Source organism: Mytilus californianus, unplaced genomic scaffold (genome assembly GCF_021869535.1).
Source record: "Mytilus californianus isolate M0D057914Y unplaced genomic scaffold, xbMytCali1.0.p SCAF_11, whole genome shotgun sequence".
Lineage (NCBI taxonomy): Eukaryota > Metazoa > Mollusca > Bivalvia > Mytilida > Mytilidae > Mytilus > Mytilus californianus.
In genome coordinates, this window is record NW_026262593.1 from 71,755,068 (window position 1) to 71,877,080 (window position 122,013).

The 122,013-nt window shown below is 32.6% G+C and overlaps 2 protein-coding genes across 2 annotated transcripts; one reads left to right on the top strand and one right to left on the bottom strand.

Moving 5' to 3' along the window:
- Nucleotides 1-22,099: 22,099 nt before the first annotated feature.
- Nucleotides 22,100-44,625, bottom strand: LOC127720652 (RNA polymerase II subunit A C-terminal domain phosphatase SSU72-like). Its single transcript, XM_052227375.1, has 5 exons — nucleotides 44,369-44,625; nucleotides 41,283-41,426; nucleotides 27,520-27,659; nucleotides 26,423-26,541; nucleotides 22,100-25,075 (listed from the first exon to the last, which is right to left on the bottom strand). The coding sequence occupies exons 1-5, from the start codon at nucleotides 44,443-44,445 to the stop codon at nucleotides 24,974-24,976; spliced, it is 582 nt and encodes a 193-aa protein (XP_052083335.1). The 5' UTR covers nucleotides 44,446-44,625; the 3' UTR covers nucleotides 22,100-24,973.
- Nucleotides 44,626-49,454: 4,829 nt separating this feature from the next.
- Nucleotides 49,455-112,166, top strand: LOC127720643 (pre-mRNA 3' end processing protein WDR33-like). Its single transcript, XM_052227355.1, has 17 exons — nucleotides 49,455-49,589; nucleotides 53,151-53,470; nucleotides 54,061-54,129; nucleotides 59,378-59,482; nucleotides 60,155-60,250; nucleotides 61,978-62,129; nucleotides 65,867-65,964; nucleotides 77,792-77,918; nucleotides 78,600-78,754; nucleotides 79,363-79,441; nucleotides 84,862-84,972; nucleotides 87,010-87,104; nucleotides 88,004-88,093; nucleotides 89,484-89,672; nucleotides 92,567-92,701; nucleotides 95,836-96,522; nucleotides 109,747-112,166. Exons 2-17 carry the CDS (start codon nucleotides 53,189-53,191, stop codon nucleotides 110,442-110,444), a joined length of 3,168 nt encoding a protein of 1,055 aa, XP_052083315.1. The 5' UTR covers nucleotides 49,455-49,589; nucleotides 53,151-53,188; the 3' UTR covers nucleotides 110,445-112,166.
- The last annotated feature ends 9,847 nt before the right edge of the window (nucleotides 112,167-122,013 follow it).

Below are 122,013 nucleotides of genomic sequence, written 5' to 3' on the forward strand. Positions count from 1 at the left end.
AAATGTATCACAACTTTTATATGGACAAAACTATTGCTGTTTTCAATACACCTTCACGTCAGATTTTCATTCTTCGAATTTTTATATATAATGTAAAATAAGAATTAAATAATTCCTATATATGAACAAAGAAAAAATTCAACAGATAACATATGACGTAGCCTTAAGAGCCAATCTGCCAGAAAACCATGCAAAACCGTCCGAATGTCACTTTTTCCAAATGAGTTCATATTTGGCATATTGGTGCACCTTAGTAATGTAAATAACCACACAAATTTTTTTGGGAAAATATTAAACCGATCTGGATATTTTTTGAGCGCCATGTTTCAACAGATGAAATGGCTAGAAAATAGCAAAAATAAGCCTTTTTTGGCATATTTCGCTGGTTTAAATAAAAAAATATGGTAACATTTATAATTTTTTGATAGTTGTTCCTAGTAATACATCACTTTAAGTGTAAGAATGCATAGAATTAACAATGCTGTCTATTAAGTGTATGTATAATCTAACTGTTTCAATATGTCTTTATGTCCAAAATGGCTGATTTTGGTCATCTTTCAGAGCCAAAATACTCCAAGACCCGTTTGTTATTGTAAAACAACATATCTACTTGCAAAGTATAACTATATATACCCAATCAAAAAAAATATCAAGCTCGGCAAATAATGTTGGTGTCTGGTATATGCCACAACAAAATGGGGTAACCTGCATATTCAAATTTTCTCAATTTTGCCGTCTAATTTGTAACTACTGACATATGATAGGATCTGGACTTATAAATAAGTATAACAACAAATGGAAAAGAATAATTAATGTTTCATTTAATACATTAAGAAAATAATCATACATAAATACAAATTATTCATTATAAATCTAGAGGCTCCCAGGAGCTGAAATAGATCGTATTGACAAATTGTGCACCTAAAACAATAAAAAACACATATTTCAAACGCAATCAATTTAAATTAGAAGTTAAACAATTCAGAACAAGTTTAGACTGTAAAAAAAAAGTTTCTTCTGACCACTTTTGCAATTTATTCTTATAATATATTGATATAGTTGATATAGTTGATATGTTGCTGCAATGTGGTCAATACAAACATGAAAATCATGAATGCTTCTAAAATTAAAGAACCTTAGTGAGCGCGCTCACATACCCCACGTCCCCACATTGTCATTGGAGAAATAAAATAAGTGTAAGAAAAAAAAATTGTATCAGAAAAAAAAATTGAATCATAATTTCCTGTCAATATGCACATCGACGTAGTATGTCCTTATTATCTACACAGTTTCATGAAATTCTGTTGTGTGGTTTGAGAGGAGTTGCGATGACAAAGGGTTGCAGTAGTATATTGGGCAAATAAGTTCAAAGGGGCGTAATTCCTGGAAAAAAAATTGAATCGTAATTTCCTGTCGATATGCACATCAACGTAGTATGTCCTTATTACCTGAAAAGGTTTCATGAAATTCTGTTGTGTGGTTTGAGAGGAGTTGCGATGACAAAAGGTTGCCTTAGTATATTGGGCAAATAAGTTCAAAGGGGCGTAACTCCTGGAAAAACAATTGAATCGTAATTTCCTGTCGATATGCACATCTACGTAGTATGTCCTTATTATCTGAAAAGGTTTCATGAAATTCTGTTGTGTGGTTTGAGAGGAGTTGCGATGACAAACTGTTGCAGTAGTACATTAAAGTAAATAAGTTCAAAGGGGCGTAACTCCTAGAAAAAGAATTGAATAGTAATTTCCTGTCTATATGCACAACTACATAGTATGTCCTTATTATCTAAAAAGGTTTCGTGAAATTCTGTTGTGTGGTTTGAGAGGAGTTGCAATGACAAGAAACAGGACTGACGGATGGACGGACAGACGGACGGACGGGTCAAAAACATTATACCCTCCGCAACTCGTTGCGTGGGGTATAAAAAAATACCATAACTAGACGAAAAACAAATTACTTAGTCAATATATACCAGTGCAAAATTTATAAAGAATTTTGAATGAAATTGGATAGCTGTTAAGATTACTGTACCTATAATGCTCTACATCACATCCTCGGAGATAACAGAATTAAAATAAGTCATATGAATCTTCCAATTTCAATAAAGTTGAATTTGTTTTTTTATACTTGAACAGCTATAGGTTTTACTATAAAACAAGTGTACATTAACTTTCTTGTAAAAGAAAAACCATAACATTAAAATCTCCATAAATGATGAACTGTTATTTTTTGAGACATCATCCCATGGAAGATTTAACTGATGTTTTAAAGTTGGAAAGTTTCTGTTGCTTGTTTGGTTGGTTGAAATTGTTTCTGTTAGAAGCATTATCAGTCTCCCAATCTGATGTTGACTGATGTGAAAGTTCAGTTGTTGTTGACACTGACAGAAAGGTTAGCTGCGAGTCTAGATCTGAAAACCACAAAACATACATACATAAATCAGGCTGTTAGTTTTCATATTTTTTCATTTTCTTATTTTGGGGCCTTTTATGGCTGAATATATATGCAGTATAGGTCTTGCTCATTGTTGAAGGCCATATGGCGTATGAAGACCTATAGCTTTACTTCTATGTCATTTGTTCTCATTGGCAATCATACCACATTTTTTTTTTATTTCATATATACCACTGACAGGAAATAAAATTGACAACTTTTACTGTAAGTGGATGCAGTTACAAAATTCTCCCAACTAAAGCCAAATCATTTTTGCAGAATAGTTATTATCCACACCTTTTAAGCATGTCCAAATAGCCCTTAACATCTTTACAACAATAATAAAATGCTCCGCAGGGCGCAGCTTGATACGACCGCAGAGGTCGAACCCTGAACAGTTGGGGCAAGTATGGACACAACATTCAAGCTTGATACAGCTCTGAATTTGGATTGTGATTAAATATTTGACACAGCATAGGTTCCTGACACATAATGAATGTGGTCTAAGAACTTAAAAATTCTAAATTGGACATTCACCTATTATGGTCCAATATCCAAAATCTAAATACATGGTTAGATTCAGCATATCAAAGAACCCCAAGAATTCAATTTTTGATGAAATCAAACAAAGTTTAATTTTGGACCCTTTTGACCTCAATGTGGACAAAGTTGATAACGGGGCCCAAAAATCAAAAATCTAAATACATGGTAAGATTCAGCATATCAAAGAACCCCATATATTCAATTTTTGTTGAAATCAAACAAAGTTTAATTTTGGACCCCGATTTGGACCAACTTGAAAACTGGGCCCATAATCAAAAATCTAAATACATGTTTAGATTCAGCATATCAAAGAACCCTTAGAATTCAATTTTTGTTAAAATCAAACTTAGTTTAATTTTGGACCCTTTGGACCTTAATGTAGACCAATTTGAAAACGGAACCAAAAATCAAGAATCTAAATACATGGTTAGATTCGGCATATCAAAGAACCCCAATAATTCAATTTTTGATGAAATCAAACAAAGTTTAATTTTGGACCCTTTGGACCTCAATGTGGACCAATTTAAAAAACGGGGCCTCAAATCAAAAAACTTAATACACGGTTAGATACAGCATATTAAAGAACCCCAAGAATTCAAAAATAAAACCCCATTGAAATTGGTCAAGAAATAAGCAATTTATACGAAGTATCTTTTTTTGCACAATACTGTGCAATTGAATATTTCTTGCTATTGCGCAATACTGTACAATTGACAATTTCTTGCTATTGTGCAATATTGTGCTAATGGATATTTCTTGCTATTGCGCAATACTGTGCAAAGAATAGGTTTCTAACACAGAATAAATATGGTATAAAGATAAAGTTTAATAGATTCAGCATATCAGAGAACCCCAAGATCAAATTAAGATTTAAAATTTAGTTTAATTTTGGAACCTTTGGACCTCAATGTAAACCAATTTCATAATAGGGCCCAAAAACTAAATACAGGTTAGATTCAGGCTGAATCAGCATCTTTAAAATTATTGTTGAAATCAAACACAGTTAAATTATGGACCCCATTTGAACCAACTTGAAAACTGGGACCAAAATCATAAATCTAAGTACATATTTATATTCAGGATATTTGATTATTTCTATTTATCATACAAAGAACCCTAATTCATTGTAATTAGAGTTCAAGTTTTGTTAAAATTAAACTAAGTTAAAATTTGGACCCTTTGGACTTTAAAATGTGGACAAATTTGAAAACCGGACCAAAATTAAAAATCTAAATTTAAAACATTTGCATTTTGTATATCAAAAGAACCTCAAGAATTCAAGTTGTGTAGAAATAAGAAAAAAAATTTTGGACCATTTTGAAATCAATGTGAACCAATTTAAAATGGGGCCCAATTGCAACATCTTAAATTATTTAAATACATTGTTAGATTTAGCATATTAAGAACCCAAATAATGTATTTATTTTAATTTGTTCTTGTCCTAAACATGCATGAACTATTTGCCATTGGACATTAGCATTACCAACAACCAATCAATTAATCGAACAATTGAAATATCTTCAAAAGTACCAATAAAAATCTCCCCCTTTTATATTTGAAAAAGTGAAATCACAAAAATACTGAACTCAGAGGAAAATTCAAAAAGGAAAGTCCCCAATCAATTGGCAAAATCAAAAGTTCAAACACATCAAACGAATGGATAACAACTGTCATATTCCTGACTTGGTACAGGCATTTTCTTATGTAGAAAATGGTGGATTGAACCTGGTTTTATAGCTAGATAATAAACCTCTCACTTGTATGACAGTCGCATCAAATTCCATTATATTGACAACGATGCATGAACAAAACAAACAGACACAATAGGTAAAATTGTCAAAAATAGGGGTACAGCAGTCAACATTGTGTTATCATCTTAATCACTATAAAAACAAACAAATGTAACGAAGAAGCACAAAAAGGCATACATGTACATCAAATTTAACATCCTCATTTTGCTTATATTATACTATTTTATATATCTATGAAAAATCCACCCATAAAGGATGGAAGGTTTTAATTAAGTACTGGCGTAAAATCGCGCGTTTGAAATTCGTACAGGTAGACATAAAATAATTTTGTCGTTCAAAGTATGATGGGATACATAAATACAGAGTCACGTAAAATGGATATCACAAAAAACAGACTTAACAGTAAAAGTAATACGTATTAATAAATAAAATAATTGAAATGGAATGTATGAACAGTTCATTAGTCATTGTTAGTTATTGAATGGAAACTATAGGAGCCGCCCAATATAGTACTACAAATTAAAATTAGCAAAGTGATTTTTCAACGGGAAAACCAAGTTAACAAAGACCTGTTTAATAAAACTGATGTACAAATGTATAACATGTAATTGTATAATTATGTTATTATATAAGTGATTACATATACTTTGTATGATTACCATGTTATACAAACAGTTAAATTAATATATAAGTTAATAATAACTTACCAACATCTTCTTCTATACATGTATTTAGTTTGACCTGGCTATTGTCACTTTTACAAAAATTCATCTTAATTGAGCATTGCTTGCATATATATAGCCCTACAAATAAAAAGTGTTAAACTATAAAATAATTCTTCAATTTTGTTTTACATGAAATAAAATATATCAGACAGGAAATGTAGGGTAGTGTAGCATCACTGTGCATGTAGTTTAAATGTATGTTTTTTTCTTTTAAAAAGGGCTCTATAAGTAATCTACATACATGTACATGTAGGGTCCTAAAATTGAACCTTACAAAAGTTTGCAATGCTTTTGATTTTTTTAGTCTCCATGGCCTATTAGTTCATTAAAAAAATATTATTCTCTGGATAAAGTTGTCTAGTGTAACATGTACAGTTTGTTGTATGTAAAACATGTATTTGTAGGAGGCTTTTCCACGAGATAAAACTTTTTTTAGTACACAAAGAGCTGAACAACTTCCAGTAAGAACTGAAAATATAACTTAGAGGAAGAGAATAAAAACCTGACCTGCTAAACGTTGAATATGTTGAAATAGATTTTGATTATTATCATCATGATCATGATTCTGGTCTATAAATTGATTTTTTAAAGCAGAAAATAAATATATATTGTACCCTGGTTAATAGCTTGAAAATTAAAATTCTGTCCTAAGCTGACAAGGACATAAATATTTTGACCATTCTAACCCTCCCCCTTGCTTTTTTAATCAAATGGTCCCAAGACAGAACAATGTATATACGGATATATATTATTTGCATGCACTTTGCCATAGGAAATAAATAAGATGTCTTAGAAACAGGTCAGGTGTAAAAGAATATTCACATGCCCCTTCAACACCCACCTCCCCCTTTTTTTAATCTAGCTAATGTATCAATTGTTGGTCCCCTAATTTCAGATTGACTATATGGAACAATTGAAAATTGATTGTAAGATTTGTACCTGTTCCTACTGGAATAACTCGTCCTGTATACAGCCTGTTTTGAAAGGGTGAAGATCCTTGGTCAGCTTTGGCTTTGCTGGAAGAGGGTTGGACGAGATGTTGACATCTTGCTTGACTATCATGTCAATGAATTCCATAAAAGTCCCTGTACTTCGAGCATATTCAAAGACAAGATGATGTAACAACCATGGGAAAATAAACCACTCCTTGTCTTATATAAAATAAGGAGTCCTGTTGGAAATTCTACACCATTAAGTTTTCAGTATTATTCAGACTTCCTAAATGTAGATGAATGGTAGTCTGTATCTGTATGAATATGTTTGATTACCAATGCTGGTTTCAATACCATGGTAGAGTCTACCGTAGAGAGAGTGTCGTTGATTTATTGATGGTGCGCCAGAGCAGTTTTGACACTCTCAATCTCAATTTTGGTGAGAGCAAGGTGGTTCCACTGGCTCACTTTTTTTTTACGAAGAATGATTTAGAATACTTTTGTTTTGCTCGTTGAAATCTAAAAACACTTTTTGCTGTTCATGGACTTATTTTTCCAATCAATATTTATCATGTTTATTCACTAAATTATTGTCATGATTGTCAAAATTCTTGCAATCTTGGCAGTAATTATTTTTTTTTGGAAATGCTATTTTGGTCTTTAGTGCATTCAGATATCTTAAATAGTTTGTAATATGTAGATGTATAAGGCTGGAATAGCCCACATGCTCATCCTAGATTATTAAAGTCACAAACTTCACTGTAAACATTTGTCTGCCAAACCATCACTGGGAGCTGACATGTTTGAGATCTTACCCAAGGGAGATAAGTCAATGGAAGAGCATAAAAGATGGACTCCCTGGTTTCAGACAATTTATTGATTTTTGGACTTGCAGTACAAATACGTCTCATTTCATTTTTCAGACAAATTGATTTTACTTGTTCGAATGATTTTATGAGCCATTTTAGTACCAATTGTGTTTAGAATTTAATTAAAATCAAAATCAAAATGTGTCAATTTGGGACTAAAATCACCATTCTTCCAAGGCATAAATTAACATATAATAGTCATTTGCCAAGCTTAATATTTTGTTTTGATATAAAACATACCCCATAGTTAAAACCGATATAAGTTGCAAACAAATCCGGAATGGGTCTTGCAAGATAGAAGCGAATGAAAACCGCTGCTGGATAACTCGGACTAAAACAAAATCGGCCTATCACAAACTCGGACTATCACAAACTCGGACTATCACAAACTCGGCCTACCATTATTTATATGCGGAAATATATTGAACAAACTCGGACTACGATTAGTAGATTGTTTTGTGGGGTTTTTTTTCTCACTTTAAGAAAAAACAAACTTTATATATAAGAATTATATACGAATTTTGAGATTATGATAAATATTTTTGAAAAAAACATTGTATAGAAATGTATTAAAATAAAACTTAGCTCCATCATATTAAATATGTGTTATATGAGTTCAATTTGATATGTTTGAATGAGGATAATTAACTTCTTTTTGAAATATTATTGTGATTTCTCGTTTATTATTTTTATTGACAAAAGATGTTTTAATGATTGGCGTGTGTGCGTGTTTGTATTATGTTTAATCCTTGGTGTTCATAATTAGTATACAAACAAAGAGAAATTTGATTGACAGTGAATGGCTTCTTAACAATTTCACTAATCTGTAATTCTTTATTAATGGATTCACCAATTGAAAAGTAATTATATTTAAATGGTCACATCAAACAGATACAATGTTTTTAGAAATGCAAGCCGAGGCAAACATTTATTATACATATATCTAAAAATAGATGTGGAGTAAAATTGAAAAAACAACAGAGATTTCTTTGATCTTACCATATAGTTCTATAAAATAACATGGAAAAAAAATTCCCATATCATTCTCAACATGGGTACCGACCACTGCGTCGAGTGTTCCAGAAAAGTTACAACAAAGCAACATGCCTTACAGTGTGATTCGTGTAGTTTATGGCAACACAGAGTTTGTAATACTGGTAAGTGCTTCTATATATTGTTCTTGTTCATAATGATATTGATAAATATTTTACTTGCTATGGATAGAAAAGTATTGCTTCATTATTCATTTATTACCATTTGGAAAATAAAGTTGATTGCGTGATTTTGCATACTTCTTCTTCTTTGTATAAGCTTCCTATAGACAGGCTTATAAGGGTTTAATTTATATATGGAGTGTTTGTTGTTTTTTTTTCCAAAGTATGTATGTTTTAAAAACATTAAAAAAGAAGCTTGGGCTGACATTATATATAATTTTGAATTGGTCTAAATGAATACTTAAAATCTAAAACATAGCTCTTTCAATATATAATGATTAAGAATACGACTATATATAATTGTTATGATTGAAGTGAAAACAGAATAGAGGTTATTCGTATATCGAAAAATGATTAAAAGAAAGCAACAATTTATAAATTTCATACGTCCATAACGCTTTGTTGTATTTAACCTAAACATGCACGCTCAAAGCCGAAACACATAGATGTATAAAATATATAGCTATATGGAAAACCAGAAAATCATATTCAAGAACCAACGCATCCGCTACAAGGAGCTGGAAGGTCGTCTTCATCAGTTATGGGACCAGTACACAGAAAGTGACATAACAGCATCCCGTCTACTTCGCGATTGTGGCAACATCTACGGTCCGTCCAACGACTAGCTGTTAATTACTCCTGGAATGCTTGTGCTTTAGCCTTGACAATATTCATTTTTGCATTTTGTCTCAGAATTCTGTATGTGCTGTGTATGTTTTGAATGTGGTAGCTGTGGTTTAAATGAGCTATGTATGCTTTAAAATTAATGTGCTTTGACAATGATTATTTATATTTGCATTTTGTCTGTCTTGTAGATGATGACAAAATGCCTTTGAGTTTTAAAGGTGCTTTATGTGTTTTATATATGCTTCATATTATTCGTTTGTAATTGAATATTATTGAATGACGAAATCATTGTTATGTTTGTTGACATCTGCTGAAATAAAATTTGTAAACCTTATGTTTTCTTTATTATATAGTATTACATTGTACAGATAAATCACACTGAGATTCAACCAAACAAAGTATGATCAGAAACATACAATTCACTGCACTGTCTTATAATCACATAAAATTTGTAATCAAACAAAAAAAAGAAGGAACCTGAAAACATCAGTTATATACAAGCGGTTACTGCGAAAATACTGGATATTGGATATTTAGTTCATTTGTATTGATCATAACATAGTAAAATGGATGAGTTTCAGCTGACATTACTCTAAAAACTCAACTACCCCATTTAATATGCTTCTGGGTCATTCTTAAAAGGCATAAAAAAGTTGGATTTTTCCTTGGTTTCATTATGAATTTACAGAATTATGCAAATGAGGCTGTTACTAAAAATAGATACGATTCTGGGAAAAATTAAGTGGTCAAATTCTTTTATTTTATGTCAAGGATTAAGATGATGTATAAAAATTTGTCAAGTTGTGATTGTCGATTTGGACGATTTTCTGAATATTGCATGGTTTTCTGGCGGATTGGCTCTTAAGCAACATTGTAGATCACTTCAACAATGAGCAAATTCCATTAGGCAAAACAAACTTTTCAAAATGTACATATGTACGGTCATATATGTACGGTCATATATACTTTCAGATCGATAATAACGGTTAGTTCCTGACCTGCTTTCAAAAATATGTTATCCGTTTTTTTTATGGCAGAAACCGAGGTATATAATTTTTTTTAAAAGAAGACGAATTTATCAGCACATATACATTTTAGTGTTGGATATCCTTATAAATTTTGTACGTAATATATATGTATTCTATTTGTTTTGGTATTCTAGAGCCAATTTTTATTTCAATGGCATTCTAGAATCACCATGTTTGTGCTTCAGGTCAAGGCATGAAAACGTATACACAAAAAAAGATCTCGTCGAGTACAAAAACGACTCGGGCTAGAAGAATTCTCAGAAATCTCCGATAGCTGTTGATGGAAATGACATATCGTAATTCTTACAGAAAAAAGTACTCTCCGAAGAAAGGTTAACTTATAGAAATAAATATACTTAGCCAGGGGCGGATCCAGAACCTCGATGTCTGGGGGGGGGGGGGGGGGGGGGGGGGGGTATTTCATCTTATACATTATACATATATTCAATTTAAGTGTATTTTTTAGTATTTACAACAGCCATAATAAGGACAGCCAACTTTTTTACGACAATGTATTCTGAAATTTATGTTTAAAAAGAATGTATAGCTAGAAGAATAATGTCAATAAGTAGTAATTTAAACCTTAACAACAAATTGGAACAGTTGTTTGATGTTGAACAATAATATTAAACCCTAAATGCATGTTTTAAATTGGTAACACCATTGACACGATTCTTTTAAAGGATGACCTAGAATTGTTAAAATTGAAGGAACCCTTCATTTTTCCCATTGCATATTTCTGAAAATAGTTGCTACCATACTATAGAATAGAGGGCCACATTTAAATGTTTTAAACAATGACATCGTTTTTCCAAATATTACTTCATCGAAATTTGCATGTTTTTTGATAATGACCCATAAATGGTAACCCATTCATAGCTCCATACATGAGGGTCGTAATTGGGATACTTTCATGACGAATAAAGGTAAAAAATCTTGCCAAATGACGTTAACGGTAATTTTTGGTGCATGACGATAAAATGTACATTTTCTTATGACGATAAAAAAAATCGACTGATTTTGACGACTCACGTTAAATTATTTGCAAAAATAACGGTAACGGTTAATTATTTGAGACCTCTGACGAATCACGAAAAGGATACTTTGACGAATCACGATAAAATTTTAACTAATTTGACGCTAACGGTAGCCGAAAATGACAGTTTTTGACGCCTGACGGTAAATGGCATTCCTACTCTCATACACGGTAATTGAAACAAGAAAAATATACTTTTATTAATTTACTGTATGCTTGGACTGATAGATAAATGTATTAGTCCCAGATTATGTTATAAAGTAGGTCTTATAAAATTACAATAGCATTTTATTGATGATTATATATATAAGACAATGCCAATTCATTTTTTTTGTGGGAAAAGGGGGGGGGGGGGCAAGGTGTTTTAAAAACAAATTGTTGGTTTCCTTTGAAAATTAGAGGGAAAAGAAATAAGACATTTATCTAAATAAATCTTGTATGATATTGAAAATGAAATATTTTGTTGTTGAAGAAAGTCACAAAAAAGACAGTTTCGAGAAAAAAAATACATTCACAAGAAATAGTAATGTGTGTATTTTGTTATGAAGACGTATCCCATACCAACATTCTTGACACTAAACATCTATTTGTACCTATTGTCTAATCTCACAGATTTTAGTTGGTAATGTCTCGGTTCATCGACCTAAACACCACCTAGGCCGCCTTGGTGCACTAAGCTCTTGAAACTGCCCTAAGCCTTAGATGAAACAGTCATATAAGCACAAAGGTCATTCAGTACGATAATGTTGTAAATAAAAAGCATAAATTTAAATTTCGGTGTAAATATATTCAGAAATGAAAGAGTTATTAACATTTCACATGGCACGCGCCCACTTTTGTGTAATGTGTCCAGTTGTCATATTGTTGATTGAATCCACTGAAGCTTGACGAATTCATAAAAACTGCACTAAGGATATCAATGAAAGGAGATCATTAATTAAGATTTATTATTATTATTAAAAAAAATATTTAAAAGTTATTAACATTTTTAACGTGACACGCGATCTTCTTGTGTAATGTCTGGTCACCTTGTTAATTGATCCAATCAATCTTTAAATTAGTAAATTATTTTTCTTTATTGCTAATTAGTAATGATATAAGGGCTGTTGATCTTTTCTTTGATGCTTTGTTAGAAAAAAATATATTTGAAATAAAAGATTTGCGGAAATAACAGTAAAAACAAATGAATGGAAATTGGCTTTTACTGAAAGCCGAGAATATAGTAGTTCGTTTCTTTATTTTTATTCTTCCCCATTTACTGTTTCAATATTTGCACGAATAGACACACCTTTAAATTCAGACTTATTTCAAATATAAAGGTGTAAAATCTGGCGTCCTTGGGGTTCAACGCAACCCAATATCAACAATTATGACAGACCGCTTGAAATTCTGCAAAACGTAATTATTATTCATATAAAATAGGGAGTTATGGTATGATTGCGAATGAGAAAACTATCCACCAGAGTTGAAATGACGAAGATAATTTAGAAAGCAATTACAGGTCGCAGTACCAATAGAAAAATAGTTTGTACAACAGCTGGATTGCTGAAATGCATGATCTTAGATTTATTTTCTCAGCCATTAAAATAACATCACCATCAGCATATAACAATAAATAGCTAATTTTTCTTCATCTATGGTAGTACCAATATTCAACACATTAATATCACCAACCATAATGCCTTCAACAATGTGAAAACCCCATACCGAATAATCGGCTGTACGTGGCCCCGATTGATGATTACACGTTTTTTCTTAAAGACAAATTGATAAACACATACTTTTCCTTGAGTTAAATGACTTTTTAATCAAAAGAAGGTACAATAGCATTAAATCAATTTTGTGAAAAACAGTATATTTCAGTGGCCCCGACAGATATTTGACACACTCTAAGTCTTCCCCTTTTTTACGAACACACTATTTAAGGATCCCTTATTTTATTTTAACTATCTATATGAAAGTTGCTGCCCTCATAAATATTAACTATCGGCTGTTATCGACGGATAACTTTACACTATAGTAAGTTTGTCTTATGGGTAATTGTTTTTTTCACTGCTGTTTCATTGCTGTCTTGTGGACGAATGAGTGAAATCCCTGTGTCATCATCAATAATGTTAATGGCTATATTTCGGGTAATTCAAACACTCGTTTCTTCGCATAGAAACAACTCTTCGTTAATCTGAGCTGAGCATGGAACGAATACTTTATATCACGAACTATAAATGTGGAAACAAAAAAAGGAAAAACTAAGCGAAAATTGTTAATCCCGAAATGCATGAAAAAATGACTTCAAAGATGGATAATAGAATTATTTGATGACCAGGTACTGTTGGGAACGTTTTCAAGTCGGTAGATTGATGTGCATCACTGGATGACGTTGGGATTTTTCTGGTGAAGGAGAAACACGTGGTCGTAAGAGGCAGACATTTTTGATGTAGAAAGTAAATTTTATTTCTGATGAGACTCGCAGATTGTAATTCACATTTTAGATACTTAATTGTTTGTCATGTTTGTCACTTCAGGAATTAAGTTTTGTATGTGAGAATTTGTCTCGCTGCAATTATCTGATAGTAAATGGGCTGGTGTATTTTTCAGTGTATGTGAGAATTATCTTGCTACACGATGACATAAATCGTATCACGAAATAAATATATATAAAGATTGTCTATTTGTTAATGTGCTGGTGTATCTTTCTTCAGGTATGTGAGAATAAACTCGCTACATGTACATGTAAATTCTTAAGTTTGGGTAGCATAAACTTGTAAATGACTTCAAATCCAGTATCTGTAAACTTTTCCGACGACAAGTACGGCAGTGAAATCGAATTTGGAATTAGACCAGTAAATTCGCCTGACACACCTCTACTGCCTTTGCCAGTTTCAATATCACCTCTGTCTCAGTATTCTGAACATTCTCTATAAACTGATTACCCATGCTCTTATTTATCCGATGAATTTTTGTCGCTCAATCAGCTACGTGATCCTGATATTACCTACTTACTTACTCCATCCCCAAAACTAGTTTTACCTACTTATTTAAATACTAGTACTGCTAATAACGAACAAATGGGGAAAATTGGCGAACTGTCGGAAATTTAGGGACCATCCTCATGAAAATGCGGCAATATTTATATCGGAATTTGAGTCTTATGCAACCCTTCATAACATTTCAACATTGGACGATAATCGCTAAATTGCGGCATATTGCATTTGCATTTGCATTTGACTGGACCGGCTCTAACCTGGTTTAATGCGCTTGCGTCGGAACACAAATCGTCATGGGACAGTATAGTACAGTTGTTCCAGACTAAAGAATAGAGAAACATAGGGATAAAATAGAGGCCAGTCAGTTGACGATTTTTATACTGGTGTTCTCAGTGAAGTTTTCATTAATTTTGAAACAAAAAACTGTAGCAAGGAAGTTACAACATAAAGAAATGCTGCGGTTCCTGAAAAGCAAAAAAAAAAAAAAAACAAAAAACAAAAGAAGAAAAGAAGACACACAAATTTATGGTACGGCGAAGACAACTTTTTTCCATTTGTTCAGTTTACTTGCATGTACACAAAGGTCTGTTTTTAAACAGAGAAAACAGAGAAATATTGGTTAAACAACGAACCGCCAATATATACAGGGATGTTATGTTATGACACTTGTAGTTTTGTCGCTACACATGCGCATAAATTATTTTCAATTCAATCGTACTAGTTTAAACCGATCTTTTTAAACTTAAAACTTAAAAATTGCGTTCACATTTAAAGTTAGATCGATTCAAACTATACTACCTCTTTTGGTGTTTTAGTTTAGACCGATTGAAGATCGATTCAAAGCGTTCACATTAGCCCTTAAACCGATCTAAAGTGAACCGATCTAGTTTAAATCGATCTAAATGTCCTAGTGTGAACGGGGTCTTACTCTATGGATCTGCATGAAATTGTACGACAAGTTTGTATACTACTCAAGGAAGATTAGGGTCGATTTTAGGTTTATGGCCTCAAACATTAAGGAATAAGGGGCCAAAAACAAGACTTTTATAATACTTTGTGCAAATTGCTTTAATATTCACCCTCGCTATTCTCATTCGAATAGTTTCTTAGGTTCTTTGCGATACGGAATCTAATCGTGTTTTTAGATTTTTGATATTGGACCATGTTTTCAGGTTGTACCAAATCGGGGTCCAAAATTAAACTTTGTTGAATTCATCAAAAAAAAAAGGAATTCGTGGGGTTCTTTGATATGCAAAATCTAAAAGTGCATTTGGATTTTCAATTTTGGGCCTCGTTTTCAAATTGGTCTACATTTTTGTCCAAAGGGTCCAAAATTAAAATTACTTTGAATTTGAATTTAACAAACAATTAATTCTTGAGGTTCTTTGATATCCTAAATCTATACATGTATTTAGATTTTTTATTTTGAGCCTAATTTTTAAATTGTCAGAAAGTTTTTGTTTGATTTCAATAAAAAATAAATTTATTGGGTATTTTGATATGCTGGATTTAGCTTTTGAATTTTGGGCTCGTTATCAAATTGGTCTACATTGAGGTCCAAAGGGTCCAAATTTAACTTTGCTTGATTGCGGTGTCAAATATTTAATCACAATCCTCATTCAGAACTGTATCAAGCGTGAATGTTTTGTTCATACTTGCATCGTCTGTTCATGGTTAGACCTCTGCTGTCGTATCAAGCTGCGACCTACAGAGCATTTTATGTAAAAAAGCACTTGTTGGCCAAGCCCCACTTTTTAATACACTTCACGATGGACAACTAGGGATGTATTGGACACCCTCAACACCACATAAAATCAGCTCAAAATAATGATTCATTTACCCTTGCTTAATGAAGTGGAGTAATTTAGTGGTCTGTCCATGCATCAATCCGCTGTCATGGGCAATTTCATTTGAATCAGCAAAGAAATTTAAAGAAAACCTTAGAATTCACTTTATTTTCTAAAGATCTTCATAAAAATATGTGAACCCCTTTATTATTATGCCAACTTCGATAATGCTGAAAAAAAGGTTTGGAAAGTCTCGATTCGCTTCTGTGCATTCCTGTCAAAATGTGTTATCAAATAATGTTATGAGCCTTCAATTTAGGTTACAGTATATAATATTGAGATTCATCATGCTTTTATGAAATAGATCTAGGAATTTTAAACTGTGTGTGTATAACACATCATTATATATATGTTATCGCATAATGTTATATGAATATAATGTAAGCTGTGGTATGATCCAGGACGAATGATGCTGTATAAAGCATATAACTCGATCGTAACGGTAAGACAATTAATATCTTTTATCAAACAGTATGTCAGCTCTTAACCTTTAGGTTCCAATTGTGGATAAAAACGTCATATATACCCCGGCTGTTTCCTGAATATATACTGACATCTCTGTGTTGTTATCCAATCACAAAACTCGACACATTTGTAATCCGTAATATAAATACATATCCAAATTGGAAATGCATGTCAACTCGTAACGTTATGTGAATACATATATATTATAAATTCAAAACATTATGTGAATACATATATATTATAAATTCAAAACATTATGTGAATACATATCTAAATTGGAAATGTTTGTCAACTCATAAAGTTATAACTTATACGAATACATATCTTAATTGTAAATGTATGTCAACTCAAAACGTTATATGAATACATATATATTATAAATTCAAAACATTATGTGAATACATATCTCAATTGGAAATGTTTGTCAACTCATAAAGTTATAACTTATACGAATACATATCTCAATTGGAAATGTATGTCAACTCATAACGTTATATGAATACATGTCTACTTATAATGTTATATGAATACATGTCTACTCCTAACGTTATGTGAATTCATATCTAAATCAAAAATGTCTGTCAACTCATAACGTTATATGAATATATGTCTCCTTATAATGTTATATGAATACATGTCTACTCATAACGTTATATGAATATATGTCTGAATTGCAAATGTATGTCAATTTATAACGTTATATGAATACATGTCTGCATGAATTGCAGGTGTATGCAAACTCATAACGTTATGGAAGTATCTGCTAGAAATCTAGAAACAATGCGAATCAATATCTACATTGCAATTTTCTATAACTCAAAACGCTATTTCAACAATTAATTCTGCCACTGCAAGTTGAAAGCATAATGCAAGTTGAAAATATAATGTGTTCCAGTGATACAAATTTAACTTGATGTTTACTAGAGTGATGCGCTAATTCCGATGTGTTAGGAAGTCCTTGGCACTGTATTACATATTCAAACCATATTAAATTTGAAACCTTACGTTCGTGTCTCGTAGTCCTTAATTAACTATGCTTATGAGGACATTAAGATGTTTTGGTAGAATGCAACGTATACAGCAAATCCTATTTATTTCAGCACTCATTTATTCTATCTAATTACACACAAGTCTGCGTTGTATAAAGCATGTCAGTTTGTATTATGTAAACGTACATCATGTTTTTTTTGAAAATAATAGATTATAAGTAAAAAAAATGAAATTATAGTATTCTGTGTATTTTGAACCTATTGTTTCAATTTTGAGATATATTTTTGAAGGCATAGTTTGCCTTTCCAGCGCTTAGAGCATGGATCAGACCCTTTATATTTCTCAGCTAGCTGCCTATGACTGGCAACTCATATTTCGTGATGACGTTAGAAGATATCCTGTTTAGATATAGCGTTCGTTTTACTATACCATGTATACGAGATAAATACTGTAAACCAACTATTTTTCACGACTTTCGCGAGTTGAAAAATAAGGCAAACATTAATTGTCGAAATATGTAAACTAATATGGATCTTTACCTATAAAAATACATCAAAACAGTTAGAAAATCGGGATAATAAATCACTGCAAAGTCAGTTAGAAAGAGCTTAACGCGAAATAAAGTATCCACGAAAATATTTTTTTTTTACAGTAAGTACAAATTCACATTGATATGATCATCACTTTACTTTAAACTCTTGGTATCATTTCCCTCTTTATAATGTTTTATTTTAAAAATTCCAAAGCAAGGATAAAAACCACTGTCAATTGTACCAGAAGTAAAGATTATGTATCGTGTGGTAATCATACTTAACCTCAAATACATATGCAATAAAATATTATAATAAATTTCAATTTGTAATGTTTAATACTTAGTGTGTAAAAATCAATTTAAGTGTGTTATTTTTCATTCTCATTGTATATTTTTTAATTCTCAGTATCTGTTTTTGAATATTTTTATTTTCAAGGTGTTTATGTAAAATTTCAATGTGTTTTTCTAAAATCTCAAAGAGTTTTTTTCTTAATGCCAGTGTGTTTCTTTTGTAAGTATCAGGAAAAATGACAGGAACCGCTGGCCGTAGAGTTCAACACAAGTAAATATATCTATATAGCCGGCATGACGTAAAAACGAAGAATCAAAGAATTAAACTTTATACATGACTAGTATAGGACAATGGTGTTGATTAAAAATTATACCATTCCAGGCCCTTTTGTTTTCCACATAATTAAAATATTACCAATAATTAACAAGTTCCGGGTCGAGTCCGATACCGATACCAATAGTACCTGTTACCTAATCTGTACGTTCCGCATCTGTCAGGCGCACCACCAAACGGTGTCTTAATGATTTGCTATATACACGGGTCGTTTCGTCATTATACAGGGATTGCATTGACAAAGCAATATCTACAAGTAGTTTCCGATTGTAGTAAGAAAACCAGGATTCAATCAGAAAGATTTTGAAAGCATAGAAAACTGTGCACCTTATAATCAGCATGACTTTATCAAAAGACAATACGAATACCCAGGCTGAAAATAAGGTGTAGGTACTTTAATCAAGGATGTGTCACTCACGTATCCGCGATGTCGAGGGTGTGATCTAGTTGTATTGAAAAAAAAACTTCAAAACTATTGTTTGAAGTTAAATAACAGTTTGATGACTGTGAAAATATTATTTATATTCTATTTCACCAATAATTCTTAAAATTTACTCAACTTTCAAAAGTCTTTCTTGTTTTGACTCTGTGAAGGAAATATATACTGAGGTAGTTGGCCAAGCCATTTACAAACTACAACATTAAAACGTATAGTTTACCTTTTGCTTATAGTAGTTGTAGAACGGACATAGCAATGAAAACAGACCGCAAACTCAATAAACCATTTAAATAAGGTCAAGTTAAGCCGAATCAGTTAGACAGACCTGGTCACCAAGCAATCATTTCGCACGCCAAATTATGGTGCCCTAATGCCTATAGTACCCGAGAAACAGACCTTACCATAAAAATTTAACATTGACCTATGAACCATGAAAATAAGGTGAAGGTCAGACGAATTCTGGAACATAGACGTGTACATCGTACAGTCATTCCATACACCAAACTTATAGTTCTACTATTGCTTAAAGTGTCTGAAAAATTAAAATGGGCTAATGAACACAAAAACGAAACTTGCCAGACATGTACACCTTATAATCATTTCATATACAAAATTAATATGGTTGACTTACTGCTTACAGTATCTGAGATACGAACTTTTACAACGAAAGTTTAACTGGTCGCTGATCCATAAATTGACAGACGGAAACTTCGTGACGTAACGAATCTGTGTACAATGTATGAAGTTACCATGTCTTCTACCCTGAAATATAAAGCTTTGTACGAACTTGATTGGAATCCATATGCCTTGCATTCTATGACTTTCCTCGCAAGAGAGACAAATTGTTTCCTCAACTGTTGACCTTGAATTTCAAAACATTTTTTTAATTACTGTGCAAAAATAACGGTTTTTTGAATTTATGGTGTTCTTTTTTTCGCAAAGTTTCCAACATTTGTAGATTCAAACCATCAAATTGATTACTGAAAACTGCAATGTTTTATTCATGTGAGTCTACCAGGAGCGAATGCTTCACTTCTAGTAATGGATTTGAGAGGAGAGGACACAGGGTTGCGTTTTCGTTTCTAGGACTAGAGTTATAGTATTGCTTCTATCTAAATACTCTCATGCAGTCGAATGTTGGAATCACTCCTGACATTTCTTGAATGTCTGTGACACAAAAGGTAAACTGGAATATATAAAAAACAAGTCCATATAAATATTTTAGCACTCGAAAACCACTAAGCAAGACCTGTAGCATAATGCAGTGATATATAAACCAATCGAAGTTCTCATTGCAAAACTTTACAAGAAAAAATGTGGTTTAAACAAATCGGATATTCTAAAGCAGCAGCAGATCATATTTTGTCTTTTTTTACTCCTATTTGTTCTGAGTTTGTTTTGTCACTTTCCTACATTGTTCTTTCTCCAAAGCCCACAGAAAGTCCCCGATATAATCCATATGGACCCACTTTGCAGAACCTGAAAATTATTAATTGTATTGAATTCCTTATGAATATAACATGAGTATTTTTGCTATGGCTTTAAACAATAAATAACAAGATCCGTTGAGAAACATCCCTTGCGCTGTACAAATGAGGAAGTACACTGTGCTTCCCAATGTAAAATTGTTGATTGGTAGTCAAACTAAGAGAGAAGTCCCATAACTCCCTCATAAATGGTCAAATCAGAATGATAGTATAATACAGTTAAGAAAACATAATTGCAAATCCCCCAACAATGTATGAAAGCTGTTAAATTGTCATAATATAGTTAATGTCACACACCTCCCGTAAAAATGGTCAGATCAGAGTCATGATTTACTAGGGTTAACTTCACATCATGAAAAACATTAGTACCAAGTATGAGAGCTTTCTGTCAAATGGTCTCAGAGGAGTTGCGCTCACAATAGTTATTGTCACAATACTAAAAAAATAGTGAAAGTCTAATTGCTAATGAAAAAATAGTCAAATCAAAATGACAGCATAATATGGTCAACTAATTATGATAGCAAAATATAAGTATGAGAGCTTTCTATAAAACGGTCTCAGAGAATTTTATTTCAAAAGGTTACAATACTAAAATAAGACTGCACACGCTGAAATGTCTCGCCTACTTTACTTATCTTGACTGCATGTTAGAAGTCTATTTTACTACAAGGTGTCACATACACTTATAGTTATCAATGATCCATGTAAATGAGGTCAATGTCAGATGACAAACATATCTGATTACAAAGATTGAACATTGACCAATGAACCTTAAACACAAGGTCAAGGTCAGATAAACCCTGATAGACAACATGTACACCATGCAATTATGTCTATCATCAAATATATATAATTGCCCTATTGCTTATAGTATCCGAGAAATAACCATGAAAAAGTAACATTTACTAGTGAACCATCAAAAGGAAGTCATGGTCAGATGAAACCTGCCAGACAATACAACTTACAATTCTTCCATACATCAAACATATTAGTAGTTGACCTATTGCTTATCATATCTGATAGATGGATAAAACCATGAAACATTGACCAATAAACCATGAAAATGAGGTTAAGGTGAAATGAAACTTGTCAGACAGACAAGTTCACCTTACAGTCATTACATGCACCAAATACAGTGATCATATTGCTTATAGTATATGACAAATAGACTAAACCGGAAAAACCTTTACATTGTCAAATAAACCATGAAAATGGATTAAGGTCAGACAAAGCCTGCAAGTGGGACATGTGCCCCTACAATCATTCCATACACAAAATATAGTAACTATTGCTTATATCATTCTGATATACGACCTTGACCATCAAAAAATTAACCATGGTCACTGATCCAAGAATTGAGCTTGAGGTCAAGTGAACCCTATCTAACAGACAATGTATACCTTGCCAGGGTCCCATATACCAAATATAGTTTTTGCATTTTTTTCAACAATGTATATTTGATTTTGGTTTTTTTTATAATAAAGTTGTATGTCTGACTTTAGCTTGTGGTTATTTGTTACCCTCTTTTATATTCTTATCATTATACTTTTGGCACAGACTAAACAATACCAATTAATGTTTTATATTATTTTATTGACTTTATCAGACCTACTTTTACAAAATATAACAATCAACAATCAACAGATTTCCTTGCTATAAAGGAAATGTATCCTTCAAGTAATCAATATTACAGCAGAGAAAAATATTTAGACAGAGTCTCTGTCCCCAAAAAAATACAACAAAGTACATGTACTATCATATATTTAGAAATGGTATTTAGTATTTAGACAAAGATTCTGTACATAAAAATACTTAGATGAAATTACTAACAAATCATAAGATACCTGTCACCTTTCTGTACAGACAAACAAATAGACAATTTTCCTGTAAAGACAAATATTTTGACAATTTCCTGTACAGACAAATATTTTGAAAATTTCCTGTACAGACAAATATTTGTACAATTTCCTGTACATACAAATATTTGGACAATTTCCTGTACAGACAAATAATAAGATACAGGCTAATTGTCTATACAGACAAAAAAAATTAGACAATTTTCCTGTACAGACAAAAAATAAGATACCTATTACCTTTATGTACAGATTTATATTTAGACAATTTTCCTGTACAAATATTTTAACAACTGTTCACTACTTACATAAAAAAATTATTCATTTGACTGCTGTAAATAAGATATGAATTGATAATGCAATAATTCCAAAATCAGCTGCATATGCCATTGCATTGCATGCTATAAACAATAATATTTGAAACTCTTGACCAGTCTAAAGATTCTAGAAAAATAAATATGTCATGTCTGATGCTCAATATATCAATCTATGAAACACTTCACGATTTTTTAATGCAAATTTTATCACAATTACTGGTTGTAATTAATACACTACTCCACCAGTAATTTGAACATATCAAAAAGTAAATTTCTTGGCAAAGACAACATACTTTTATCTAAAAAAGTTAAAAAAAATAAAAGAAAAGGTGGATTCTTCATCTTCTGTTAGGGAAGAAAAATTATTTTTTAATCAACAATTTCAAAAACAAAAAATTGTGAATTTTATATGAATACCAAATCACTGTTTAATACAGCATTGAAAATGTTTAATCATTTCATCTTTTTGTACACAAAAACAAAAAACAACAAAAAATATTTGGGTAACAACTTCGGTGTGCTATCTAAAAAATGAAAACAACACGTTATAAATTTCTTGCGTCAGAAGCACTTTTCTGGATTTACCTTCATCAGAAATGCTCAAAGTCGAATATTTGAAGCCAAGGATTTATAAGAACCGAAACAGTTAAAGAGCTATATTAACAAAAAGGACTTAAAAAATAGCCAAATCCATCTAAGGTCGACTTTGCCTGAGGGAGTTGAAACCTTAGTTTCTAATAATTTCAAAATTTATTAATGGACAATTTTAGATAGGTTTGTTATAAATCATGTCAGTATCGAAGTACTGACTACTGAGCTCATGATACCTATATAAATATGATTCATGATCTATGTACACTTGTAATACTAACTCTTTAAGTTTAGCTTATAATTCAACCCAGTTTTGCTATGATTGGGGTTCAGATAAGACAGACTGCAATATATGTTCAGTACTGTCCTGGTCCTACCAAGCACCTGTGCTTTGAAGTAAGGATTGCATGATCTCTAACAATGAAATTGGTTAAAATATTCAGCGAAGCTGAGAATAAAAGTTTCATATTCATCATTTTCATAATTTTTGAATAGAACTATCTGTTAGAAACAATCCTCAAAATAAAGCAAAAGATAACAAAAATTACAAAGTTATACATTCACCTTTACAAAGTTAGAAGCAGCAATAACATTAGACAGGTAAATTTGTGCATTTCCTTGACAAATGCACAGTCTTACAGGTCAAATAGAATTGCTGGCCAACACGGTCATCTTTAAGTCAAATGTTTTTTTTTCCTTTTATTTCTTGTCTAATAATTTATACAAAATGTAAAAAAAAACCTCCCCAAACAATGCACATTATTTGACAATAAAACAAATCAATTAACTTTTCTAAAAAAGAAAAGTAATATCTTTATGAGCTATACAAATGATGACAATAGCTTACATGAGTTTAAGAGAAAGGAGAGATCCCCCTCTCCCCCCCCCCCCCCCTCACCAAAAAAAAAAAAAAAGAAAAAATACAGAAATGATTCCTAACAGCAACAATAATATAAACATAAAGTGGAGATATAGAAGCTTTATAACATTAATAAAAGAACAGAGTTCCAATGTCCCCTGCATTGCGTATATTTTATCTGTTCTGTCCAAGGACAATAATTAATTTTGATAATTGATTAAATAATTTGGTCATCACTTATTTTTGAAATTGTCTGAGACATTGTTGTTATATACCTTTGATATGAATTTGATAAAAATCTGGCAAAAATTGTACATACGAGAGCACTTACAATGCAATTTTCCATATAATCAATGTTTCAAAGGGGCATAACTCTTTTTAGAATAATCGATTGGCACTGTTTTTTGAACTCGTCCAAGACATTGCTGATATAAAAAATATTTAAAAATACCACTTTTGGATATTAAAAATGGCGATAACTCAAAAGGGAGAAATACTAAAATCGTGAATTTTGAACTTGACCTTCATTTAGTCACAAAAAACAACATATCTAAATTTGAAAAAAAATCAACACAGCGTTTTCATGTTATTGAAGAGACACTGTTTGGCAGTCGCCCATCCGCCCGCCCGCCCGCCATACATCCCCAAATCAATAACTGATATTTCCTTCGAAAATCCGGTTAAAAAAAACAAGAATCTAAATGTCTACCATCTACAACATGATAAAGTTTTGTTCCAGTTTTCTTCTCCGGTCTGTGAAAACATTTGACAAGCTCACAAATACAACATAGATGAAAGCACATGGTAGTATACTTAGAGCAAGTTATCAGTAGAAATTGACTGTATGCAAAATTGTTCTTTGACATCGTGGTTCAAAGTCCTGCAGTATTTCATCAATGTCATTATCCAGATCGTCTGACTCACTTAACTGAAATTGTAAAGAAAAGTAACATAACAAAAACACTGAACTCAAACGAAAATTCAAGACAAAAAGTCCTTCATCAAATGGCAAAATCAAACCTTGAACACATCAAAAGAATGGAAATCAACTATCATACTCCTGACTTGGTACAGGCAGTGATATTGTTGTCTTTTTAAAAAACTACCTCTACCGTTTTTTTTGGGGAAAAATGCATAATTTTTATTGAAATTGGGAAATTGGTTTATTTTTTTTTTAAACCCAACTCCGATTTTTGCTCAACTTGACTGTCTTTTTTGCACAGTTTTATCACGTATATTTTGATTGTCAGACATTTTCAACCTGAAAGGTACTTTTTGGGGAGGGGAAAGACAAAACAATAACATGAATACGAAATTTACATTTATTACTACCATTGCCATCACTTTTGGGAAAAAAGTAAAACTTATTGGGAGGAATTTTAAGCCATCTTTTTTAGTAATTGGGAATTTTCTCTGGGAGAAAAAGCCGAATTTCGGATGTAATTTGAGGCAAACAATATCACTGAAAGGCATTTCCTCATGTAGAAAATGATGGATTAAACCTGGATTTATAGCTAGCTTAACCTCTCACTTGTATAACAGTCACATAGAATTTTATTATATTGAAAACAATGTGTGAATAAAAAAAATAGACATAATAGGTAAAAATTTTAAAAATTTGGGTATAGCAGTCAACCTTGTGTTACAATCTTTTTCTGCTCTTTGGTTGGGTTGTTGCCTCTTTGACACATTCCCCATTTCCATATTAAATATTATTAATCACTATAAAAAAACAATAACTATTTGAAAATAGTAATGGGAGCTCACTGAAAGCTTAATGGGGACACAGCATCGGTTTTTTTAATTTAAATCTGTATGTTAATTTTTTTTTTAATGTAACACACTAAGTAGAAGTTACCTCCAATGAATTCATATATCCTTAACTTGTATGTACATCCAACAGGGCAAATATTATTTTTTCATTCTATTTGGTAATTTCTTTTTAACTTGTACATATATATTCTTAATTTGGACAGCCAGTTTGGCAAGTATTCTTTTGTGTTCTATTGAGAGTTATCTCCCATATGGTAATGTATTTTTATTTGTACATGTATTCTTCACTTGCACAGCCAGTTTGGCAAATATTCTATTTTCATTCTCTTTTGAGTTATCTCCCATTTGGTCATGTATTTTTAACTTGTACATTTAATCCTCACTTGTACAGCCAGTTTCCTAAATATTCTTTTTTTCATTTTAATAAGAACAATTAGACACACAGACAAATACCACAATAAATCCTCCTGAATATCACTTTATAGCCTCCACATTAACTTACCATGGAAACCAGATCACATATGAGAAATGCCCCAATGGTAGCCTCTTCATGATTATCCTGTATATCAATATTTATGATGTGGACAGGGTTCATGTCGTCTTTCTCCCGACTTTCCATATCTGCCAATACATGAAAAAAATGTCTATTACATTATTAGAATTGCAATCAAATAATATTAGATGGATAGGTAGATGCTTAATGTACAGATGCAAGTAATACATGCATATAATCATAAATGTATATGAATATCCCCAGTTTCGTACTTTATTGACATGAGTCAGATTCTTCTTGTGCTTGGTCACATGGTAACAGTACTAGTTTGCAGATGGACATGCCATTACCAGGACAAATATTCTGACTATGAGCCAATCTTTTACTCATACATGTTTCACGTAAATATTTTTTAATGCATAGAATAGATCCATAATATAGTCCATTAAAGTTCTTTAATAAAGACTAACATTGGTCAATTGTATCATTGAGAACATTTTCTATACTGGTAAATTTATTTACTATGGATTCTGTATTATTAGGGCTATTCCATTAAAATGTGTGTGGGAGGGTAGGAAGGGAAGTTTAATTATTGAATGTGGGTCATGGGTCTTTTTTCAGTATGCGTCTATTACCATTATGGAAAATTATCTAAAAAATGGTTCTTGGTTGTAGGGATATTTTGAAAGTCAGTTCCTACCCTCCTACATACATTTTAATGGCATAGCCCTTAGTTGGATACCAATTTCTGTGTATTTCGTGGGTACAGGGAACCATGAATTCAAATATCCACAAATTACAAATTTTCCGTAGGAATGTTTGCAGACTTTGGCAAAACCACAAAATCAAATATCACAATAACTGAAATTAAGAGAAAATAAAGAATGACTGTTGTATTCTTTAAAATCTATTTAAAGTACATTTTCTAGTATATTCCAATCTTCAAAATGATATTTTACAGCTGCAGGCCCACACTTTTTTTTAAGATAATTTTGAATAGATTATATTGACCGGTAGTAGATTTTTTTTTTGGCCCAAATGTATTTTGCATGCCTGGACTGGAGGGTCTGTGGGCAAGGGTGAAGAGTGATATTTATAATACTTACCTTCAAGTAGCTGATCATAGACTCTCTCTTCACATGTAATGACCACATCAAACTTATCTTTACACGACTGGAATCTCTCGGGCTTGGGTTTGATTCTACGATTCCTGTCCAACATGTGTAGAATACCATTCTGTGTATATCTAAGGATCTAGTTAAGGAAACTCTTGATTTGTAAATTAAGGTGTAAAGCTAATTTTCTTAATAAAATATAATACAATTATAATAGAAAAAACTTATAAATAATTACATACCACAGTTCAAAGACTTGTTTCTGTATAAATTGTCCACATCCATGTGGCAACAGAGGATTTCTATACAAATACTATGGTTCATGGCTTCCAAATTGAAGCCTTATTCTTATAACCTCTCATTACATGATCTTTTGTATGAAGCTGCAACTTAAGAATACATCAAACATAAAGATAAAGTTATGTGGTAAATATTCTATTCTTGAATTTCTTGCTGAAAAAGTGTAATTTGATTTGATTTTGGGCTATTTTGTGGCGGCCAGTTTTTATTGGTGGAGGAAGCCGGAGTGCCTGGAGAAAACCACGGACCTTTGATAGGAAAACTGACAATCCTTGTCAATTAAGATTGGAGTCCAGTGCACCTGCACAAGCGGGGTTCGAACTCACACCTCAGTGTTGACTGGCTAGTGATTACAGTAGTAACTACTTAAGACCACTCGGCCACAGAGGCCCCTTGGAAAAGTGTATAGCTTAGAGATTTTTGCTTGTGTTGTATGCACAGCACGGTATGCATTCAAGTTTTCTGCTTTAAAATGTTCTTGTGTATTCATAAATTTTGTGTGCATTTGTTGTTCTCGTTATTAGTGTGGATGAAATACTGTTTGATTTTTTTGTGTGCATGAATGAGATTTAAGTTTTGGTGTGCAAGAATTACTATTTAAGTTACTGTGTGCATGAATACATGAATTACTGTTTTCAGTTTTATGTGCATAAATTCCTGCACAAGTTTTTTTTTTAGTTTCTGTTTGCATTAATTCCCGTTTAGTTTCTGTGTGCATGAATTCCTGCATGAGTTTCTGTTTGCATTCATTCCTGTTTAGTTTCTGTGTGCATGAATTACTGCAAAAGTTTCTGTATGCATTCATTTCTGTTTAGTTTCTGAGTGCATGAGTTCCTGCAAGAGTTTCTGTTTGCATTAATTCCTGTTTAGTTTCTGTGTGCATGAATTCCGTTAGAGTATCTATGGGGATGAATAACCATTTGAGTGTATAGTCTTATTAATCACTTATGTTGTTCATTCTCTGTGCCTAAATTTCAGATTGCATTCTGTTTGTATGCATTAGAAAGGGGTTTGTATTTTGCGGTGTGCATTAGTTTGGGTTTGTATTTTGCTGTGTGTACTGATACGTCTTTTAATTTTGCTGTGTGCAATGATACAAATGCATATCATTTCATACAGCAAAATAAGCTGCACTGTGAATGTTGACAGTATTGTATGACTATTTGGCTATATTCTGTTGGTATGACAAATTGACTGTATTGTGTTGATATGACTTAATGACTGCATTCTGTTGGTATGACTAAGTGACTGTATAGTGTTTGTATGATGAATTGACTGTATTGTGTTGATATGACTTAATGACTGCATTCTGTTGGTATGACTAAGTGACTGTATTGTGTTTGTATGACAAATTGACTGTATTGTGTTGATATGACTTAATGACTGCATTCTGTTGGTTTGACTAAGTGACTGTATTGTGTTTGTATGACTAATTGACTGTATTGTATGACTATATTCTGTTGGTATGACTTATTGACTGTATTCTGTTGGTATGACTTATTAACTGTACTCTGTTGGTATGACATACCGACTATTTTCTGTTTGTTGGCATGAATTAACTATGTTGTAAGTGGATGTGCCCTACTAATTGTATTCTGTTGGTGGGACTTATTTGCTGCACTCTGTTGGCAGGACTTATTCACTGTATTCTGTTGGTATAACTGATTTGACTGTAATGTATTGGTATTACTGATTGATTGTATTCTGTTGGTATGACTTATCGACTGTATTTTGTTGGTTGGTATGAATTAACTAGTGTTGGTGGATGTGACCTACTAATTGTATTTTGTTGGTGTGACTTTTTGACTGTAAAATGTTAGTATGAATGAACTATATTGTTGGCGGATGTGACCTACTTATTTTATTCTGTTTGTGCGACTTTTTGACTGTATTCTATTGGTTTGTATGAATAAACTACATTTTTGGTTTATACATAAAATTGAAAAAAGGGATTACCAAAAATGCACCAACTACCAAATAATCCGAGCAATTATACAAATTATTGACTGTTTTCAGTTGGAATGAATTATTTATTGACTGTGTCCTGTTGATATGATTTATCAACTGTGATTGATTAATGAAATTTATTGACTGTATATCAGTGTGACTTATTGACCCTATTAATGAATAATTAACTATTCTATTGCTTGGTGTGACTTTTCGACTGTATTCTGTAGGTTGGTGTGACTTATCAACTGTATTCTATTGACACGCCTTACTGATTTTAATATTTTGGTGGATTTTTGTATTCTGTTGCGAGACTTATTATTTTGTTCGTGGGTGGGACTTCTGGACTGTACTCTTATTAGTTTGGTGTAAATAATGAACTTATTCTGTTATGACTGACCTATTGACCTTATTCTGTTAGCTATTGTGAATTGACAGTATTCAGTTGGTTGGCTTGACTTATTGACAGTTCTATGGGGACTTGTTTACTGTATTCTGATTGTCGGTGTGATCGTCAACTATATTCTATCATTGATTTTAGCATGTTGGTGGAACTTATTGACAATTTCTGTTCGTCTGAACTATTGACTGCATTCTGTTGATTGGTGTGACTAAATTGAAATCTGTTGTATTGGTACGATTTCTTGGCAGTATTATATTGATGAATATTGATTGTATTTTTTTGGTTAGATTGTTGTTTGCTTAATGTCCATTTGGTTGGATTGACTTCAGGACTTTTGTTGCTCAGACTAATTGACTGTGTTCTGTTCAGACTAATCAACTGTGTTCTGTTAGTTAGTGACTTCTTGGCTGTAATTTATTGGTGTGACTTATTGATTGTACTTTTGTTGGTTGGATTTACTTTTTCTGTAGTTATGACTAATTGACTGTATGATGTTGGTTAGTGTGACTTCTTGACTGTATGCTCTTGGAAGGTGAAAATAATTGACTTATTCTGTTGGTCTGATTGATGGATGGGTGGATAGCTGATTTACTGCCAGAGCCAAATTAAATGCATATTCAGGAAAAGAACATGCGAATGCAAAATTAACATGAACACTGATTTGTACTAGACCAACACACTGAGCAGGATTTCATAAGTTCACAAGATAAGTCCCAATATTGATTGATTGATTGTTGGCTGCTTAATGTCCAGTGGCAAATATTTCATGCATGTTCAGGATGAGGACAAAAAAACTATACAAAAGGAAGGTCCTGTCATAGAGACCTTCCAAGATGAAAAATAGGAAAATAGGGTTTAGTGGTAAGGGACAGAAATTCATCCTTACAATAGGCCACCTATGGACTCCTTTAAGAGTTGTTGTAAGGGTTTTTAATGTGCATGCAGAGAGAGTGGCACTCTGTACATAGGCATTTAATACAATGTCCCCAATCTGACAGTCCCTAGCTGCATACTTGTATATCCCACAGACTAATGGACATCCCACTTTAGCTCTAAAGTTTTACTGCCAGTTGTAAGTCGTTCAAAGTGACTCTATATCTACTCCCCAGACACCTTTTGGGGGGTGGGGGAGATGTCATCTCACCAGGACACATTTTCATACTGTGAGCTGACAATCTTTGCTTTTACTCCTCAACTGCTTAGCCCCCAAGTGGGGGTGGGAGTCTTTTAATGGCCACTACGTTACTGGTATGGGCTGTAGGTATCAACTATTATCATAAATACATGCATAGGTGGTACAGGAACACAAGGAGGTTTAATATGGCCAAAAGAAATCTGGTCTGTAAAATCTAGGTCACTGTTTTGTCAGAATCGGTAAAAACATACATTTAGACATACTTGGCTTGCCAATAACATTTCCCCAGCAAGATTGTAAAGTCACATTTACTTTCAGTCAGTATGGATGACTGCTGTAACTACAAGGTTATAATTGAATGACAAAGAAAGTCAGTTTAGTCAATGTTCACCTCTCAAGGTCGTATTAAAATCGAAAAATAGACTGACAATGACCACTTTTCAGTAGGGGTGGGTTCAAGCCCACCAGAAAGGGATAAAATCGAAGACCTCCCTCTCAAGGCGAGCAACCTACCATAAGACAACTGTGGAGGTCTCTGTAGGTTTGACCTATTGAATGTTCTCTTTTAATTTGTGAGCATGTTGTTTGTATTCTTTTGGTGTCACTTATTAATTGTATTATGATAGTGCAACTAATTTACTGAATTCTACAAGTATGAACTATTGATTGTATATTGTTGGTCAAACTTATCAACTGCATTGTTGGTTGGTGGGAATTATTGACTATATTCATGAATTATTGATTGTATTCTGTTGGTGTGGCTTATAGACTGTATTTTATTGGAGCGACTTATATATTGAATTTTGCAAATATGAACTATTAACTGTTGATGTGAATTATTGATTGTATTCTGTTGGTGTGAATTAATGACTGAATTCTGATGGTGCGACTTATTGATTGTATTCTGATGGTGCAACTTATTGATTGTATTCTGATGGTGCAACTTGATTGATTGTATTCTGTTGATGTGAATTACTGATTGTATTCTGTTGGTGTGAATTAATGACTGTATTCTGATGGTGCGACTTATTGATTGTATTCTGTTAGTGTGAATTATTGATTGTATTCTGTTGGTGTGATTAATCAACCGATTGGTGTTTAAAGCCACTTTCAACACTATTGTGCTATTTCTTGGCGGTCAGTTTTAATTGGTGTTGAAAGCCGAAGTGCCCGGAGAGAACCATCGACCTTTGGTAGGAAATCTGAAAATCCTAGTCAATTAAGATTGGAGTCAACGCAATGCCATGAACAGAATTGGAACTCACAACTGCAGTGTTGACAGATTTATCAAATGTATCCTGTTGGTGCGACTTATTACTGTATTCTGTTGTTGTGACTTATTATATTCTGTTGTGACTTATTGATTATATTCTGTTGTTGTGACTTATTGATTATATTCTGTTGGTGTAAATTATTAATTGCATTCTGTTGGTGTAAATTCTCAATTGCATTCTGTTGGTGTGAATTACAGATTGTATTCTGATGGTGTGACTTATTCACAGTATTCTTTATGTTGAATGTATTATGTATATTGATGTGACTTATTGACTGTATTCTTGGTGTTGATGCGACTAATTGACTGTATTCTGATGTGACTTATTGATTGAATTCTGAGGGTGTGCATTTTTTTCAAGTCCTTGCATTGTAACCATTTCTAAAATGTCCTTTGATAATTTATACTTTTGCAACAGGCAAACATTCCTTTATCTTTTTATTGATTATCAACTTCGCCTTTAAGTAAAATGAAACATAGGACTATTTTTGTTGTTTGATGGTCAAGTAATTAGGGCTCTACAACTCAAAAGTTTAAGACGTCAACGTTTTGTAAAAAAAACACTTGGTCAAGAATCAAATTTTAATTAACTGTTCTAGGGGTCTTATATCAACTCGAGTGTGTTAGAAGCCACAAATTCCTTGACTGCTGCAAGTACCTAAACAAATCCTGGTTCTAGACAATTCATATGAAGAATCAGGTCAGACATCTATGAGGGTCTGGATTGGGTTTAATAATAGAGAATAAATGACAAAAAATAAAGAAAAGAGAATAACAGGCAAAATTTATAAAGAATAGAAAAAATGAATTAAAATATGATCTTCATATTTGCAAATCCAAGGACCACAACTTCCTGATAAGGACATCTGCAACAAAACTAAAATTTGATCTGCTAAATGTTTACATGCATGGAACAACAGTTTGCACAACTGCTTGGATATCAGAGACATAAAGGTTACACTAAATGCCTCGTGAAGTGATAGGAACATAAAACAAGAGGCTCTCAAGAGCCTGAATCACTCACCTGTATTTCAGAGGAGCAGATTTTTAAATGTTAGTAAACTTGATGAACAAATTGTGTAAAATTGTCTTTAAAGGGAAATAACTCATTAAGGGGTCAATTGACAATTATGGTCATATTAACTTTTTTGTAGATCTTACTTTGCTGAACATTATTGCTGCTTACAGTTTATATATATCTATAATAATATTCAAAATAATAACAAAAAACTGCAAAATTTTGTTAAAACTACCAATTTATTGGCAGCAACCCAACAATGGGTTGTTGGATTCGTCTGAAAATTTCAGAGCTGATAGATCTTGACCAATAGAACAATTTTACCTCATGTCCGATTTGCTCTAAAAGCTTTAGTTTTTGAGATATAAGCCAAAAACTGCATTTGACCCCTATGTTCTATTTTTAGCTGTGTTTGTCGATGGATCAAAACTTTATAAACTAGACACCCTAAGTAACATTTAGTTAAAGTTTGAAGGTATTTGGCCCAGTAGTTTCAGAGGAGAAGATTTTTGAAATAGTTTACGACAGACGACGACGGACGCCAAGTGATGGCATAAGCTCACATGGGGCCCTTCAGGCCCAGGTGAGCTAAAAACAAGGCCTTCTGTCAATTACCTGGTCACAAGGAAGAAGAAACTGGAGACATTCTAAAAACTTATGACCATTACACCTTTAATAAAAAGGTCCCCATTTAAAAACAAACAACACTCTTTACCCAACAAGCTTTCCAAAATATCAATATTATATATAGCAGTTATGGTGTCACTTAGAGCTTGATCAAATTAAAAATTCAGAACCCAAAGTATGCTTAGAATAGTAACCAGTATTAATTTCTTTCTGCTTTTAGAATAAATGAATATTTTCTTTTTTAAATTGTCTTTAAAAAAAATGTGCACTTATAATTTCTACCTTAGGTTGAGATTGTACTCCCTAGTTTAGAAAAATTTAGATTTCTTAGGTTTCCTTTTTTCAATTTTTGCTTTTAAACAAATATCGTTTTTTTAGTGATATTGGTTCTCAAAAATTGTGCAGAATTCAAGAACATACTTTTTCCCCCAAGGGCCATTTACTTAATGTCAAGGTGATTGGTGTATTAAAGTGTGTATTGTTGTTTTTGGTAATACCTGATGAAATCAGATTTATTTGTAATAGTGTTATCTGTACTTGCAAGAGCTGTGAATATATTCATGTTATAAATTACACTGCCAGTTTTAGATTAACATATTGAAGATTTTAGTTTGTTGGATTTTTTATGCAATTCCATTATTCCATGAACCAACTTTTATTTTCTTTTTTAACTGAGTGTTTTGGTTTGGTTTTTTGCAAGAAATACTTTTGTTGTGCAACAAGTCAGCATTGAAGTACTGTTAATGTCTTCGACAAAAACATTTGTGCATTTGAGTATATTTCTGGAATTTTATTGATATATCTTTGTATATTGGAAATTTTTTTTGTGTACAATTTTGTTAAAAGAATCTATCTTTCAAGCAAAGGATGCACATTTTAATTCTGTATGCTCCGTCCTTTTGGTTTATTTTCTTGCGTTTTTTCTTATAACAAGTAAATACGTTGTTTTAATTGTCTTTTTGTTTGCTTTCAGGTACTGTAGATTATTGCTGTATACATATCCTCTGCTGTGTTATTTAGATCAAGGTGTCAAAAATTGATATTTTTCTATTGCTTAGACTTGTTATCTGGTTGTGTTTGTTTTTTCAGACATTTCCCAAATTTGGAATGGTGTTCGTCATTTGTTTCTGATCTGTTTTTGTCGGTTTCTTTAATGAAGTTTCAATTGCTGTTTTTTTGGCAGCCTGCATTGCTTTAATTTAAATCTGTAATGTTTTGACTGGTTTATTGCACCAATCTGACCTACCTGTTACAACCTAACTGGTTGGTTGCTATGGTAACCAGAAAAACATTGGCCCTGAACCAACCAATCAAATTGCTGCATATTCAAAGCATCATAATTGTAATCTTGAAATATTTTAAACAAAACTCTTTGTTCTATTGACTAATTTTTCATACAAACTATATTTGATTTTGATAAAAATATATACGTGTTACATAAAACAACCCAATTCTGATACTTTGAAATGCTTGAAAACTGCAACACAGATCTTTGACTCTCCAGACCAGATTATGGACATCTGCACTATGCCATCAGCCATTCTTCTTTCTCTCAGTGTTTCATCAGTGGATCTGCCAATGTCAGTCTGGTGGATTGCTGTAGGCTTCCGTTGTCGTCATGAGGTTTGATTTTCAGTACTTCAGTACAACTTCTTCCATAAACACTTTTCCCAAAAGATAATTATGGGATAATTCTTATGGACACAGCTTGTGTGCTGTGTAATATGAATTGCCCCTATACCTCAATGAGCAATGGGGCATAATTCTGTTACAAAGCACGTCAGCCAAAATGACAAACTATGTCAATGATTGATTGCTTATTGTTTGCTTGCTTAATGTCCAGTGGCAAATATTTCATGCATGTTCAGGACAACTAGAAAAATGAATATCAAATCTTAACCCCCCAACAGAGAAATAAACTCGGAGAAAAAAACTATTTGAAGTCAATGAAGCATGAAAACATGTTCAGAGCAACCTTCTTTGGTGTTCAGTTTGACAAGTGTAAATGAACCCTACCCTTACTTTTACAATGGTACATAAATCAACATCTTTAACTTATCGTATAACCTGAAACGGTATAATCATGTGTCCTTTGGATCTTCTTAGATGGGTTTGACCCTAAAATGATTTGCCTGCCTGTCTATACATATAGAACTGGGTGTTAAAAGCAAAATGGATCACAAGGGTTCCCCAGTAATCTACTTTGCTGAAGTGGACTATTAACCTTTACGCAATATATACCTTTTGATTTGTTTTAGCCCGACTTTGAAGTAATGATTTTATCCCTGAAGAGGTTGAATATGACTCAACAACCAGAATTCACACTTGATTATAGAATCTGGTTTACTGTTGAAAACTGTATGGTAACTCTATATATGTTTCTTTTCTAGATTTTAACGTGCTTCGGTCAATATACAAATGTATATGTACAACCAAGTCTAAATTGAAAACAATGTTCAAATGTGTATGTATATAGTATAAACACTCATCTACTGTTGACGACCACATGTTGACCTCAAGATGTCTTTCAGTTTTCGTCTTTGGATTGCTGTCTCATTTCCAAATACCATGACTTTTAATCATATATAGCAGTGTGCATCATTGAAAATAGGTAAAAGTAATGCCCCATTATGGTAAAACATTTACAAACATTTTATGACTTGTCCAGCATTTTCAGTGATAACTCTATTTCTTTCTACTTTTAAACTGTATCTGTGCAGTTGAATATATTTTTGATAAACCATATGTTGATTTAAATTGGGGTATTTGATTTTTCACGAAAGTACTTCAAAATACATGTACTGCAAATTCAGAAATTATTGCGAATGTGACTGGCTGACTATCCCATTAATAAGAATTGCATTCTGATATCTTATACATATAAATGTATGCAGATTTTTATGAAATCACATTTATTAATCTCACATTTTTGCTCATTCTTCAAAAATCGCAATAATAAATGCACGCAATTATTTTTGGACTTACAGTACAGTACTCAAGAGTTACTTCATAGGAGAAATAGATTCTGCCAATGTATCAGCTCTCAAGAGTAAAACATATATTTTTTTTTTAATTCAATCATCTTCAGGTAAAATAATGTTAAGTCAGAACTGTTTTCCAACACTAATGTACCAATAAAGAATGAATTATGAAAATATCCCCTTGCTTAAATTTAATCTCTAGGCATGAAACAAATCAAAGATAAAAATAAAACCTTGCAAACAAGTTTGGCCCTTTAATTAAATCACAAAATTTAAACTCTGAGAAAACAAACCACTTTACATTATCATTAGCAAAGAATATCTGAAGATGTGTTTGAACACTATTTTATGCTGGAAATTCATACAACGTCTGATGTTTCAAAATTTGACATTACCTTTACCGCTATTTCATGTTTTATTTGACCAAGGAGGTCTGTACTCTGCTACCATAAATTTGTTTTCATGGCATCTGATGCATCAGTGTGTTTGTAGTGTTTCTATTTCAAACCATGAAGTCAATTTTTAGATTGATAAGCATTACCAAGATGTACAATCAAAACCAAGTGATGGGTAAACCTGTACCTGTTTTTGCTAATATTAAACCCTTCAACTAATGAATTGTACCCCTTTTCTACAAAAAAATTCAATAAGTTTAGTTTCTTTTTCCTGTAAGGTAATGTAATTCGCCCACCTCCATGCTTAAAATGCTTCAACAAATGTAATTTAAAAAAGAATTGAAGTAGTAAATCTGGTAAAGTTTCCTTTGTTTATCCATTAGTTCGTTTTGACTGTACAACATAATAATCTGCCCAAAGCCAATTGACACACTTGTGATGCTTATGAAATGGTCCAATTTCCATTGGACATTGTTTTGAAGAACTGGCATTTAAAATAAATGCAGTTTTAAATATCTCTTCTATTCATAATTCATAGTGTATTTTTTAAGTGATTCAAACACACCAAATTTATAGGGTGTCATTTCATTTTGAGGACATTCCTTTGCAATGAACATCATCAGACTTGTGTTCAAAGCTCTACAAGAATTTGTCCCAAATGCTAATTTTACTTTCCAATAAAATGCTCCGCTGGGGCGCAGCCTGATACGACTGCAGAGGTCGAACCCTGAACAGTTGGGGCAAGTATGGACACAACATTCAAGCTTGATACAGCACTGAATTTGGATTGTTATTAAAATATTTGACACAGCATAGGTTTCTGACACAGAATGAATGTGGTCTAAGAACTTAATTTTTTTTTAATTTACCTATTCAAACCATATCATTATTATTTGCTTTTATATATAAATCAGAAATAACCAATTTAAAATGGAAAATTTTAAAGAAAAAAAGGGAAAAAAAATCCCCCCCAAATTTTTTGAACCCCCTTATGATTCATCACCCCCCAAAATCAATCCCAGCCTTCCCTTTGTGGTATGGTACCTTGCAGTACAATTTCAGAGAGATCCATACACTTGATCACAAGTTATTGTCTGGAAACTAGAAAAATGCTTGTTTTTTGGCCCCAAATTCCTAAACGTTTAGGGCAATTACCCCCAAACTCAAACCCAGCTTTCCCTTTGTGATATGGAACCTTGTAGTACATTTTTATAAAGATCAATACACTTACACACAAGTTATTGTCCTGAAACTAGAAAAATGCTTGTTTTTTTGCCCCTTTATGGCCCCTAATTCCTAAAATTTTGAGGCAATTACCCCCAATATCAATCCCAGCCTTCCCTTTGTGGTATGGTACCTTGCAGTACAATTTCAGAGAGATCCATACACTTGAACACAAGTTATTGTCTGGAAACTAGAAAAATGCTTATTTTTGGCAATTACCCCCAAACTCATTTCAAGCTTTCCCTTTGTGATATGGAACCTTGTAGTACAATTTCATAAAGATCCATACACTTACACACAAGTTATTGTCATGAAACTAGAAAAATGCTTGTTTTTTGCCCCTTTTTGGCCCCTAATTCCTAAAATTTGGAGGCAATTACCCCCAAAATCAATCCCAGCATTTCCTTTGTGATATGAAACCTTGTGGTACAATGTCAGAGAGATCCATACACTTACACACAAGTTATTGTCATGAAATAAGAAAAATGCTTGTTTTTTGCCATTTTTGGCCCCTAATTCCTAAAATTTGGAAGCAATTACCCCAAAAATTAATCCCAGCATTCCCTTTGTGATATGGAACCTTGTGGTACAATGTCAGAGAGATCCATACACTAACAAACAAGTTATGTCTGGAAGTTACAAAAATGCTTATTTTTGGCCCCTAATTTCTTAACTGTTGGTACCATAACCCCCAAAATCAATCCCCACCTTCCTTTTGTGGTATTGAACCTTATGGTAAAATTTCATAGAGATCCATTCACTTAAACTAAAGTTAGAGTGCGAAAACCAATGTGTCTTCGGAGGATGACGACGACGCCAACGTCATACCAATATATGACCGCAATATTTTTTTGCGGTCGTATAAAAATCAACAGTTGTCAACAAGTAACATGTATATATTATTATTCTGAAAAGAGTTTTCAAAGCCTCAACAAAGCTAATATGACCTCAAAACAAAAGATTTTCCTTCAATTACATTCCAGGTCAAATAAATGATCCAAGATATTATAAAGCAAATGAATCCAACAAACCAATTCCACAACCTAATAAACACATAGAAATGTTCAAATCTAACACCTTACTTCCATAATCTGTTATTGTTCATTTGAAAATGTGTTATTGTTTGCTGGTGAAAAACTTAGGTAATGCCCCCTCCAAGAAACCATTAACTTTTGTTATGGACATTTTAGTGGATCATAAACACTGAAAATTGAAAATTCTGAAAATTTTTAACTTCTTTTTTATACTTAAACTAAGCAGTTATCTAAACAAAAGGACTTTTTAAATCACATGAGAACAATGGATAAAAACACCCACTAGTGAACATTTTTTCGCATCTTTTTTATCATTCTAAATTGCTTTGTACAAAGACCTTTAATACATATAACAATTTAGCAGTAAAAAGGGTAAAAAAATCTATCAAATTAAAAATAACAGATCCCATATAGTTTTTTAACTTATAAAAAATCTTCAATGATCACTGTAATTTGATCTTGTTTTCTCCTTATATTAATCCACATGCTTATAAAACTTAAAATTTCTGAGACATGTTTGAAGAGTTTTAAAGTGTACTTAAATTATCTCCCTTTGACAATTTTGTTTCAATCCATTGAACTATGACCTCATGTGCAAATCATTTATAATTGTGCTTGTCAAATTGTATGAAACTTTAAAAATCTGTTCATTTTCTTTTTTGGTGATTGTGAAAATATCCCACCTACCATTTTGAAATCATCAGCAGACAATCACAAATTTTCAAATTAAGTGTTCTGTCCAAATTCAAAACTATTCCATGAGAACTTATAAACAGAACTAAAAAAGATCGGTGAATTATTCGTTTATGTATTGTAAACTCGCTTTCAATCATGTTACACATTAAATACAAAGTACAAACCATTTTATCAATAAACAATGTGTTTATTTCTGAAAAAGAGAATAAATAATTAACATACATACATGTACAATATATATAGATACAAAGCAATTAAATGTTAATTTAAAATAATCTGAGTTCAAAATGCTTTGTTGAAGTATAGGATTTTCCTGAACAAAATAGTTTTATAAAAAATTAAAACTTCAGATGTATACTTACCTGCACATGTTTCGAGTCATAATCACTGAGAGTAAAATAGAACTTGTATGCTTTGCTATGGCTATTCCATTAAAATGAATGTAGGGGAGAATAACGGAATTTAAAAAAAATTCCCCACAAACCAACACATCTCGGTGGAAAGTTGTCTCAATAGCAATTATACCAGATCTCCTTATTATTTTTATATCATATCTTTACCAACTAATTTACATACATGTTAATTGACCCAATCCCCATGTCCAAAAATAAAACTTCCCAATCCACCTTCATTTTAATGGAATGGTCCTAAATGAATTATGATATCAATCTATTTATACTCCAAAAATTAACTAGTAAGTAACGAGTAAAGCTTGGGATACAGTTCTGGATCTTTACGCAGGAGATCTTTGTACATTTCATCATATGTTGTGTTGAAATCGTAGATGTTGGGTTTGTCTAAAGATGGACCTGGTAACTTAACCTGGTTTCCTGTTCCAAATGACCTCACTCTGTATCCTCTTTTACTGAAAAAAAAAATAAAATAATGAAACAAATTTATCAAGGCTTTCTATCAAGAGTTATTGACATACATGATATACTTTTTTACATGCTGATTTTGATATTTTTTAAACCTTCATGCCCCATTTATTTTAATAGTCCCCACTTAAAATAAATGGAGAATGTGTCTATGGGCCACATATGCCCCCACTTGTAAATATGCATGAGTCAACTTCCACATACAGATGCAGGATTCACATAGTTAAGACCGTTTTGTGATTATAAGCATTGTGTATAAGTTTCATAACATTTGGTTTAGGCAAACTAAAGTTAGAGAACGGAAACCAAATTTGTGGACGTACGGACGGGACGGACAAGGTTAACACTCTGCTACGGCATGGACATAAAAACAACTCTTAAATCTATTTTTCTATACACATCTATCCTGACATGATATGAAATGACTAATATTTTTTGTGAAATAACCTCAAAAATGTGGTGCACTTTTAAATAACCCGCTACGCTGGTTATTCAGTGTGCACCACATTTTTGATGTTATTTCTTCATAGACAGAAAAAATATTACAGCCATTCCTTAAACATGTTAAAGGCTCTGTGTTGAAGACCGTACTTTGACCTATAATGGTTTACTTTTATAAATTTTGACTTGGATGGAGAGTTGTCTCATTGGCAAAATCCCATGCAGTGATCTGGAAGGATTTTTTCTCTATGGGCCCAAGGCCCCCCAAAAATAAATTCAATGGGCCATTTTTAGAATTAATGGGCCATGTTGTCAAATGAGTGGGCCATTCGTTTACAATAAAAAAAAATAATAAAAAAAGTGTATATTTCACTATACTTACAAGTATGATTCTAATTAATATCATGGATATTGTTCCTGTGATTTTGTAATTTCAATTTCAATGAATATACAATAACTTCTTCCAAACCGAGCAATATTTACGATAACCTTTATTTACAATGTTAAAACTGGTACTGTTCCCTTGTTCATGTTCATGTTTTTTTTTACATTAAATTTGGGTCTTAGTCGATACCATACTTATTCCAGACGTTCCATATTAGAGGACGTTTCTGGCATTTCCTCTGCACTTGTATTATTATTACTTCATCACGATGACAAGATAACAGTAGAGAGCAACGTTAATTGATAAGACACAACAACAATTCGCTGAAGGCATGTTTACAAAATGTCAAAACGAGCCAAAGACCAAAAAAATTGACAAGGACAGTTAAGCCCCTTTTATGGAGACAAATACTATGCTATTCATAAAAAGGCTTTTGAATTTTTCAATCGAAATAATAGCAAGCTTACTTAAAAGATTATAATTAGAGAAGAATTCTCGCCTGTACTAGCCAATTTTCACAAATTTAAAGTTGTTTATAAAAAATTATATCATGAATGATGGTTATTACGTTTTTTGGGTAATCAGTCATACCGCATGTTGCTATTATTACCATAGGAAAACACCCGAGACGTCCCAAAAATATATAGGTGCTCCTATCATTGGAGTAAACACTACACAGTTGTGTACTCACACATGGCGTCACGAAATACGATCCGAAATCCATTTGACGATACCTCAATGTTTCAAAACGAAGTGAAAAATATCATGTTCCACGCGGGCGCTTACATTTGTCACTCTATGCACCATTTCTGGTCGATAAGCGCAATTGGCGCAAGGCGCACGTCCTTCCCTATCACTGCCCATGTTAAGACACCTTCCCTCTGTGTGTAAACACTGCTATATTTGTCAATTCTTTCAAATGAACCTTAATTTTAACTGGTTTAAACAGGGGAATTCCACAACACTCAAATTAAATAGTGATTGTTAAAAATTACAACAAAATATAAAGAGTAAGTACTAAAAATTATGGTACATGTAGAATCATCAATGTAGGTAGGATTCAAAGTATTTTTTATTAGGCCTTAGTCAAATAAAATTCCAAAAAATTTGTCCTCAACAAAGTAGTCAAGGGAAATAAAATGTAACTCCAACAAAAAAAATAGGTCTATACAATGGACTATTTTTTTTACATACAAGTTACAACAGTGGCTACCTCCGTTCCCATTATATATTTGCTGGTAATAACATGAAAACAAAGGGGGAGGGGCTAATTTTCATGTTAAAATAATTGATAATGTACTTAACTATATTATCGATAGCATAATTCTTCTATGAAATCTTATAGCTTAGTTCACAGTAAATAAATATTTTGCGAGTTATCTATAAAAATATTTTTGAAAGCATAATTCTTCTATTAACTCTCATAACTCAGTGATTAAATTTTTAGCGAATTATCTTTAAAAATATATAGGTGAATTCTTATAGTTCTCAGTAAATAATTTTTTTTTTTGCAAATTATCTTATAAATATATAGGTGAATTTTTCTAATCTGTATAAATATACTAAATTTAAAATCAGAAGACCTAAAACTTTAAACTTTCCAATGTAAAAAGTCACATAAAAACTTTGAACTTCCCATGTATAATAAAAACTGTAAACTTCCCATGTAAAAAGTCATAAAAACTTTAAACTTCCCATGTAAAAAGTCACAAAATCTTTAATCTTCCCACATAAAAACTTAACTTCTCATGTAAAAAGTCATAAAAACATTAAACTTCCCGATGTAAATAATGTTTTTGTGTTGTGATTTTTAATTTTCATTATTTTGTATATTTTTGGAGGTGGAACTGTTCAACATACGTAAGTATTGTTACCCTATAAAGGGTGTAAAGATCCAGAGAAGAAGCTGGACCTCTTTCTTAACGAACTTCATTCCAAAATTATGACGGAACAGACTGCTTGCATTGATAATAAACAACAGAACGAATAACCTCCCCTTCACTTGTGACCTTGACCCCGTATTATCAACAATAGCCCCTTCCCCCTTTATTTTCATGTTAAATCAGTGAAGTATTTAGTGTTTATTATAATCCCCTTTCTCACCTTAAGAAACTATGAGCTTCCATACTCCTGTTCTGATTACTCGAACAGACAACAGCGACTTTCATTTCTACGCCCATTGTTTATTTCCTTATCTCGCTCAAACTTCGAATATTACGAGAAAGCAGAATATAAAGTATATGAGCTGTGAAAGTGAACGAAATCAAGAAACCTAAAAGATAGAATTAACCCTTAAAATGTGCAGATTACTGTTGATTGAATACAAGAGATTTTTCATCAAATGTTCCGTTTATTCAAACCGGATGTCGGATGTAGAAATAATTTTTCGGATTTCAATGTGCTAAAACGAATTCTTGCTGAAATCAAAAATGGGGAAAAAAAGGCTACGTTTGTACATTATTCGTTGGGAAATCACCGATACTCTTTTTTTATATAATTTCTTTCATTTTTTTATCTATTTGTTCTGCTTTGTATTAATGCCAAGTATTTATTTAATAACATATAAATTAAGTACAGATAGAACGAAGTAATTTTTTCATCATTTGCAAATGATTTGTGACATATACTGTATTGTTTTTCACTATTTGAAATATATATCATCATCGTATTCTGAAAAACTAATAATAAAATGTTCTTCATCATCAACATGTTCAAGCAAATAATTTAGAACTAGTCTTTTTTAACCACGGCAAGCCTTGATCTGGCCTCTTTCTATATTTACCAGTAAAGTTGTATCATATTAATTTCGATATCATGGGCACCGATTCTCATTTTACATTAAGCGCTTCTTACCAGAAAATTGTTTAAAAGAAATAAGTAACTTGCGTATTTACCCCTTTTTATCAGTTCTTTTTTTCTGTTCCAAAATGTTTTACAAGTTTTTGCGTGTAACTGATTTAATTGATACAACAATTGAACGGTTTTAAACGTCACGGTACATTTTGCATAAATTGTATATATATGTTAGAGCTTTTGGAAAACTAAATGTTCATTATGATCCTTCTTTGCTCCAAATAAGTTTTGGGGACTTAATGGAGATAAAATAAGATCATGATTCGTTGACTGTACAGAAAAGGAAAAAAAAAAGCACTCCGACCTTTTTGTGGTAGTGGTGAGTAGCTAAAACATTCAGTACCCCACAGAGGCGGTTTTATGGGGCATTCATATTCATATATGATGAATGCATAGACTTTTTACAAGTATCAATCCAAACGTTGGTTTGCCATCCCCTTTCAAAATCCTGGATCCGCACTGACCTACCTTACTCTTTTCACATATTTTGAATAACAAAAAATACATATCCAGAGCTCCAGATAAGAATTCACAAATTGGGGTTTTTACCCACCATTTTTTTATGTAATTGGGTGATAAAGTTTTTTAATTGCATTATCAATTCCAATTCACCCCTCACGCAAATATCATATTGGGTTTTTCACCACCAAGCTCCTTAATGTATTGGGTTTTTTCATCAACACAATATTGAATATTTAGGCATGTTATAATCACATTATATCAACCCCAGATGTGTTTCCATCTTAAATGTGTTTCTTTCTTTGTAGAATATGTGCTAGCTGTTTTATTTGGTTTATTCACTGACGAGCAATTGTACATTTAATTTGTGTCCCGTTTTTAACGTTCTGTCAGTTTGGTATTTTCTCAAAAAACTTATGTAAACTGCAGCTGGTGTCACTAGTTGGACAGGAACTAATTGCCTTTCTAGATCCCATATGATCACCCTACAGTTTAATTATAGTTGGGGTAGGTGTGGCTAAGTGTTTAGATTTTTGTGTAATATATGTGAAATTTAGGTGCTGTAAGAAAGTTTTGCCAGTCCTTTCACCTATTTGCCAGATCTACTTTTTAATAAAAATAAAAAGTAGTTTCCAGATTTAAGATATACCCCCAAAACCTTAAATTTACAAATAATTCTGCAACATCAAGTAAATAAATGACAATGTTATACTGCACTTGCCAATAAGACAACTATCTTAAGCATCTAGAACAATTAGACCAAAAACAAAGAAAGTGTCAAGCTGCATTGACGTAAAAAATGGATATGTGTATTCACTCATCAACTAAAATGAAAAAAATAATATATAAACTGTTTTCGATTTACATAAATCTGGGTTAAGTTGTCCCTTAATTATCAGATCTTTTGGTTTCCGATGCTTTCAAACTACATATCATGTCATAATTAATTTGGCCAAGGATTTGTATAGTCCACTATACAAATCCTTGATTTGGCCTTTCACTTTTTCCAACTGATTTCGTTTTTGACGGAACCCCGTGTTTATCGCTCTAGCAATGTTCTCGTTATGGTACGCAAACACGCCCGTGCGTTCAATGGCCGCTTACTAAAATCACTAGCTGAGTCTTGTTATCATCATAACTTTCCCTCAGCTATCAAAAAGAAGCTGAAAACATGCTTCTATTCAATATTTTTACCGGACATTTACTTTCGTTTTAATTCATTGTATGTTATGATAAATCACGAGCAATTCGAAAAAATATGACAGCATGTCACACGCTAATTGGATAAACGCCGAGAAGATCGAAATGTTTTCATAAACACGTGTACCTTTTGAGCAACGGAAAATTCCAACAAGGACCCATTACAGCTACTTGATGCAGGGCTCTATTTTTAGAACGAAAGGACATTTCCAATTATAAATATTATAAAAATAGATTTACGCGACGACTGTAATCAAGTAAGGGTAAATAACGCAAACGATAGCGAATAAAAGCGTTAAGAACCCATGTTTTTGGCATATAATTGGGTTTTCCTTTGAATTAATTGGGTTATTGAACCCTGCAATGGGCAATTGTATTGGGTTTTTAATTATTTTTATTGCGTGATCACGCAAATACGCAGCTTATCTGGAGCTCTGATATCCTATCATATATTTTTTACAGAAGATATACCTATATATAACTATCATACTTACGCTATTTCATAGATAGATAAATAGTTTTGACAAATAACGAAGAATTTATAACAGTGGTTTTAATTGCATCTGTAAAAAAATCATCATCTGATTCAGTATAGTCACAATTAAGTTAAGATATTTGTGATTTAATCAGCAGCCTTATCAGATATTTTTCCTTAATTTTTCGACTTTAACATATATATCATGAAACTGAAAATATAGTGACCTATTCCAGCGACTCATCCCATACCACTCAGAAAGTGCCCCTCCTCCCTAATTCCCCCGCGCCCCCGGCCACACACGAGCTTATTACATATTGGTGCATGTTTTGTATACATTTTGACTATTGTTTAAAACGTTAATTTAGTGAAAATGTATACAAAATTTATACAAAACTTTTGTTTTAAGTTAGTTGGGTTTTTTTTTTGTGTGCTTCGTACCGGTCTATTGAGTGAAGCCATCAGTTACAACTGAATTTTTTACAATAGAAAAACAAAGGATATTTACAGTTTGTTTTAATGTTGTGCTGTTACGTACTCAAATCTCAGGTTATGGGGATTGAGCGCTCACAAACATATGTTTTACTCCGTCACATTCTTTATGTTACGCCTGCCCGAAGTGAGGAGTCTGTTAATAGTTTATGTATACAAATTAAATAACGACTGTTCCTTTTTGCTATGTATGTATAACATTTTCCTTCCGGCTAAAATGAATGACTAAAATATGGGTTACTATAGTATTTGACTTTAAATGTATTTTTTTATCCTTTTTATCTGTATGTATAGCATTGTATATATTATTTTAATTTTAAGAGGTTTGCAGTTCATCTATAGATAAACTATAACATGTATAAGCTATGTAAAAATAAGGAGATGTGGTATGATTGCCAATGAGACAACTATCCACCAAAGTTCAAATGAAGTGGATGTTAGCAATTATAGGCAACCGTAGTGTCTTTAACAATGAGAAAAACCCATACCCGGTATAGTCGGCTATAAAAGGCCCCGACATGAAAACATGAAACAATTCAATTGAGAAAACTAACTGTTTTTACTAATTGTAGTGCACCAAAACTGGATTTTACCTATAAATTTTTTTAAATTATCCATTCATAAAATGAAATTTAAATTAAATTGTATTCGTAAAAGGGTGTTCCTATAATAACCATGATAATAGGAGAAGCGGATACAGAAAGATCATGCGAATCACAAGTAACCGATATCTTGTACACCAACTAGCTCAAAACAATGATAAAAATATACAAACTGATCTAGTAATCATGGATTTTGACAAAGCATTTTAAAAAGTGCCACACATGCAAACGCTTACTTACAAATTATACTGAACACTACGGCATTTCACTGGATCAGACAGCACAATTAAGAGATTAAACCACTAGCTCCTCTCCAAAACGATTGTCATGATTACTTCAAGAAGTCATCGAACTTGAGCAGTTAAACAACGGGAGAATGACTGGCTCATGTCATTCCACCCGGACAAATGTAACTTCCTTATATATAGAGTCAAAACAAAGAAAAAACAAAAACATTTCTATTACAATATGGCATGGCCATATCCTACGGAACAAGTCCAATCAGCAAAATACTCTAGGCATTACACTTTCTTCAAATCTCAAATGGAACAAACATATACAACAATCAGCAGCAAAGGCAAATCAATCCTTATCATTTATCAGACGAAATCTAAAAAATAACTCGAAATTAGCTATAGTTCAAATTGAAGGAAAGAGCCCGCTTATCAAACTATAGTAAGACCAAAATTAGAATATTGCTACACAGTTTGGGATCCACACACTTCAGAGAATACATATAGACTGGAACAACACAGGCACTTGTCCTTGAAATTTGTTTTCCCTATATACCCTAATATAATTAAGGTATGTCAATCAATTAGAACTAGCTCTAGTACTGTACCAACTTGAGAAGTTGGAAAGAAGCACAAATTATTTAACGCTATTTTTAAAAAGGGCTCACCTAAACTAAATGTGAAAAAAAAAATAGTATAAAAAATGTAAAAATTAAAAGTTAAATAAAAATTCAAATTTAGTTGTTTAAATCAGAATATTGAAATCCGGTCAATTTAAAAGTCAACTGATCTGTTCATTAATTTTCACTTCGCAAAAAAATATTTGAAATTTCGAATGTAATTTTTATTTCAAGTTCTGCGCAGGCGTACGCACATTGGTCGCCATTTGTATGAAACGTGCAAAGGAAGACAACGATGTGATAGAAGATCTTTGTTGTTGTTTGACAATAAACATTTTGCCTGAATAAATAATAAAGCAAATCAAACACATACAATCTATTGGCACAACTGTAAGTCTGGTAGTAGCGCGTTGTTTAGGTTAAACGCACTTAAAAGTTCGTTTCAAAATAATCTCCCTTGCTACTAAATGTGAGCTTTTGAAAGCTCCCCCTTTTTAGATAGGCTGTTCAAAAAAAAAAAACTCTGAAAAATTGACATTATGTGAAACCAATTATTTTACGACGATATGACATGCGGGTTATAAGCTGCTAGAATAGGCACCAGCCATTCAATGATTCATCTTTTCTGGTGGAAACTTGACAAAAAGGGGGTATATATTTTATCTTAATTTTTTGAAAAAAAAATGTATCAGATGGGAAGTGAAAAAAATATTGTTACTATTTAGAATTAAGAAACAACGATTTCTTGACAAAAAAATTCGGAGTTTTTATTTTTTCTTTAAATTTTAAAATGTTTGTTTTGATACTGATGGTTTTCTTCAAATTTATTTGGCAATCATACCACATCTCTTTATTTTATATATTGGAAGGAGAAAAATAATTATGTTCCTTCAAAACATAAGTGATTTGTGCAGCAAATTTAGGCTTCGCCACATATCCTGAACCAGTCCATCAGATCAGCAATATATTTCAATAATTTAACTTTTTTTTTATTTTAATCAACAAAGCTTGGTGTATTAATCAGAATTCTATAATACACTTTATCGCTATTTGGAATTCTGTCCCGCTTGAACCGTTGACGTCATACAACAATCATTTTTCCATTGTGGTGTCAGATATTTTGTATTAAGACGTCAAATATTTATGGGAACCTTTGTGATGTCCAGTAATGGCGGACAAATAGCAATAAGATGTATTATTTAAGTGCACCATTTCATATTGTATGCCAATACACAGATTATGGCTATCAGTTATGAGTAGACCATGTATTTAAACTTTCTAATTGAGTGTTGCAGAATTTTTTTTTGACAGTAATGAGGTTAATTATTTGTTTAAAAATGTATCGGAACCTCTGAATTCAAATGAATTAGATTGGGAACAATAGATCAAATAGCATAAAACTAACCGCAAATCCATAGATATAGAAATAAGGAGATGTGGTATGATTGCCAAGGAGACAATCTACCCACCAAAGTTTAAATGACAAAGATATAAAGCAATGAGAAAAACCCATCGCTTTAGTCAGCTACAAAAGACCCTGAACAAAAATGTGAATTAAAACTAGAAAACTGTCAGCCTGAATGAAAAATGTAAAACAGTTCAAACAAGAAAACTGTTAGCCTAATTAATATCAATATAATTCGGTTCTATCGTACATGAGGTAGTTGGTGCAATAAAGGGGGGAGGGGGAGTGGTGATTTACCGTAGATTATATATAAACTACCTTACATTGCTTTAAAGATATCATTTGAACCAGTTATTATTGAGAAAGTCTGAAAGTATTTTTAACTTTACAGGAAATGATTATAGGGAATATTACAGGATTTGCCAAAAAATTCAGCGCAAACGACTACTTCATTTAACAATATTAGTCTACTCTTAAAAACAAACTTACAAACAACACATGAGTTAAGTAGCCTGACATAGTATAGGCACAATATATGGTGTGGGTTAAACCAGTTATACCTGTTCACAAACCTTCCCTATAAGCATATCTTTAATGTATGCTGTAAGATAGAATTTCACAATAAAAAATCTACATACTGCAGCTAGCTTAAATGTGTTTGTTTGCCAGAAAAATGTTATAAAAAATTGTACAAGTCATGTCAAGTGTCTGAGGCATGTAAAATGTATTTAAGTATTGTTTATACCATCACCTGCATAAATCTAAGAGTGTGGATTGCAATTCAATTTATTATACTTTAGGTTAAAATGCCAGATTTTGATTGGTTAATACAAGGGAGATAATTTACTCTATCCCATTGCAAAAACTTTATTAATACAGTCAGGGGTACTACTTGTACAAGTAATTTTTATTTACTTGAAGAAGTAAATATTAATATACTTGTAGCAGTAAATTTGTAAGATACTTATACTTGTGTATTTTATTTACTTGTATAGGTAAATTATTTTATTGGCTTAGTTATGTCCCTTAGACATTCAGATATTTTACTTCCATGTATATAAGTAAAAAAAGTCATACTATCTTCTTTTCTTGAATTTCTCAGGACTTCTTTGCTCTAATAGAATTTTTAATTGTCTGTCCTTTGCAGTTGTCTTTACTTATCATTTAAGTGTAATTTCATGGACAATGAAAATCTCATTTGTCTGTTATCTTCAGAACACTGCTCATTTACAAGCCCCCAAGGGGCAATTTTTGAAGGCCTTGCACAATTACTTGAGATATTTGCGCAATTAGTTTCTCTGCTGAATTAATGAGATGGAACATTGAACTCTAATAAAAAATTATGAGCTAACATGAGAAAAATTGTTAAAGGCATGTTTTTACATCTCAAAACTTGAGAATTTTCGGGATTGTAAAAAAAAATTATACAAGTAAATTTTTAAGAAAATTAAGGGGAGATTATTCAAACATTATAAGGAAAAATGAACAAAACAAAATTTACTTATATAAGAATATTAATATTTTCTTCTTCAAGTAAATAAGGATTACTTGTACAAGTAGTACCTCTGACTGTATTACCCTTCACAGAGACGCTTGATCACTTGTGCGCTTTATTAAATATGGATGGTTGCTATATACAAGACGTCATAGTTTATTACTTTGAATTTGAAATTTAAAATTTGATAGACAGCAATAACAGAACATTCAGTATAATAAATTAAATAACATGTACACATATCTGAGAGGATGATTGAGCAGATTGTTATCCCTTGAAAAGATATTAACCTTGGCTTTCTCAGAGTAACAATCTGCTTAGTCCCCCTCTCAGTTATGTGTTATTAATAGTGTTTCAGTTAATCTTAGCACTAATATTAGGGTGTGTTTGAGTAGTCATTCACATACATGTACAGACATTTTATAATTATCTGTAAATGAACTTTCAAAGATCATAATTTCATCTGTTTGTTTTTGGAGAAAAAAATGTTTAAACATTCACCAATCACAAATTGAAAAAATAATGTGACATTTCAGGAAATACAAAATATAAAAAAAAAAAATCTGCAGGTCTTTTAACCAAAATCATACCAGACAAACATGACAAAATGCTTAATTGTCCTAAACATTTCTTTAGAACTTCAATCAATTTTGTTTTTGGTTTATGTCCAGCCGGCAATATTTTGTTGGCGTTTGCGGCAGCATTAACATTTTAGGTTCAGTCTGTGGTTGATTTTTTTAATGATTAATAACTTTGTCAAACCTTGTGGAATTTTACGAATTTGGACAGAAGCTTTTTTATGGTCAAAAGACAGTATTCAGAGCAGAGTTTGGAAAATATTTTTTTGTTCTTTCTATATAAATGATATATTACTGACTTTTTCCAGTTAACATTTAGTTGTAAAAAAGATTCTGAATTTTACTGATAAATGGACTTCACAATTGATCTTAAATATAAATTAATATTATACATATTGACAATTATTGAATATGATAGGATACATTGATAATTAAGAAAATTATGATAGTAAAACTATTCATATAAATTTCAGATCCAACAATGACTTAGAGGGCTTTACAATCAACAGCTATGATGGATGGTGGTGTTGCCACAATGCCCATGGGAAGGCCATTCCCGCCAGGAAATTTCCAGTATATGCCTCCCAAGCCAAATCATCAACAACTACAGAAGCCACCTAGTTACCAACAGCCACAACAGAATGCCACCCAGCAACCACCAAGTGGTGTGGATCCAAGCAAAGACCCAAATCAGGCAGCCGGTCAGGTGGTTATGTTTGATGGTAAACGGATGAGAAAAGCTGTACATAGGAAAACAGTTGATTATAATTCTGCAGTGATTAAATATATAGAGGTATTATATTACTAATGCTATATCTAAGATTTATATAAAAATAAGGTTATGTGGTATGATTGCCAATGAGAACTTTCCACCATAGACCAAATGATGTAAAAGTTAGCAACTATAGGTCATCATATGGCCTTCAAATATGAGCAAAACCCATATGGCAAAGTGAGCTATTAAAGACCCAGACATAACAAATGTAAAACAATTTAAAACAGAAAACTAACAACACATTATCATGGAAAAAAAATAGCATCATTAAGGTAAAAATTATGTTTTACATGTACAGAACACACAAGATGATTTAGTTAATCGCTGAGTAGGTAAACAGTGATTGCTAGTGATAGAATAAATAGAGAAAACATTTTTGTACATCTGAATGTGTAAAAAGATACATCTGAATGTTTTTTAGGGCTCCCTAAGGAAATAAAAAAATGTGAAATATAAATTTTAATTGTTTATTTCTTTTAGCTGCGATCATGGCAGATGGATAATTATCTAAACCCACCAACAATTCAGTTTTTATTTAACCTTTTGACCTTCAATTATGCCTGTACAATTATGTAGAAAAGCTCTAATGTATAAATACTGTATTGCAGAATCGATGTTGGCAGAGAGATTATAGAGATGTGAGAGCTGTCATGCCAGATTCTTTGTACCAGATAGATGTAAGTGTAGTCTTTATTGCAACAGACATTAGAGAGTTGATACCAGTATAATAAAATTGAGAATGGAAATGGGGAATGTGTCAAAGAGACAACAACCCGACCATAGAACAGACAACAGCAGAAGGTCACCAACAGGTCTTCAATGCAGCGAGAAATTCCCGCACCCTGAGGCGTCCTTCAGCTGGCCCCTAAACAAATATATATACTAGTTCAGTGATAATGAACGCCATACTAAACTCCAAATTGTACACAAGAAACTAAAATTAAAAATAATACAAGACTAACAAAGGCTAGAGGCTCCTGACTTGGGACAGGCGCAAAAATGCGGCGGGGTTAAACATGTTTATGAGATCTCAACCCTCCCCCTATACCTCTAGCCAATGTAGAAAGGTAAACGCATAACAATACACACATTAAAATTCAGTTCAAGAGAAATCCGAGTCTGATGTCAGAAGATGTAACCAAAGAAAATAAACAAAATGACAATAATACATAAATAACGACAGACTACTAGCAGTTAACCGACATGCCAGCTCCAGACTTCAATTAAACTGATTGAAAGATTATGTCTTCATCATTTGAATATCAGGCACAATCCTTCCCGTTAGGGGTTTAATATCATACCATCATAACATATATGAGAAGAACATAACCTGTGTCATGCCAACAACTGGTTTTTAAATAAATGTGTTTAGTGCCGATGCAAAGACCCTATAAGTGAATCAATATTAACGCCAAAATATGCAATCTTTAATGACCTGACAACAGTATCGTAACTATATCCCTTCTTAATAAGTCTATTTAAAGGTTTTGTTAGCTTCAGAGGTGAATACTGACATTTTTGTGCTTTATAAAGAATATTTCCATAAAAAATTGGATGTGAAATACCGAACGTATAAGAAGTCTGCATGTTGAGCTATATTTACGAATGATGTCCTTATACCGATGATAAAATTTAGTAAATGTTTTGACTAGTTTGTGATATCGAAAACCCTGGTGTAATAATTTTTCAGTAATACATAAATTTCTCTCGTTATAATCTAAAACATTGTTACATACAAGAGCGAATCGTACAAGTTGAGATATATAAACACCGTAAGATGGTGACAAGGGAACGTCACCATCTAAAAATGGATAATTAACGATAGGAAATGAAAAATCATCTCTTTTATCATATATTTTAGTATTAAGCTTTCCGTTAATGATATAGATATATCAAGATCGAGGAAAGGGCAGTGGTCATTGTTAGTATTAGCTTTATTTAAAGTAAGTTCAACAGGATAAATTTCTTTAGTATACATACTGAAGTCGTCATTATTGAGAGCCAAAATATCATCCAAATATCTAAAAGTATTATTAAATTTGTGTATCAGATGTTGTTTCGATGGGTCTTTGCTGATTTTTGTCATAAATTGTAACTATTCATTTGGTTAGGACTATTCCATAAAATAACATACATGGGACTCAGGGGTGGCATCATGAAATATCAACTATGAGCGGGTGTCAAATACTTTTTTGGACAGTAAAAATGTAGCATCTATAGGCAGTTACCCCATTTTCAATGTGCCTTGCCTTGGTACCTATGTTTAAAGGGAACAGCCCTTAGATTAAATCTTCTGATTTTTTTCTAATCAAAATACAAACTACATTTGTAACTGTAGTTACACATATTTGAACTGATATATTTAAGGGCTGAACTCATAAGATATAAGAAAATTTTGCTAGATATAAATTGATATTTCAGGACATATTTTACTATTGGATTCCTATCTTTAATGTTGAAAAGATGTTTGTTAAAAAATACTTTCCAAGTTCAAAGTTTGTTATGGTTTTGTCCATTTAGGTTGTACTTGAATAAACAAATCCAATCATGCCATTGTAGAAGAGGTTCTATTAACGAAAAAACTTGATGTGATTTCATTTTTCTCAAGCCTGCTAAATTTATTTAGTGAAAGCGAGACATAGAGATCATAGATTCCGTTGTCGGTAGTGTCAAACATTTAGGCTCAGTCTGTGGTTGAAAGTTTTTTAAGATATCAATAATTTTGTCAAACCTTCATTGAATTTTATGAAATTTGGACAGAAGCTTGTTTATGACCAAAATACAGTATTAGAGCAAAATTTTGAAAATATTTATTTTCATTTTACCCTATTTTGCTGATAAATGAACTTAATTTATTTCACAGTTAACAAGAAGATACAGTCTGGGGTTAAAGTTTGTTACATTTCAAATACTTTGTCAAACCTTCATAGAATTTTTTGAAACTTTAGCAGAAGCTTTTTAATGATTTAGAGATAATGCCTGATGCAGAGTTTTGAAAATATATTTTCATTTTTAGTATTTTTCTGATAGATGGACTAATTAGTTTTTTACAGTTAACATTTACAGACAGTCTGGGATTAAATTTGTTTTACATGATAAGTTTGTAAATCTTCATGGATTGTTATGAAACTTGGACAGAAGCAAGAAATAGAATCTAAAAAATAAGTTTTATTTTTTTTTTAAGTTCTGTATTTTTCTGATAAATGGACTCACTTTTTACGTCAACATAACACTTTTACACTGACAGCAGCAATCGTAGGCGAGACACAGGGTTCCGTGGAACCCCTTACAATTTTTTATACGACCGCAAAAAAATTTTGTGGTTGTATATTGCTATGAAGTTGTCGTCATTGTCGTCGTGGCGTCCGAAGACACATTGGTTTTCGCACTCTAACTTTAGTTTAAGTGAATGGATCTCTATGAAATTTTACCACAAGGTTCAATACCACAAAAGGAAGGTTGGGATTGATTTTGGGGGTTATGGTACCAACAGTAAAGGAATTAGGGGCCAACAAGGGGCCAAAAATAAGCATTTTTGTAACTTCCAGACATAACTTGTGTGTTAGTGTATGGATCTCTCTGACATTGTACCACAAGGTTCCATATCACAAAAGGAATGCTGGGATTGATTTTGGGGGTAATTGCCTCAAAATTTTAGGAATTAGGGGCCAAAAAAGGGGCAAAAAACAAGCATTTTTCTAGTTTCATGACAATAACTTGTGTGTAAGTGTATGGATCTTTCTGAAATTGTACTACAGGGTTCCATATCATAAAGGGAAAGCTGGAATTGAGTTTGGGGGTAATTGCCGAAACGTTTAGGAATTGGGGGCCAAAAATAAGCATTTTTCTAGTTTCCAGACAATAACTTGTGTTCAAGTGTATGGATCTCTCTGAAATTGTACTGCAAGGTACCATACCACAAAGGGAAGGCTGGGATTGATGATGGGGGTAATTGCCTCAATATTTTAGGAATTAGGGGCCAAAAAAGGGGCAAAAAACAAGCATTTTTCTAGTTTCAGGACAATAACTTGTGTGTAAGTGTATGGATCTTTCTGAAATTGTACTACAAGGTTCATTATCACAAAGGGAAAGCTGGGTTTGAGTTTGGGGGTAATTGCCCTAAACGTTTAGGAATTTGGGGCCAAAAAGGGGCCAAAAAACACATTTTATAGTTTCCAGACAATAACTTGTGTTCAAGTGTATGGATCTCTCTGAAATTGTACTGCAAGGTACCATACCACAAAGGGAAGATGAGGATTAAGTTTGGGGGTGATGAATCATAAGGGGGTTCAAAAAATTTTGGGGGGGGATTTTTTTTTTTTTCCTTTTTTTTTTCTTTTAAAATTTTCCATTTTAAGTTGGTTATTTCTGATTTATATTTAAAAGCAAATAATAATGATATGGTAGGAGATACACACCAATTGCAAACAGGATGTGTAAATTATTATATAATAAGTATTGTGCAATAGCAAGAAATTTTCAATTGCACAGTATTGCACAATAGCAAGAAATCTTCAATTGCACAGTATTGCGCAATAGCAAGAAATCTTCAATTGCACAGTATTGCGCAATAGCAAGAAATATCCAATAGCACAATATTGCGCAATAGCAAGAAATTGTCAATTGTACAGTATTGGGCAATAGCAAGAAATATTTAATTGCACAGTATTGTGCAAAAGAAGATACTTCGTATATATAAATTGCTTATTTCTTGACCAATTTCAATGGGGTTTTATTCTTGTATTCTTGGGTTTCTTTAATATGCTGAATCTAACCGTGTAGTTAGTTTTTGGATTTTGGGCCCCGTTTTTAAATTGGTCCACATTGAGGTCCAAAGGGTCCAAAATTAAACTTTGTTTGATTTCATCAAAAATTGAATTATTGGGGTTCTTTGATATGCCGAATCTAACCGTGTATTTAGATTCTTAATTTTTGGTTCCGTTTTCAAATTGGTCTACATTAAGGTCCAAAGGGTCCAAAATTAAACTTAGTTTGATTTAAACAAAAATTGAATTCTTAGGGTTCTTTGATATGCTGAATCTAATCATGTATTTAGATTTTTGATTATGAGCCCAGTTTTCAAGTTGGTCCAAATCGGGATCCAAAATTAAACTTTGTTTGATTTCAACAAAAATTGAATATATGGGGTTCTTTGATATGCTGAATCTAACCATGTATTTAGATTTTTGATTTTTGGGCCCCGTTATCAACTTTGTCCACATTGAGGTCAAAAGGGTCCAAAATTAAACTTTGTTTGATTTCATCAAAAATTGAATTCTTGGGGTTCTTTGATATGCTGAATCTAACCATGTATTTAGATTTTGGATATTGGACCATAATAGGTGAATGTCCAATTTAAAATTTTTAAGTTCTTAGACCATATTCATTCTGTGTCAGAAACCTATGCTGTGTCAAATATTTAATCACAATCCAAATGCAAAGCTGTATCAAGCTTGAATGTTGTGTCCATACTTGCCCTAACTGTTCAGGGTTCGACCTCTGCGGTCGTATCAAGCTGCGCCCTGCGGAGCATTTTATTTTATATTTGAATCCTGGTTACACACACTGTGGTCTAGTAAAATATTGAATATTTGCTGGCCAGAATGACCACTGAAAGTCTGAGACATGATGAATTACCGGCAAAAAGTTTTAAATTAGAAGATTCGAAAGATATATGTAAGGGCTCTTCCAGGAAAATCTTAGATATATGGGTAATTTTGGCATAAAGTATATATGGAAAAAATCAATTGGTGGTGGGACTTAAAAAAACATATTGAACAATGTACCTTTTTCCTAAACAAATAAGAACATTTAAAAAGACATATTTTCACATTGTTAGGGCAGAAATATGTATGTTATTTAATTTTCCAGATCATTGGACACACTTTAATTTGTCGTGACCATAACAATGTTTTCACATTTCAGCTGACTCCACCATTGAGTATGAAAACTAATCCAATGAACTGTGTGACGACAAAGTTTATAAGAACATCAACAAATAAATTCAGATGTCCAATTTTCTGTCTTGCTGTAAGTATATATTTATATTCCTTCTGGATGACTTATGGACCATGGTGAGCTCGAGTGAGTGGTCTTTAGAAGTATAAAAAAAATGAGATGTGGTATGATTGTCAATGAAATAATTATCCACAAGAGTTTCAAATGATGAAGATAAAAGTAATTATAGGTCGCCATTTTATCTTTAAAAATGAGAACAAATCCTAAAACCAGAGGTCTTTAAAACAAATTAGAACGAAGCAATTTACGAAAAATAAAAATGACAGAAATGAGCTATCAACATACAACCACTGAAATACAGGCTCCTGACTTTGGACAAAATAATGAGTTTTCTCTCGTTTGAATTGTTTCATGTCAGGGACTTTTATAGTTGACTATACAGTACTATTTTTGCTCATTGTTGAAGGCAGTATGGTGGCGTATAATTGCTTACTACCACTTCATTTTTAACTCTGGTGATTAGTCCTCATTGGCAATCATACCACATCTAATTTTTTTATATCTTGTCACTTTTTTTTCTCATGTACAGTATTATCTCTGTTTTTTTCCTGTATATATTATGAAATGCAAAGTGAAAAAGATCAATGATTAGTGATGAGGGAAAATGTTAGAAATTAGAATTTCAAAAATGATGGATCAAGATCATCTTATTCATTGTTAATGATCTTATTATTCTAATTTCAGTGGACACCAGAAGGAAGAAGACTTGTAACTGGGGCATCCAGTGGGGAATTCACTTTATGGAATGGTTTAACTTTCAACTTTGAAACTATTTTGCAAGTAAGTCTCGTCAGTTGTATAAAGTCCTTGTTATCTTAACACTATTTATTGAATCTTTTTTTTTGCATAACAGGACCATGTTTACTGTAAAGAAATATTTGTTTGCGAAGGAAACATTTTGGCTTATTATGCTTTTAAGATAAAACCCCTTGTGTACCAATGTCTGAGAAAATTATGCAATTTTACAAAAGTATGTAGTTAACAAAAAGACATTAATATATTCAATAAAGTAAACCTATTCTTAAGTTTTTTATAAGTAACTGTATGTAAATGATTAAATCAATGCAATGGAGACATTTTTCAAGGAACTTTGCTGTCAATATAAACAAAGAACACAATAATGTTATGAACAAGTTTTAATGTGGATTCTATTTGACATATTTAGATTTTTCAATGACTTGTCACTGAAATACTAAGACAATTTATACACATTTTCTTACAATTGTTCCCTTTGTAATAGTTTTGCAAAATAATTCCATAATAAAAAAATCATACAAATGTTATATGAATTACACAAAAAAATTGTTACCTAGAACTGTAGAAGTTGCTTTTGACTTGAAAAATTGTTTTAAAAAAAATCATTAAAAATGCAAAGTTAGTATTTGTCATAGTTTCATACTTGTCTCCCTTTTCTTCATTCTTCATATACCTTACAGAATTTAGGCTATTTCAGTATGCATAAGTTGTTACAGTGTTCTCATTTTGAAATAAAGCCATTGGATTTGAAAAAGTAGTATATTTAAAATACTATAGGGTTATTACACATTATTGAGAAATATTTTTCTTTAAGATAGCTGGCCATGGGTTGTATAAATGTTCCGTGATAGATTTTTCTTAAACTTCTGTAAAAGACTTCTAGGTCAATGTTCTTTGAAATTTCAATATATAAACTGAGGGTCACAGCCCTTGTTTTTCCGTTTAAAGATATTACAGTTATTTAAAAAGGGTTTATATAGGGGAAACTTAATTTTTCCTTATTGAGGAAACATTAAACAATAGAATTGGTTACTAAAATTCAATGAGAGAATTGCTTTTAATTAATACTTCAGAATTACCAAATATAAATAGGGCTCATTGGCCTTATTTTCCTGAAAAATCCCCATAACACAAATTGTCTTATCAATTATCTGCCCTTGATTTAAAAAGGATTTTTCTAAAAATTTTAATTCAACTAACATACTTAATTTTTTGATAGTTTTATATGTTTCTGTTGTATATTGAATAAAATTGGGTAGAATATCTTTAAACTGAACAATATTTGTGCAACATGCCCAGAAGGGATGCATAGAAAAAATACCCCATCTATCTTAATATCAGAATATAAAAATGCCTGTACATAGTAAGGAAACTAAGTCGGATTCTGGCATCTCTCGTGGCTTGCATTCAAATATCGTTTTACTCAGAACCTCTCTAATTTGTACCAAACTTTCAGGAGAAAGTATTGAATGCAATATCGATCAAGATGCAAATTTCTAACTCATCGAAAATTTTCTTTTGTAATGCATATTTATAAAGGAAGACCAGTAAAAATATCTGCAAATGCTGCATATTTTTTTTTACAAAAAAATCCATATGAAAGATTTGACACCATATTTTAAACTCTATTATAAAATAGATTTAGTTAGCACTATGGTAAAATATATAACTTAGCACCATGATAACATGGAGCTTTATAGCTGAATTGTAATGGAATTGTAATGGAAAGGAAATATAATTCTTTTTTTCAGGCCCATGATACATCAGTTCGAGCAATGGTCTGGAGTAACAATGATTCTTGGATGATAACTGGAGATCATTCAGGATTTATCAAGTATTGGCAGTCCAATATGAACAATGTAAAGATGTTTCAAGGACATAAGGAGCCCGTTCGTGGGATCAGGTGGGATTCTGGACGTAAAGTAACCATGGCAACCATCCTCTTGATTAGGATTGAAGCCATTATTGTTTCTACGTTATATTATTACAGAATGTCCGCAGACATGTTGATTTACTGTACTCTTGCATATGAGTTTCAAATAAAATCTGATATTTTACGAGAAAATCGGCCAAAAATACAAGAAATATTCTATGGGGAGGCAGTGACATAGAATTTTTTAAATCTTTGGCAAGTTTGGAAATCTGTTTCTATTTGATAAAACATTTACCAGTGTTAACTCTGGATACAAGTATAACAATTGGGAGAAATCTCATATGCAAGAGTTCAGTTGTTCAGTTTAAATATGAATATGTGAACATTGACAAATGGTTGATAGTTTGTCAGATCAGAAATGCACAAAATAAAGGCGCAAGCCCTTGACAAGGAGGTACAATAGTTTGATAATAAAGGCAGAAGCCCAAGTATTTATAGACAATCTTGTATGTAGGGACTAAATAAAGGCATTGCCCACGTTTCTTCAGTTTTTTGCATGTTTGTACATGTAATGATAAAATAAAGGCATATTGCCCAGTTTGCCCAGAAAAATAAAGGCATATTGCCCTGTTTGCCCAGAGAAAAATAAAGGCTTTAAGCCCATCTCCCCTGTTTATTTAGATTATGTAATGGTAGAATTGTATAAAAAATAAAGGCATATAGCCCATTGAATTATCATTTAAGTATATTTTGTAAAATTTGAAAATGTGTATTAACAAAAATTTTGTTAAATTGTGATTCTGTATTTGATTTGGCTTATTTAATAAAAATTTGAAAATCACAAAACTTTTTTTGTTCCTCAAAATCCGGATAGATCCCATGCTTTATCATACATCAAAATTATGAAGGGTTAGAAAAAATTGCAAAAATGCCTTTCTGCGGGAGTATAATAACTGATCTGACTGACATGAAAGAGATCCATTGTTTTAGGTTTAGATGAAGAAGAGATTTGGTGCAGCTCTCATATACATGTATTTATTATGATTTGTAGGTGTATCATTAAAAAAAAATACAAATATAAAATGTTTCAGAGAGAGACCAGGCCAGTAGCAGAAAACAAACAAAAATAATAAAACAACACACCTTCAAACGCACCCATATTCACCAGGGAGAATTAACAATATTTGTCCAGATATTTTGATTAATTAATTTAATGAATTAAGAATGGGTTTTGAAAAGTATTTCATTAGTGACATAATGTATTCTTGAAGTTTTTACACATCTCGTGTTTCTATATTTCAAGTATAAGATTGCTCTTGTGGCCATGATGGTTGTGTACAAATAAAAAAAATGCACTTTCACATTTCAAAACAAAGATTTAAAACTATTATCATTTGAAAGACATGCATCCAGATGAATTCATAAACCAGTGTACAATTGCATAGGCTTAAATTATATGAGTGCCATGTGAAATGACAACATTGTCCTTATAAGTGTGACATCAGGGTTTTGATACATATATGTTAGATTCACAACACATACATGATAAAACTAGTTTTCTTGAACACTTGAGAAACTTAATAAGTTGGCTCGGAAAGTTTTTGTATGTGAGATATCCAGGACACCAGTGCTAGCCTACAAGGACTACATTAAATTTAAATGTAGGCATCATTTCAATACAAAAAATGTTATGAAAAAAATCGATGGTAAATGATGAATTATAAACTGATGATAATTTTTAGTCGTAGGAATCTTCGTGCACAGAGTTGGTCTTAATAACTGAACCGGTTTCTTTGTGCAGTACATAAATATTACTTTCCTTATGTTTGTTTAAACAGCTACCATTTATCAGTTCACTGTACTGCCTTCAACATAGTAAACAAGTTATAATGGTTCTAATTAAGAGACTGTTACTCTATAGAATGTTGGTAACTCGACACAATTTTGTAGTTTACATCATATAGTTTCTTTCTTTGATCATCCATTCAATGCTCGGTTGGCAGAATTTAATAGCAAAACACACTAAAACCTAAATGGTATAGTTACAGATAATTTTTCTTTTATAAGAGAAAAAGAATAACTTGTAAATGTACACGAGACCAACAATGCTATGATCAACTGATTGCTGCTTTTATTGGTGTTCCTCATTTGTAGCTCTAAGAATATTGGATTTTGAATACAGTTTAGTTACCTAAATGTGCTGTGCTCACACTTGTGTACCTGAAATTGTGTGGGATCTGTCTGTTAGTGTAATCCACCAGGGAATAAGAAATTAAAATCAATTTAGTAAACAGACAGATATAGTCTTTTTGACTATGAATATTTAGGTGTATTCAGTCATTTTATTTGACTACCAAATGACGAACAGCAATCAAAGCACTATGCTTTTGATATGTTAACATTTTTATTACCAGTGTCACTTGGGATTTTTGCCTTCTGGTCATCAAACTGTTTTTGACAGTACACCATTTTGAGATTTGCATCTTCGGTATCATGCATTGTTAAAGGAATTTTGTTTATTTGGATTAGTTAAGAGACAAGCTTACAAAAAATCACAATGTGCATTCAACATGTGATCTGAAAAATATTGGACTGGTCTTGGTTTATATTTATCTACATTTGAAGAAAAAAATAGTCAGTCTGGTGGAGTCAAGTCTTATTACAAAGAATCTCGAGCCATCGCTGTAACATTCTGTATACTGTGTTTTTATTTACTTGTATTTTCATGGATACTTGATTTCATGGTTTCATTAATTCTTCATTAAAAGCCTATTGAAAATTTCTTTTGTTTAGGGAGCAACCAATTAACTTCAAGGGGGGGGTTATGGTTTTTTGTCCGAGTAGGATTTCTTTTTTTTTTTTTAGTTTTTCGATGCTATCAATCAAATTATTTTTTTTCAAAATTTAACACTATAAGGTATGTGGAAAATCTGGATTAAGAAAAAATTTTTTTTTCATCTTGACCACAATATTTTTTTTCATCAAATTGGGGATCAGAATTTTTTTTCAGGAAAAAACCATAACCCCCCCTTGAAGTTAAATGGTCATTCCCTTAAATTTGTGATAATCTTCAAACATCAATCCATGAAATAAAGTATCCCATGAATAATGATAAATCCACAGTTCTTTAGTTGATTTAAAAGATGGCATAAACTTGAAGAAAATGGAATCCCATGTAAAACTTTCTTTGTTACACACAGTACATACCCGGTACTTAAAAAAAAACACCACCTAGTCGTGAAAACAGAATAGAAATTAATTAAAACGGAAGGGAAAACTAGCATTCAAAACGTATCAAACTAACAGTACATGCAATAAACCATGAACAGAAATCGTTCCAACAAATATTCATTACACATGAAATTAACAAAATGTATTTTCTCAGCTGATTACAAGAAATGTATGACAATAGCTGGGAGTAAAGAAAAATAAAAAAGGGAATAGATAGAATAGAAGAATTATTGTTGTTAAAACTATCTTTATTTTAATCTTGCTTTTCTTATGTTCTCCTGTCAATGAAATTCTTGTGAATGGTGCAGGCAAATTTTAAGGATAGGTGTTGCTTCTGTGTGGTCTATTTATATCTGATATTGCTTTCATAAAATGAATGCCAAATTTTCATAAAATGGTTAGCAGTTGCCATAAGATAATTTCATTACTTCTTTTTCTTTGGTTATTGATGATGAATTTGTCATAAAATTTCTACCATGGATGAATCTGAAACAATAATATAACCATGCACATTGTTTTTTCCTCTTCCCCTACAGTTTTTCTCCATCTGACAATAAATTTACGACTTGTTCTGATGATGGTACTGTACGAATCTGGGATTTCCAGAAATGCCAAGAAGAGAAGATTTTAAGAGGTATGTATTTCGTTTCAAAACTTCTGGTCCTGTTCAAAAAGCGTAAGGACCATACCAAGCTTTGATCTATAGAATGTTTTTATGCCCCTTGGGCATTAAGTTTTACACTTGTCTGTCCGTATGTTGGTTCCAAAATTAGTTTCCATTCTCTAACTTTAGTTTGCCTCAACCAAATGTTACAAAACTTTTTCACAATGCTTATTACCACCAAAGAAATCAAATTGAAATTTGGGTGGTGTCACCTTCATTGTTCTTGAGCTGTGTCCCTTTGAAAAATTGCAAAATTTCCCGTATATTTTATACCCCCGCTTTAAACCGCTTTAAAAAGGGGGGGGGGGGGGGGGGGTATGCTGTTTTACCTCTGTCTGTCCTTCCGTCAGTCCGTCCGTCCCATGAATATTTTTGTCTCATTTTTCTCAGGAACTACTTGACAAGGATTTCTGAAATTTGGTTTCAGGGTTTATATAAGCAAGTTACACCGTGTGATGCGTTTTCAGATTCATCACTCAACAACTTCCTGTTTACCGAACACTTGTATTATTTTACACGATAGCCAAGTTGAAAATTTTCGTCACATTTTTCTCAGGAACTACTTGACAAGGATTTCTGAAATTTGGTTTCAGGGTTTATATAAGTAAGTTACACTGTGTGATGCGTTCACTCAACAACTTCCTGTTTACCGAAATATTTAGGCGGGGTATCATCAGTGAGCAGTTACTCATAGTTTTACTTGTTTCAAATTGGGGCATCTGTGTCCCATGCATGGCCACATTCTTCAGTTATTTATCCTATTTCAATGTATCTCCAATTAAGTGAAAAAGATATTTTGATGCTAGCATCCAAATTAACTGTTTGACTTAGTTGTCATAAAAAGTTCAAATGTTATGCCCTGCCCATCGTAGTAGGATCTAGGGGCCATTATGTTTTCTGGTGCATGTCTTTTCTAAATCACTTTAAATACAATAAAATTTTTAGGTAAGGTAGCTAACAATGAGTGGTGGTCACATCAACTTGTAATTTTAATAGTATTATATGTTCTTTGTAATGTGAACTTATAAAAATACATGCCAAATTAGGGTTTTGAACTTTTGACCAATTATTTACGATTCAGTTATAAATTGATAGAGCAAAGGGGCACTGTTGACACATATGATACCCCAATTTAGGAGGGGGGATGAGGCTGTATTGCATTCACCTTGATTAGAAGTACATCTAGCTGTTAGTCTTCGTGCAACATATAGTTTTGTCACACTTTTCTCAGTTTCTGCTGAACAGAATAATTTTTTTGCAGTTCCAGGTAAACTTTTTTTGAAAACATCAATAACATCCTTATAAAAGTCCAATATAGATTAAGCAGCTGTAGAAAAGGGGTTTTAATAGGTCCAATTTTCTAAAAATCTGCTTTTTAAGAACTTCTGAACCAACTGAAACAAAATTTGCCAGATATATTCTTCTGCATATCATAAACAAACTTTGTCACATTCATTCTGATTAGAAATTCAAAATGGCCACTAACTAAGGTCAAAGATTATATTGAAACCCTATGGGAAAATATAACTGGGCTTTCTTTTCAAGAACAGAGCACATGAAATGAAAACAAAATATGCAAAAATGTTCTTTAGATGCTACTTACCAAATATTGTTTCTTTAGTCCTGATGACAAGTCCAATATCTCCCCAATGGGCAGTTAAGGGGCCAATAAGGGGGCCATTGTTCCAATTTTCAGAGAAGTTCATTTCAAGAACTATTAAACCAATTGAAACGAAATTCAAAAGGGATGTTTCTATGAAAGTCTTTAACAAGTGTTGTTTCTTTAAAATATATGTAAAGCCTGCAAGCAGATGTCAAGTTATCATTGAAACACTATGAGCAACTAACTTTTAAGGATGTTCGCTACTCTGTTTCAAAACAACAAGCTTTTTAAAAGACTGTTATAAATTGATAGTATATAAATGAAGGAACTAAAAAAGCAGAAAAAAATGAAGGGTCTGTGTGCTTGTTTTCGAGATATAAGCCATTGAAAATTTGGCGGGAAATGATTCTCTCTAGATTTTTCATACATTTAACATTGGCACCTTTTTTCTTTCAAAAACAATGAAAAAATAACAAGGATTCTATAAGACTTTCAAATATGGCTTTTTAAACTATATGTATTAAAATTATGAAAAGTAAAGTAGGGGTTAGTGAGCAAAATTTTGAATGGCACTACATGGATAAAACCAGAGGATTCCGATTATCTGGCAAATTATCAAAAACTAGAGGAGCGAACATCCTTAAACTTCTATATAAGAACAGATATATGAGGGTCTGGATGGGGGTTCCTTCATTTCTGTAGTATAGTCCGTTTGACTTCTATAAATCTTCAGAAAATAATTCTTAAAAATTCATTTTTACAAAAAAACATTTTTTTTCTTGATGTATGTTAATGTATGATATATACGAACTCTGACTATGAATATCATAATTTTAGGCCAATAATAAAAAAAGTTACCCATTAGGTCTCTATGTTACTCCTATTTTTTTATATAAAATACTTGATGGAGTAAGTATGAATAGTGTAACAGCCTTCCATTCAAAACAAAAACATAAGACATGTGCTTTAAACCTGTTTCATTATACCATGTGACTTTTCTCATTTAAATAATGCTGACCAGCAAATAAACTTGGACTTCATTTAAGTTTTATGTGAAAAGGGGAACTTTTTAATAAAATTTCTAAACTGAATTTTGCATAAAACTACTTTGTAGTTTTTAAAAATGTTATACTAGTAATGTCCATTGGAAAATATTACTAAGGTTACTCATAGAAATTGAACAATGAAAAATACAAAATCATGTATACAATAAGTTCAGTAATCACATGACATAAAACTTAAATGAAGTCCAAGTTTATTTGCTGGTCAGCATTATTTAAATGAGAAAAGTCACAAGTCATACTTACTCCATCAAGTATTTTATAAAAAAAAAAATAGGAGTAACATAGAGACCTAATGGGTAACTTTTTTGATTATTGGCCTAAAATTATGATATTCATAGTCAGAGTTCGTATATATCATACATTAACATACATCAAGAAAAAAAATGTTTTTTTGTAAAAATGAATTTTTAAGAATTATTTTCTGAAGATTTATAGAAGTCAAACGGACTATACTTAATTTGTTTAGGCCATTTTCCTCAATTCTTTATATTTTAGCACATCATTATTCTCTATTCTTTATTTTTTTGGTCCATTTTTCTCTAATCTTTATATTTTATTGCCCTTTCTTCTCTATTCAGTAAACCCCCATCCACACCCTCATGAATGGAAAAGTGCACAACTTTATTTTATTTATGAAAAGATTGGTCTCTAGTGACGTCCGAAATTTTACACAAACAGTTGGAGTGTAATTAAATGGGGATTATTCAAATAGTCAGTGAGGCATTTCAGAGATTGGCTTGCTGTCATTGTCTTTTATTCCATGAATCTTTTCTACTTTAATTGTCTGTTTTAAAATCTGTCTGAGACTAATAAATAGATTTTAGACAAACTCAGGCTGAAAGGGGTATCTTTTGAATGAAATCAATTGATGGGGGTGTCATTTTATGGGTTCACCCGCAGTTCTAGTTTCCAATTGTTAACAAATTAGGCATCAAATGATCAATTTAAGGAGAAATGCTTGAAAACCCTATCCACCTTCAAACATGACACCCCTCTTAGGGAAGATAAAGCAATCATTAGAAAATTTGTAAATTGAAAAAGGGTAAATATTGCAACGAAATTAATCCCCCCAAAAAGTATGGACCATCAAACATCACTTTAACAAATTCAGATTTAGACAAAAAAATATTTTGATACTCTACTGATTGTATTTTAAAAAACAGAGGGAGTTGAGATCTCAAAAATCTAGTTTAATCCTGCCAAAATAGGAGAGCCTGTTACAAGTCAATAAACTCATCAATAATGTCTCACATCATGATTAAATCTGATTGTATTTTAAAAGGGGGAGGGTTGTGTTCTCAAAAAATTAGTAAAATCCTACCGTATATTCAAGTGCAGGTTCCAAATCAATAAACTGATCAATGGCTCTCTCACTTCATGATCAAATCTTTTATTACTCTACTGATATGATTTTAAAGGGGGAAGGTTGGGATATCAAAATACTAGTTAATCCCCCTCAAAATTTCAAATGCCTGTTCTAAGTCAATAAACTCATCCATGGTTGACTTATGTCATTATCATATTTTAATGTTTTTGTAGGTAGTTATTTGGAGATTTTGTTGTTACTGTCTAATTTAATTCACACTTTTTTGGATGATTTAGAGCATGAAATAACTTATTGTTGAAGATTGAATTGCCCTCTAAATGTGTCATATGGATATTATCTCATTGAGTTATGCCCCTATATCTTTAATTCATAAATAAAATTATGTAGTAACACTTGTTATCACTTGTTGTCCCTTTCATGAAAAACCTGATAACAGCCATCTTTAGGGTGTCTACTTTAAAAATTGTGTCAATGATGCTGCCACACAGAAAAAAAAACATGGCCATCATGGCTAAAAATAAAACATGAGGGTAGAATGCAAGTTATCTTGAATCCAGTTAAAGATTGGAAATCTATTGGGACAAAAATGTGTAGAATGTTGAGCTCTACCTCATGTCTTTTTAAACAAATCTAAGTTCTCTCAATTAATGAATATGATTTTACAAGTTTTTGTATTTTTGCCTTATATCTTGAAAGTGTTAATAGGCCAGAGTTTCTGTAAACAGCTAAAATGATCAGCAACACATGATCTTTAAATAAGGAGGAATTACCCCAAGTCATGACATTTATCCATTTTGGCATTTTTGGCTGATTTGCAAGATCAATGCAGAGTGCATGGGTGGGCTGGGGAAAATGGGTTCCTTTTTTGTGTAATCAAGTCATCCTAAAGTTTTCAACCCTGATCCTTGAAAATCAACAGAAACATTGCTCTCACACTGAAATTGGGCTTCTGATATTAAAGAAATGTTTGAGGAATTAGTTCCCATTTTCCAGACTAAGATGTGTAATTCTGAAAATACGAAGTCTGGCAGGTGTGTTGTTTATATCTGACACCGTAAGTAATTATAAAAATAAGAAGATGTGGTATGATTGCCAATGAGAACTTTCCGCCAGATACCAAATGACATAGTAGTTAGCAACTATAGGTCACCGTACTGCCTTCAACAATGAGCAAAACCCATACCCATAAAGTCATTTATCAGCAATCCAAAAGGAAGTACCAATTTGGTTTAAGCAAGTCTTCCTAAAAATTTCAACCCAGATCCTTGAAACCCCACAGAAAGATTGCACACATACTGAAATTGTGCATCTGATGTTATAGAATTGCTTGGGGTCATTTTTGAGCAAATATTTACAAAAGCCAGTACACATTTTGTGCATATAACTCCCTTTAAAGTATTCAACCCAGATCCATGAAACTTCACAGGAAGATTGCACACATATTGAAGATGTGCACCAGCTTTTATGGAATTGTTTGAGGAATTTCCCCCATTTTTCTGGACTTGAGAACTTAGTCATTTTTAAGCAAATTTACAAAAGACAGTACCAATTTTGTGTATTCAACTTCCCTAATAGTATTCAACACATGTACAGATCCTTCAAACTTAACGGAAAGTATGCACAATTATTGAAGTTGGGCATCTCCCATTATGGTGATGTGTAAAGTTCATTCCAATTAAATGATCAGAATGGACCCATTCTCTATGGAGTATAAGAAACATTCCTTACACCCCTGCCATTTGAGTCTTTTGTCCATTTTTATACGACCGCAAAAAATGTTTTTGGGGGATGATGGTCCCAACCGTTTAGGAATTAGGGGCCAAAAAGGGGCCCAAAACAAGCATTTTTCTAGTTTCAGGACAATAACTTGTGAATAAGTATTTTGATTGCTCTGAAATTGTACCACAAGGTTCAATACCACAAGTAGAAGGTTGGGATTCATATTGGGGGTAATTGCCCAAACCGTTCAGGAATTAGGGGCCAAAATGGGTCTAAAACAAGCATTTTTCTAGTTTTCAGACAATAACTTGTGTTTAAGTGTATGGATGTCTCTTAAATTGTACCACATTTTACAAAAAGAAAATTTCTTCAAATGTTATTTTTTTGGAGAGAGGGGGGGATGTATAAAATTTTTTTATGCCCCCGCCATATCGGAGGGGGCATTAAGTTTTACCCATGTCCGTCTGTAGGTACGTCCCAAAATTGGTTCTGTTCTCTAACTTTAGTTTGCCTCAACCAAATGTTATGAAACTTCTACACAATACTTATTACCACAAAACACAGATCAAGTTCGAATTTTGGTGGCATCACTTTTATCGTTCTAGAGTTGTGCCCCATTACAAATGGAAAAATTGCTGAATTTTTTGTTTCCGTTCTCTAACTTAAGTTTGCCTCAACTAAATGTTATGAAATTATACACAATGCTTATTACCACAAAACTCAGATACAAGTACAAATTTGGGTAGGGTCATTTTTACAGTTCTTGAGTTATGTCCCTTTATAACATTATATGCAAGCGGGGGCAGCATCTGTGTCCCATGGACACATTCCCCATTTTTTTTTTTTTTGGAAGTGGCAATTTTTTTTCCTCCAGATTTAAGAAATTAAAAAGAAAATTTCAAATATCATTTATTTGGAAAGGGGATGGTAAAAATATAATTTTTTTTTTGGGGGGGTGTCAATTTTTTTTCCCTCAAGATATTAAGAAATTGTCAATTTTCCAAAGAGAAATTGGGGGTCATAATTTATTTTGCTAATTCTTTGTATATAGTCTGAAAACAGATTTACTAAGTATTGCGCAACAGCACAGTGTATTGCACAACAGCAAGAAATCTTCAATTGAATATAAATTCAAATCATATAACCAATTTCAAGTTCTTTGACTACATTTATTCTGTGTCAAAAACCTATAATGTGTTAATTACAATCCAAATTCAGACCTGTATCAAGCTTGAATATTGTGTCCATTTTTCCCCAACTGTTCAGGGTTGGACCTCTGCGGTCGTATCCAGCTGCGCTTGGCGAAGCAGTTTATTAAATGATGAATTTTACCATTTTTTTTCGTTTTTTGGCAATTGGAAAAATATAAAAGATAGACAGACAAAGCAAAGGGCAAAAATGATCAGCAATACAATACAATAAGGTCACTTGACCAAAATCATTAATTCACTGCTTATTGAAGTTTTTGCCCTATAATAATGATTCTTGAAGAATGCTAGTATTTTTGCATACGGGTATAAACTTAAAAACTGGAAAAATGATCAACATTACAAGATCTGCATATAATTCAATGCAGTTGTAAAGGTCAGTTGGCTACTTAAAGGACTTGTGGCCCTTCGATGATTTGTAGCCATTTTCATTTTTTTCAGTACTAAAATAGATCATCAGAAAAAGTAAATGGCAAAATGACCAGCAATACAAGATCATGATGTTTGACACTAGTGCTACAATTCAAGGTCCTGCATGCTTAACTCGCAAATTAATAACTCCTTTTATTTAAAGCAAGGGCAAATTAAAAATAATGGGAATCATCATACAGAATAGTAGGGGCAAATTACAATGCATGGTATTTTATGGTTTAGATTCTAAGTAAGTTTCATTATATTCTAACAAGGGACTTAGGAGGATTTGCAGATACAAAATAAGTACTTGAAATGCACAATGGCATTATACAGTGAAGCACTTCATAGAAACTCACTGACCATAAGAATAGAAGTGGGTACAATTTACAAAAAAGTTGATATGATATTCATGGACTTTATCGTATCTGCACACAACAGTACACATTTGTATCAACTTCTTTTCTTAGTTTCATAGAATTTTCACTATATAATGCTTCTGTGTGCCTCCTGTTTTGTTTTTTATGCCCCCGCGTAGCAGAGGTGACATAAAGTTTTATCCTTGTCGGTCTGTACGTCTGTATTATCGTACGTCCCAAAGTTGGTTTCCGTTCTCTAACTTTAGTTTGCCTCAACCAAATGTTATGAAACTTATACACGATGCTTATCACCACAAAACACAGATCAAGATTGAATGTTGGTGGCGTCACTTTAACCGTTCTAGAGTTATGCCCCTTTACAAATGGAAAAATTGCTGAATTTTTCATTTCTGTTCTCTTACTTTAGTTTGCCTTTAACCAAATGTTATGAAACTTCTACACAATGCTTATTACCACAAAATACAGATCAAGTTCGAATTTTGGTGATGTCACTTTAACCGTTCTAGAGTAATGCACCTTTACAAATGGAAAAATTGCTGAATTTTTCATTTCCGTTCTCTAACTTTAGTTTGCCTTAACCCAATGTTATGAAACTTATATACAATGCTTATTACCACAAAATACAGATCAAGTTTGAATTTTGGTGGTGTCACTTTAACCTTTCTAGAGTTATGCCCCTTTACAAATGGAAAAATTGCTGAATTTTTCGTTTCCGTTCTTTAACTTAAGTTAGCCTCAACCCGATGTTATGAAACTTATACACAATGCTTATTATCACAAAATACAGATCAAGTTTGAATTTTGGTGGTGTCACTTTTACTGTTCTAGAGTTATGCCCCTTTACAAATGGAAAAATTGCTGAATTTTTCGTTTCCGTTCTCTAACTTTAGTTTACCTTAACCAAATGTTATGAAACTTATATACAATGCTTATTACCACAAAATACTGATCAAGTTCGAATTTTGGTGGTGTCACTTTAACCGTTCTAGAGTTATGCCCCTTTACAAATGGAAAAATTGCTGAATTTTTCGTTTCCGTTCTTTAACTTAAGTTAGCCTCAACCCGATGTTATGAAACTTATACACAATGCTTATTACCACAAAATACAGATCAAGTTTGAATTTTGATGGTGTCACTTTTACTGTTCTAGAGTTATGCCCCTTTACAAATGGAAAAATTGCTGAATTTTTCGTTTCCGTTCTCTAACTTAAGTTTGCCTCAAGCAAATGTTATGAAACTTATACACAATACTTACTACCACAAAACTCTGATCAAGTACAAATTTGGGTAGCGTCACTTTTACTGTTCTTCAGTTATGTCCCTTTATTACTTTATATGATATGCAAGTGGGGGTATCATCTGTGTCCCATGGACACATTTCCCATTTATTTAGCTTATTTATTTTTGTGGTTCCCCTTAGAAAATCATGAAATTGCCATTGCTTTATCTGGCAAGTAGCCAAATTTGTACTGTAAATTCAGAAATTATTGTGAGGTTTTTATTAATGCGAATAATGCAACTGTGGGAGAATCACAATAATATGAACTAACATTTTTATATCTGAAACATACATCTGTATGGAGATTTTCCCGAAATCATAATAATTAATCTCCAATTTTTGTCCATTCTTAAAAAATCCCAATTATAAATGCACACTATAATTTCTGTATTTACAGTATTCACAAATGCAAATCCTCCTTAAAACCCCTCATTTATGATTATCAAAATTAATTGAAACTGTCTTAAGAATCTTAACCATATAATGCCATTGTGCGACTCTATTTTATTTGCTGATCTCAATTATAATTATTGAGGTTTCCCTAAAGCAGATCAAAGACTGCCATTTCTGGAGGAGAGGGTATACTTGTTTGTTTGTTTAGGTTGATACTTAACAGTCTAATTTGTGACCTTTTCAATGAATTGCATATACATTTATTTAAAAAAATTGTAATTTCTTTTGTCTTATCACATAAATGGATAGCTAAAATGCCTTCACTGTTTCTTTGGAGAAAACCTGTATGTCAAATAACCCTTGCAATAACTATTCATCAAAAGTGTGGACTAAGACATAGAAATATTGTCACATGGAATTCTGTATTAGAGTAGTGCCTTTATGATGCATTGTTTAAATTGATCCCTGTCCATAATATGAATATTTCCCAGATGGTGGTTTAGGCTTGGCAATCATTCAGTTGAAGTGGTCTTTAAATGTTTAATTGAAGGGTCAAGTTTCGTTTTGAGTAACAACCCCTCATTTTTAAGTAGGGGGTCGCAATTTCCAGACACAACCCAGTACTCCCACTTCTTGCAACCTAATTATATGGCTCCCAGTATGAATATGTTTGAAATATTTTCCACTGGATGTCGAACAAAGGACCAATCAGGCCTGTAACCAGCATGACTCTTGAAGGGGTTACTTGTGGTCATGACACTCGCAGCCTAAATAGTCAAACTCAAAAAATCTGAAGCTCTAGTTGATTAATAGTATTTTTTGTTATGCCCCCGCCATAGCAGTGATCGGGAAGGACGTGCGCCTTGCGCCAATTGCGCTTATCGACCAGAAATGGCGCATAGAGTGACAATTGTAAGCGCCCGCGTGGCGCATGATATTTTTCACTTCGTTTTGAAACGTTGAGATATCGTCAAATGGATTTCCAATAGTATTTCGTGCCGCCATGTGTGAGTACACAACTGTGTAGTGTTTACTCCAATGATAGGAGTACCTATATATTTTTGGGACGTCTCGGGTGTTTTCCTATGGTAATAATAGCAACATTCGGTATGACTGATTACCCCAAAAACGTAATTAACCATCATTCATGATATAATTTTTTATAAACAACTTTAAATTTGTGAAAATTGGCTAGTACAGGCGAGAATTCTTCTCTTATTATAATCTTTTAAGTAAGCTTACTATTATTTCGATTGAAAAACCCAAAAGCCTTTTTATGAATAGTATATTATTTGTCTCCATAAAAGGGGCTTAACTATCCTTGTCTTTTTTTTTTGGTCTTTGGCTCGTTTTGACATTTTGTAAACATGCCTTCTGCGAATTGTTGTTGTGTCTTATCAATTAACGTTGCTCTCTACTGTTATTCTTGTCATCGTGATGAAGTAATAATAATACAAGTGCAGAGGAAATGCCAGAAACTTCCTCTAATACGGAACGTCTGGAATAAGTATGGTATCGACGTAGACCCAAATTTAATGTAAAAAAAAACCATGAACATGAACAAGGGAACAGTACCAGTTTTAACATTGTAAATAAAGGTTATCGTAAATATTGCCCGGTTTGGAAGAAGTTATTGTATTTTCATTGAAATTGAAATTACAAAATCACAGGAACAATATTCATGATATTAATTAGAATCATACTTGTAAGTACAGTGAAATATACCCTTTTTTTTAATTTTTTTTTATTGTAAACGAATGGCCCACTCATTTGACAACATGGCCCATTAATTCTAAAAATGGCCCATTGAATTTATTTTTGGGGGGTCCTGGGCCCATAGAGAAAAAATCCTTCCAGATCACTGCCATAGTGGAGGGGGCATTAAGTTTTACCCTTGTCCGTCTGTACGTACGTTTGTACGTCCAGAAGTTGTTTTCTGTTCTCTAACTTTCGTTTGCCTCAACCAAATGCTAGGAAACTTATACACAATGCTTATTACCACAAAATACACAGAACAAGTTTGAATTTTGATGGTGTCACTTTAACCGTTCTAGAGTTATGCCCCTTTACAAATGGAAAAATTGCTGAATTTTTCGTTTCCGTTCTCTAACTTAAGTTTGCCTCAACCAAATGTTATGAAACTTATACTTATTACCACAAAACTCAGATCAAGTACACATTTGGGTAGTGTCACTTTTACTGTTCTTTAGTTATGTCCCATTATAACTTTATATGATATGCAAGCGGGAGCATCATCTGTGTCCCATGGACACATTCCCCATGTATTTGTTTTCTGATGAACCCCCCAAACCCCAACTGATTTCATGTGTGTCAATGAATTGTTATACATAAAATACAGATACTCATATATTGTGGTATGAATATTAGCCAAAACTTTTTTCAAATTAACCAGGACATGGTGCTGATGTGAAATGTGTAGGCTGGCATCCACTGAAAAGTCTGATAGCCTCTGGAAGTAAAGATAATCAACAGCCATTGAAACTGTGGGATGCTAAGACTGGATCCTGCCTCGCTACATTGTAAGTAAACATTATAGGATGGGCCAAATCTGGACAATGCTATTTATAAATTAAAGTAAAGATTTCTATTAAGCCTGAACTATAGACAGTGTTTAGCCACAATGTAAAGTAATATTTTACCCTAGAGATAAAAATGGACACCAGTTAAAGGTAAAGATTATTCAGGGCCTAGCCACATTGTAAATACCGGTAATGACTTCATGATAAGCTTAACTTTGACAATGATCCATTTCATGAGGTCTTTCATGGCTTACTACATAGTCCATTTCAGGAAAGCATTCATTGAAAAAGGTAAATAATTTTCTGGAAATATCAATACATATAATTTTGTCAAATCAAATGCAATTTAGACTATAAAAGTATGGAAATGAATAGCACAGCTCTAATTTTATGTTTGACAATGAGACAATTATCGACTGGCATGACCAGAGACCAAATGATGTGAATTTAAGCAACTTCAAGTCACTGTACAGCTCTCAACAATGAACAAAACTCATACCCTGTAGTAAGCTATGACAGGCCCCAAGTCACGATAAAATATAAAACAATTCAAACCCACGGCCTGATTTGTGGGGACCAGATTAATTGAATAATGTTTTTTACATCATAAATCAGCACAAGATAGGCTGTATCGAGGAGATGTGGAAACCAGACTTCCAATATTTTTCTTATTGTTTTTAGGCATGCTCATAAAATGACAGTAATGCAGTTACAGTGGAACAAGAATGGCAACTGGTTACTGACAGCGTCACGAGATCATCTCATTAAACTGTTTGACATACGTAACATGAAGGAGGAAGTCCAGACATTTAAAGGACATAAAAAAGAAGCTACTGGTACGATATTTATTTATATAAGACTTCAAGAATAAAAGAAACATTGTTTGATAAATAAGACTATTAGAATATTTTCAGGCATCAGTCATATATTTGATGTTAACAAATAGATTCTGCACAATAATTAAAATCGGGACCTGATATTTCCCCCTTTTTGTGTTATATAATTCTAAAATTAAACTTTATCAGTACGGTCCTGATGACAGTGTAAGTACTTTGAAATTTGTCCATTTATTATTTAGAATAGTGAGCTGTTCATAATAATGATTTCAAAATGGTTTGTTAGCATATTTGAATAATATAAAAATAAGATGTGGTGTGATAGCAAATGAGACAACTTTCCATCAGAGACCAAATGACACAGAAGTATTAAATGAACTGAAGATCACCGTATGTCCATCATCTATGAGCAAAACCAATGCCGACAAATGTAAAACAATTCAAATGAGAAAACTAACAGTTTGATATATGTAAAAACAATAAAAGAAAAACAAAGATGATATACAGCAACAAATAACAACAACAGAACGACGACTCCATTTTGAAATTAAAGATACCAGTTGTTATAAGAAGTTGTTAAGATAGAGCATATTTTTGTATTATTTCAGCAATAGACTGGCATCCTATACATGAAGGATTATTTGCGTCTGGAGGTTCTGATGGTGCTGTCATGTTCTGGCATGTGGGGTAAGCCTTAAATTTACCAATGTACTGTGGATTCATTATTATTCATTGGAAACCAATATTTGTGGATTTCGTGTGTAAAGGTGAACCACGAAATTAAATGTTCAACAAATAACAAATTTTCTATAGACTTGTATGCAGACTTCCACAAAACCACGAAATTAAATATCCACGAACATGTCAGTTTTCCTTAAAGGGAAAATTCGCGATTTTTTACTTTTCATCTTATTATGTTCATAATACAATAAAAAACATATTCACCAAGTTTTATCTGGATATGAACACTAATAAAGAAGAAAATTGGGAATTAATAATTTAATTTATTCGAACTTCCTGACTTATGTGACGTAGTTTAAGTCTTTTTGCATGCCGGGAGTGAATAAATCTCATTGTAAGTCTTGTTCATTAATCATCTAATAACGCGATTTAAAGCGCACCGACGACTTTTGGTGTAGCTATTAACCAACTAATAATTGAGAAAGTAAAGTGATCAGCCGTGCAACTTTCAAAATTAAAATGTACGATTTATATTTAAAGGATTTCTGATATGATTATAGTAATAAAAGTAAATCATACAATAGAATATATTTTTATATGAATTTTTTTCCGACGGATATTTTGAACAAACATATATAACTGATATTGTTTTACAAATGCATGTTTGTATTCTCACCTGAAGGCTTTTACTTCAGTCTATCAAACATTTCACACTAGTACTGTGTAAATACAATGTGTATTGTACTGTGACACTTAGTGACTACCTGTTGAATGCGTGGTTAAATTCAAGGTAATTAAAAGATTAGCATTCTGTAATTCTATTCTTTTGATCTTCACTCAGTGAATTTTAGCCAACACGGTTCACCGTTACAGGTTTGAACAACATTTCGTATGAATGATAAAAACATTAATTATTTGGGGAGGAATATGGTGGCAAAATACCTGAATCGCCGTTATATATATCTTTTATATTTTGCGTAAGCTTAATTTTATAATAGATAGGTGAGTATTTTGTTGTAACATCGAAATTCTGTATTACTTTCAATTAAATAATTTTATAAATAAAAATGGCCCACGAAAACGAGCGTATAAACCAAACACTGTACTTACTTTTTTCAAATTATCATGGGTATTAAGCTTGAATATTTCAATGTTTAGCGAAAATTATCGTGGTTACATGATTAATATAGCTTGGTCCGTCCACAGCGATCTACATTTACCTAATCGGGAATGCCCTTATTAAAATATTTAAAATCTCACAACGTATACATACTTTAGCTATTTGACCAACGATGTTTAAAAAAAATGTCAGAATCAATATAACGTCAACTTTCCTTTTTTGAATGGAGACAGACCGGCGGAATCAATTTTCAATGTGCTTTATATCTTGTACCTTTGAAAGACTTATCATTCATTCATAAACCCACTCTATACCAGATACATATATGTCAGTCTTAACTGACAAGAATACACCTCAAGCGGACAAGCAGTATATTCTTTAAATTTCTGTGATTTGATACGAAGAAAGAAAAAAATCCCGTAATTAATTTGATACTTTGATACTCCATATTTTTCCTGGAAAATAGTCACATCCTCGTTTGGTCTGAAAATAAGATAAGAATTTGGTATACAGAACATGCAGATGTGTGAATGTCATAAAACCTTGTTATCAGAAACCAATGTGAACCTGTATACGTAAGACCTCATGGGACGTCACCTAACCACATACAGGTAATATACAAGTAGCTATGTTATACCCGGAAATGTCAAGGTAAATCACTACCGATACAGAATGTACCAATGCAAAGAAAATTCTGATGATTGTGAAGCGTGACCATTCATGATTTTAGAGGAGTCTTAGGTGGAAATTGCCGGTACGATTTAAATTCTGACTAGATTTTTTTCTTTCAATTTAAATCACTGAACTAAAAAAAAAAGAAACCTACGTCCAAGATCAGAATTATTCATGTAAATTCATAAATACAACGTTCTTATTTTGTAACTTTCAATATACTTTACCTCCAACCACCGCCCCCCTCCCAACCTGGGAACAGTAAATCTAACATTACAATGTTTGTGTACCTGCCCAAATAAAAAAAAAAAAAAAGAAGAAAAAAAAAGAAAGAGATGAACGGTAAGTCACATCAGATTCAAATATTTATATGGTTGATTGCCGTTAACTAGAGATGTATAGTTACATGTCTCTGCGTTAACTTATAAGAATGACAGGAAAGTATATACTTGAAATAGATTTATGATGAATAATATGCAACTGCGGCACCTCTTTTTGTCAAAGTGTACATGCATGTATTTTAATGACTGTCCGTTATTTCGATTAAGAATGACAATTGTACGTGAAATTCTATAGTTGCCAGTGAGACTTTTTTTACCAGATATGCGACTTTTCGTATTTATATTTTCTCTCATATTACTCTCATTTAATATTTTATGCATAAGTGCAATATTTGGGAATAGTTTATTCCCCCCACAAGCCAACTAAATAAATTAATCAACCATCTAGCTAATCAGACGTTAATACAAATACTATCAGTCTATCCGGAGTGAAGTTTCTTTATTTCTTCAAATACATTTTTTGGGGATCATTAGTGTACGTCAAGTGGCATATATATTACATGCATGTCGGAACAGGAAAGTTAGCATAATGTACTTTTAGAACCATGTTCACATCATTATACATTATACTCATCAATTGTGGTGATGACGAATTTCTTTAACTGTTCGAGAACAATCTAAATGAAATATAAATCTGTGATTTTACTATGTCCATAACTTCGATGAACCAAAGCAAGTAAGATATCAACCTGTATTTAAATCAAATTGGTTCTGGATGTTTCTCTGTTATATTCAAAAACATGTATATATTTTTAATTGCGACTATCTATAGTTCCGTAACTTTCTATCTAGGCGTATTAACCAATGATCGACAAGACTTAGTGCGTACATTTTTGTTAAATCAATATTTGTATGTTTCAAAATGTCCATCATTATTGACAACGAGTATATACTTACATTTCCACAATTTACCCTTGGAAAAATTTTATCAAATCTTTTTTTGGAATTATTTAGATTTTCATAAACATCATTCTTTACACCAGAAATGTTATTTATAAACAAGCGTATGTGTTTAGTAATGACTAGTATATCACTATCGGACACGCAAGACAAAGATGTATATTACACCTGATAGTTTCAAAATGGAAAGTTACAAGTTATCGGCCGTGTACACTGATCAATACCCTTAGAAATGAAGGGATGCATGAACTTGCTTTATGTAATTGTGTAATAAGAGTTTTTAAGTCTGACAGGAAATCGCATGAATACCTGGACGTGTCACCTCACAATACCTCTGGGAATAATTCCTGTAGCCATGCTGGTGATCAGATAAGGGAAGGTCTGAATTTATTTAAATAATTAGATATAAGAAAATGTGGTATGAGTGCTAATGAGACAACTCTCCATCCAAGTCACAAATTGTCAATTTATAAAAGTAAACCATTATAGGTCAAAGTACGGTCTTCAACACTTGGTTTATTACATAAAAGTTTATTACATAAAAAAATTATGAACAAATTAGATTTTCGAAAACAATTATACACGGGACACTTATTTATGACTTTGACTTTGACTTTTTAACTAATTCCCATATAAATTTCTTGTTTCAAAACTTAGTAAAAACAAGGATTTGTATAGTAACAAATACAAATCCTTGGTAAAAAAAACCAAGTTTAAATACGACAGACCATAGTTATTTAAAAAAAAATAATTACATTTTCCGTATCATGTTAGTTAGGAAAGGTTGCACAACCATGTCTATTATAATCATTTTTGTTACCCGGGAAACTGTTTATGCTTTTCTTGTCGGATAAAACAACTGTACGCTTGACAAGATATCGACACGCAATTACGACTACGTTAGGTTACTGCTGGTTTTGGTCCTTTGTGGTTTATAGATATATCGTGGTTTCTAAACCGAGAAGATGTCAAAATGGCCGCATGCAGAGAATTGATACTCTAAATTTAAAATCGATGGTGATCTCTTATATAGCAGAATAAAACTTTAATATTTATGAATTTGTGCTTTTTTATACAGAATGAACATAATATCAATTTTTCATTTTTTTGCGAAGTTTCCCTTTAATCATGTTAATCCACGAAATTTGGTACCCTCTAAAAATAAATGAATCCAAAGTATAAAATATTTTGAGGAGGAAAATGTCAATCCGAAAACTATTAACCCTACAGAACAGGCTTACTAAACTAGAAATCAAATGCAACTATAAGAAATTTGATGTTTTTATACAATAGTAGGGGGCTTTATGTTTTCTGGTCTGTGGTTTCATCTGTTTTTCAGTCCGTCCTGTATTAGGTTTATTAAAGTAGTTTACAATGAAGTTGTGGTCACATCAGCTTGAAATTTAGCACATTTGTCATTTTGATGTCTGTTTAAAATTAAGTTCAAATGACGGTTTTGGTCCCCATTTCACAGCTACTAACATGGAATTGTGATAGTGTGAAACCAGTACATTCTCAGGTTTAAGCAAATGGTTAAGCTTGATTACCATGAAGTTTTGGTCTCAACAGCTTGAAACTTTGTTCATATGATCACTATGATGTGAATTTTAATAAAAACAATTTGGCAAATTACAGTTTTTACCCTGATTTTACATTTCATTGAACATGAATTTGTATAGTGAGAGACCATAGAATTGAGAATGGAAATGGGGAACGTGTCAAAGAGACAACAACCCGAACATAGAGCATACAACAGCTGAAGGCCACCAATGAGTCTTCAATGCAGCGAGAAACTCCCGCACCCGAAGGCGTCCTTCAGCTGGCCCCTAAACAAATATGTATACTAGTTCAGTGATAATGGACGTCATACTAAACTCCAAATTATACACAGGAAACTAAAATTAAAAATGATACAAGACTAACAAAGGCCAGAGGCTCCTGACTTGGGACAGGCGCAAAAATGCGGTGGGGTTAAACATGTTTTTTGAGATCTCAACCCTCCCTCTATAAGGTATACCTCTACAGTACATTTTTAATTTTAAGTTTTTGTTTAAAGTAGTTGTGCTCATATCAACTTGGAATTTAGTAAATATGTTCATTATAATGTGATCTTTTAGAATTATTTTTCAAATAAGAATTTTGACCTCATTTTAACGATTTAATGGACATATAAATGTAGTAGTGCAAGCAGGGCATAGGGTGTGGACACATAAAGAATCACTGTTAATGCTGGGAAATTGACTTTAATGTTGTAGACCATATGTTGACTTGCTTAATAGCCTATTTTAGTTTATTGTGTTGTTCAGTTGTTGTCTTATTAATATTCTTGTAATTTTATTTATATCTGTAAAAAGTATGGAATATTTAAGAATATTTTAATGTTTTCCTTACAGAACAGACAGAGAATTAGGTGGAATGGAGATGGCTCATGAAGGCATGGTCTGGAGTTTGGCATGGCATCCACTTGGTCATATATTAGCTTCTGGGTCTAATGATCATACAACGTAAGTCTGAAAACTCATGAACTGATACTGTAAATTCAGAAATTATTGCGATGTTTTTATTATTGCTAAAAATGCGACAGGGTTATAATCGCAATAATTTAAACTCGCATTTTGAAATTTTTTATATGAATTAAACAGGATTTTTCTCAATATCGCAAAAATTAAAATCGCATTTTAGTCTAAAATGACAAAATCGCAATAATAAATGCACGCAATAATTTCTGAATTTACAGTAATAGATATGTACAGCTTTGAAGAACTTGTGTGGTTATGAAAGATTTGTAGATTGTGTGTAAGGTGTATATAAAAATAAGAAGATGTGGTATGATTGCCAATGAGACAACTCTACCCAGAGACTGAATGATGAAGAAGTTAGCAACTATAGCCTATAGGTCACCGTACGGCCCTTAACAATGAGAAAAACTCATACAGCATCGCAAGCTACAGTATAAAAGGCCCTGAAATGACAAATATAAAACAATTTAAACAACTTAACTAATGGCCTGATTCAAGTACAAATTATGAAATGAAAAACAAATATGATATACAACAGGAGAAGACAACCACAGAATTACAAGCTCCTGACTTTGAACAGGCACATGCAGACTGTGGCGCCGTGTTAAACATATTAGCTGGCGCCCAACCCTACCATCACCTTGGACATTGGTGTAACAGTACAACATAAAACCAAGCTATAAAAATCAGTTGAACAGGGCTTAACTTATCAGATCCATACAAAGCACAAAAACAACTAACAAAAATACAAAAGACACAAAGTACAGATCTGAGAGTACTCACAGTTACTGAAAGCTAGTTCAAAGCCAATGACAACTAATAAACAAATTATGTATCTGAGACTAAAATGTTGCTAGTAGTTTTTTGCCTTGAAAAAAAATCCCTTGATCGGCAGGGTAAAAAAACTCATAAATTTTTAATGAATATATCAATTTTAATAATTTTTGAAGATCTTTGGTTCATTAAGTGGAGTAGCTTACCCTGTTTATCCCTGAGTTAACCCCTTATTTTTGGTTTGGTAACTGTTAAACAATTATAACTATGGTGTCTTTTTGGACCATTTTTTGTATTTTCATTGTCTTTTCATTTTGCCATAGTCTTTTACAAATAAGCTGGTCCCATGTTATATTCTTACATTTCTGAGCTAAATTGGCTGAAGGCTTTTGCTATCTATTGATGTCTGTCACCAGTAGTCCTTCGTCTATGAACTGTTATAAATATATCCTCCTAACTTACTGATTCAATTTAAATAAAACTGAACATGATTGATTTAGAGGAGTCAATTTTAAATTATGGTCTGTTGTTTATATTATTGTTCATCCGTCAACATGGCTGCTATGTACATGTTTATCGCACATAGTTGTGTTTGTCATTTACCATGAAAACCATAACAGATAAAGAAAAATCTGACATTGGCAAATATATTCAGAATGTCAAAATCTATTTGGAGCCTCTAGTTAGTATTATGTTTTTACATGTTGCGAGTAATTTTGGACTTTTCATTTGTATCTCAATAGGAGTTTAATATTTCCTGTTTGTTTTAATTTATGATTATACATTAAGTACAATTCAGGTAAAATTTTTAGATTGGAAAAGTATGTGTGCAAACAAGAATCAACTTTATGTTTGGTTAGATTATGTCAAAAGTTATGATAAAGCTTCTCTTAAATTATTTTGTTGTTTCTTGGCTACGCAAGATGTTTCCACAATGGAAATAACAATGGAAAACTGCATACAAACTGTATTTTTATTATTTTCATGAAAACGCTACATATTATGACGTAATTGTGACGTCATCAGAGAAAAAATATCATGTTTTTCATTTACATTTCTTGATTCTATGCATTTCCAAATAGTATGTGCCAATTTGAAATAGTTGTCAAACATTTTATTTTCTTGGGCCAAAGCTAGGCTTAATGCCCCTACTCCTTTCTTATCCATGAAATTGAAATAATATACTTTACAGATATCAGTGGAGCCCATAACCTTTGGAATAATTTACTGTTATTTTTTATCTTTCAGAAAATTTTGGACACGTAATCGTCCAGGAGATAGAATGAGAGACAAATATAACTTGAACACATTGGGTGGATCAGAACACGAGTTGCCTGAGTTTGGTTTGTACTTAAGAAAACTTTACTGTTCTTGAAAAATCTTCTATTTTCAAATTCGAGGTGTTCCAAAATTAATCTTCTTGGGGACATGGGAGGCACATTTTAGGACCCCCTACCATCCTTAAAAAGAATTGTTCATTTTACTTATAATTCGTACAAATTTCTAAGGAAAATGCAACCACCCATATTTAATTAATTTGAGCGCATTCCAATCCCTCTACCAGATAAATTTTAGAACAGCCCTTAAAGAATTCATTTTCAATCTAGAATTTTTGGCAAGGGTAGGACAGATGCTTCTTGTCAATGCAAACCTTTATGGAAAGAGCATATTTTTGACTAAAGTAGTCCTTTATAATTCATTTTGTAATTGAAGAGTTATTTCCCTTTGCAAAAGGAAGTCTAATTAGAAACAAAATAAATGAACTATATTAGTACTTTTTTTAATGTTTAATTGAAATTTTTTTTATTATTTTAAAGTGTCCCAGCAAGGGGTTACAGCATAAACATGTTTTTAAAATTTCCTGTTTAGAATCTAAGGATTTCATGTTTGGCTTGAATAAAGAAAAAATAGTGAGAAAAAAAAAAAACACTTTCTTAGCTTATTCCTTAACAGTTCAATACGAACATTCTCTTCTTAATTTTCATTGTTTTGAGCAGAACACACATACATGTACTACAATGTATAAGAAAAGAAAGGTATCAGGAAGAGATTACTTCAGTTGTATTTTGCAAAACCTTTTGGAATTTTATGTCCTTAATGCTCGTCAACTTTGTACTTTATTTGACCTTTCAACTTTTCTGATTTAAGTGTCACTGATGAGTCTTTTGTAGACGAAAAGCACGTCTGATGTGCACATTTTTTTAGCCTGATTTCTGATGAGTTTATTTACATTATTTTGTAGATTTAGACAACACAACCCCAATAGTGACATCTGTGTCTACCATACCTGGTGTGAACGAGGGATCAACAGAAGATTTCAACAACATGGAAGGTTAGTCTTGTTGTATAAAATGAGCTGTGTCGGAAAGAAATCGACCTTATGCAAGTCAGGAATATGACTGATGTTTTCCATTTGTTTGATGTGTTTGAGCTTTTGATTTTGTCATTTGATAAAGGACTTTCCGATTTGAATTTTCCTTGGAGCTCTGTATTTTTGTTAGTTTACTTTTCAATACATCTGTTAACTTTTTCAGGTTGAACAAATCGCTATGCAAAGTCTGTAACTGTTTGAAAATAGAGTTGTTATTAGAACCTTTCAAAACGGACCAATATTCATCTTTTATTTCATATTTGAATATTCCTAAATCACTCAAAGAGTTATACATGTACATGTATATATGCACTTGCATAAGGTCGTAAGCTCAAATACTGGCCTGTGTATACAAAAAAACGACAGTGCTTAATAATGTAATGTTGAAGTACATACATTTATGAGTAAAACCGCAAGCTGGTTAATGATGGTGGGTGTCAAATTAATGAGAATTTGTACAAAAATATGTACAAATTATAAATGGTACAAGATTCAAGAACTGCATATGTATACCAAGATTATATATTTTTGAGTTTTTGTCACCCTTAACATGTGACTTGACGATTAGTATTTCAATCAATTAGTTTGAAAATAAAGACTGCAATGCAAACACACAAGGTTACCAAATATGAATATCTATAGGTCACCACACACTATTCACAATGGTTACTTTCACAATGGCTAAGTGCCAGTGGCATAGAGCAGGCTTAAAATTGCCTCTTAACTTCATTAATAGTGGAGGTATTCAGAAGTAATGACAACAAAAATCATTAAACCTGCCAACAAAGTTTTATACTGGTATTTTCTGTTAAATAAGAATAAGGAGATGTTGTAAGATTGCCAAATGAGACAACTATTCACCAGAGTTCGATAAAAGCAATTATAGGTCATTGTAAAACCATTAAAATGAGAAAAACTCATACTGTATAGTTAGCTATAAAAGGCTCTGACATGTGAAAATGTGAAACAATTCAATCAACAAAACTTACAGCCTAATTAATACAATACAATTGATGAAAAACAAATAGGATAGACGTGAACCAATGACAACAAATATACTACAGGCTGCTGACTTGAGTCCGGCACATAAAGAATATGTCTACTGTAAATTTTAAAAAATGTTGCGTGCATTTATTATTGCAATGTTTGAAGAATGGACAAAAGCATGAGATTAATTATTGCAATATTAGAAAAATTTGCATATAGATATATGTATAAGATATCAAAATGCGAGTTCTTATTGTTGTGATACACACCTAGTTGCATTATTGCATTAATAATTACCTCACAGTAATTTCTTATTTTTAAGTCCTGATTGAATGTTAATTGTTAATTTGCTTTTTTATTACAGACAGGTCAGAAGAAGACATTTCAATACCAGGTTTAGACTGGGAAACAGATGCTCAATTCTTAAAGGATAGTCACAGGGAGCAGAATCAGAGACGCAAGATACCGTACTCTCGACCCATCGACAGAGAATTCGTCCATGCGTGGAGAAGTAATAAACAGCCACCAGCAATATCTGGGGAAAAAGTAGATGGTAAGGGTGATGAAAACAGTTAGGTTTTTTCCATTAAAATTGACAGGGGAGGGTAGGAAAAAGTTTTTTTTTGGACATTGGTCATTTATGTCCATTTGATATATGTGAACTAACCCCAAAGTGTGTTGGTTGTATGAGGATTTTGAAAGTCCTTTCCTAACCTTCCACATCCATTTAATTGGAATAGTCCTTAGAGAATATAGCACCAACAGAAATATCCTACCTATACCTTCCTTATTTGTTTAAATAAGAAAACCCATTCATATTCTTTTGTTTGACCTTATTCTAAATTTTTATACGCCCGTTTATGGGACGTATTATGGTATACCATTGACCGTCTGTCCGTTCATCTGTCCGTCCGTCGTCAACATGTCGGACATTAACTCAAAAAAGCTTTAACCAATATGCATGAAACTTTGGTGAATTGCTTATATCTATTGACGTGAGCTCCCTTCGTTTTTTATGAATTTCAGATTTACTGTTTCTGAGTTTTGGGGTTTTATTCATTAAAAAAAGGGGGGATTTTCCAGTTTTCCGACAATAACTCGAGAATGCTTTCACCAACTTGCAAGAAATTTTGGTGAATTGTTTATATCTATTGACATGAGCTCCCTTTCAATTTTTATAAATTTTAGATTTTACGTTTCCGAGTTACAGGGTTTTATTCATAAAAAAAGGGTGAGTTTCCAGTTTTCGGACAATAACTAAAAAATGCTTTCAGCAGTTCTCATGAAACTTTGGTGAATTTTTTTATATCTGATGATGTAAGATCCCTTTAGAATTCTATAAATTTTAGTTTTTGCATTTCTGAGTTATGGGGTTTTATTCATTAAAAAAGGGGGATTTTCCAGTTTTTGGACAATAACTCAAAAATGTTTTCAGCAGTTCTCATGAAACTTTGGTGAATTATTTATAGCTATTGATGTAATCTCCCTATTGATTTTCATAAATTTCAAATATGACATTGAGAAGAAATTGAACCTTATTTGTTTATAGTCTGACAACAGATTTACTAAGTATTGCGCAATAGCACAGTGTATTGCACAACAGCAAGAAATCTTTAATTGAATATAAATTCAATTCATATAACCAATTTCAAGTTCTTTGACTGTATTTATTCAGAAACCTATAATATGTCAAATATTTAATTACAATTCAAATTCAGACCTGTATCAAGCTTGAATATTGTGTCCATTTTTGCCCCAACTGTTCATGGTTGGACCTCTGCAGGCGTATCCAGCTGCGCTCAGCAAAGCAGTTTATTAATTGGGTTATTTCAAAACCAATTACATTAGAAAAGAAAATTTTGTTTCAATTTGGCAGTTCTATGGTCAGAATTTTAAAGGAAGGACTATTTTCAATGTTTTATTAGCTTACTTGGCTATGGACCATGTTTAGCTTTTGCCACATGGAGTCCATTATCATCACCCTTCATTGTTAATGATTTAAAAAATCCTCTCTCCTGATCTAATGGACATTTGGGCTAAATGATTCTTAGGGTATATAGTTGCAAGGTTTTACTGTCCTAAGTGACTAAGACCAATGCTGAGGGGGTGTTTACTTGGCTTTGATAATTGTATAAATATGCAACAACATGTTAAGTGAAATAGGGATGGACAATATGAGGCCTGTGTTGGAACAGTGACATGCTTTTTATATATTTAGAACTTATACCACCATTCTTTGATTTGTCTGTAATTAAGCTGTTGCTTGACAAACCATCTGCCTGATCCAACATATAATATAAAAATAAGAAGATGTGTTATGATTGCCAGAGACCAAATGACATAGATGTTATTAACTATAGGTCAAAGTATGGCCTTCAGTAATGAGCAAAACCAATACTGCGTAGTCAGCATGCAACTCTTTTCCATTGGCAGTCTAAATGTATCAATTTGTCACTTTTATTTTTATAAGTCCAAGAGTACCAAATGCAACTTTTATATCAGAGGAAAACTATTTTTAAATTAGGTGAATAAAGGAACAAGATTGTAATTTTTATGCTCCCCCTTCCATCGCATTTGGTATTCTGCTCTTTCTCTGTGTCCATTAATCACATACCTATTAAGCTTCTAGGTATGTAGTACTAAGGTTTGTATTGTTAAAAAATAATGTGTTGCCCATTTTCAAATCCATTACTGTGGTTTCTTCATACATGTGTGTAATTCACACTGATATTTGTATACAAATTTTTTGTCACATTTTTCTCAGATATTTAGCATTTTTCTCACCAACAATGAAAAGTTGCTTGAAATTTGATACTTTAAATTCAGAAATTATTGCGAGGTTTTTATTTTTGCGAAAAATGCGACTGGGGGAGTATTGCAATAATAAGAACTCGCATTCTGATATCTGATACATATATCTGTTAGTAGATTTTCCGGAAATCGCAATAATTAATCTCGCTTTTTTTGTCTATTCTTCAAAAATCGCAATAATTAATGCACGCAATAATTTCTGAATTTACAATAATAAATTTAAAATGGGTAAGGTAACCTTGGTGCTTATATACTTTCAGTCTTTTTTCCATTAAATTAAGTTACTGTAAATTCACACAGAAATTATTACGAGGTTTTTATTAATGGGATCAATGCGAATCCTTGAGTATAGCAATAGTAAGAACTTGTATTCTGATATCTGGTGCATATATCTGTAAGTAGCTTTTCCTAAATCGCAATTATACTCTCTCATTTTTGTTCATTATTCAAAGATCCCAATAATAAATGGATGCAATAATTTCTGAATTTACAGTATAGTATTTCCTTTCAATCAAAAGCAAGAGCAGGGTATATATTAGTTAGTAGTAGCTAACATTACATCTTGTATATAGGAATATTTGGGAAATATAATTTGTATAATAGCATTTTTACTGATTTTTTTTTCTTTTCATTCAGAAAAACCCAAGCATCCTTTGCCAAGTCTCCTGGAATTGCCCTCGGTTAAACCAGCTGGGGATTTTAACTTGGAGACTTTAAAGGATGAAGAAGGTGACAGACACGGAAAACAGCTTAGACAAGGGAGAAATAAAGGTGAGAATTAGTCATAGAGGAAAATAATAACTGTTTAAAATCCAATGTTCTAAGATATCTAGAAGGACATGAGTCCAAGGGTCAAAATCAGTTTTGTACTTGGCCCCAAATCCAAAGCATCACTTCTGAGGCGGGCATAGCAAACAAGTTATATGTTTTCCGAGGGTTAAAGGAGTAAGTTCGGTGAGGGTCATATTTGGCCCCGATTATTAAGTTTAATGTTTCAAGATAATAAATGTTTGAAAGTGATAAAAAGACATGCGAGAAAGTTGATTTTTACATCCCAAATAGGTCAGAAATAGAGATTTTTCGAAATTTGACCAAATCGTACAGATTTCAACCAAATTAAGTCCATGGAAACATAGAGCGCAGGCGTCGACAAACTAAATATTCAAGTCAGATATGTAAAATGTGATAACAAACATTTTGGTAAAAAGCTTTTTTGCGCTGTATGTTTCCTGTCCAAAAGATTATTGGAAATTTACCTGTTTTCATTGAATTTTCGTTGAAAATCAAAATGAGAGCTATTTGTGACATCACGAATAGAACGCAAGTACATAAATTTTCAACAAAAAGGCATATTTTCTATCTAATCATTCATTGTATTAGCTATGATTCATTGTAATATTGGTCAATAAATCCTAATTTGAAATTGTAGCTAGAAATAGGGGCCGTTTTAGACTGTTATTGAACCTACTCCTTTGTTGGTGTGCATGTTAACTTTTCATTACAAAACTACAACAAAAATCAATATTTCACTTTCAAAACAAACCTACCCCTTACAGGGATAGACACATATATATGACCTTGGTATTCTTAAGCCCTGCCATAGTCATTAAATGTTACCTTTCACTGTCCATCTTTCTGTCTGTCTGTCCCACATTAATCCTGCTTTAAAAAAGGGGGGGGGGGGGGTATACTGTTTTACCTCTGTCTGTCCATCAGTCAGTCCGTCAAGTCCATCTGTCCGTCCAATGAATATTTTCGTCGCATTTTTCTCAGGAACTACTTGACAAGGATTTCTGAAATTGGTTTCAGGCTTTATATAAGTAAGTTACACCATGTGATGCGTTTTCAGATTCATCACTCAACAACTTCCTGTTTACCGAACACTTGTATTATTTTACACATGATAGCCAAGTTGAAAATTTTCGTCACATTTTTCTCAGGAACTACCTGACAAGGATTTCTGAAATTTGGTTTCAGGGTTTATATAAGTAAGTCACACCGTATGATGCGTTTTCAGATTCATCACTCAACAACTTCCTGTTTACCGAACACTTGTATTATTTTACGCATGATAGCCAAGTTGAAAATTTTCGTCACATTTTTCTCAAGAACTACTTGACAAGGATTTCTGAAATTTGATTTCAGGGTTTATATAAGTCAGCTATACCGTGTGATGCATTTTCAGATTCATCACTCAACAACTTCCTGTTAACCGAAATATTTTGGCGGGGGTATCATCAGTGAGCAGTAGCTCACAGTTTTACTTGTTGTTTCCGCACTCTTACTTAAGTTTTCCTCTCCCAGTTTTTGGAAAGATTGGAACTTGTTCCAGTTCATTCCTGAGGCACCTGCCTCCAAACAGAAAGTGGACAGATTAGCTACTAAATCTATACACACTGACATATATTTCCAATTGTTTTCATGTTTGTGTACATATGCACAAGTGACCTGGAAAGAAATTTGGTTACATCTTATTAAACTTAGAGTATTTTTTCAAAAACTACTTTTTTCAATTACTGGCTTAGTTTTGTCTTTTTACTTAAGTGTAATGATACATTAACAGTATGATTGACAACTGTCATGATGATGATACAATTAAACACAAAGGGTGGGACAATAATTGGAATTCTATATAGACTCCTCCTCCTTAATGCCAATCATAATTCACCAAATGACATAACTTGAGTTTATACATATCATGGCAGACCACTCAGTACACAAACTTTGACCTCGTTAGTATCTGATATAATTTGATCTATATAGGTAAGTCTCTATCTTCATGTTTAATTGAAACTAACAAATACTAAATGGGTATTTCTTTAATAAAATTGTATACAGATGATAGATTTTTTCCTTTACCGATATATATCTTTTGATTTACACTGCATTAAACAAATGATCTGTAAATATTGTTTGAAAGCTGATTAAGTAAGGATTAATACATAATGTATTTTTTGAGAAAAGACCAAAATGAAAATCTGTATGAGAAAAGAATCCAAGTGGTGTCTGTTTTTCTTGCAAAATCTGTGCAACAATTATCTGTAATTCCATAATTTTGATAGGTTTCATTTATCAGAGAAGGTATTAGTATATTTGAATACTGTGAGGTAATATTTTTTCAACGGAATAAATAAGAATTTGCCTAAAAAATTAAAAGTGTCCATCTTTGGACAATAGAATAAAAACATCATATCAAGTTCATTGATGTGAAAATTACCCTTTGTCAACCATGCATCTACTATGTCATATATTATCATGATTATTGTTTTAATCACAATCAATAAGCTATATTTAGCAATGTTTGAACACAGAGTAACAGACATGCCCACAAGTCTCTTTAACCATTGATACCAGGTTTACTGAAAAACTACAATGATAATTTTGTTTATTAAGTAATTTCTTCTGTTTCAAAAAAATATAAACATTAATTTGCAATCTAAAAGAAGTTACTACGCAAATTTAGTGACCCACTGACAAAACTCTATTAAGCTGTAAAATATGATTGAAATTATACACACAAACCTTCCAATCTTTCCATTAGTGATTTTAGATCACTTTGATTATGGAACTCATACGCAATGCTAAGAAAAAAACTTGCAGACAGAGTTCGAATTTGGGCATCGAGTCACTTACCGTTTCTTATTAGATATTATAGCCATAGGTCAACTATATTTGGTGTACTGCATGATTGTACATGTTTGTCATGCATGTTTTATTTGACCTTGACCTCACTCTCATAGACCATTAATGAAGTTAATTTTATATGATACATGTACTTGTAGTTATATGCTTTTATCTTTAAGACTTTCAACATTCAAACAAGCATGGTCAGAAAAGAAGTTATGATATTTAAGCTTGTGCACTATTGTTTAGGTTTGTAGTATTACTTGCAGTCTTATTTTCAGACTTTCAGAGAGATAAGAGAGGATTTCCTGGTAGGGACAGAGATGATCAAGATGGTGACAGAGATGAAAGAGATTCCCACCATGACAGATCCAGAAATGATTCTCAAAACATGGATGATTTTGATGAAAGAATGGCAGAGGAAAACTTGATTGAGCTGCAAGAGAGAATGGATAGGGGAGAGGACATGAGGGATCATGAAATCATGGAACTACAAGATGGAATGATGGGAAATAGGAAAGGAATGCTGGGAAATCAGCAAGGCATGATGGGCAAAAAAGGGATGATGGGAAATCAACAGGGAATGATGGGTAATCAGCCTCGAATGATGGGTCCTCAAGGGTTAATGGGCAATCAGCAAAACATGATGGGACAGAACAGACCAGGTCTTATTGGAAATCAACCACCAGGCATGATGGGTAATAGGCCTGGACTTATCGGAAATCAAGGAATCATTGACAAACCTGGTCCAGGAATGATTGGAAATCAACAAAATATGATGGGACAAAACAGGCCAGGAATGTTGGGGAATCAACCTGGTGGCATTAGGGGGCCTGGTCCTGGAATAATGGGACCTAAAGGCATGATGGGTGACAGACCTGGATTCATGGGAAATAGAATGGGAGGTCCAATGGGACCACAGGGAATGATGAGCCCTGGAAACAGAATGGGTGGTCCAGGACCACAAGGTTAGTATAGCATTTGTTGCATGTACATGTATATGAAAGTTCTTGCAAATTGAATTTCAAGTAGGTTATGAATATGGCAATGTTCACAATTTCAAGTAGGACCCTAATGTGAAATACATCCTTGTTGATCTTTAATTATAATACGTCCGCTTTATTATACCCAAACTTTAAAAAAGTGGGGGTATACTGTTTTACCTCTTTCTGTCTGTCCGTCAATCTGTCCATCTGTATGTACGTCCAAAAATTGGTTTCCGTTCTCTAACTTGAGTTTTCCTCAACCAAATGTTATGAAACTTATACACAATGCCTATTACCACAAAACACAGATCAAATTTGAATTTTGGTGGCGTCACTTTAACTGTTCTAGAGTTATGCCCCTTTATAAATGGAAAAATTGCAAAATTTTTAGTTCCGTTCTCTAACTTAAGTTTGCCTCAACCAAATGTTTTGAACCTTATACACAATGCTTATTACCACAAAACACAGATCAAGTTTGAATTTTGGTGGGGTCACTTTAACCGTTCTAGAGTTGTGCCCCTTTATAAATGAAAAAAATTGCAAAATTTTTAGTTTTCGTTCTCTCACTTAAGTTTGCCTCAACCAAATGTTATGAAACTTATACACAATGCTTATTACCACAAAACACAGATCAAGTATGAATTTTGGTGGGGTCACTTTAATCGTTCTAGAGTTGTGCCCCTTTATAAATGAAAAAATTGCAGAATTTTTTGTTTCCGTTCTCTAACTTAAGTTTGCCTCAACCAAATGTTATGAAACTTATACACAATGCTTATTACCACAAAACACAGATCAAGTTTGAATTTTTGTGGCGTCACTTTAACTGTTCTAGAGTTATGTCCCTCTATAAATGTAAAAATTGCAAAATTTTTATTTTCTTCTAAATATCAAGTAATTATACGACTGTTTATTGGTATGACGTTGGCGTCGTCGTCGTCCGAAGACACATTGGTTTTGGCACTCTAAATTTAGTTTAAGTGAATGGATCTCTATGAAATTTTACCATAAGGTTTAATACCACAAACGGAAGGTTGGGATGGATTTTGGGGGTTATGGTACCAACAGTTAAGGAATTAGGGGCCAAAAATAAGCATTTTTGTAACTTCCAGACATAACTAGTGTATTAGTGTATGGATATCTCTGACATTGTATCACAAGGTTCCATATCACTAAGGGAAAGCTGGAATTGAGTTTGAGGGTAATTGCCCAAAACGTTTAGGAAAAAGGGGCCAAAAATAAGCATTTTTAGCTCACCTGGACCAAAGGGCCAAGTGAGCTTTTCTCATCACTTGGCATCCGTCTGTCTTCCGTCAGCTTCCGTCGTCGTCCGTCGTCGTTGTTAACTTTTTACATTTTGAACTTCTTCTAGAGAACCACTGAATGGAATGAAACCAAACATGGCATGAATGTTTCTTATGAGCTGCTGACCAAGTGTTGTTTCTTTGCAGCCGATCCATCATCCAAGATGGCCGCCAGTGGGTGACTTAGTTTAACATAGGACCCTATGGGAAATACATACAAATGTCTTCTATTAGAGAATCACTGAATGGAATGAAACCAAACATGGCATGAATGTTCCTTATGAGGTGCTGACCAAGTGTTGTTACTTTGTAGCTGATACACTATCCAAGATGGCTGCTAGCAGGGGAATTAGTTTAACATAGGACCCTATGGGAAATACATACAAATATCTTCTTTTAGAGAACCACTGAATGGAATGGAACCAATCATGGCATGAATGTTCCTTATGAGGTGCTGACCAAGTGTTGTTACTTTGCAAAAAAAAATTTCGGTCGTTTATTGGTATGATGTTGGCGTGGTCGTCGTCCGAAGACACACAATGGTTTTGGCACTCTAACTTTAGTTTAAGTGAATGGATGTCTATGAAATTTTACCATAAGGTTCAATACCACAAAAGGAAGGTTTGGGGGTTATGGTACCAACAGTTAGGAATTAGGGGCCAAAAATAAGCATTTTTGTAACTTCCAGACATAACTTGTGTGTTAGTGTTTGGATATCTTTGACATTGTACCACAAGGTTCCATATCACTAAGGGAAAGCTGGAATTGAGTTTGTGGGTAATTGCCCAAAACGTTTAGGAAAAAGGGCCAAAAATAAGCATTTTTAGCTCACCTGGCCCAAAGGGCCAAGTGAGCTTTTCTCATCACTTGGCATCCATCTTACGTCAGCGTCCATCTTCGTTCTTCGTTGTCGTTAACTTTTTACATTTTGAACTTCTTCTAGCGAACCACTGAATGGAACGAAACCAAACATAGCATGAATGTTCCTTATGAGGTGCTGACCAAATATCTTCTTTTAGAGAACCACTGAATGGAATTGAACCATTCATGGCATGAATGTTCCTAATGAAGTGCTGACCAAGTGTTGTTACTTTGCAGTCCGTCCATCATCCAAGATGGCCGCCAGGGGGGACTTAGTTTAACATAGGACCCTATGGGAAATACATACAAATGTCTTCTTTTAGAGAACCACTGAATGGAATTGAACTAATCATGGCATAAATGTTCCTTATGAGGTGTTGACCAAGTGTTGGTACTTTGCAGGCTATCCATCATCCAAAATGGCAGCCAGTGGGGGATTTAGTTTAACATAGGACCCTATGGGAAATACATACAAATGTCTTCTTTAAGAGAACCACTAAATGGAATGAAACCAAACATGGCATGAATGTTCCTAATGAAGTGTTGACCAAGTGTTGTTACTTTGCAGTCGGTCCATCATCCAAGATGGCCGCCAGCGGGGGACTTAGTTTAATATAGGACCCTATGGGAAATACATACAAATGTCTTCTTTTAGAGAACCACTGAATGGAATGAAACCAAACACGGCATAAATGTTCCTTATGAGGTGCTGACCAAGTGTTGTTACTTTGCAGTCGATCCATCATCCAAGATGGTCGCCAGTGGGTGACTTAGTTTAACATAGGACCCTATGGGAAATACAGACAAATGTCTTATTTTAGAGAACCACTGAATGGAATGAAACCAAACATGACATGAATGTTTCTTATGAAGTCCTGACCAAATGTTGTTACTTTGCAGTTGGTCCATCATCCAAGATGGCTGCCAGCGGGGGACTTAGTTAAACATAGGATCCTATGGGAAATACATACAAATGTCTTCTTTTAGAGAACCGCTGAATGGAATGGAACCAAACATGGCATGAATGTTCCTTATGAGGTGTTGACCAAGTATTGGTACTTTGCAGTCAATCCATCATCCAAGATGGCTGCCAGCGGGGGGACTTAGTTTAGCATAGGACCCTATGGGAAATACATACAAATGTCTTCTTTTAGAGAATCACTGAATGGAATTGAACCAATCATGGCATAAATGTTTCTTATGAGGTGTTGACCAAGTGTTGTTTCTATGCAGGGATCTATCATCCAAGATGGCCGCCAGCGGGGGACTTAGTTTAATATAGGACCCTATGGGAAATACATACAAATGTCTTCTATTAGAGAACCACTGAATGGAATGAAACTAAACATGGCATGAATGTTCCTTATGAGGTGCTGACCAAGTGTTGTTACTTTGCAGCCGATCCATCATCCAAGATGGCCGCCAGGGGGGGGGGACTTAGTTTAAGATAGGACCCTTTGGGAAATACATACAAATGTCTTCTGTTAGAGAACCACTGAATGGATTGAAACCAAACATGGCATGAATGTTCCTTATGAGGTGCTGACCAAGTGTTGCTTCTTTCTTGCCGATTTACTGTTCAAGATGGCCACCAGGATATTTTATTAAATAACGGGACAAATATTAAACCAAATTTGGCCTCAATCATTATTTGGGTATCTGTTATGATTTTTATCTATCTTTACATGATTTCTAAAAACCCAGTAGAGTCAGGTGAGCGACACAGGCTCTTGAGAGCCTCTTGTTCTAGTTTCCAGACAATAACTTGTGTTCAAGTGTATGGATCTCTCTGAAATTGTACTGCAAGGTACCATACCACAAAGGGAAGGCTGGGATTGATTTTGGGGGTAATTGCCTCAAAATTTTAGGAATTATCGGCCAAAAAGTGGCAAAAAACAAGCATTTTTCTAGTTTCAGGACAATAACTTGTGTGTAAGTGTATGGATCTTTATGAAATTTTACTACAAGTTTCCATATCACAAAGGGAAAGCTGGGTTTGAGTTTGGGGGTAATTGCTTTAAACGTTTAGGAATTTGGGGCCAAAAAACAAGCATTTTTCTAGTTTCCAGACAATAACTTGTGTTCACGTGTATGGATCTCTCTGAAATTGTACTGCAAGGTACCATACCACAAAGGGAAGGCTGGGATTGAGTTTGGGTGTGATGAATCATAAGGGGGTTCAAAAAATTTCAGGGGGGGGATTTTTTTTCCTTTTTTTTTTTTCTTTAAAATTTTCCATTTTAAATTGGTTATTTCTGATTTATATATAAAAGCAAATAATAATGATATGGTTTGAATAGGTAAATTCAAAATTTTTAAGTTCTTAGACCACATTCATTCTGTGTCAGAAACCTATTCTGTGTCAAATATTTAATCACAATCCAAATTCAGTGCTGTATCAAGCTTGAATGTTGTGTCCATACTTGCCCCAACTGTTCAGGGTTCGACCTCTGTGGTTGTATCAAGCTGCGCCCAGCGGAGCATTTTATTTTTTAAAATTGGAGTTATCTTCCGTTGTCTATGATTATAGTTCAATCAACTACAATCAATGCTTTATACATTGCAATGTTTAATTTTGACTTCCACTGATCAAGTTAAATTTGGGTAGGGCCACCCTTAAAAAATTGTTTGTTTGGCATTGCCAACCCATCAGCAGGTGGGTAGGTAGGTAGGGAAATTATTTTTTTTTTATATTTAAAAGTTTTATACATGTAAATCATGAAGTCTCTAGATCAATGGTGTCTAAAGCATTGCAGCATTGTTGTGTGTACATGCTGATGGTTTCTTTGAAAGGGGTCAACCGTAAATGTCACATTCTACATCATATGGATAATTTCATGTAAGACAGTCAGTTTTATTGGCAGACTAACCATAAAAAATGTATGACGTGAAAATTGAACTTTAATTGTGGGACTGCTCATTGAACAGAGACCTGATGTCACATCTTGAAGTTGTGGTCACAGTTTGGTAAAATTACCATATTTTAAATGGCTCAACCACTACGGCTCCTTGTACAAATAGACAATGATTTAAAACTTTGATTGTTTGCTTTGGTTTTATAAACATCACTTTCTACACCATATGGGTAATTTCATGGCAGTCAGTTTTGTTGGTGTACTAAACCGTAGTACTTGAAGGAAAGTGCCAACCTGCGGGAGGAAACTGACTAACCTAAAAATCAAACCTTAATTTTGCAACTGCCCAACTAGGGCTGAAACCAACACCTAGAGGCTAGTAATCATACATGTAAGGCGTGACAAACTACCATACAAACACGCCTACTGCCCCTGATAAGTTTTGAGGATAAAGGATCTGTACCAAATTAGGATAGCAAAATATTAAAAATTTGGAAGGTTGGCACAAATAGACATGGTGTTTATACTAGTATTATCCAAGTGCAAAGTTTTTCAGGGCTAGGTTTAAAACGTATGATAAATTCAAAATGGAAATATGCAGCAGGACAGACAATTTTTGCAGATAAATAAATTATGGGTTGTAATGCTTGTTTGATTAACAGAAATCTGGACATGCATTACATGAATACAGATAAATTAATGACCCCTTAGAATTGTGGAAAAGGAGGGGATTTTATTCATCACTAGTACACTAGATACATTTATAAATATGTTTCTGTCAGTATCTTTTATGTTTTAAGAATTATCTTATTCATGTTAAGAAGAAAGGCAAGAAAAGAGAGAAGTACTTCAATTGACACAAGATGCTAGTCTTTAAAATATGTATGTTTTGTACCAGGCTAGCATCTACTGGTACAAAACTACTATAAACCTGTAAATCTGGGACCATTTTGGTCTTTTAGCTTTGGTGCTTTCAGCCATAATTATCTTGAATGCATCATTGTGGTTCTGACTATAGTAGATGCTTTGTTCTCTGGTTCAAGAGAAAATTTGTCAATGATAAATTTCAAATATTTAATAAATTCAACAAATGTAAGAGTCACGCATATTTGTTCTGTGATGTCCCGGTAAAAAGCTTCTATCTCATAAAGCGACAAAGTCAAGCAGACATCAACTGTTTCTGCTTTACAAAATATAAAATTTGAGTCCTGTACAAGGTCTCTCAGAACGTTTCTTTCAATCCATCTCCCTTAACCAATGCATTGCAGCATAGGGAGATGCTTCCCCCTGCCGGCCTCTTTGACATTATTTTTGGCAGACTTTTTCTATTCCATGTCATTTAAATGTTTGCTCCCAATATAGTGTAAGGCAAGCGCTTTTAAGATTGTGATTTGAAATAAGTAAAGCCAGGAACAAACTCGGCGGATACGATCAAATTCCGGAACAGTTTCGATTTTTTTTTAAATAAAAAAAAAATTAATTTCTGAAACGCAAATAAAATTATTTGGGCTGCAAGTTTTTCAGTGGGTCTGGCGGCAATGCCAAACAAATGAAATTTTATTTTAGGCCTAGTGTCACTTTAACCATTATTGAGTTATGCCCCTTTATAAATTGAAAGATTGCAAAATTTTTAGTTTCCATTCTGTAACTTAAGTTTGCCCCAACCAAACATTATGAAACCTATACACAATATTCATTACCACAAAACTAAGATCAAGTAGAAATTTTTTGTTTCCGTTTTCTAACTTTAGTTTGCCTCAACCAAATGTTATGAAACTTATACACAATGCTTATTACTACATAATACAGATTAAGTACGAAATTTGGTGGCAACACTTTTACCATTCTTGAGTTATGTCCCTTTATAAACATAAAAATTGCTGAATTTTTCGTTTCTGTTCTCTAACTTTAGTTTGTCTCAAGTAAATGTTATAAAACTTATACACAACAGTTCTAGAGTTATGCGTGTTTACAAATAGAAAAATTGCTGAATTTTTAGTTTCTGCTCTCTACTTAAGTTAGCCTCAACCAATTGAGACTTACACACAATGCTTATTACCACAAAACTCAGATCAAGTTCAAATTTGGGTAGCGTCACTTTTACCGTTCTTCAGTTATGTCCCTTTATAACTATATGATATGCAAGCGGGGGAATCATCTGTGTCCACATGTGGACACTATCCACATTTTTTTTTTTTTTTAATATAATCAATTGAAAATTTGGCAGGAAATAATTCTCTCTAGATTTTTCATACATTTAACATTGGCACCTCATTTCTATCAAAACAAAGGCAACAGCAGTATACTGCTGTTCAAAAGTCATAAATCGATTGAGAGGAAACAAATCAGGGTTACAAACTAAAGCCGAGGGAAACGCATCAACTATAAGAGGAAAACAACAAAACAACAGAAACACTGAAGTGCCTCAAAAAACAAATGACAATGCAACTAACATAGAAACGAAATATTAGATAACAACTGCCATATTCCTGACTTGGTACAGGACATTTTAAGAAAAAATGGTGGGTTGAACCTGGTTTTGTGGCTAGCCAAACCTCGCGCTTTATGGCAATGTTAAATATACCGCTAAAATGACAACATTACATGACAGGAATACAGTACAAATAAATGCAAGAACACTCAGGATAGAGAAATACGTAAATAAATAATATAATAGTACATACTGACATGTTAACCACAGAATAACAACGAATACCTAAAATAATTTAGGACAGTTCACAAAAACAGCATAATAAAATTACGAAATTTTTCGTCACAAGAATGTATCAATGCCACAAAAAGTGACGTCTCAGGTTAATTTCTAAAAATTGGATATAAATCTAGATTAGGTTTGTAATTATGTTATTTGATGTATTTTATAACATTTACAAGAATATGAATATAGAATTGTGTAATTAATTGTCTAACTGTGTAGGTATTTCTTCTAAATCAAACTGTAAATCAAATAAATCCTGTACATATAGTTACTTTAAACTAAAATCATATAAATGAACTGGGTGATTAGTTATCTTTACTTTTACATATAAATAGAAAATAAAGAATAGAATTACAACTACAAACTATAAGACATAAAACAATATCCAATCAGAATTACAAATAAAACATTATAACTAAATACATGAATGTTGGATAAACAGATACCGAGACACGTCTTATAGCAATGCGATTCAACCTCACCAAAACAGTCATATTTGGGAATAGGTCACATTCGGTACTTAAAAGACGAGACGACGTAATGGTAAACCACAATCTAAGATGTGGTAAAAATGTCCTTAGTTAGTTTAGACACAGACACATCGTATGTATCAACCAATCAAAAACTATAAAAAAATAACAATTTATACGTTTGCTAAAATGGCTATTTGAATTATGTTTAATACAATTATTAAAGAAAAGTACAGATTAGTAAATTTTTATTGGAACTACATAGGTAAAACTAGAGGATTCCTAATATCTGCAAAAAGTCAAAAGCAAGGGTAGGGTACATCTTTAAGATATGGAAGAATTTTTTAGAATGTCATAGATTTTAACGAACGTAATCAATGCATCACTGGTAAATTATTAAGTCAGGGATTTTGTTACCATAACTTACTTAAAATTTTTACTAAATTATTTCATAGATACAAAGATTTGATTAGTAAATTTGGCTGTACCTGTAGAAAACTTATTAAAAATGGTATTTCACATCCTAAATTTTATGGTAATATTGTACTTAAAGCGCGGAAATCATTATGTGATCCGTGTAAACTCATCGTACCAATGTTGTAATTAGATCTCTTAATATAGTTTACATTGGCACTAATATCAATTTTGTCATTAGCAAATTAAAACATAACTTTATTTGTATTTTCTTTTCAAACGGGGTGTGTAGAGACACACACACGTTCATTTTTATCTATAAAGAAGTCACTCCTAACTTTCCTACTACCTGTCGATACATTTATTTTTGGCATTGCACAAGTCATGTTTTCTTTGACTGTTCATGATGTTAAAATACTAAATCCCTGGGATGTATTTTAGTTGATTTTAGTCTCTGATGCATGATTTTTTATTATTAATTGTTTTGGCTTTTAACTAGCTGTCAGTAACTGCCAGTACTCTCAAATCGTACTTTCTTTTTAATTTGACCTGTTGATACTATTTGTAATGCTTTTTTGTTATTTAATGTTAACATGGATCTTTTCTATATACCAGCTTTGATTATTTGGTATTAATACAAATTTTCACTTCTTCGTTCTATGAACATCAAAATTATTTCATTTTTCCTGTTCTTGGACCTGTACATGAAGTTTTATCTAGCACTAATTGTATAGTTTTATTGTTGTTATTCACCCCATATGTACCAAGTGTCAGATTAGTTTTATTGATATTAAAGAAAATTCTTGGTATTCCTAAACGGAAGATTTTATACATACAGAAGAAGAAGTATACTTAACAACAAAAATTATTTTCATTTACCTGTGTATAATATGACGCATGTTTCTTCAAAAGTGATGATTTTCTAAAAATTGTTTGACATTTCACAGTGATATCATACTTTAACTATGTTTAAACCTGTTTATTTACTTTTGACTTTAATTATTTATCCCTTGTTATTTTTTATTAACTGTGTATTTGCATTCAGGTGTCACAGGTCAAATTTATCCGTTCATTGTTTGTTAATTTATGTTTTTTGATTGAGTTAAGCCTTCCAATTGATATTTTATAGTGTGTTTTTCTATGTTGTGATGTTATACTATTGTTTCAGAAATGGGAGAAGGTTTGGTACCATTTAAACGTTTAATCCCGCTGCAAATGTTTGCACCTGTCCTAAGTCAGGAATCTGATAACAGTAGTTGTCGTCTGTTTATGTAGTTCATACATGTTTCTCATTTCTCGTTTTTATATAGATTGGACCGTTGGTTTTTCCATTTGAATGGTTTTACACTAGTAATTTTTTGGGGCCCTTTATAGCTTGCTGTTAGGTGTGAGCCAATGCTCCGTGTTGAAGGCTGTACCTTGACCTATAATGGTTTACTTTTATAAATTGTAACTTGGATGGAGAGTTGTCTCATTGGCACTCATACCACATCTTCCTATATCTATTGACGTCACCGAATGCAACTTGTCACCCAAATTTTTACTTGCCAACAGCAACATGAACTGTGCCACTATTTTTGATAGGTTGATTGTTGCTTCAAGGAGACGTGACACAATTTTTTTTTTTTTTTTTTTTTTTAATTAATTTATTAATATTGGTCAAAAAACATATTTTAATAAATTTTTCTTGTCAAAACCTCATTAAACGGCCTTTTTATGGTCAAATAATCCAGCGCTTGTCGTAATCTTTGATTTTTAATTAGATACCGGTCACGTGATCGTGATGACGTCAGTGGATACAAGCTGAGAAAATGTCTCAATATGGACGAAGTTGATCACATTTCTGCATAATTAAACAATGGACAGTGTTGACAGCAGTTTTCAAGACAACTCTCAAACTTTAGATATTCGACCGTATCAGTTTGAGCCGTTACTTGTTGAAAATAATCGAAGTAGAAGATATAAATTCGTCATCCGAAGAGTCCGACATTGACGATCTTTCAAGCAATATGCAAGCTGTAGGATCTGCAAAGAATAAATGTCTGTTGTTAATTTAGTTTTACAGAACTTTAATTACTGTGATAATTAATTAAGACATAAAAATACAAGTGAACGTCTTGGGTCACACAATGGTCAATTGCATTTCTGAATAATTATGTGGTCTTAAATTACAATTATAATGAAATCAAAAACATAGAGAAATATACCTAACTTCTTAACTCCATTTTATTTGAGCTTTCATGGATAGTTGTCTGATTAGCATTCAAATTTACCACTAATAAATTGGTTCTTAGATATTAATTTAATAATTTAAATTAGTTAGTTTGCTAAATGTAGCGTTCAAGTTCAAAAGTTTATTATAGTTTATTATAGTCACACCACATACATACACGTATAAACACAATATGAAATATAATGCACATTTTAAAATTTAGAATGCATATATAGAGATCTGTGTAGAAATATATCAGTACTATAACAATTATTTCACTATAAATCAAGATATATTTCTTAAAAATGTTTGAGTTTAACAGGTAATTGAATTACATTATATAAGACAAAAAGAGAGGTAATAAATTACCTATCACCTAACCAAGTATGTTGGGTGTGAAATTTGAATTACTGAAGCAGTCCCCAATACATGTGTAATAAGTATGACATAACAGGGGAAGTATTAAAAGTAAAGTTTTGAAACAGTAAAATATATTCATGTATTTGTCTCCTCCATAATCATCCCATTTAAAATGTTCTAGGAGTACTGATTTTTTGTTGTTGTGATATTTGTTATAATGTGTATATCTTCATGCAGTCTATACTTATACATTATCTACTAATCCCAGGTCTGTATCAATTGGATTTATTTCCATTATTTAAGTTAAAACTATATTATTCAGCTTCATGTCTTATGGAATATAAAGGCTTGCATACATACACTAGCCAAAATATTTGTTTTTTCATTCAAGTCACCTTTTGCATATTTCACCTCAATAACCTTGCATCAATGGTCTATCATTTTGATAGTATGACTTGGCATCTCTTCACAATTTTTTTTATAAAGAAATGAAATGATTTTCCATAAATAAACAAAATAATAAGGGTAAATAATAAAAACTTAATTGCAATACACCTTTTATACATGCCTATTTTTTTTTTAGAATCTATGTACCTACTGCAGGTTATGTTTTAGTTAGGGAGACTGACAGGCATTTACATTTTTAATTTTCCAGCTTTTTTTTTAATTCTTTTCTTACTTTAAAAACATTTCTTTTTTATTGTCTATTCATTTTGCTTATTATACTCCATTCTTTACAAAGTAAATCCAGCAACCCATTATTTCCTATCCCCCCTTTTTAAGCTGCACTATCAGTCCTTTTTTCTCTATTCTGTAAAACCCCATAACCGACAGTCGGGTATTGTTTATTCCAACAGGTAAACCAGATATGCATTATGTAACTTATGTCTGTAACATTTGCTCTAGTCTATTTTCCAACCACACCTGTGCACCCAGCAGGTGATCAAGGATCATGTACACAGATTCGATGCATATTACGCAATATTGCGTATTGCCTATGTCTTATCTATCATCACCTGGGGGCATGACACCTGTAGCTTTCAACTTCAAAAGGTAACCCAGCATTGCGGATAAAGTGTGCCGCATACCTGTAACTTCTGATCGATGTTTATGGATGTATGTCCAATTACAGTGTACACACCTGCACACGTGAACAGGTAGTGAGGTACACTAAGGAGGTACACGATACCAAATTCTAAACACTGAGATATATTGGGCTATACACAAATATGACGAAACTATAAAAAATAATATTAAAAAGGGACGTAAAAAAATATTTGCGAAGATAAAATAAAAAATATTTACGTCAGCCTTTCTCCGCTTCTCATAAGCTCCCCGCTTAGGTATAGGTGGCCTTGGCACAGCTGTTGTTGGTTGTGTCAATGGAATGTCAGGTACCGCATTTGGACGATGTTTTGGCTTCATGGTAGGACAGCCCTCGAGATTCTTCATAACTTTTGGGTCACGATCGTAACATGCATTTGTAAAATGGGCGGAACAAAGTCTATGACCAGTGCTTGGTAGGAAGTTCCATCTCTTACAATAGTGTGTCCACGCCTTCCTGGTTTGCGGGTTACTCGGAAAACAGAAAAAACTAATTAAACTGTCCTTCTTATGCCTATTGTTGCATCCACTGGCAGCACACAGAACCATTTTTAATCACTGTCATGGGTTTTGTTGGAAGATATTCGAAAATGAAATTGCGCTTATTATGCCTATACACCCGTCAGTCAAATATGATTGATGAAACCACTGACGTCACAGCCTCGTTCTGAGTGACTTCTGGGATTGAAATATGCATAATTAGTATGTCAACAGATCGATACATTTAAATTCATATTTTATCCATTTAAACGATAATTATATTGCTTTCGATGTTTTTTGGGGGGTAATTATGTATAAATAAATATTAATTTCAAAAAAAAAAAAAAAAAAAATATCATGTCACATCTCCTTTCATCTTTTTTTTTCTGTGGTGTTTAGGAGATTTATGTCATAAACTGTTCATATTTTTCAGGTGGTCAGAGAATGCCATTACTAGGTCCAGCGCCTGGAATGGGTGGCCAAGGAGGACCAAATATGAACAGGCCTTTTGATATGGACCAAGATTTTAGAGCTCCAAATCAAAATCAAGGCAATAATAGAGGAGGTGGTGGATTTAACGATACTGACTTTAGAAATCAAGATTCAGATTTTCGTCAAGATTCTGATTTCCGTGGCGACAGTGACTTGCGACAAAGAAATCGAGAAGATAGGGACAATAGATTTCAGGACAGGAATCAAAATTTTGATCAAGACAGGAAGCAGCATTTTGATCAGGACAGGGATAATAGATTTAACATGAATAAAGGTCAGAATAGACAAGAAGAGATGATGGACTTTGATGACCGTGATTCTAGGCCCAGAAACTTGGATGGTTCATTCCGAGACCAAAGAGACAATTTTGGTGATGGAAATCAAAGAGAGAACTTTGGTGATCGAAATCAAAGAGAAAATTTCAATGATAGAAATCAACGTGAAAATTTCGATGACCGCAATCAACGAGATAACTTTGGTGATAATAGAAATCAAAGAGATAATTTTGGAGACAATAGAAACAGAGACAATTTTGGTGGTGGCAACAGGGACTGGAATGATCGAGGTGGACATAGGGGTGGTAGGGGAGGTAGGGGTGGTGGAAGAGGAGGCAGGGGAGGATGGCGAGGAGGACGATAACCATGTATTGTTATCATGTCTCAAGACTTACTACTCAGTGCTGAATAAGAGTTTGAAAGTGTTTATGATATCTTTATTGCTTTAAATGAGTTGCATATGACTAAAATCTTCATTCAGAGATCACCAGAGGTAAAACTTAAAGGGTCAAAGGTCGCCCTCATGAAATGAGTGTTTTTGGCTGAACAATTCTTCAAATGTTGGAACCTCTTGCAACAATATCAACAGAATTATTTTTATGAAAAAACGAAAAAAGAAAAATATAAAGAAAGTAAATCAAAATTAGCCCAATTAAGCTCCATTCTAAGAATAGCTTTTGGTGATCCCTGGCTTTATTTATAAAGCAAAGAAACTATTGTATGAGCCATGACAGTCCTCTTTAAACATTCTTAATTATGTGTTTGTTCTTTTAAAACTTGCCTTTTCTAAAGAGGAAGGTGTGAGGTATTGGCACTACTTGGTGACTATAGTCTGTTATAGCTTATGCAATATTAAAAAATAATCTATGAGACAAATGCCCCATTAAGGATAAAAATTTGCCGGCTTAAGGTATTATTTCTTGTTAAAGTGGCGACGAACAAAGATGGTTGCTGTTAATGTAAAAAGAAAATATGCTAAGGTAAAATCTGGCAAAAAAAATCCCAGAAAACCTTTAAGGAAATAATTGAATTTAAATATTTAGGAAATAATGCTGTTGAGATAGCCTTTAATGAATTTAGTAAGGTTTTAATTACCAAACCTACCACTAGATAGCCACAATTACTAAATATATTTAATAGATCTAAAAAAGGTCAAACAAATGACTTTAATAATGCTGTTAGTTGCTTCTGTGGCAAGCACAGATCAGTAAGTGGCAAAAGGAATGGAACCAGAATACAACACCTCTTCAGCCCATTATCTTTTATCTGATCCAGAATGATCAAATTTCAATTCAGTTTTGAAGTTCTGGTACAAAAGAAAGGTCATATTCTTCGATACTTCTTTAACATGTTTCGTTGTTCACAGATTATCATTTTGACATTAAGCATTTATTCATTTATTCATCATCAATTCATTCATCCATCTATTCATTCCATTGAACACCAGACATAATTGTATAAATGGAGTTTTGAGTATCTGTGAGTGAGTATAAAAAACAAAGCACATTAAAATGATTGGATGTTCAACGTTTTCAAGACTGTTAACTAGAAAAATCTTATTGATATCTTCAATTCAACTAAATGAAATCGTCAGTGTAAATCTTTTATTTTGAAAAAATTATGTCAATCAATCCTTAACTGCAATTAATCAACAAGTGTAAAAAAAGACTTATTTTTGAAAATTTTATAGTTCAAGATACTGAAAGTGCATACACATGAGCAAAAAATATGTACACACTATCTTTCCTATATCTTGCTTTTTTTGGCCATTTCAATAAGAACAAATTCAACACCTTATATAGATTGTTGAGGAAACCATATGATTGTAAAACTTTAACAAATATTTGTACAAAAAATTACTAAATGTACCGTTATATAAATGTACTATATGTCAAATTTTTAAATTACTGGTGATGTTGAAGAAAAATTTCAATCATCAAAAACATGTACAATGAAAGGCATTGGTATGCATTAAAATTTTATACTATTTATATTAAGCAGTCTGGTTATTTGTGAAAAATAGACAATTTCATGACAGTTTCATGCTAAATGTCTGTAATTTGTAAATAAAATTGTCATGCTTGGATGTAGTTTATTGTCTTGTCTGAGACTTCAATTGTAATTTACATAGCTGAGCATACTATACATACTGAATGAGAGACTTGGATTGTTAGTCTGGTGTTGTAGTCTATGACAAGGATGTCATTACCTGGTGCAGAAACCAGAAGAGCTGAATAATCAATATCTGATATGAAGATTCCTTGTTGTCTAAATGTTCCCTCTGACACAAGTCCAGTGTCATTGACCTAATCTTTATTGTTTCAGTGCTTAATTCAAAAATAATAATTATCACATGATTTTTTCAGTCTAAAGTAATATGACAACTGCTTTTGGTATATAGAATCAATGAAGGATATACACATCTGCCAGACAGCGTTCCTTTTGTGTAGTAATTTTTAGTTCATCTGAATCGAAAGGCCATTATGAGCTACAGCAAATTACTTGCCATTCATTATCAATCCCCTTGAGAAAAAAAAAATATGTATATATATAATTCTTTGAAAAAGAGTAAATTAACAAAAATACCGAACTCTAAGGAAAATTCAAAACGCAAAGTCCTTTACCAAATAGCAAAATCAAAAGCCCAAACACATCAAACGAATGTAATTATACTGTCATATTCCTAACTTGGTACATGCATTTTCTCATATAGAAAATGATGGATTAAACCTGGTTTTATAGCTAGCTAAACCTCTCACTTGTATGACAGTTGCATATAATTCCATTATATTGACAAAAATGTGTGAGCAAAACAAACCGACATAATAGGCAAAATGGTAAAAAATTGGGTACAGCAGTCAACATTGTGTTCTAATGTTAATCACTATAAAAACAAATAACTATTATAACAAAGAAAACAGAATGGCATATTGACACACTATTGACAAAGTACATTAGCAAAAATTAAAGACGAGAATAAAGAAATGACAATAGCAGAAGTAACACGATCGCAAATTGTATAAATACCGAGTGAAATAGATCAACCGAAACAAATAAGCAAAAATCATCATTTGGGTATCTGGTTTCAACAGTTTATGCAATAAGTCGCAAACCAACCAGCATGCTTATTGTAGTAAAGATTTAATGTGGTGCAGTAAAATTGGTACCGTTAATGTTATCTAAATGGACATTAAACGGATAAAACGATTTCCCTAAAATTATTTACCGTATTGCCTTGTGAAGATAGGGAGATACAAGATAACATGTGCATTTTGTTCAAGTTTACATACTTTTGCCTTTTAATTGATCAAATTCGCTGTGAATGACTGTATTAAGCCCTTGATACGATAGTCTAAGGGTATTATGTTTTCCGGGTTGTGCATCGCTCCAATTCAGGTTGAAGTTTCGATTCAATGTAGCTTCCCTATAATTTGTGGTCTCGTCAATTTTCAGCTTGGTACACATGTCCATATCAATGCACACTGAATAAAAATGTATGCCAAATTATGTTTTTTACCCTGACTTCGTGGTTCACTGAATTTGGAAATTTGATAGTACAATCGAGATATGATGTATAGACACATTCTTGTCACCTTTGTCTTCCACCATCTTCTGATGTTTAATCTGGTAAATGGTGTGTATAGTTAGTTAGAAATAACAAATGGATTATGCAGTTAGTTCTTGTTTGATCCATTTTTCACCTAACTAGGCTTGTTTAATTTCCAAAATTCAATGAAGTTCAAGATAGATTAATTCCCAAGCCTGAATGCAAACAGGCTCAGTAATTCAAGATACAAATGCGGATAAAACTGAAACCAAATAGTGGGGACATCATGCTTGTCTATTATCTTGAAAACTTTATTAATAAAGACAACATTGTATAAAATAAAATACTATCAGCAATAAACGATCTGAAAAAAGTGAGTTTCATCACGCGGCTCCCCCAGAGAAGTTATTGCCATTGGAAGACGATTTGTAACAGTCTATACGAAAAAAAAAAGGTGTGGTATGATTGCCAATGATACAACTATCCACCAGATACCAAAATGAGGTGGATTTTAGCAAAGTTGTCTGTATTGTTTTGAAAAGTCTAAATGATAAAACATAAACAGTAAAAGCAAACAATGCTGATATGATTGTAACCATCATTCGGCTCCCTGATACAAGATATTATCTGACATTTTTTGACGAGTTTTTATACGACCGCAAAAAAATTTTTGTGGTCGTATATTGGTATGACGTTGGCGTCGTCGTCGTTGTCGTCGTCGTCCGGCGTCGTCCTGCGTCGTCCGAAGACACATTGGTTTTCGCACTATAACTAGTTTAAGTGAATGGATCTCTATGAAATTTTACGACAAGGTTCCATTCCACAAAAGGAAGGTTGGGATTGATTTTGGGGGTTATGGTACCAACAGTAAAGGAATTAGGGGCCAAAAAGGGGCCAAAAATAAGCATTTTTGTAACTTCCAGACATAACTTGTGTGTTAGTGTATGGATCTCTCTGACATTGTACCACAAGGGTCCATATCACAAAAGGAATGCTGGGATTGATTTTGGGGGTAATTGCCTCAAAATTTTAGGAATTAGGGGCCAAAAAAGGGGCAAAAAACAAGCATTTTTCTAGTTTCATGACAATAACTTTTGTGTAAGTGTATGGATCTTTCTGAAATTGTACTACAAGGTTCCATATCACAAAGGGAAAGCTGGAATTGAGTTTGGGGGCAATTGCCGAAACGTTTAGGAATTGGGGGCCGAAAAGGGGCCAAAAATAAGCATTTTTTTTAGTTTCCAGACAATTCCTTGTGTTCAAATGTATGGATCTCTCTGAAATTGTACTGCAAGGTACCATACCACAAAGGGAAGGCTGGGATTGAGTTTGGGGGTGATGAATCATAAGTGGGTTCAAAAAATTTGGGGGGGGGGATTTTTTTTTTTTCCTTTTTTTACTTTTTTTCCTTTTTTTTTCTTTTAAAATTTTCCATTTTAAGTTGGTTATTTCTGATTTATATTTAAAAGCAAATAATAATGATATGGTAGGAGATACACACCAAACAGGATGTGTAAATTATTATATAATAAGTATTGTGCAGTAGCAAGAAATTTTCAATTGCACAGTATTGCACAATAGCAAGAAATCTTCAATTGCACAGTATTGCGCAATAGCAAGAAATCTTCAATTGCACAGTATTGCGCAATAGCAAGAAATATCCAATAGCACAATATTGCGCAATAGCAAGAAATTGTCAATTGTACAGTATTGCGCAATAGCAAGAAATATTTAATTGCACAGTATTGTGCAAAAGAAGATACTTCATATAAATTGCTTATTTCTTGACCAATTTCAATGGGGTTTTATTCTTGAATTCTTGGGGTTCTTGAATATGCTGAATCTAACCGTGTATTTAGTTTTTGGATTTTGGGCCCCGTTTTTAAATTGGTCCACATTGAGGTCCAAAGGGTCCAAAATTAAACTTTGTTTGATTTCATCAAAAATTGAATTATTGGGGTTCTTTGATATGCCGAATCTAACCGTGTATTTAGATTCTTAATTTTTGGTTCCGTTTTCAAATTGGTCTACATTAAGGTCCAAAGGGTCCAAAATTAAACTTAGTTTGATTTTAACAAAAAATGAATTCTTAGGGTTCTTTGATATGCTGAATCTAAACATGTATTTAGATTTTTGATTATGGGCCCAGTTTTCAAGTTGGTCCAAATCGGGGTCCAAAATTAAACTTTGTTTGATTTCAACAAAAATTGAATATATGGGGTTCTTTGATATGCTGAATCGAACCATGTATTTAGATTTTTGATATTTGGGCCCCGTTATCAACTTTGTCCACATTGAGGTCAAAAGGGTCCAAAATTTAACTTTGTTTGATTTCATCAAAAATTGAATTCTTGGGGTTCTTTGATATGCTGAATCTAACCATGTATTTAGATTTTGGATATTGGACCATAATAGGTGAATGTCCAATTTAAAATTTTTAAGTTCTTAGACCACATTCATTCTGTGTCAGAAACCTATGCTGTGTCAAATATTTAATCACAATCCAAATGCAAAGCTGTATCAAGCTTGAATGTTGTGTCCATACTTGCCCCAACTGTTCAGGGTTCGACCTCTGCGGTCGTATCAAGCTGCCCCCTGCGGAGCATTTTATTTTCTTTTTGATTATTATCTAAAAAAACTAGAATAGACTAAGTAAAATCTATACACTGAATATGATCAGCAATTATAAGACCTGTAAAATGCCACTAGGAGTGAAAACATCATTGTTATTGCATTTAACGATTAATAATGACAAATTCTTGCATCCTATTATTTTCTGTATATTCTAAATAAATAATACAGAAAACTTATCAAAAAATATGACCAATTCAAGATCCTCACAATACCAGATGAATTGCACCATAAATTTGTCCCTTATGGTAAAATAAAAATAATCAGCAAATTCAAGATCTTCAAAACAACCAATGTGAAGGGAAGCCATAATTCGAATTATGCTAGGAGTTCTTGACCTTCAATGTCTTTTTTTAGCATTACAATATCTATAAAAATGCTGATATGACTTAAACCATCATTCGGCTCTTCATAAGACTTTGTGCCCTGAATCGACGATTATTGATGAGTTTTAGCATTGTCTATTATCTTAAAAACTAATTAATAGACAGACACGTTAAACATTAAAAATGACCAACAGTACAAGATCTGCAAACATTCCTTATCATTGAAACCATAAATTGACTACTGGTGGTCTATTATCCCACGATGGTATCACCCGGTCAGTAGCTCAGTACTAAAGTACGGGTATACATTAATTGATATTGTTTTATTGAAATTAACTGCTTCGATATTATTTAAAATTAAGGGATGTTTAACCCTGGTACCAAGCCTAGGTATGATTTCTAGTCTCGAGATAGCTAATCTTTGTCTAATAGATTGAGACACCATCAAATGTGACTAATTTGTACTTACCATTACCAACACCAGGGGAGCCATTTGTGGAGCAGGATATGCTAACCATTACCGTACCACCTGAAATCGTCCCCAGTATTTGGTTGGGTTTGTGCTCATCTGTCTTTTCTTTTCTATGTAGTGTTTTGTTGTCGCTTTTCGTTTTTCGGCATGTTTTAATTGGCCTCTACGACTTGTGATTTTTTATTGTCCCTTTGGTATTTTCCGCCTTTTTCATCCATGATGAGTTTATTTAGTTATTTACAACTTTATCTGCTAATCCACGTTTCCATGTTATATATGTGGTGGTCTCGAGAATTACTGAAGAGTAGTTATTTGTCGAAATACGTATTTGGCACAGCATAATTAGTATAGTTACAGAAGTAATTGGCCTTGCGTAACGATTTTTGATGATTTTTTGTTCATGATCTTGAAAACTATTATAGACAGAATATAATCAGCAATAAAAGATCTTAAAGATGCGTAAACAGAACGATTAACCGGTTAACCGGTAGTTTAGGAGATGCGTAAAGGCCTTATCTTCAGTACTTTACAAATGCACGGTTTTATGATACGATGAATTGAAGTTTATCTATGGGTATTTTAAGGCTTGGACTTGTGGATTCCCGGATACGTTTTTCTTTTAAAAATCCAATAATAATATGAATACTATGGCGTTTGTATTAATTTCAGATTGAGAAAATGAAAATCTTCTTCATCTTGGCGAATTGACAAAGTCTAGATCTGAAACCGAGGATTGTTTCTATTCTGGTGTCTCTGAAACATCTGTGCAGTGTTTCAATTTGAGATGATTAAGCGTGTTACTAGTACACCCAGCATACATTAATTCCAGTATGAGAAAGCCTAGGACAACGGAAATGTTATATTTACATGTTGGTCTACGTAATATTACCTGTAATAAATCGAAGTGAAATAGATCGTAATATATTGTATCAACTTATAACTGTTCAAATGCATGTATGCTAATTATGTTTACTTAAGAACTTGCCCCGAGCTGATAGACAAGTTTTCTTTGTGCTAATTAATTTTGTAAGATTGGAATCCGTTTAAGATCACCCATGTAAGAACAAAGGAGTTGGTATGTAGGTTAAAGTAAGTAGCACGACGATGATTTTAGCTACGATTTTGTGAATACACCTTGCACCTACTTTTAATAATACATATCTGTATATTAAAACAATCAACACAAAGGTGATATTCATGTTGTATCAAGCGTACTTTATCAATAGAGATGCGGAAGATATCAAAGATATATACCTATTAAAAAAAACGTATTTTGTAAAATTCTTCCTTTTAACTATATTCGTTTTGAAGATAACATCTCTCTCTTTTATGGTATAAACTTAAATAGTTGTGATAGCACACATATTTTCATTTTAAATCGATAGGAAGTTTACAAGAAGTTTGCAAAACAAACAAGGTAAGAATTATATTGTATGGTTTGAAATTATACAGAGAGACCCTATAACCTGAAAAAAAGTTCTGTTTATCGTGTACTCTAAAAGAACATTAGCAAACAACTATCAAACAAGTTGAAGGTTAAGCTAGCTATAAAACTAGCTTAAAATCATCGTTGCCTGTACCATGTCATGAATATGAGAGCTATTTTCCACTCGTTTCGTTGGATGAAATTGTCGAGGGTTAAGATTTGTCAGATATTATGGACCCCCCTTTTTTAATTTACCTTGGAGTTTGTTAATACATTTTTGTTGTTTAAGATAGTGCTATCTCATGTTGTAAATAACATTTCAAAACTATTTCAACATGAAGAAATGGTCATAAATATATAATTTTGTAGAAAGAATATACCTATAAGATCTTTATTCTTTCAGTGTTTCTGGAACATGTTTCAATAGTAACTTTTTTGATATCGCAAAGAACGTCTAACTTCGAGTAAAAACTGAAAACAAACCCAATGATCCGTTCAATTATGTATAATTGTATGATGGAAATTGGTCATTATGATTTGAAAAACACTCGAAAAACTATATATTCAAAAGTATATATTACATAAATGAAAAGTCAATTCATCTAAGACCAACTATGCTGAGGTTGTTGGTATCCTAGTTTATAAATAATTTCTGAGAATTTATCAAAGGTAAATTCAAAAGTTTTTCAAAATGATGTGAGTACCGAAGCACTGACTACTGAGCTGATGATACCTTTTGGAACTAATAGTGATCAGCAGAGGTATTGATTCAGTGGTAGAATATGTAAATAATAATATATTTATTTGCTGAGTTGAAGCACTCTTTTCGATTTATCTTAATCAGGAGAGTTCAAACCTTATAAAAATGAATAAGCCAATGATGTTAACCAACTTATTTTCGCGGATACTTTATTTTACGTTTAGCCTTTTCTATCCAAATTCGCGGCGATTTAATTTCGCAATTTTCAAATTTATTTAATGTAGTAAGACAAGGACAGATCCAGGTTTTAGATTTTCGCGACGATTTATATTCGCGTTATTTTTCTTCTCGCGAAAGTCGCGAAAATAAATCGTTCGCGAAAATTAGTTGGGTTACAGTATTTTAACATCATTGGCTTATTCATTTCTATTTATTTTGCATATCTAAGATTAAATTATATACCACAGAGATAAAACGAATAGAAGTAGCAAAAATATTTGAAACGGTTGAACTAAAGATCAAACTGCTATTCTGGTATCTAAAGATCTAAGACTGCGAAAACATGTCTCTAGTGAGTTGAGACACCGACATATAGTATCGGTCAACCAATTCGTTTTTCCTCATAACTCTGTTGCAACAATTTTTATCTTAACTCCTTCTTTAAAGTAAATATTGAATTTGTGAAGTATTTGTATAATAAATCAAACGCTCAGTCCGTCACAATCCTGATTGATCGTTAGGTAATCTTTGAATAATTGGTAACTGATCATTGACCATGACTTATTTGTAACGGCTTGTGTATCGCTTATTACTTGGGCCGACGTGTATAAGTACTGTAACACTGTAGTAGAAATATATGTAGAATGACAAAAAGTACATTTGATCAAATATCGGATGGATATGAACTAATTAAGTTCGTCTTTTTGTCGTTTTCGTATTTTAACATGATGTTGTCAGATTTTCGTCGACTTATGAGTTTTGAATGTCCCCGTGATATCTTCTGTCACAACAGACTCCGAACTCCGAGGAAAATTTAAAACGGAAAGTCCCTCATCAAATGGTAAAATCAAAAGCTCAAACACATCAAACGAATGGATAACAAAGTAGATTTATTCTTCAATATTAACTCTTCTGCTGTTTATGCTTCCTCAATATTCTCATCTTCACTAAAACATACTTCGTAATCAATTGTTTGTCTTCATCATGTTTAGATGATGAACAGTCACTACCTTCAGAATCTAATCAAATACTAGTTCTTCTTGAATTGGAAACAAAATGTTAAATGTTTAAAATGTTTCTTAATTTCTTTCACGCGTCACAAGTGTTGGCTTATGGTTGTTATGTTAACAGATCGAACCATAGGCTCTCCAGACATTACATAATGTAATAAACTACCATTTCTTCCTTCAAAGCCTTTTCTTATCTTTCAAGGAAATCAATAAATCTGTTTCATCAATTTTTAAACATAAACAATACTGTTACACTGTACTTTATGTATTCTAAAATGTATCAAATTTATATTTATAACAATTTTTCCCATACAGGTAATCGAGTCATCCATCTTATTTATCCTAATTTCTATTTCCGGATTGTCACAAAATAAACAATTTTTAGAAAAAAGGAGAGTTTACTTTATTATTAATGAAAATATACTTTAACTAAAGTGGCATTATAGCTACGAGATATGTAAAAAAATAATGTATGATTTTTTTTGTTCAATCGTTAATGAACGTGAAAAAATGAAGTAATAATTCGCTTTTAGCAGCCAGTATGGTTCAATTTTGTCAACATGAGCCAAGAAACATCGCGGATGAATTATTTACTTGCAAGTGAATAATTCGACCCCATTGAAGCCGTATTCATGTGACCTTCAATTTAACCCCTTAGCTAGAGATGGGTTACGCATGAATTATGCGTGCTCAGTTATTAAAAGGAAAAGAATGTCAACATTGAAAGTGAGACAAGGGTTGACTGATTCGATCCACAAAAACTCATTCCTATACAGGTGAAAACGATGATTAACATATATTTTTAACCTATAATATGAAATCAAACAGACCTAGAAAAATCCAATTGCACGAGTTCGCTATCTATTTATATCTACATGTTTTGTTTATATAGAATTATATGACCGTCGGCAGTCTTCGGAGGTCACCTAGATAATTAATAAGATGGCGTCTAGACTAAAATATACGAGAAATGTTGATACATATTATCGATCCCATGCGTTGTAAATTGTCTATTTTAGACTTTTGATAATTTGTATATACGTTTTCGTATATTAGAAATTAAATATGAGAATTTGAGTCAAATTGGCGAACAAGAATTTGACAGCTAATGCTTAAAAGTCTTTTTTGTATTTTGGGAATCAGTCTAAAAATAATAATTATACTTCTGCCTTCTAGGCGCAAAATACCGAGTTGTTGAGAAAATTGAGACCTCGGTAAGCTCCGGAAATTTTTCTGGAAGTCTTTATTATGGGTCGGTTACCTGATTTTCCGGTTCTATTATTTTTATTTTGCGTTGACGAAGAATACAAAACTCATCAGAGCTACTAGTCTTATGAACATGTAAATGGGGTTCCTTATTTTGATTAAAAGCAAAATAATCTTTAAATTATAAACAGTATTTTTTAAAATGAAATGGTTGGATTCATTACGTTTGAGGAAGTGAATAAACTCTGTTTATTTTCAGTCAAGTATGTTTACTAATACAAGGAAGTATTGCAAGCCAAAATCGTAATTTTATCAACGTAAAATATAAACGACTACACTTTATCAATGTTTGAAAACTGTACGCATTCATAATGTAGTTTTTAAGAAATCCGATAA

Bases quoted from the DNA above. Each gene is read 5' to 3' on its own strand.
- LOC127720643 (XM_052227355.1), top strand. From the start codon at position 53,189: ATGATGGATGGTGGTGTTGCCACAATGCCCATGGGAAGGCCATTCCCG. The intron at 59,483-60,154 runs GTAAGTATATAT...TTCTAATTTCAG, and splicing joins GTCCAATTTTCTGTCTTGCT to TGGACACCAGAAGGAAGAAG. The intron at 60,251-61,977 runs GTAAGTCTCGTC...TCTTTTTTTCAG, and splicing joins ACTTTGAAACTATTTTGCAA to GCCCATGATACATCAGTTCG.
- LOC127720652 (XM_052227375.1), bottom strand. From the start codon at position 44,445: ATGGGCGTAGAAATGAAAGTCGCTGTTGTCTGTTCGAGTAATCAGAAC. The intron at 41,427-44,368 runs GTGAGAAAGGGG...TTTTTTTTTCAG, and splicing joins GAAGCTCATAGTTTCTTAAG to TAAAAGAGGATACAGAGTGA. The intron at 27,660-41,282 runs GTATCCCAAGCT...CTAGATCCTTAG, and splicing joins CTGCGTAAAGATCCAGAACT to ATATACACAGAATGGTATTC.